A 121,861-nucleotide genomic window follows, 5' to 3' on the forward strand; every position below is an offset into this window, starting at 1 on the left:
TAAAGTTTAATTTGTTTTTCATGAATATTTCCTCATCTAAATATATTAAAATCTTCGCTCAAATATATTTCGCTTATGCTGTACTATATAGACGATGACGTCCGGGACATATTCGTCAAATTTTGAACCAACGTTTGGTGTACATAACTATTATTGTTATATTTTTTTAGTTTTTTTATTTCTCAATTTAGTAGAAGTCATTCCGTGCCCGGTTTGTCTAGAACACTCAAATTATGAAAATTATATAAGAATAACTTTGCGCGGTCTACTATTATATTATAATGATGAGAATATTATACGTGAATGAATGTGCCCAACAATTGTCCTGAGTGGTGGAGCTAACCGGGCTAATATTACTGTCCATAGGTTAAATCCAACGCTGGTTTCAAAATGGTCGTATATACAAATTAATCGTTAGAAACCGTTTGCAACTTTCTAGCATAACCTATGTTATAATCAAATTTATATTAAATACTAATATCTAATCATTTATTGTTATTATTATTATTATTATTATTATTATTATTATTATAGTGTGCACTAACGGCATACGGCTCACGTTAGTTGTATACTAGAATTTAGTTTATTTTATTGTTTTATTAAAAAAAAAACAAATTTATTTGTTTTTATTTTTGTTTTTTGTGTAGTGTGTGTTGCAAAATTTTGGTGTACGTACAATTTTGTTACTGCGTTTTAATATTATAATAATGTTACAACCCTTGAAAAGGGAATTTTTTTTAAGTATTGTATAAAAATAATAAATATAGTTAAGTCATGGAAGATATACAACACAGCTGTTACAATCATCCGTGTACACAATAATAATTTAATTACAAAAAAAAAAAAATTAAGAAATTCAGACAATCTCATCCAATTGTAAAATGTTTATGTAATTTCTGTTTGTGTTGGCTAGTGTTTAAAAAATAACAAATGTTAAAAATTAAAACAGTTTGTTATATGCCATTGCGCAATGTTTGAAACGAATCGAACAATTTAAGAAACAATATTGTTCTTATTAATTGTATCTAAGATCTTTTAAGATGTTGGATAATGTTTTGGCTTATTTTTCGTTAATTTATTTTACATTTACTTTGTTCGTAAGTCAAATAATGCAACAAAACTGAAAATAACGAATTATAAAAATATGATGTTTTTTTTTTTTTGTTTATTTCGATCTAGTCGTTTATTTGTTATTTATTATTATCATTATTATTATTATTATTATTATTATTATTATTATTATATAATTGTTAAAAAAAAGTCTGGTATTATTATGAATATTTAGTATCTGCGCAATAAAATTCATATTTAGCGACATTTATCAAATTGAAACTTGAAACAATTTTTTTTTTATATGTATAATTTAAATAGATAGGCTACATTATTCGCATTTTTACAAGTAAAAAAAAATAATGTCTGAACAAAATGTGTTGTGAAACAGAATAAAAAATTAAATAACTAAGATATATATAATATAAATTTGTAAACGTTTTAAAATAAATTATAGCCAAATAAATTAAACAAATTTATTGCTTGAAACACTGCGTGTTTTTTGTTCATTATACATTGAATTATATTACAATTTAAGTACATGGTTATTTTATCTTCCCTATTTTAAAATAAATAAATATATGAAAACATGGCCATAGTTTAACAATACATAGGCAAACCATACACAAGGACAAACCTCATAAAATGGGGCATCGATTGGGACAATCTAAGATTTGACTGCGAAGAACTGCAAGTCAATGGACATTTTTTAAATTGCCCGAACGCCCCACATAGCATACAATCCGTAAACATCTACACGAAGTATTGACATGTTAAGAAATATTAAAAGGCGTCTACTCCTTAAATTATAAACATTTTATAATAAAAATGTATTGGTATTATATTTTTCCTTACGTATATTAATTTGTACAGTAATTATGAGGCAAGACTTTTTGTTAAGCCGACTTTTTAGTTTAACATTTGTTCTAAAAATAATTCTTAACAACAAGTAACAGGAAACACGGTGCTATTGAACACCGAATCAACTACTTCACTGTAATCGTTCTTTAATGATCCGTAATTCAAACTTTGAAGTTTAACCTTGTTGAAGTACCAGTAGAATAATTAAATTACTAAAATTGAATTTGACTTGCATTCGTATAAATTGTATTCATTACTATAAAACTTAAATAATAATATGTAGGTACTTGCAAATAATCTGATTCCATGTATTAAATGTATTACATGTATTTCCATGTACTGGTTAATAGTTATCAATATTAAAAAAAAAACTCTTTTCGCAGACCTATACTAATAGCTTTAACAACTCGGTATGCCTAATACATTTTTTTTTTTTTTTACTTGAATAAATAGAGTATAATGCTCTAATGCTACAACACAATCTATTATATTGTGTCTTATAATTAGGTATTAATTCGATTTAGTCTTCTCTCCCAAGTAAGGTTAATAAAAGTAAATCTTATTATTTTTATTGTTTCGTATTGTAGGAATTATAAATGTAATATTTTTTTATATCAGCGGTTCTTAACCTATAGTCCGCGGACCCTGGGGGTCCGCAATACTCATGTCGGGGGTCCGCGGCAGCCTTACCACCTAACATAAGTTAATACGTGACATGAGTGCATTATTACAATATTTTTGGATTGTTATTTTTGTTTCATATAAAATTATAATCTTATATTGTCTGTCACGGCGGGTCAATATAAAATAGTTATTATAATTTTGATTATGATAACTTGATATATTTTATAAAAAAAGGTATTTGAAAAAAAATTGATAGGGGGTCCGCGATTTCTAAAAATATTTCATCGGGGGTCTGTGTTATACAAAAGGTTAAGAACCGCTGTTTTATACCATTTACCTAGGACCGCAAAAATTAAACACTTTATACTTTGACTGAGTTTATTCACTGTTAATATTAGCGGCTCAGCCATTCAAAATCTTATGTATTATCTACTTCGAATTTTTAAATAACAAACGAATTTTATTTAATGGTTTTTATAATATAAAAAAACTAATAATAAACGATATACATATAGGTACGACGAATTTGACCACCCACTTTGATGATTCAAAATTATCATTAATATTTTGCAAGTTACTTACAAGAATTTGCTCGTTCACTTTCAAAATTTGTAAGTTATCCTAAAATGTTGAACTTAGTGTCAAATAAAAATAATATAAGAACATTAGTTGCCAACGTTTTCTAAAAATTAAAATTTGATAGTTTCAATTTTTTTATATAAATTGTACATAATTTTGACTCTTGATTTTGCCGGCTTTTTATATACCTATGTAAAAATAAAAATAAATATTTATTACACAAGGTAGATTTGGAAAATATTCATCATGTATACGTGAAAAAAGTTACAACTAATTTAGCACACCTGATCAAAAAAAAAAACAATAGGAGTGCTAATGATTAATGTAAAAATTAAATATTGTTGTCTTAACTACAATGATAATTGCATGTGATTCACAAGCAGCTTTATGTGTAATTTTGAAAACTAAAGTTTCATACGCTAAAGCTAAAAAACAAAAAAAAATAAGTGACAATATACCTACTTTTTGGTACCTACCTACCGTTATTATCTTAAAAAATGTATTATTATCATGACTACTACGCATTTCTTGGTTCATTTCAACAAATTGTTTTTGCTTTTATTTTTCTTAAGACATTTTTAGCCACTTTGATCTAAAAAAAATTTCTGATTTTCCTTTTTACTTTCACACACTCACATCCCAAATCACTGTTTTTTATTTAATTTTTGTTTTTATCATTTGACTTGAACTTTTTCCAAACCCAATTTTCTAATTTCTATTACATAATCTGCTTTATTACGATCAAACCGAAACCGATCTAGGTACGAATAGTTACTAGGTAGATACAGTTATAAGCGATTTGTGTTCTCTACATGTCGAGCCCAAAAGATAAATTTGTGTTCACTGCTAACTAAAATTTTTTTAAATTTGTACCTGCAACACAGTATACTAATAAGAAAAATAAAAAAATGTATACTAATATTATTATTACCATGAATTCATCTAAAGTTTGAACAGTTATTTGCTCAAAGGATGTTGATGGCACGCTTCCTTTATTCTTCTTGAAAGAGTGACAATGTGACATTGTATACTAAATAAATTATTAGCACAGCATATTAAAAAACAACATAAATATTTGAATAAAAAAAATGAATTTTATCAATCAAAAAAATAATATTTATAGGCTAGATTAATAAAATTGTTTCTAAGCTCAAGGGCAATAATATTTGATTTTCAATTGCCAAACATTATAATTTGTGTTAGGTAGATAAACAAAAATGTAAACCTTATTAAACATTCAACGAATATAACTAAAAATATACTGTACAAAAATATTTTTAGTTAGTCTACATTGAAATTTAAAAAACGAAAACGAAATTTATTATAGACATATAAGTGCATTGCTATTTAAACTTACTAAGTAATAATAATGACGTACATAACACAATATGTTTATTTTATACTGTATATTTAATCAATGGTAATTGTTAGTATATAAATACAAAAATTTTAATTTTAACAATTTTTTTTTTTTTTTTTTTGTCTTAATATCACTAATTTTAATTTTAATTCTAAATATCAATGATCTTAATCAAAACAAATATTTTTCTGTAACTGAATATTTCAAAATACAAATTCTTAGTAATTAATTTCATGAAAAAATAAATCTTTCTTAGATTTATAAATATACATGCATTTACAATCGTAAATTATTAATAACATTACATAGAATTAAAAGACACAGAATCAGCATTTAAAGTAGCTTTTACTTCTTGCTCTTGACGAGCTCTAATCTTAGCTTGTCGCCTTTCTTCAGCCAACATACGGTTATGCATCATCCTTTGTCTTTGTTCTTCAGTTAACCCGGTGTTACTGACACTTGGAGTAGATGTCACAGGAAATATATCAACAGTGTTAGCAATCCGATCAAACGCATCAATCTGAGGGGGTGATGGTTCAACCTCTTCATCTTCAATTTGTGTTATACAATCATTACTATCCAAATCCATCCTTATTCGTTTCAACAATACCTTAACTTCATTCTTTTTACCTAACTTCTCTAACTTATCGATAGAGTCATCAAATGTATACCTAGGAAATAATCTATGTGTCCATTGTTCTAAACGGTTTATGACAGCATTGAGATCTTCTGATTCATGACCTTTGCCTTTCAACTGAATGTTCTCAAACCATGATGGGAGTACAGATAACCCACGAGAACCTCGCAACCTAGAATTAATAATGAACAAAATTATACTTTAACATTCCTTGAAATTAGTAAATACCTAACAAGATAAGTCATTTTTTAAGCAAGTATACAAAAAAAAAATTAGTGCAAAAACCTTTTTCCCTATACCATGTTTCTTGATTCTAAAATTATTTATAAAATTTTTAAATTTTACTTATTTTATAACAATATTTTAGTAATTACTACTTTGTTTTTAATAAAGTATAACAAAATATGTTTAAATTATTTTTTAAGGTTCTAATAATACTCTATCCTATTAAAAAATATATGTCGGGTCAGGTCTGACTAGTCTCAATAGAATGAGGTCTATTACTCTGTCTGGATTGTCAAATTAGAAATTTGTTGGAAACACTAGGTATATTGTGAAAATACTGTAAATTATGTACTTAGCCAGCCAGTTTCTGCATGGTCTGTCCCTTGATGAAACAAAGTGTAGTAAAAAAAATAAATAAATACCAAGTACAAAAATACCGAACTAAAATTAAAAATAACTCAAAATCTTATTTAAATATAAAAATTCAATGATTTTAAAATTTTTGTTGAAATAATACAACAAGAGGCAACTAACTTTGGGATTTTATTATTATTATAGGATATTAGCCAACCATCAAAGAACATACATTAGTATTGGTGTAATAAAAATTTAACTTTGAAAAATTTTTTATAAGAAAATAATGATTACCTATCAGCATTTAATTTAGGTTGTGGATTTCTCACGCGTATCTTCACTGGAACAATTCTTTTTTCCTCGTTTTCTTCTTGCTCGTCGCCGTCTTGTGGCTCCAGATATTTATCGACATCTTCATCGATACGGCCTTCAACCAAATTATCGAAATCGTTTTCGTCAAAATCATCCATCACTTATCATTAAAATGGCAATGGCATCCGACGTAAATCAAAAATAAAATCAGTCAATCAGAAAACGTTTCTTCAGTGTTTACGTCGACTGAGTCTTCTTCGGGAGCAAGTTGCTGACCGCCACCTTGGCTGTCCTCTTCGTTTAGACGATTCAAGTAGGCGCACAACAGATATTTGTTCAGACGATCCGTTAGAGTAGGTTGTAGTGGTTGGACAATATTATCGGTTTCGTTTTCGTGTTGATCTTCGGGTTTTCCGGGCATGGCAAATGAAGCAAGTCTAGCGTTCCCGCTAAATTGTCGAAAGACAAGAACGATAGTTACTGCCTACTGGTGGCCAGTATTATAACTTGTAGACACGGCGTATCAAGTCTCAGGTGATTACAAAAAACGTGATAAACATAAAAACGATTTGAACAAAATTCACAACCACCAAGATGGATAATAAATACAACCAATATACCTACCGATATTTATGGATCATAATCCTCGAATACAAAATATTTATACTTTTACTCAAAGTAAATTTACATAAACATATAATTCAATCTTACGGTAAGACAAATGATATAATTTAGTATTTACCTATTAAGTAGTAGTTGGTGTCGTTATCTATTTTATGCCTTATCAAATGTAAGCAAAAGCATACCATCGCACTGTAATGCACATGGCAATTGACAACCGAATTGAATACGGTAATCAGTTTTACTCGTCAGTCGTAAGGGGTTTATTGCGCTTTTAAACCGCTCATGTTTGATGTCTGGCATTATCAATCGACTGCCACAATATTAAAATATTATTTGAGATCTATTTTATAAGTCTGTGTTAATAAATCTTAAGTAACAATTTCAAATTGGTCATTCCAAATGGCCGTGAATAAATCTAAAACAATGTAAGTATTGTTTAATTTACGTAACTATTTTCAATCATTGTAACTATAAGTAAACAATAAAATAAATAAAATAGCAACCTTTTTTTTTTTTTTTGGATAAAAATCTTAATTTTTACCTCATAAGTTAATTATTATGATTCCTAACCTTTAAATACAGTGTAAAACATTAAATTTGTTCTAATACTCAATAATTATCTTCATGTTTGTACATACCTATCTATTTATTTTAATAATTTTGATTACTAGTGATTGTCTAGAAGAAAATTTAAATGGTAAAAAGAAATTGAAACGAGCATGGCAAGATGAGGATGACACAAATTCCAAGTAAGTTAAACTTTTTTTATTATTATTGTGACAAATTTAAAATTGTATTGTTTTATTTATTCTTATTTAGCAAAGAACAGAGAAAACTTTTGAAACAAAAATATATTGGAATTGTTGGTAAACCGAAATGGGCCAAAATCACTGCAGATCAGTCACAAAAAGTATTTTTAGATGACGAAGATTTGGATTTGCTAAAAGTAAATATTACTAAAATATAATATATATATTTATAATCAATATGTATTTAATTGTAAACAAATATAATTTAAAACTATTTCAGTACAGTGGTAATTTAGCTCGTGCAAAAAAAGGAGTAAATTTGGCTAAAGGTTTGATTGGTATAAAAAAATTACACAATTTAAATTTATCCACATCATCTTGTGGCAAAATTGTCAAGTCAGTAGAATTTCATCCTACATCCAGTTTAGCATTAATTGCTGGTATATCAGGAAGAGCTTCAATTGTGCAGGTATGATTTTAAATTTGATTCTTTAAATTGAAAATATATAGGGTTATTGTTTATAGGTTGACGGATTTAAAAATGAGAAATTACAATCTATTAAATTTCAAAAATTTGCTATTGACTGTGCACATTTTACTGTTGATGGAAAACAGTTTATAGCTGGCTCTAGAACACAAAGAAATTTTTACTGCTATGATTTAATGGAAGGAAGATCAATGTTTGTTCCTGTTCATCATAATATTGGACAAACTAGAATGGATGTTAGTAGTTAATAGTTTTCTGTAGTTTTTATTACATATCACTTAATTTATTACAAATTTAAATGTTTGTAGAACTTTTGCATGTCACCTGACGGGAAATTAATAGCTTCTTGTGGTAAATTTGGAGAGATTCACTTGTTTACTGCAAAAAGCAAAGAATGGATAACTACATTGAAGATGAATGGCGCAGTAAATGCTCTAACTTTTACCAATGATGGGAAGAGAATGTATTCTTTTGGAGGTAAATAAATTTATGTTTTTTTAATTTTGTTACTTGAATAGTTAATAATACATAATCTAAGTATAGACAGGAATACAGAATACTGAAAATAAACTGTAAGTTCTTAGCTAGCTAATAAATACCAAAGCATAAAATAATGATATTATTATCATATTTTTATTAATAATATATAAATCTAACTATCTATCTAAGATAATGTTAATATTCAATAAAAAATATTGAATCATTTATAGAAAATGGTGAAATTTATGAATGGGATATGAACAGTCGAACGTGTATAAAGAAATTTATGGATGATGGCTGTCTCCAAGGCACTAGTTTAGCATTATCAAATGACAATCAGTATTTAGCAGCTGGCTCATCATCAGGTGTTGTTAATTTATATAAATTACCATGTGATGTAAATCCAAAGCCAGATAAAACCATTTTAAACTTGGTAACCACTGTTTCAAAACTAAGCTTCAACAAAAGTTCAGATATTTTAGCTATGGTTTCTAATCAAAAGAATGATGCTATTAAATTGGTAATATTAACAGTTTCTTTAAATTATTATTTTATATCCTTTAGATACTTAGTTTCCTGATGTATGATTATGTATATTTATATTTTTTTCAGTTACACGTACCATCTAAAACAGTGTTTTCTAATTTTCCTACAACATCTGATAATATTGGGAAAATTAATTGTGTAGATTTCTCACCCAATGGTGGATTCCTTGGTTTAGCCAATAATAAATCTGAAGCTCTATTGTATAGGTAATTAAATTTATTAATTATTAGTAATATTATTTAAATTTTACTATGTTTACTATTTTTTTTTTCTTTATTACTCTATTTTTAAAATATTTATTTAATTAATAACAGTTTTGCATTGAAAAATGTTCAATTTATAACTAATATATTATAATGCATTATCATTAAGTACAAATTCCATTGAGAAAATATTCTTAATTTTAATGGAAAAATCACAATAACCAACATTAAATTGATTTAACCTCAATATAAGATAAATTGTGTTAATTTTTAATATAAAAGATTATTTAAAATGTATTAAATGTTTAACATAAAAAGAGGTGGTCTATTTTATATAAATGAGTGTCTTCCTATAAAATTTATTATCAATAATGTAATATGTTTAAGTATTGGTTTTAACTCCTTAACCATACAATGTGCACTCCTAACTAAACAAGTGAATCAACTTTTAGATTATAGTGAATATGTTAGCTTGGTTTTGAAATGAGCGCGTTCATTACATAACATATTTTAATCCTCTATCTTTTGATACTTTCCTGTAATTTACTTTGATTACAAAAAAAATTATAATATGCTTATCGATTGTTTAAAAATAAATACATTTAATAATTTTACAACTAAATATAAATACAACCCATTAAAAAATGTTTATTTTGTATGTTACAGATTGACACATTTTGAAAACTACTAGAACCACGTTAAGTCGTTCAGCTGTTATATAAATATATACAAAAAGATCATTAATTTTATTATTTACCATACCAGGTGTTTCCACAAATCTTATCTAATATGTAAACATTTTTAAAAATAAATGGAAGAAAATAATAATAAAAATGTTAGTTTTTTTTCGAGAATATGAATTATACAGGATTTATTTATCATTGAACACTCATTATTTCAAAATGTTTAGTTTTATGCTTTTTTAGAATTATATAAAATGATTTTTTCCAAGCTTATATTAAATAGTAAAACCATTATCAACTTTTTATTTTAAAATGGCAACCAATATTTTAAATGTCATAATTATAGAGCTATTTTTTTTATGAATTATAACGTTATAATTATTAGCTTCAATTTAACCTTTAATGAGTTATAGCTACTCAAAGTTGGCTGTTTTTCGGTTTTTTATTATGCTTCTTGTTTCTGAAGACCTGCAGTTACATATAAATAATAGTAATATAAGTACATATTTTCAAAATAAATAAACTTATAACTTATTATCAACTATTGTTCAACACAGTGATGAACTTTATACCTATAGTAACTATGTCTAATATGTAATAAATTAATTACATTCCTATTTTCATATCTAATTTAGATAATAATCAGTTTATACAATGGTATTCTAATTCTATTAATAAAACAAATTATTTTTCATTATAATCTGTATATCCATTTTTATCTATCCTTTTTATTTAAATTATATACGTGCTTAGCAACTTGGCCCGAGTCGTAGAAAGGGTGTATTTTTCAGGGTCATTGTTGTTTTTATTTTCATGACGATAATCTAATAGATACAGATTACAGGATATTGCAGGTCTGTGGGAATAACGGAATGCAATTGCTTAAATTAAAATAAACATGCGATTAAAATAAACAAATTAACATTTTATAACATATAGGTTTTTGTTATACATATTGTTTGTTTAATTACAGCCTATTTTAGGCAGATATTAGGAATTTTATCTCTTAAGAATTGCCCTTTATTTCAGCTAATTAATATTTCTATTCGGGTAATATTTTAACCGAATGTTGATCGGGTACATTATAATTACACATCACAAATATTTAAAATACATACCTACTTATTTAATACCTAGGTATTATACAAAATATTGTTGTTATAGACTTGAACGTTCCATCTGTACTCCAATGTTGGAAAAAGCATTGACAGAATAATTAAAACAGATATCTATATGGCCATACAAATTCGTGGCATATTTTAATACTTAGATACACATTATAATTATTAATTATCATACATAGTGCTGGGTGTCGCAGGCATTGGTTTCGTTTCACTCACTTGTTACAAGATTAATACAAAAGTATTACCAAAACCGTTGATAGGTAATTAATAACACATCCAGATTTCATAGTCTATACATTTTATCAAGATCTATAATAAGCATAAGCATTTTTATACATTTAAATTTTAATATATATAGCATTTCAAATTTAATAATACAATGTCATTGATAATAATATAAATTTATATTAGTAATAAAATATAGCTATTAAAATGTTGAGTTATATTTCATTAATATAATTCATAACTACAAAGTCTCTATATTATCATTTATCACCATTTTCAGTTCTGTTATGAAGATTTTATTTATAGGAGCAAATAGGCAAATATTAAAGTTACCCATCTATTCCACATATAAAATTAAAAACGGCTTATGTATAATATTATTTTACCATATCAATTAATATTAATATAATAGGTTATATTATGTTTCATTACTTAACTTAAAGCCTATAGGTAACTTCCAATAATAAATACTCTATGGATTTAAATTAAATTAAAGCAACCAGCCTGACGAATGATGATACAGGTGTATCGAGACCCGTTCAAGCTTCAATCAGTCTCCAAAATCAAATTGATTTAATAAGCAGTAAACGCCATGATCATTAGGTAGAGAATAATTCTAATATAAACCTTAAAATATCTTAAGTTGTACCATCTATCTACATTATAAATATCAAATAAAATTACAAATAACTTCGTAAAGTTGAAATACCTACTATATGTATAGGTATATCTCAGATCAATTAATATCTGGGAACTGAATAGACACTACAGGAGGTACGACTAATTTGGAATCCTATTAATGGACAATGAAGTCCTCGCCTAAAGTCCAAACCCAAAATACATAATAGTCTCGACCAATGTTTAAATCCCAATTGTCAAATCACACTTTATAAATTTTTACTGAGGCCTGATTGAACATATTATGGTATACAAATGAGGGAGATCCGCCAAACCACTCAAACCTTTCAATCCATTAGGTACTCCTAGTCAGGTCCGTTCTAGGCCACCTGGAAACCCGGAGTTTTCCCGGTGCGCTCCATGATCAATTAGTGTCTCTATCCCGGGATCCCCCTTATTTTTATAATTTTATATCATTAAAATATTTATTATAGCGTACCTATTTTATATGTGTGTTTTGTACTTTTGTAATCATTATGCACGGGTAGACACATTTATGTTAATAATTGTTATGTTATCATTTATGATTTAACATTAATTATTAAATTATAGAACCATCGAGGCGACTTGTGAAATTTTAACACCATAATCGTTGTTAGACGTGTAGATGCATTGATGATTGCTTTTATTTCGGTTTATCTTTCATTTTTGTTTTAATAATAGTAATAATACCATTTTATCATAATGGAAACTGGAAAGTAATATCATCTCCTAATTTGTTCGTGAACCATCGGGCATCGACGCGGTAGTTGTCATACGAAATAAAATTTACTTTCTAGTTTCTGTAAGTATATTATATAAAATTATTTAAGAGATTATTCTAATAAAATATATAAAAAATTTAATACCTATTACCTACCTGAAATTCATGATTGTATTTTAGTAGAATGATCTACTTAAGCTAAAAATCAGAAGTTAAATAGCTATTATTTATAAAAGATATTTAATTTTAATATCTTATAAATAGGTAGGTACTAAAAAGTAGATATTGATTTGGCATAAAGGCGAGAAGACTTAAACGATCGCCTATGGTACCACTCTCAGGGAACGTTGAAATTTCCTTTAAAAATGTTAGACATTTTTGCCAATAATATTATATTTTTGAAAGTAGTATAATATACCCATAACTTAGCACTGAAATATTGATAACTATGATTATTTCATTTAGCAATAGATTAAAATAATAAAACTTATAAAAATATATTTTAAATATATTTACTATGGTTTAAAATAGAATGTTTATGATAAACGTAAATTTGTATTTCAAAAAATATAATTAAAATTTTTCCATCCTTAAAAATACTTGGAAAATTGTATGCAACTCATTACTCATTATTTATTCAAACTTTATTAAAAAGAAATTTGATATACGTTGTGTTAAATTATGACGTATATAATTTAATATTAGTTTTTCTGTTTTAATAATTTAGTTATAGAGCATAACATATTATCTTCATTATAAATTATATTATAATAAAATACAACTTGATCATGCATTGTAATAAATTTAGTTTCCGTGAATTCCCAAAAAAAAAAAATTAGAGTGGTTACAAATTTCGGGTGACTAAGGAAATAAAAAAAATGTAATGTCTACTCACATATTAAAATATAGTATTATGAAACATATTATTTCGATTAGTATTTTGTGAAAGATCGCAAAATAAATCATGATCTATACTTAACATTTTCAGGTTTTAGTATAATAGTATGTAAATAAAATAAAACTATTAATGGTAGACACCCAATTGAAATCGTCAGTACAGGGCACGGACCTGCTCTTAGCCATAGTTCTATAACCAATGACTCTTTAGATAAAAACAATTTGAAAATTGACACTGTTGATCAGCTAATAAAAATCTACTACAATTAGTTTCACGTTAATTACAACACCATCCAAAAATGCTCTCATCTATCTTCATGTTTTATTCTTGATGACTCTCCTAGTCGCCTAAAAAAACACTAATACCATAACCTAAATTAACTGGCATAATAAACAAGTGCTATTCTGAAGAGTGAAGAGTTCTATCATCAATGAATGGTTTTTTTTGTTATGTCTTTTTTTCTATAAGTTGTTTATTATTATTTTTGTGTACATTATCCTATTAACTTGTGTATTATAATTGAAGTACAAATTATAAATATTTTCATTAAAAAAAAAAAATTAGTAGATTATCATAGAATTTTTGAAAACGCGTAGATTATGTTCTCAAATATTGTGAAAATATGGCGATGTATCAATAGTTTTAAGGCATTGGTTTTGATTTGTGCATATCTATTTCTTTCTTTTAAAAATATCAATGATACAAACTTCATATTTAATGAAATGCTTTTTGATGGTTGACCATCACTATTAGTTTGTCTAGATAGTGTCCTCTTAACCACAAAATACACTTGACAGTTCAATGTCCACAATTTTTTTTTATGTACTGTGATTTAAAAATCCTACTTGAAAACTCTTTGATAAAAATAATCATATTTTTCTTTTAGTAACATACACATCAATTACTTAATAACAATTAATTGGAAAATATCTAATTTACTGGACATCCTGAATATATAAATATATTATAAGTAAATGAAGTATTCTTATAATAAATTATAAATTTTTTTTTTTTTTATATTTAATGATTAATTTTAAATTTTTCATCACATAGTAAAAAAAATTATAAATACCAAATGTAAACGCTCACAAAGTACGATAATTTATTATATTACATAATATATAAATTGATATATTTTAAAACTACTAAAATCACATAAAGAGACTCAACATAAATGTATACGCTTTAAAAAAAAAAAAAAATCATCAATTATATAAAATGATCACAGTTAATTTTAAAGTTTGATTATAAAAGGAAAAAGTTAGGAAAACTTTACTCTGAAAGAAATAAAATCATACTTGGCAGACAAATAATTGCACGTAGGTATGGTTTTACTGCTACCGACGATAACTAGTACCTAAGGAAATACGTTCTTGTTTTGAAGATATTACCTATGTGTTTAACAATTATATATGTACATGTAAAACTAAAATCTATGCAAGAAAAAAATATTATATATAGGACGGTAAAAATTAAAAAACTAGTCATAACAAGTTGAATTTGTTAAGTGTTTTAAAAATACCAAATCTATACAGAAAAAATTTTTTATTTCATACAGATTAGTGTTAAAATAAATTATATCTAATTTATTTAAACTTCATTCCTAAGCTACTACCAAGTGCACTCTCCCATTGTAAGTTATCCCATCTAACTGAACCACAACTGTTACAAATGTAAAATACACGATTTTGGTCATTAAACATATCGATTGATAATGGTTTCACCTGAAATGTTACAATTAAAACAATTATTATCATTATATTTTGTTATAAAGGTATATAAATAGTTTATTTAGTATTTACATCAATCATTGAATTTCCATCAGTATAACCACTTATAAGTTTACTATGAGGATCATCAGGCTTAGATGAATTATTGGTCAAATATTTTGCATTAATCGGAGCACTTGTTCCTTCATCCTCTGAGTAATCTTCATCCCTATAAAAGTCATTGTCTTCATAATCTTCATCGATTGAAGGTGGTCTATACCTAACAGCTGTTTGATTTTGTATTAACTTAACAGCATCATAAATTTTTTTCATAACCAAGCTGCTAACAATTTCATAACTCTCACTATTACAAATCTGAAATAAGTATACAAGTCACAGATAAACAAATCTTAATATTTATTTCTAAAATTATGGAATGTTGACAACAATAAGTAAACATATTTATTCATATGAAGTTAATTAAAAATAAAAATATAAATAATGATCTATTAGTTGAAAGTTTGAGACTGTGATAAAAATCACTTATTACAAGTTAAATGCAACATTATATCATGTTAAAATGTTAAGAGAATTGAAATACAAAGTATTTAAGAATCTTACATAATTTTAATTTTACATTAATTTAATTCTAAACCTATTTTAATAGTATTCATAGTATTACATATTAGTTTAAATTAGATGTTGAACAAAAAATGTAATTCATTTTTCATTTCTTTTAATACATACTGCATTTTTCTTTATATTTCTAAAATTAAAATTAACTTCTACTATATATAATTGAAAATCCCTGTATTTGTTTAATTATTTATACTAATAAGTAATAAAAAAACTAAAATAATATTTACCAGACAACGGCTATTCAGATCTTCTTTTTTGACAACAATTTTAAAAAAATTCAACACTTCTTGTACTTGATCATCCAAATTATGATTTTGAACACAATAACATTGACCCGGGTGTAATTGTTCTGCTACCTAAAAAAAATATATTGATTTTTAATTCTACTCTTTTCTTTGTAATAAATATTATTGACTTCACCTTTGAAAATGCATATCCAAAAGCAATAAAATGTAAATTTTTTGTTTTGATTAAGTTAACTATGTAATCGCTATTATTTATTTTTGATCTTTCAATGATGGATGTATCAATACCACATTTGCGTAAACGTTCAGCTAACTTCTCTAATGTGTATGGTACCAATAATTTAAAATGCTTAACACTAGAAACAAGAGTATGGGGGGACTTAGATTTCATATTCGTTTTTGGCACTTTCTAGAATTAAAAAAATGTATGAATAAAATAGATAATACATGTTTAATAGTAATATATATATATATACTATTATTATTACATACTTGTTTATGTTTTTTATGCTTTAGTTTTGGTTTCATCATATCCGGATGGTCATTATTTGATATTTTTTGACACACTTCGTCAAATGGAATATTACAGGCTTTACATTTTGTTTTGAATAAATTGTAAATTTCTAATAAACAATAAGCATCCAGAGCTGAAAATTAAAATATTGCATTGTTTTAAACTTAAATGACAATTTTTTTCAATAATGTTAATAAATAATAATTTTTAAATAGCATGTAAATTGCTAACTTAATTCTTATAATATATAAATATAATGAAAACTTAAAAATGGGAAAAAATTATTTGTTTATAACTTCAAATTATGCATCAAAAATAATAAAGAAATAATAAATATTTTAAGTTCAAAAAGTCCTTCAGTACACTTACCAGCATATTTTATTTGATTTGATCGTAATGGTATTTTTTCCCAATTTGAAAACTGTTCAGTTTTATTTAATGGTCTTCCAAAACATAATTTTACTAAATCTGAAAGACTATTATAGGGTATGTCTTCGTTTGGATCTAAAAAATAAATAAAACAATAAATTCAACTGAGTTTTAGTATTTTTTAATTAAATATAAATGTTTTTACTAGAATTTCAACATACTGTTTGCTTTCTCTCTCTAACCTATGTGCAACACTTCAAATTTGTGTTCAAGAGAACTAATCTTCAGTTTTTACCACCTTTAGTATTAGAGTGAATTAACCTACTATCAAACTTAAAGTTAAAGTTATATGACCTTTCTAAGACAAAAATAAAAAGTATTTTAATACTTTGATATTTTATATACTTATAACTTACATAACAATTGAAATAGAATTAAAAAAAAAAACCAACAAAAATATTTTTTTCAAACTAAAAGTTTGATAATAGGTTACTTTATTCTAATATTAAATGTAACAGTATAAAGATGGTTCTGTTGAGCACAAATTTGGTATGTAGTGGGCGAGTTAAGGAAAAAATAAATAGTGTGCTGATATCTTCTTATAGAAAACATAAAATTGTAGAACTTTTATAGAATTTATAAATACTTTGAAAAGGAAGCTGAAAATTCCACTTAGTTTCTAGTTCTTTCCATAGCAATTTAATATCAATAAATCCTGGCCCGTGAAGTTGTATATTATCGATTGGTATTGAAGATCTAATCATTGATGCATCTCCTTTCCATTCAAAACCTAATTAGTTTCAAACAATAATAAATAAATCAATAATTCACAACAACATGTTTAACACTTTGAACCATAAGTCATAACACAATACAAATAAAAATTATTTGTATTCATATTCCATCTTGACTTTACAATAAAATAATAATAATGATAATATGAGAATAATTATAAATATTTCAAGCGTACTTGCCTAATTTTAATATATTTATGTTACAGAATATGTTCATGGAAAATTCTTGCCAATGAAGCTTAAAACTTTCAGCTGGTTGCAGTTGTGGTAAATGAAATATGTAAATTGAATCAATAGTGGCTAACTGAATGGTAGCTAAATCACTTTTATCACTAGTAAATTCTGGTTTCCATTCACAGTCCAAACCAAAAACATCCAAATTTGCATCAAACAGCTCAATATTAATTTTATCTAAAAATTCATTAAACTTTGATGCACAATCAATTATGTGTATTTGTTTATCAGGCAGCGATAAGTCATGATATTCTGTAGTATTAAATTCTTCAGTTGGTAATGGTCTATCAATTCCAGCACTCCTATTAATCGATTATACATAAATATATAATAAATTATTTGAAACATACATATTATAGAGTTTAAACTTACGCGTTTTCACAGAAAAGTAACTCTTGTTGTATAGTTGGTGACAATAATGATGGGTCAATAGCAAATAACTGGGCAAAATAAATACATTCTTGAATATCCCCAAAATTTTCTAACATTTTGACAAGTTCCAACATCATTGTTTCATCATTACCAATTGATTCTAACGCCATTTCTCTCCAAGCATGGATTCCTTTAACATTAAGGTTATGACAATTTTGTTTAAACATAAACTTTGTCTTTGATATTTACCAGTTGCACCAGATTGATAACGACGAAACAAATATACTAAAGCTCCTTTTTTTTTTTGTCTAGTAATGTTAGGCGCCATTTCGTTTGAAATATTATATTTTTTCATTATCCGTGAAAGATTTGTTTTGATTTGATTTTTATTAGAAAAGTTATTATTTGATTGTGTAACATGTAGACGACTAAAATAATATTTTACAATTATTAACAGTATTAAATATAAATTAAAATTAAATAATTAATATCCTTACTTGGCTAAGTAATATAAACAATCGTCATTTTCTACTAGTAAATCATCAAGATATTTTACCAAAGCTGTTTGTTGAAATTTTGAAGTGACTAAAAATTCTTCTGTCACACATACCAAATTCATAAAAAACAAGGGTAGCAAAAAATCTTCTACACTAAATTTATCTTGTATATTCAAACTCATACTAGCATAACATGCCTGTAAATTAAATGTTAAATGTTAAGTACTAGTAACATATCTTAAGTAATATAATAATAATTTGCCTCTTTAAATTTTTTTTGTTTAATAGATTCCCTGATTAATTCTTCCATGTAATCTAAACGTGTATTACACTTGAAAATTTTAACAATGGAGTTTATTGTGTTGAAACTTATTTTCTTATCGAGTACCATTTTAAATGCTCGAATTTTCAATTCATCAGTTAAAACATGTTCATATTCACTTTCATTACATTTTATCCATTGGTAAAATTCTTCCGTAACTATAATCCATTAGATTATTTTAATATAATAAACTAGGAAATTTAAAATCAATATTGAATTTACTCACTTGTATTAGCCATTGTGTTAGCTTTACCCTTAAGTCTATCTTCTGATATGATATTTATCAATTCTAATAATGAAGCGTACGGATTGGGACTGAATTTGAAAAAACTTCTCAATGTATCAGTTAAAACTTTACTTTGTTTCCCTACAAACAACAATAATTCAATTAAAAAGACATAAAATTATGTCAACTAAAACATTTATGTTCAGGAACATAATTTAAATTGTTATTAAATGTAATGAAAATAAGAAATAAATCTCTGGCTGTATTGTGTTAAGCATACTCACAAGTTGCCCAAATACTCTGAATATGCTTGGCCACACGCTCAACATCTGGCTCAAATGTCTGCACGGGTTCATAACGAGCAACCGGAGAGACATGAGCATTCTGTGCCTCTGAAATGTCACCGACACTGTGATTGGTGAAGCTTAACTGTGCGACACTGAGCACCTTTCGTGGGGATTGGTTTGCAGACGACCCAGCGACTCTGAAATTGGTGGCACCATCAGTCGGTGCATTGCAGCTGTTGTCGTTCCAGTACCCAGCCATGATCAGTTTTTGAGACAATGTAAGTGTACCAACGAACCGGTGTCAAGACAGGGGTTTACGCAAAACCATTGACGACAACACGACGACAACTACGAGCCAATAACTGTAATTAAATTAACTGTTAGTTATAAACGAAAAGTGTACCGTACTATCGTCACTGTCAAAAATTATTTGCGAAATTCAAACGAGAAAGTAATGTTTTCGCCACATTAGAAAACTAATTTAGCAGCTGTAGCTGTACAAAATCTCGTAACTGGTACTCACCAGACAGTCGACCCTATAGATCAGAATGATCGCACGAGAAGGCCGAGAAACGACTGAGACTCGGGCGATTAAATTACTGTTTATCGTTGTATCACAGACCACAGTTCACATAGTAAATTTTGAAATATCAAATATTCCAATTTCCAATGGACGAAATCTGTCCTGAGAATTGAGATACTGAGATAATATTCTGAAATAAATTGTTATTATTGTTATTATTATTATTATTATTATTATTATTACTATTATTATTATTATTATTATACTGTGGTGATAGTTGGTACATTTTTAGTCTGTGATATGATATTATTAAATCCTTATCACTTATCAGCAATAATGATTATTTAATATTTTCATTCGATCTTTTGGAAATTACTGAACAATATTTGATTATTTGAAAATATTTATGGTTATTGCCTATTAGCCACCAAATAATAAACGAAAATATTACGCTGAAGGCATTTATTTAGTGGAAAATATTAAATAAATCTTGTTATTCTAAAGTAAAATCTCCGTTTCCATTTTAAAATTAATAACTTAATTTTGCTTCTTGGAAGTCTTTTCTGCATACTTTATTTTATACATAAATGTGTAAGTATATATATATATATATTATATAATAGGTAAGAACTTAAGTTAATTTATGTACCTATAAAAACTATCGAGTAAAAAAAATTAAATGAGCTTGAATTATGTTTTCTATTGATTGTAATGAAAATGTCTATTTTTCTTATAAAACGTTTTTTAAATTTTTTATTAATATTACAACTTTTGTATAATATGATAAAAAACAGAAAAAACTAATGCATAATATAGAAAGTGTCGATAGGTATTTAAAGCTTAATACTTGTTTTTTTTAATATACATTATGTAGAAACTAGCTCTGATCCAACTAAAATTGTAATTTGTCTTTGTCATAACTCATGAATATATTCTAAAATCTAAAACCTTTATAAATTACGCACAACTCGGTCTTTAACTTAAATAACATACTTATTGATCAGTCCACGTTGGTAATATACATAACGTAGAATGCAATATGTTTTCATAGGAGATACTAGATATGTTAGCCGTTAGGTACCCCTTACCGGCCTTACCATCAAGCATCAAGTAACGTCTTAGATTTAATTTAAATATAGGTAATTAATACATTTAGAAAAATTGGTTTAGGTATTATATTTTTATGTAGTAGTGTTATGGGTCAATGGGAGTATACTATTTATAGAGTAAACGTAAATGGCCAAATCTAATCTGTAATTAAAACAAAATGAATTTTACTTCCTTCCCGCAAAATTAATATTCTCCTAGTTACATCCATCATCCATCATTGGTATTCTCGTATAATATACTATATACGTAGGTATATACTGAGTAATTCACCAAGCAATGAGCATTATACACATCACCATTTTTTCCTTCATACAATGATGAATTTATTTAAATTCTAGTTTTAAAATTTTTAAATATAATGTATAAGTAATTAAAGACCATATTATTAAATCTAAAATTTTTTGTAGGTACTACTTTAAAAGTGTGCAGTAGCGATAAAAATTTCTAATACTTCAAATAATGTACATGTAAAATGTTGACAGTTTAAGTGTATAAACTGTTATGAGCCTATGACAAATATTGTACTGTGTATACGTATTATAATCAATAATTTAAGTGATGTTGATATTAGGACGAATATCATGAACATTGTATTATTTAATTTAGCCATTTAGATATGTTCACACGTCGCTCACTTCTTGAGAAAGTCGAAACTCGACATCCCAGGATAAGGATACGAGCCGATATGAATATTAAATTTTATTGCAAGACCCCTACAGGTGATAATGAAGTCGCTACGACCACGACCACCACTCCTTATGAACCGATCACACATAACGGTGATCGAGACAATTAGGCTTAGGAAATAGGAAGACAGACATTCTGCAGAGTGACAGAGGTAGGTCGTAACACCATTCACGGCCATATTTATCAGTAATTTTGAAGTCAGGTCGTAACACCGTTCAACCAACACCTTATATTTACAATATTTACACATATTGTATTTTTGTGCTCTAAGTTACGTTAAATAAAAATTGTTCTACACTTAGTACATCATGTATTCATTCCCACGTTATTGATGTGCATGAATCGACCAAATCGGGACGTAGGTAACTTAACTAATCGCGATCAGTGAATTCGTTTTTGGAATATTAGTAATATTACCCATGTAAGTACAAAAATAATTATTGTAATTTGATAAATTCGTCTCAAATAAACTTAAACGTCTAGACAATATAATTAAAGGGTTTGACGTGCATAATCCGTCCACGTTGTGCATTGTAAAGAAACGAATTGAAGAGCAAATCGTTCATGTATATCGTTTTTTATGACCCATGTATATTTTATGTACATTCCTAATTTGTGAGGTTCATTTGTATATAGATTTGTTTTGTAACATAAAAGCTTTACGAACAAAAAGTTTGATAACCACTTTGATCTAGATTGAAATATTTATAAAGTTATCTTATCTAGATAAATGATAATCTGGGATACTCCATCAAGATAAATATCACAATAAGTTTTTTTTAGAAATACTGAAATAATTGGCAATAATATACCGATGCAATTAAATGTTACGATTAATTAAATCATTCATGATTATTAATAAATTTTTAATTAAAAAAAAAAAAAAAATAAGTATGGATAAATCAAAAATAAAGTCTGAATAAAATTTAATTCGTCAAAACTTTGTATAGGTACGTGTTTATAATGCTACAATTTTGTTAAAATGTATACGATATGTAGGTATAATAACTGCGATAAAATTGCGTTTATAGACTTTATTGGAACTTAACAAGATAGACTGACAAATGTCCAATGGTATTCGCAGTTTCCTCAGAATTATTTTTTGTATGCAATGATGAACCATTAAATTCAAATTTAACACATTAATTAATAATAACTATGACTTACTCAATGTCCAATGGTATAATATTCGACGCTCACTGAACATCACAGCGATTACCTTTTTTGATTTTATCGATTTAATTGAAACTCATTGTTCATAATACGCGTTTATACTTATCTAGTAATTATTTAGTGTAAATCGCAGTCACCAAGATTACTAGAACATATATATAGTTACTTACATTTTTTTTTTGTTTTTAAAACATTTTTAACAGCAGGTACCTTTTCAGATTTTGTTAATGTTCAATAAATCATTTTTAATATTTTTAATTACTACTTGAATTTATGCAGAACCGTGTATTAAGCACATACAAATATTTAATCATACATAAATTTAAATTTAAAAAAGAAAAATTCAAGCCTATAGAAAACTAAAAAAAATATTATACTAAAAAATAAATATACATTATGACTTTTTGATTTCAATAAAAATTTAAATTACTTATACTCTGGGCATAAAAGAGATAGATTAATAAATAATAATAATTAGGTATAAAATAAAATCAACACATATTCTTTAATGCTATATTGTACTTTACTTTATTCATAATCAAAGCTAGGACGCCATTTTGAAACAACTATTAATTAAAAATTACAGTAACACTAAAATAATTAAAACTTATATTGTAATCTGTTTACATATCTAACAAGAGTTTATTAATGTTAACAATATTTTACTTGTTAATTGCATAACAATCAACAGCACTTAATACATTTTAGGAATAAAAAGTGCACATGCTTATAATATATCTGGACAACTGGCACACAATATTAAATTTAAAAAATTTTATATACTTCCACGGTCATACTATTAACGGGACTGGGAATGTAACTACATAATTTAAAAATACATTATCAAATAGAAACAAAATATAATTACAAATTAAAATTATGTCAATAGAGTCCTATAAATAAGAAATAAATATTTACAAAGTATAATTAGGAATCGTTTAATGTTTATAAAGTAATACTATATCAATCTCTTTATTTAAGATAAATAAGTGCAGTCTTTAAAATATGTAATATTTGAATAAAGGTATTTAGGTTATGTCAAAATACACTAAAAAAAAAAAAAAAAAATACTACATATTAAATTAATTTTGTATAATTAAAATAAATCAGATTCTAAATAAATTAATTTAACAATAAAAAAAAAATCTGTATTTTTTAAACATTATTTATAACCCCTAGATAATAGGTATCAATCTACTTTTTTTAGTTTCTTCACACAGTAAAAAATGAATTAAAATAGGTAATGTATATTATAATAAAATACAAATTAGCGATGTTGAATTGACTAAGTTTTGTTAACAGTTAGTTGGTTCATTTTTTTGTTTATATTATATTCATAAATAATTCGAATAAAAAACAATTTTAAATCAGTTATAAATTAACTTAAGCCGTAATATAATATGAAACATGCTAATTTGTTAATCACTAATGACTTAGTTTAAGTATTTTACATTAACTTTTTGCAAAATACAAAATTGAAATAAAAATAAATTATATATAAACAAATTAATAGGTATAGTAGTTTAATAATATGTATTGCAGTTTAAAATTGGATACTTATTTCGAAGATTTAAATAATTTTAATCTAAAATAACATCAATTATAAGCTTTAATAGAGCAGTTTGTTCAATATATTACACTATACATCAATTATGACAAATGATAAAAACATAAAACTTGGTACACAAATAATATAAAAAGAAATGTAAAAAGTTTAGATAAAATTTTACATTTAAAATAAAATTCTTTAACCACCTGAGTTTGTTGTTTCTTCATCATCTTCGTCATCAAAACCAAAACAATTTTCAACGCCATCACCACATTCTTCTTTCACTTCTAACAAGGATGCGGTTTTTAAAATTGTAAGGTCTTTCTGACTTGGAGCTATAAATGATTAATAATTTTATTTAAAAATTAAACAAAAATGTTTTAATTTAAACTTGTACTTACAAGAAGATTGGTCAACTTGTTGTATTGATACACTTGAAGATGAGTAATTACCCATCTGATCTTGACCATCAAGTTGAATCACTTCAAGCACAACATATTGTTGTCCATCTTCACCTTCTACTGCAACAACTCCAGTTTCACTAGTTGGAATACTTGTATCTTCTTCAGATTCGTCTTCATTAGCTGAATCTGTATACTGTAATAATTTATTATCAAGAATTATTTTTAAATTATATCTACTTCACTGAATTACTCATTAATTACTTAAATAATGTAGAAATTTAAACTATCACAATAAATTTAGTTTTACCTAATACACAGCATAAGCATGTATTCCTAACTTCTTTTTTATTTTAAACATTTATAGTAAATTTAAAAAATAATAATACCTCTAGTCTTTGTTTTATTGCTGTATTTCGATCATTTCCAGTTGATTCTTGCATATGAACTTCCATATGTCTTAATAAATTTCCTTTATGTCTAAACGATCGTTGGCATGTATTACACTGATGAGTTTTGGCATGTGGCGGAGGTGGTATATATGCGGGATTATGATACAAATTATGATGGCGGCGTAATAATTGTTTTTGTCTAAATGACTAATTAGAAAAAAAAAATAAGAATAGATGATATTATCTTATATACAATTATTTATATAAATTAAAATATTTTACCTGATCACATTGTTTACAATGGAATGGTTTTTCATCTGTATGTATTAACATATGAGTTTCAAGATGACGCTGAGACATGGAAGCATAAGGACACAATTCACATTTATAGCATTTTTCCCCTTCGTGTGATTTACAATGAACCTATAATAAATATTTATTAGATAATATATTAATGGAAAATGTAAACTTCAATACCTTGTACTGGTAACGATCAGGAAATGCATCACCACATCGCTTGCACTTAATAGGTTTATCAGAAGTATGAAGCTTTTGTACATGTATGCGTAAATCAGTTTTTCGTCCACAAGTAGCTGGACAATGGTCACATTTAAATACAGGCTTTTCACCTAGAATCATAATTTTATCATTTCTGTGCTATAATAAAATATTAATAATTTAAAAAATAAAATTTACCACTATGTATTAATCTGTGTGTTTTTAAACTGTTGGATTGGGTAAACCTAGAAAAGCAAATATCACACTCATAGGGTTTCTCACCAGTGTGTATACGTAAATGGCGCTTTAATTTAAATGTATCTGGACTTGCATACGTACAATGGGGACACTAAAAAATTTAATTTTTATATAAACATTTAGTTATAAAGAAATCTTTAATGGTAAATACTTGGTATGGTCTTTCACCGGTGTGACATCTCATATGATTTCTCATTTTGCTAAGTTCAACACTAGCATAATCACATATTGTACATTTATGTGGTTTTTCATGAGTATGCTTATACCGAACATGTCTAACAAGTTCTCCTGTAATATAAATAAATAAAAATATTTGAAAAGAAAAGAAAAATGGATTAAACATGATAAAGTATTAAATACTTAAAGAACTATTAAATTTGCATACCTGATGTAGTAAAAGCACTTGGACAACTACGACATTGATATGGTTTTGTTCCAGTATGAGTATTCACATGATTTTGCAAAGAAGTTAGAGTTTTAAAACCACGTTCACAAACCGTACACTTATGTGGACGTTCTTTGGAATGAGACTTCATATGACGAGACAACAAATACCTAAATGTAAATTTTTTAAATTTCATGAAGTCAATATGCAGTAGAAAAATTAAGTAATATATGCAAAATAAATAAAATCAATAATTAATCAAGACATTTTGAACCTTATCAAGAACCAATAAAAAGAAATAGAAATTACCTTTTTCCAGTTGTGTAATTGCAATAATTACACATATGCGCTTGAGTTACAGTTTGTGATTTTTTAGGTACTAATTTAACTATTTTAGATTTGTCATCTTCTTCACCAGAATCCTAAATAAATATTACATTACTTATATTAATAATAACAGTTGAATAAGAATGTTTTATTTTTCTTTATACACTTACTTCTACTTCTTGTTTTTTTGGTAGAGCTGGGTCTTCCGCATCATTAAAATCATATACATTACTAACATCAGGATCATCTGGATCATGTTCTTCTTGTGAGATTTCCATAACGTTAGAAGTTTCATCATTTTTATCATTTTGCTTAACTACATAAAGTACATAATTGTTGGCTTCAGCATCAGCTTGAACAAGAGTTACTGTTTGATAACCACTACCATCTCCTAGAGCAACAATCTAAAATTTCAAACATTTTACTATCTATATTAATCATTATTTAATATTTTAATTTACTTGAGGGATATCTTTTTTAATTTTATCTTGTACATTAGGTAAAACAATTTGAGTGACATTGTCCATATGGTTTTCATTTGTTTCGGCCATCATTTGTGCATCTTGTTCCGAAAGGCCTAAAATTAAAATCTGTTTTAAAAATATGGCATTTTAAATTTGAATAAAACTAATAACTACCTCCAACCATAACCATCTGGCCATCTCCTGTAGTTGTTTGATAATAATATTGGACGTTTTGATCAATGAAATAAGCATGTTCTACTGAGTCCCCATCTAAATTCATTTTTATTAAAATACAAAATAAACTTTTAAGTAAAAACAATACTCACCAGTGTGTACTTGTGTTACTTCATTTCCTTCAATTTCTTTATTAAATGAATCCAAATAATTTTGTATATCAGTTATATTTTCAGTGCCAGAAGTTGAAGCCTCCAACTTTATTTGAGTCCCATCAATAGTCATTGTATTTGCTGATGATCCACCATCTAATACTAATAAACAATGGTCAAGTTAAAGGTGGTAAAGGCATCATCTATTCATGGATAATGTTTTTAAATTCAAAAACAGAACTAATAATATATTTGAAATTAAAACATTGTTTGATATCTCACATAAAAAACTTGTTTTTCATGAATGCTTGAGGTAAGTTATAAGTTAGATATTTATTGATATAATTGATTGATAATCATAACAAAAGTCACATAGCTACCAATGAAAATATATCATGAAACAGGATCAGTCAATAAAACAGTTAACACAAGGATAAAATTGTGAATTTTGAATTGAGAAAAACACTATTATTTCACTATAAGAACCATCTGTTAATCTAGAATTTAAGTTTATGATTATTAAATCAAAAAAAGTTTTCCAGGTATTTTTATTTTTTCCATAACATATAATAACATATTTATAAAAATTATATTTGAATATCATAAATCTGCGATTTAAAGGTACCATAATTTATTTTCTATGTATGGCATAAACTAACAATTTTTTTTTTTTAATAATGAGTAGGGTTTTAAGAACCTTTTTAACCAATATAAGATTTATAATAAGTATAATAAAAAATAACTAAATTTAATTACCAATAGTAGTTCCTTCGTTTTCAGACATGGTTGAAGTATTTTCAATTAAATACCTATAATCAAATATTAAATTGATTTTTTGGATCAAAATATTTAATAACTAGAATATACATAATATACTTAACACTGCTAACACCAACTACATAAATATATAGTAAATGTTTGGAACCAGAACACAAATCAAAGTTGGCTACTAAGAACTGACTAGAACATTGTATTCAATGTTTACTTGATAAGAATAAGATATCACTTTAGAACATAAACAACTGTTTACATTTCAATAATAAAATACAGATTTCGTTTGGTAAAAATTTCGTTAAATCGAGGTCACTACTAAACAGTCTTGAAGAGGAGAATTAGTAATAATATAATATTGAAACGGTAAAAACGGCCGAGAATACTAGACAAGAAAAATCTGTCGAAACAAAAAAATTTAACATAATTGATTGTCGCTGTGAAATACAAGAGGAAAACGATTGGAGAACTTACGACGATGCACACAAACACGGTAATAAGTATGCAGTACCTACGTTAGAACAAAGAGAAAAATGTGTAGGTATATGATATACCACATTACACTATCGTAATAATAATATATATTGTCGGGCTAAAACACATTATTATCGATTAAATCCAAAACGACGGTTTGCACCGTACAGGAGGGCCACACAGCCGTGATAAGGATTCACAACAACGACGACACACGAAGCGTCGTCGATTGGGTTGGCCGTTTAGCGTAATGAAAAATGAAAATCGTTTTGTCGCCGAGATCCTCTGCGACGACGATATTAAACGCCGAGCTGACGGACGTTTGTACCGATTGACGTTTTCGAGGGCCCATCGCCGTTAAAAGCAGCGCATAAACCCATAGCGATCATAGCATGATATCTCTATTAAAGGTCCGAGGAGCAAAAACCGTCACGCATCGCACACCACGATCGTTAAACGCCGTTTCGTGTCCGTTGAGTGACGGCGACACGGACGTCCGCTTAATAAAAATCTATTTCGGACGACGACCGCGGGCTGCGACGTACGCAGTGTACTACGTACACGGCGGGTCGGTGGTCACCAGCGGACTAGCGTGCAGAGTCAACTAGACGTTTAGATGATGACACTACGATATTGTTCGAATCGTACACATCGTTAATACAAATAGATAAGACGCGGAAGAAATCACGGAAACGTCCGCGGAACGCTGCCTATCGGGAATTAAGAAAGAGACACATTGTCGCACAGTCGTGCACTTACAAACATATTATTAGTATTCTGCTACTTACACGTTTTGTACACGGGGGGCATCATTAACAGCCGCGGCGAGACATATATATTAATCCTATGAAAGCGCCGCCACACGGCAACCGTACACATATTATTTTACGACGCGCCGTTGGCCACGGCCGCCACCGCCGCGCTGCTCATGTCGCTCATGAACAGCGACGGCACGACGCGCACAATTATTTGACGACGACAACGATAGTGGACAGTGACGGCTGCGGCTACGGCGACAAGCGCTCACGACGCGAATCCGCGACAGAACGAAACCGCCAAAGTTATTACCATATTCACGTCGACTCGTTATTCCGGGGTAATGTATGCGCGACGACGAACAATAATATTCGTTAATGACGATGATACACTGGTAAATTATTGGTGTTATTGTTGTTCTAATTGTTTTAACGTTATTGTTGCCGAATATTGGCGAACGAGAAGACTACGACGGTGGGTACAGCACTGGGCTACGGTCGATATCTTTCGACATTTAACGTCGGCGAGTGAGATACGGATGAGTAGGTGTTCTATACTTACGCGGTGTTCGCAACGGCGGCTGCGGAGTAGTGTCAGACGTCCGCTGAGATGACGCCGATGCTACGATGGTTTTGTGTTATAATGTCACGGTTTGTCCGTGGTTGTCGTCCGAGCGTTCATCAAACGGTGTACCGGAATTGGACGGGCGTTAGAAAACGGCAAACGTCGGTGCGCGCAGCGGTTTCGGGGACGGCACGCATACGCCCGATGACGGGGACGGTGGCGGCACGGGTACGGGTGTCAAAAAACGACCGCCATTTTTTTCCATTCCTGTCGATTGTTACTGAACTGTATACGACGTTTTGCTACACCCGGTGCGTCGACGAGAATCCGCCTTTTTCCGATGATATGCTCAAACCTGGTAATCGGTCACCACCAAAGACGTTCTAAACGCAAACAGTTTCCCGCTATTTGTTTAAAACAGTACACAAACCCGTGAAATTTTCAGTTTTGAAGTTATAGCCTACTAAAGTTAACGATTTTACACATGCGCACAACACTCTGGTATGCTAGAAAAATATAAATAGTTGTAACCTTTTCAATTAAAATATGATGAATAGTTGTTCATAACATTTCCATCTCACATTTAAACTACGTATAACGGCTGCAGCGGAATTCTTTTGCGTACAAACTTCTTTTCTAAAAACACTAGTGAGACTAAGTTATTCCGAAATTATCTACATTTTCATCACTTTCATAGTCGATCATGAACTATTATGCAATCAGGTCAAAGTTATTTTAGTTTAGTTATAATAGAGTTTACAAATTCCCTTCCATTACCACTCTGCAATATTTTTGGTGCTCCAAATAATAGAAAAATTGAAAGTAAAATACTAGCTACTTCGGATGCACGTTTAGACTCCTAGGCGGAAGCATTTAAGGATAAAAACTTAGTATTATGATCTTGATATTTCGACAGCCATTTAAATTTTCTATCCGAAATGGATTGAAAATTTACTAAATCTACTTTTCCTCTTTTGTTAAAATCTTTACTTAGTATTGATTTAAAGACTAACTTACAGTTGGTTAGAACTAAACCTTTTTACAGTTACATGTTGAACATATTGACAAAAATGCTTCAATTGCAGGTCGTGGGACTGTAGATATACTTATTTAAAAAGGTCATGCGTAATTTGACACTACCTCTCGTGTCCAGAAGTCCAGTACGCAAATATGAAAATCGAAATTCAATCGTACAATTCTTCATGCGGTATTATATAAACTTAAAACAGTTAAAACATAATAATTTTAAATTTTAAAATTAGTCAAGATTATTTGATAAAAAAATATTTAGATAAAAATTATTGAACACTATAATGTATAATAATATTACACTATACCAGAGGTTTCCAAACTGTGCCCCGCGATGTGTTATCGGGGGAGCCGCGGCTGTGCCTCGCTATATTTATGTAAAGCTGGGTTTTTGGCGGCCGCTGTGATAAAAAGCAAATATTGGTCAAAAATCAATGTGGAAAAGGAAATGAGAGTAGCAGTATCAAGTTTGATCCCAAGATTTGAAAAACTATGTAGTGATGTCCAGGCTCATCCATCTCACTAATTCAATTGCTTTCTAAAAATAAACTAAGTCTAATTTACTTTACTTAATAAAATTAAAATTAAATAATTCAGTATAGAATAATATAAGATAAATATTTCCATATTACCTATTGAAAATTAAACATGTTTGTTATTTTATCTATTTTATTTAAAAAAAGTCGTAAATTTTACTAAGGGCGCCCGAGCAAACTTCAGTTCTAAAGGGGCGCCACGAGTAGGAAAAGTTTGGAAACCTCTGCGCTATACCTTTTTATTTTTAATATTTTTATTATTAATATTATTAAAATTATTTACAATTTATACAACATAGTTTAGTTTAATAAGGAAATTTGGTGAACGTTTTATAATTGACAGGAGATAGCATTTACGGACAGACATTTATAGCAGTGCCACCCGAACGGGTATTTTTAGGATTGTTATTAACTCAGTAGGTCTTGCGGCCACTGTCTTTTAAGTCTTCTACGAATGTTACCAGTACGGCAATACACTGTACCTATAGAATATTTGTTATTTACTTAATATCTTGGACTTTTTGGTCGTTATTGTCCTTTATTTCGCTAATTAAGTACGATTTTTCAACAACAGACATAACGTCATATTTTTTTTCAATAAATATTATTCTCGTCTGCAGTTTCTATTACAGATATATTTAATTTAAAAGCAGCGTAACGGCGGAATGTTCTTTGGATTCTTTCAATAATTTTATTTACAGAAGCGATGGATGGGGTATCAACATGATACCCTAGGTAATTAATATTATAGTACTTAATAGTTACTCTAATTTAATTGTATTACACAGCGTAATTCATTTCCCACATAACTCAGTTCACAATATAGTCTTGATATACCCACGATCCACCTATAAATAATTATATTAATCATAATTTATAAATATTGTTAAGCTAAGAGTTTGTTCATATGATAGAACTATGTAGTTTCGTTATATTTTGTAGCTTAGGTATTCATTTCGTAAAATATTATCCGAATAGCAAAATTACATGTAATGGAAAAAAAAATTGGTTTCCATTTTGTGAAACGGATGTAAACTTAGTCCATTTCAAGAAACGTGCAATTCCGCGATATGGATGCGACATAATATACATAGAAAATGTTCAATTCATGATAAAAAAAAAAATAAATAATTACATTTTAAATTAATTAATATTTTTATACATAGTTATTATTATTATTATTTACTGGTGTTATAATAAATAATTATCAAGAAATATTTAAAATATTAGTAAAAAAAATTAAATACATATACAATTCGTAGATTTGGTGAGGTTAATAATAATTTTATTAGTTTGAATATATATATATATATATATACCTATTTAGGCCAAAGGTTTTATATTAATTGAAAACTAAAAGAAATCTTTTTTTTAAATTCAATAGTAAAATACTTTCTTTTTTTTTTTAAATGGATATTTACAATCTGTATACATTTAGTTTATACAATAAATAAATTTTTATGGCTTACAGAAGAAAATAAAAAGACATGTGGACTTGAGAGAAGGGAGCGTCCAGTGACACCACTTCAATTTACATTACTCATCATGGTTAAATGTTTAGTAGATCTCTAAACCATATCTTTATTTAAAACCTTTTATTCGGTTTACCGTGCATTTTATTAGTTAATATTTTTTTCTATCACCTATTTTTGTTGTATGTATATAAGCTATTGATTATGATGCGTGTATTAATTTGAAATAATTTTAAGAAGTTTATGAATTGGAAAATACCTATATAAATGACCTCAAGTTGAATAAAAAGATTTGATTAAAATTTGAGTGAAAGCTTCACAACAAGCATTTATAGTTTTTTGTAAGCTACTATCGTTCACACCGTACATGAAGAACGAATTTAAACCTTTCAGAAATATAATTACCTATTGTACATTTGTATAATCCTATAAACTGTATATTTTTCACGGCCACTAAGAGTAATGACTATCATAATATAATATACACATTACATTTTTGACGATAGTTATGTTTACAACATTGAAAATATCATAGGTAGGTATACAAATTATACAAATATTAAACTAAATATATTATTTATTATTTATATACGGTTGTGTGTATTGTAATAATGAGAAAAATAAAGCAAAATAGATAAAAAATATTTAAGTTAAAAATATGGCAAAGAAAGAGGAGGAGATGCGGCCGGATTGACACAAGGGACACAAGCCTTGTATGTAAATCCGGTATTAATAATTATTGAATATACTTGTTCTCGTGTTATTACCTTTTTCTTGTTCTTCGGAGGGCTCTTGAGATCGTGATTCGAGAATATGATCAAATACACTGTTACGCAAATTAAGTAGCATAAGAATCTGTACCTACTAACAATAAGTATTTTAGACTTGCACCTAACCTGGTTCGTCGTAGTGAATATTTATAGTACGTTCCTCGGAGAAAGATGTAAGGTGACACAAATTACGACATGACTTAGGAAAAACTTAAGTTTAAATAAGAAAAAACAACTCTGATTTAAGTTATAAAAAAAGAAGTTCAGCTGTCGCTCGCAGAATCTTGTGGGTATGGTGTGTGGTGGTTTTTGAGTAGAGCTCCTGCTCGCTTGTCTGGTGTGCCTGCACTGGTGAGAGAAGACGATGTGGTCAAGACAGCCAGAGTCGCAGGCAGCTCCAACAAAGGTCTCTGCGTCCTTAGAGAAATCGGCCTTCTCCCCGACGACGGAGAGCCTTATTGGACCATCCCTTATCTCTGGCGGCACATAAAAATAGATCACACGCTTTGTGCCATATTGTTGCAAAAACGTGTGAGTTCTTACTTAACCAAACAATGTAAATCGTCTCTCTCATCAGTGATCAATAGGGATTATTGGTTTTTATTAAGGACTATTTGCGTGTGACAACTTTACCGTTATTTTATTCGGTAAAATACGATTGCGCTCATTTTACCTTTTTCATAACATGATTGCGCACGTTTTAATGGGACAATAGAACATACATTTTGGGTAAGATATATGTACGATTGCTCGTAAAACTTCATGCGACGTTGCCAAATTAGGCATAATTTAATTTAGTAGTTGTATTAAAAATTGAGTTTTCAATAATACTTTGATAAATATAATAATAAAATACACGAACAAATCATAAAATACATATACAAAATACCATAAAATGTTAATTAATGTATACCGTCAACAGTCAAAAATAAAACGTGATTATAATATTATTTTTACAATTTCTTATAGGTTTATAAAAGCTGGCTAAGTTCATTTAAATAAATAATTAATTCGTCAGGGGTCTTATTATTTTTATAATTATTATATAAACTAATAGTTTTATTGTTGAGTAGCTTATCTTTTTTTGCTATTTTATTGATAGAACCTTTTTGGACGATCGAATACAATTTTATGGACGTTTCGGCTTGCGTTTGAATTAAAACAGAAATGACTACTGGAACTGCAGGATGACACGCATAAAACTGTCCGTTAAAAGTATGATGAAAACTTTCCGGACCATTTGTAGTTCCTTCTTAAATTAAAAGTGAAAATGTAAATTTCAGTTAGAAAAAAAAAAATTTGTGTAATTTGATTTGTTAGTATAGTAGCTGGACACATTTTTCTGGTACATCTACATTTCATCAAATTATCTTTTCGTTTATTAATTAAACGATATTTAAATTCTTCTACCACGAGTAAAGCTTTTTTTCTTTCATACAAAATTACACGTACTTCGTTAACTGGTTCCATGATGATAAATGATATTATTATAGCAGATATTAGTAGGTAACTAAACTACATACATATGAGTATATGGCGGAAATTCAAAATTACGATAAAAGATGAGATAATCAGATAAATACAACATATTAAGTTATATTAGAATTTGTTTCATCGTGTTATTAAATTTGACAATATTGCACAATCGTGTAATTGTATTATTCGTATTTAACACGAGCGATCGTAAGCCAAAAGGGTACGCGCGCAATCGTATTCTACCCGGAAACTAGTGGCCCGCGAACCTTTTTTATCTGGCCTGCGTTATATGATCAAATTACATCATATAATTTTAAAGTCGAATGTCTATAGTATGGAAATCGTCTTACAGAATGAAACATTAGGCCACCTACTTCGTGTTTCCTCTTCCGAAATAAAAGTTGATTTTGCTGCCTTATCATTAGCAGTCATCACATGTCCTCAAAACTCATATTAAACAAATACTAATACGTAGCATTATTTATATTTAATTAAATTAATTTTTATAACATTTTTTGTATTAGTATTTTTGTATTTAGAAATAGTATTATTCATATTTAATTACTTTCAATAATCTTTTCACTGTTAATATTCACATTATAAACAAAATAAACGCTAAATTAAAATGCATATTTTGAACTTTATTTTCTGCTCTCTATACTCTGGCCCGCTAAATTTTAATTTTCTAAAAATTGGCCCTCTATAACTTTCAGTTGCCCATCCCTGCCATATAATATATTAAGTCGTTTTTTTTTCATCAGTGGTATAAGGATGTTTATGGGGTTTTAATCTGCGTGCGATAACTTGACCGTTAATTTATTTGTTTGAATTTTATGAATAGTAATATACAATGATGTGTGAGCATATCATTACAGTATATTATGACTACAACGTGTGATTTACACACATATAGATACAATTTATTAAATAATATTGGTACACTAGACTAAGTACTAGATAATAGCACAGTTAATTAACTATCGATCAATTATAGTGATACAATAATTGTACAACTGACTTACGTACCTACCGAAAACAGAACGCAAGTTACCTGTCAAAATTACTACCTATAAAATATACCTTTTTTTTGGGAGGGAATTAAAGTAACAAATACCTAAAGGGATGTCTACCTTTCGAGTGGACTTTGAGAATTAACTATAACAAGTTGTAACTGTCTACGCTTACAGGCTCCAAAAGCCAAACAACGAAATGATACCGCAATTAAAATACGATTGAGTCGTTCCCTTTACTTGTTAGTTCTAGTACATGCCTAAATAGGTCAATAATATTAAATTTATTATCATAATATCTTTGAATTAGGTCCGTACAGATATCGTAACTATCTTTATAGCTGGTGTAGACCTTGAAAGAGTCGAATACTTTAGTCTTTCAATATATTTAATTGATTTTGAAAATGGAATCCACAATTCAATTAAATAAGTCTGGATCATGTGTCGATTTCATTTGGCCAAAGCTTGTGACGAAAAATTCATAAGTCAGGTTCATCTAAGATACCTAAAAGGTTTCAAGTATTTCTCGGAAGATTTTATGGCAATAAAGCTATGGGATAATCAATAAATTGACAGTTTTACAGATTACATTTTAAATAATTACATTAGAGACGATGTAACACAGTTTCCCCTTGAACTTTGGAGTGACTTTACAATAAACGCTAATTGGACCACTAACAGTTATGACATTTTTCACGCAAAATTAAATGCATATTTTCACTCGGGGCATCAAAATATTTTTATTCTTATTGATATTCTTCTGGAAATAGTCTTATACATACATAAAATTACAAATGAAAGTAAAGAAACCATGTAAAAAACATTGGAAAGGAACAATATTTACAGGAGTAAACAAAAAAATACATAAATAAGCAAATTTGCAAATTTGACTTTTTAAAATCAGTATTATTTAAATTGTAACCAGCAATTAATTAATTATTAATTTATAGGCTGAAGGGACTCAACTTCAATAACCCAAAAGTATTTCCAGGACTGAATTCAATGTCATCCAAATAAGTATAATTAATCAATATAATACCAAAAAATGCCAAAATTCAAGATTTGCATAAATGCATAATTTAAACAAGAAATAAGGACTGATAAAAATATTTTTAATGTATATAGTTTATCATTAATCATTATAAAATATTATAAATTATTTATTTGTGATTTTGAAACTAAATCATACATAATTAAGTAAATCTGTAAAAAGAACAAATGTAAGACATTTTTATGAACAGACATTTAATTGAAAAAATTAAGTTACCTATTGATGATCAATGTTGTCCATTTAAATTTGAATGCGTCATTATTTGCATGATATTGTATTTGTATTAAAAAATGCCTTGTAAGAGAATAACAAGAAATTTTTTGTAAAAAATAAAATAAAATAATAATTAAATAACATTTATTTTATCGTAATATGATTTAATATACATATTACATTTTATTGATTTGAGTATATTAATTTTTTATTTTATTTCATCAAACGTATGTATCCTAATATATTTATAACTTTATTAATAAAATAACAGTTTTAATATTTTCCTTAGAAAAATAATCAGTCTTTTTCTTTTAAGAGTATAAATTATTAAGAAACTAATAAAAATAAAAAACAAATTTAAATTCATAATGATCTATTTTTCTAAAAAAAAAAAATTATATAAATTAAATCAGTTTAACAATCAGTTAACTAGAATTCACTATTTATGATAATACAGCCCATAAAAACCCAAATGCAAATAAACACATTAATAGTATGATATATAATGAATACTTAACGTAACGCATATGTTGGGAAAGAACACGATTGGAAATTTCTAAAGTAGTAACCTGAAAAATATATTTTTGATTTAGTAAATTGATTTATATTTTTTATTATAATAGTAATTAGTGATTACCAACACAATATACTTTTGTATCAAACTTGTAATATTATATAGGGAGGAATTTTAAATATAATGTCTATAAATAATATATATAGGGATATATACTTGGTAACTCTTTTATTGAACAACATTTTTAAGTTTTTACTTTTTTGAATGAAAACGTATATTTTCCAAAATATTTTCCAGAGTACTCTTATACTTAAAAATCAAAATTTTGATAAATAGCTTATGAATTATATATATTTAAATTTTAGGTAAACTGAGTAGATTAATATTTTTCTGGGTATTCTCATACTTCACCACTCTGCTCATAAAAACTTTAAATACTTGTAATTCATAAGCTACTTGTTTAAAAACCGATTTTTAAGTATCAAAATACTTTCAAAATATTCAATATTAAAATATGAAATAAAAAATGTATGTTGTTGTTCAAAAAAGTAAAAAAAAAATTAAAAATTATAATAGTTATAAAAAAGTATTGTTTTATTTTAACTGGAAATTATATAAAAAAATTAATATATTTTTAAATAATAAGTGTAGTTTAAAAAATCATCCTTTAAACTTAATACTGTAGATTAATAACAATAACACTATCAGTCAATAAAAATAAAATAAACTGAATTGGTTAAGCTATTTTTTTTTCTCTTAAAATGTTAAATTGTATAAGAGTGAATAATATATGAGCAGCACTAATTTTATAAAATTAGATTTTTAAGATATTGAAGAATTTTCTCAAATTTTAAGCTTGTAAGATCTTGTTCAAATTTTTTAAGTTTTTAAGAGAAACATAACATTTTTATCAACATTTATAATGGAATGTTATAATGTCTTTGCTAAATATTTTATGAATTAGATATAGAAAAATAATTTAAATTGTTTTGAGAAAAAATTATAATAAAGGACATCCAATTTAATGAAAATTTTAACTTCTAACACTTATAAAAACATTGTGACTATATATTTAAGATTATAAATAATACTTAGATTTATATTATTTTTTAACTGTTAGGCAATACTTATATATATTATATAAATATTTAACTTATTAAAATAGAATAAAATAATTTAAAAGTTTAAAATGTAAAGAAAATTTAGAGTAATCCAATGTATGTAGTGATTAAAAAAACAAATATGTACTCAAATAAAAATACTTTACCACATTCATTAATTTGTCAACTTTTTGCTCAAGATCATTATTATGATTTTTATCATAAGAATTCCAAGTATTTACTGTTTCATTTTCATTTAAAATTTTACATTTCAAAATATGTTGTTCCTTGGTTTCCCATTGTATCTAATATATAAATTTAAAATAAATTATTAATTATATATTTTTAACTTAATCCATCAAACAATACAGTAAGTCTATACATTTTATATGTTTCAATATTTGTTTCAACCGTTATATATATATTTGAGGTACTATACTACAAGAAATTGTACTCAGGAGATAACCAAAACATGATGTATTCCGCACATCACTCAGAATTAAACTCTTGACAATAACTGCATAGGAGAGGGAATTCTTTTACAAAGATGCACAGAGAAATTGAAATCTTTTATGATGCGAATTATAATACCAATTTAACATTTAGAATTATAAAATTGAAAATACTTGAAATTTAAATTTTGAGTTATTTATATTTTTATTATTAAATATAAATTAAAAATACCTTCCACATTTCTGCTACATCTTTAGTATCTACAATAGGAATTACTAGTACTAAAAATTTATCTCTCATCACATCAGTCTGTTTTATTGACATTCCATTAAGTACAAAAGTAACTTTTATACTTTCTTGAGGTGTAAGTGTACCTGTACTTGGACGAACTTTATACTTAACAAGACAAGTGGTTTTTATCTATAAAATGTAATAAAATATAAAATACTTAATATTTATAAATACCTAAAAAATAATATTTTATTTACTTTAAATGCAATTGGATCTTTAAAATCATTTACAAATGTGAGGCTTGCCATTAATTCATTATAGCCATTGTTGTTATCTTTATTGAATACAAGTACTTCACTAGGATTAATTTTCAGTTTAAACTCTACAACATAATAAATATAGTTTATAAATTATTTTTATTAAAACAAATAAATAAAATATTTACCTTTTGGCATACACACAATATCTCGAGTATCTCCTGAGACATTTTTTACTTCCATTGTTTCTGCAAAATGAACCTAAAAATTAAAACATTGATAGTTTTGTACAACACAATTGAAATTGTACATTGAAGCCCTAAAACTTAAATAGTTTTAGGATAATATATAATCAATAAATGTAAAACCTTTTTCTTGGTTTCTTCAACTTTTTTAGTTTCTGGCTCAAAATTAAACTTATAATTGTCTTCACCACCCCAACTGACCATTATTGATTCTTTTGATACAAATTCATTTAAATTTTGTTTATTTAAGAATTTAATTTTTTTTACAGCTTTGGCTGGTAACCATGTTTTTATTATTTTAAAAGCCGCTAAAAAAGACATTTAGTAAAATTAAATTATTTAGATAGAAAATAAAAAATTAAATAACATAAACTTACCATTTAAAACCCATGGCATTTCAAAAATTATAATGTAATTTAAAAAGGCTGGATAATACATTTTAAGTAAATTTATTAAGTAATTTGTAAATTCCATATCAAGATTACTTAAACCAGAACCCATCATATCAAAAAATATTGTAATTTGATCACCATTAGTTAACCTATAAATAATACCACAAATTTAATATACATACTATAGCTAAAATAATTTGATAACTAATTACCTTTCCATTCTTTCAAACCAGTACACTGCACACTTTTTACATTCCTCTGGATCTTTAGAAGCTTTAAAATGCAATTTACATTGAATAATGAACATAAGTTTACCATCTTTATCCACGCCATGAGGAAACATAATTCCCTCCTCTAAGTAATCAATTCTTACTGTACCATTTGATTCACTTATTTCTAAATTCCAAATAAAGAAGATTAAAAAAAAGTTATAAAAATATAAAACATTAAAAACAAGATTATTATCTTTTGGTAAATTTAATTATTTTACCATTAACACCAAATGATTTTCTCCATTCACATACATTCCATAACATGGATAAAGCCTCTTCTTGATTTCCTTCAGTATGAATTAAAAACCTTTTAAGCCATGAATCTGAATTATTTATTTTAGCAAGATCCATAGGATGAAACACTTCTATGGAAATAATAGAACGTTTGTCATTATATTTGCATTAAAAAAAAATTATTGATAAACTGAATGTATCAATAATGATTTTAATTAGTTGGCCTTAAAAATAAAATGTTCTATTGCAACCAAACCAAATTATGTAAAATAAAATAGGAATTATACATCTAATATACTATTCTAAATATTACTGATATTGAGAATAAATTTACCATTTTGTTCGTTTAATTTATCTTCAAATGACTGTCTTAATGCTGAAATGCTTTCAGGTGAGATATCCATAATAGTATTAAAAGAAATTAATATGGAAACATTAATTTATCGTATTTAGCTAGAAAAAAATATTATAAGCAGTTGATTTAAATCATCTGTACAAAATTAATTCAAATTTTGTAGAAATACTTAAATAATTAACGTGTACTAAACGAAAAATTGTATAAAACTATTAAAAATGTGTCACTGGATAGTGCTGTGAATTATTAATCAAACTGTAATTTTTTATCTTTTTCAATGCTGTATAGGACGTAGGTATTCAATTGTTATCAATTTATCTTCTACCGCTACAGAATAATCAGTGGTTACTACCACTACCACTACTACTACTACTACTACTACTACTACTACTACTACTACTACTACTACTACTACTACACTATTACTATTTAACGTACTATATTACTACATCAGAACCGTATACCTAATTTTTTTAGATTATATTATAAACAATATAAACTATAAACTATATCATTATAATAATTATATTATTTATGCATTGTGTTCACATTGTTATGTGCATAAAAAAATTTACTATAAACCTATGTAGTTTATACTTAATGGTTTATAGATTTTGAATGGTTCAAATGATCAAATTCAAGACAGGCGCGAATCCAGGAATACTTTTTTAGCCGGGCCCGTAAATTTAACCTCAAAAGATCATACAGTAAAATTATGATTTAATTAAGAATAATTTTCATTTAGTCATAAATATTTCAATAAATAGTCTAGTAGGTACTAATAATAGTAAAAAAAAAAAATAAAAAAATATTGAAATACAGTTACATGGAAAAATGTAATCTGCTTAACTTATCACGTGCAAAGTTATTTAAAACTTCGTTTGGGTTTTGTATTAAACCTTCACTGCTATTAAAATAAAATATAGGTATATGCAATTAGGTATGCTTTAGTAAAAATCTAAAAAAACAAAATAAAACCAACCTATTTGGTTAATATACTAATAAAAATTCTAAAATAAGAACATGAATGCCGATATTCAAAATTAAAATTATTGTTTCTAAAAATTTTGGTTGGGCCCGGGCTCACTCTCTGGATCCGCGTCTGATTCAGGAGTCCAAGAGCCTGGTGGTACAGCTAGGATTCGAAGTACATGTTGAGATTTATAGAAAAATCCTTTTAGACTGTTTAAGTGAATGTTGGAATTGTTGGATAGTTACATAAATACATAATACTAATACATTAGCAGATACTAGTCACAATTTAAGATAAACCTTTAGACTTTAAGGTATGAATATTAATACCTGAAGAGAATAGGTAAGTACCTATTTTATATTTATCTTAAATCGTGGAACTATAGTCAGCAAAACGACTTACTCTATTATGGACTTTGGTGTATTATTAGCGTGTGTCGTACTGCAGTGCATTAAATGGTAGTTATATAAAATATTGACTATACCTATTGTTATTGGCCGATACAGACAAGTACTTTTGTTCCAAAATTATACCTAGCGTTCTTAATAGAATGAATAATGTGCTGGATTCGTGTCACATTGCTATTAACCGTGATTTATTGATCATGGCATTAACCGTCCAGTAATGTGCGCGCGTGTGCGCATTACAATATAATAACACTGGTAAACGACGAACGGCAGGTACATTTTGGTTTTGATAATTTTAACATTTACATTTTACACACGTCATGCACATCGTTCAGAATATTTTGTGCTTATTGCCTATAGGTATATTATATATTATAATATTTGACATTTGGGTACCTACCTAACCCACTCTAACCCTTTTAACGTTTGAACTCTTATAACGACTAAATGTCAAGTGACTCAACTTTGACGTTATTGTATTATAAATTAATGAAGTATCAGCTACGTATGCCTACAAATTTCAAAAGTTTTATAACGACGACAAAACGTAATGTAGGTATGACTTGTTAGTTATTTTGTATTATATTGTGGGAGGGAGAGCGGCATTCATTGTTTGTTTAAGTATACGTTAACGTTATAACTAAGTCATACATATTTATTAATATTTTTAAATGTTCAACATGAGTTACCTATTGTAATGTTAAGAATTTTTGGGGAGTTAGGTATATATATATATTGAGTTAGGTATATTTAAAAATACCGGCAAAGGTACCCTGCAAAAAATGTTTGAGCATGCCTATATGACACACACACACATAAAATATTGTTTTTATTTATATAGATAATTATTAATTTCAATACTTTAAAAAAGTATTAAAAGAGCCGAAATATTTTGGAATATTGTTCAAGTTTTCACAAACATAAAAATAATAAAAAGCAAATACTTACAAATAAAGAAGTCAAATCCGAATTCATTTCCCAAATTCAAAATTCTTTCAGAGATTATTAGTAAAAGTGGTGAATTTAGGAGTTTTTTTTTGTGAGGGGGGGAAGGAGGTGCAAAATGTGGCATTTTATAAACACAGTTTAGGATTAGAAGTTAATAGGCCCTAATGCTCCATATATACATACATTTATTTTATGCAGATGATGGCAATAAAACCTGATAAATTTAAAATGGATGAAAAATTATATTCAACAAAATAAGAATACTTTTTTTTAGCTAGATTCTGTTAGATGTATTATAAGATGTTGGAAATACCATAATTCTCAAGATATTTATTATCGGCAAATAAAAAATATGATTTTATTGATTTTATATTTTTAAAATATCAACAACTAATTTATTGGAGAATTGATCATTATATTCTAGGCGATTATTTTGTCAAACAGTACTTATTATTTAAAAATCTTTAAGAAAACAATTATTAACATAATTTCCAGCTGAAATAAAACAATAATTCTTATCGTCATATTTTTTTAATAAAAACATATATTTTTAATTTTATATTCTGAAGCGGAATGTTTTTGAAGTATTTTGATATATAAAATAATAATTTAGGACAAACAATTTATGAGTTGAAAATATTTAAAGTTTGATGAGGGGAATAGTGAGGTACATGGATACTACGCATAATGTCAGTCATTTCTTAATTCACTAAAACTTTAAGTGCTTATAATTCGTAAACTACTCATCCCAAATTCAATTTTTATGTATCAAAATACACCAAAGTATATCATTAATTAATATAGTTTTAAAAAAGCCTAAGATTGATTCCGCATGTTTCTATAATTGATGGTGTTATTGTAATGCAAATAGGCCTAAAAATGTGAAAGTATCAACAATGCTACCTATCAAGTATTCAATAGTTAATTATTTCATTCTGTACAATCACGAAAAGGATGTTTCATAGTTTAAAGAGCAAACTATTTAGTTTTATTTCTATCATAATAACAATTTGTTTAATAATGAATACAATTGATACATTTACATTTGTTAAATTTATGATAATAAAAAGTAAAAAAAATAATTATAAACAAATGGTACTATATTTTGTTACTGATCAGCTAATATTTACAATTAAAGAGCTAAGAACAAAATTTGATCAAAACCAGTTTCAGATTTTTTTAGATTAGGTTTATAAATTGTATAATATTTGATTTATTTTATGAAATGTTTTAAATTAATAATTGTGCAAATTATAGGAATCAACCAAGTGTAATTCACTTATACATATATATATATATATATTGGATATTATAATTTAAACATAAGTTAAACAAATATAAATCACAATTTATTGTACTATAAAATTATATAATACTCCTTAGAACGTTATAAATCTAGAATTAAATAAAATTGAAAAATAAAGAACAGAAGATTAAGTAATAAATAAATAATTGAATAATTTAAAATTGTGATGGTTATTTCACCAATTAATTAAATTGACTAAATTTATATTTTAAAAATATATTATACAATTATCTAATACACAACTTAACAAACTAGGTAGTAAAAATTTTAAAATAATAAAGTTAACACAGGAACACCAGAAAAATACTCTAAAACTATATACATTATTACTTTTTTTGTTCTTCAATGTCAATAGTTTGCTCATCCATGCTATAACCAGTAATGCTATCAGGACTTTGTAATGAAGCATTGTACAGCGGATTTGCTATTTGTCTATCATTAATAGAAAAACGAGTATTGTTGTATACATTATCTGTCTGTAAATTAGTAAATCAAGAATATTTAGTTTACAAATATTTTATAATATTTTACTAATAATAAATTATTATTATCTAAATTCATTTGAATTATCTTTAAATAGACTTAAAAATTAATATAATATATTTTGTTTAGTGTTAAAGTTAATCAAATAATAATTTTACAATATTTACCTGATAAATATAGTCTGAATCAGTTTTTAAAGATGAAAATGATGGTTGATGAGGTAATGACACAGTATCTTCATCAACACGATCATCATTTTGTGCTTTATAAGAGAACATAATACTTGATTGTGAAACACTAAAATAAAATAAATAATAACATTTATTTTTAAAAAGTGTATATACTTTTTATTATATTTTAAATATTATTTACCTAAAGAATGAGCTTAAAAATGTTATGTAGACTAGAGGTGTAAATAGAGCAAAATATAGAAATGTTGTTACATCAACAATACAAAGACCTTCAGCAATTTTTAATAACAATAATGTACAACCAATAGAGCCAATACCATTTAAATTTGCTAAAAGTGACACATATACATAAAATGACCGGTTAACTGAAAAAAAAAAACATAAATTGTTATTCATTAATCATTATTTATAATATATAATAACAAAATATAGAAAAAATTTTAACCACTTATTATGTATTTTTTTATAATAAAAGACATTAATTATATCCTTCCTTCTTAGAATATTTTTTTTACAACATTCATTTTACTAACATCTCAACTTTTAAGAAAGATTGAAGAACACACCTGAGCCTCATCTGTGATGGGAAAGATAAGTTTTTGTTTATTATTTTAATATGAGTAAACCCACCATAAGATAGGTAAAGGTGTAATAAAAGAAAAAAAATAAAGGTAAAATATAAATTTAAAAACATTTATCACTGTAAAAATAATAAGTTATTTTGTTTTCATAAAGAAATTAAAATTATGTAGGTAGCTTTAAAGCTTTTTAATACTATTAATAACAAAAATAATAAAAGTATTTACCTGGTAATGCAAGTTTTTCTCGAAGTCTAGTCTGAGGCAATACCAGTATAAACAAATACAACTATAAAAAAATAAATTAATAAATATTTGACGAAAATCAGTTAATTTATTCAATATATTACCATAGCAAAAATGACAGAACTTATTAACCAGAAAATAATACCACCATGACCAAATAAATTTAAATCCTTTGAGTTGATTCTAAAAATAGAATCTGGCATAAAAATTTCCAAAGCTCCTTGACAAGCCGAATAAGCTAACGAAATAAATGATGTTGTGATAAGTACATATCTTATGCTGCTTCTACTTTCCATATGACCTGTAATAAACATAAAATTTATAATTCATTCTAATTGATAGTAATATGGCTAATTTTAAAATTACTAAGCTGATAACATGCATTTATAAAATATTTTTGTTTTAGTTTGATACTACATTAATTGTATCATAATTATATTTACACTTAAATAAGAGAAAAATTTAAACTGAAAATACATTTTTCCTATTATTTTACTAACCAAAAGCTAAGGCGAAGACAATTACACTCATTTCAGTAGCCAAAAAGAAACATTTGACTAAAATCCAAAGCGTTATATTGATGGAATCAGCAGCCAAATTACTAAAATTGAGTGTCATTGAAATTAGGCATCTTAGTATACTAGTAAATACATTGAACAAAACCTAAATATATTGTTAAAGAACTATTAGTAAGATTAACACTTTTTAAAAGTAAAGATTATTTAAATCAATAAAGATATTATGAGAATAAAAAATATTATTTACCAAACAGTAGAATGTAAAAAAAATAGGACTATTAGCAGCTCGAAGTTTTAATCTTGCACGACTAAACTTGGTCACTAAATACATCATGAATATTAAGTTAGGAATAAGTATTGCTACATCCCATACACGAACGCTTTAAAATAACACAAATAAATGCATAAAATTAAATACTAATAAAAGTCATATGATAATTGGTTTTTTAATAAGATTGTAATCTTATCTTTTAGAATTAAAATAAATAAATAATGAAGTATAATATAAAACTTTAAGAAAATAATATCAATAAAACTTGAAAAACTTGATTAGGTAGTAATTACAATTGAGTACCAGAGTAATAAAAAACAAATCAATGCATATTGCCTAAATTAACATTATAGCTTTAAATTAGTTGTATATAAAAAAAAAATAGGCGGATAAAAAAGTTAACATTTATAAAAGAATTAAAGAGTTGTCTATCAGAAAAATGTATAGCCCCTACTCATTTATATCACACTAGTGTTAATGTATTTGTATGTTGTTGAGCCTATTTTAAATAAGAGACAATAAATTATTACAAAAAGTCAATTAAACCTTTTTAACTTATTTGAACAAATTAGTACACATATTTAACTTTATAAGCCAAATAGATACAATTAGATTATATAAAGTTAATAGATACATATACAATTAGTAACTAATACTAAATTAATGTCTTACTTGATGCTTGGTATTTCCATGTAAAGAACTAGTTTACATACATGTTCTTCGTCTATTGAAGTACTGTTGTTCATTATATTGGTTAGCAACCTATTTGTTTCTAAACTCCGAGGATCTTCCATAACTATTTTACTTTTTTGCGAGATAAAATATCAATTCAGCATCAGTGTAATAAATTGTTCTAAAAACAAATACTAACTGATAAAAAAAAAAAAAATATCCAACACAATATGCTCTTGATATTAAAATGGTTTAATTTTGACGTAATGACAATTAATAAGTTATTGTTCTCAATTTGAATTGTGAATAATGTGAATTAATTACAATCAAATGTTAATACTTGTTTAATTTTCTCCAATAATTAAATAATTCAAACATTAATTGTTTCATTAAACACACACATACCGTATCAATGTAGGATACTGACATATTGTTCAGCGTTCACTTCATATCGTTTACATCTTTAACGTTAGTCATTCACATTTCACAATATTGAATTTTTACATATTTATTTCACAAGAGAAAAAAAACATTATCTTTAAGTGATAAGCAGGCCAAATTTTTTATTGTTGTTTGAAAATTGATAAAAAAAAATATATTTATTGTTAATATCATTCCATACAGTGTACCAAAATAATCATAATATTTTTTAATTTTCATTAAAAGTTTTGTGAAAATATGTTGAAATGTACAACACTGTACTAATATTCTGTGATAATACCAGCTACTACATAGTCCTGTAAACATTTCGAAATTTTGAATTTCGATTTCAGATTAACTGCCGCATGAAGATTAAAGATATCGCTAAAACTGTATAATAAAACTACAAAATTCTGTGATAAAACTGTTAACAGTAAATTCAAATATTTGAAATTAATAAATTGTTAATTCAGTTAATTGTTTTATTCAATATTTTTGACGTTGGTAAATACTTTAAAATATAAATAATTGTTTAATATTAGGATATGAACAGTTAATCATGCAGATATAATTTAATTCCTCGAACCTATAAAATTAATTATTTTAGTAAATCTGAACTTCCAAGTAAGTACAAAATAAATAAATTTAAAACCACTTTCTACAATTAATCTTTACCTCATCGTATTTTAAATTGTCAGTATTGGTTCATATTCGAAACGACATAATCATGTCAGCAAGTAGTACTTCATCGTGGTCAGACAAAAATGAACAAAAAGTTTTTAAATGTAGTGCAAAAGCAGCGACTAAACATCCATTTTCCATACTTGTAAGACTTAAATTATAATTTATTTTTTTTTATATTGATTGTGTTTTGGAATGTACTGATAAAATAAAAATGTTAAAATTTTTGTTTCATTTAGATGATTGGCAATACCAACTGGAGTACTCAAATAGCAGATGCATTGATTGAGTATCACGAAAACAATCAAATTTCTAAGATTCAAATAAACAAAGCACAAAGTGTAAAATCAGCACTGTCTACAATGTCCAGTGTATATGCAGATCTTGTAATTATTTTGTTGGACATAAGTAAAAATGATTGTTTAGTAGATGTAAGTAAATATTTTATTGTCTAACAAGAAATAATTGTTAATGACAGTAATAGGACTAATATATATTTATTATTGAAGGTAGAAGTTAATTTATTAGCTTTAGAACCAGCATTATTATGTGGCAGAACCATTTTAGTAAACCCAAAAAACATTATTAAGCGTAAAGATATGGGAGTTTCTTATGAAAATATTGACAATCTTAAAAGAAAATATAATTTACTTATTTTACATGGAAATATAGATGTAAGTATTTTTTTTTTTTAAGTTTTAAAATATAAATATGTATTAAGTATTGTATCATTAATAAATGTATTTGTTTCAGGATTACATAAGTAGAATGTTTTTAGCTAGAAGAATCATGGTTTATTCCTATAAAATAAACAAAAACGGTTTACCAAATATTCTGGAGTTTAATTCTCTTAACATGTAGACTAATAAACTAGTTTTCTTATTTATAATTGTACAACAAATAAAACATCTATGTAAATACATGTAAATATTTTATTTATATATTTTCTACATTTATATCTCAATCAAATAATTAATAAGCAACGAAAAATAAAAACAATATTATTGTTTTATTATATTGGAGAACTGCTGAATCCTCTATCGGCATAATGTCTGGGTAAAATCCGATCTGAAGTTTTCGGAAATCCTGGGTCTCCTGGCACACATTGAGAACGAGACTCATGTATTCTCCATCCTGCTTTTCTCTCCCAATTCTTCACATAAAAATAGAAGAATTTATTATTTGATCATACATTTTTATGATAATAGTTATAGATATTCATAATTATTAATTATATACATTTTTTTTTTTTTTTTTTTTATGAAAATATTTTAAATATATTAATGTCTATTGTATAGTGATCATTTTACTATATATTGATTAGCTACCATAATAATTATAGTATTGATCAACTCTCAAATTTTTAAAGTTAAGCTGAGTTCAACTTTTAAACATGACATATAACCTAACTTTGTTAAATAATTTATATGACTTATCTGAGAGTTGTAAAAGAAAAGTTAAAACTGGGTCTCTTTATGTCGTAAAAAAAAAAGTATTTAATAAAACAATGAATATATAAAAATAAAAACCAATTTAATTTTTTTGATGTTAGTTAACAAATATACTACATAGTACATTCAAATAATGGGAACTATCGAATTATTCAAACTGTTTGATAGTCATTTCATAACTATTCAAATAAACTATAAAAAAAAAGTTATAAGTTAAAACTTGTTAATTGTTATCATACTTGATAATCAATATAATATTATATAGTATGTTTATTCAGTTAATTGTTAGTAGAATTAAGAATACTAATTTATTTATTCATGAAAGGATTACATCAGATTTAAATTTTAAATATCTTTATGAACAGTTACTTAATTTATTTATTTTTTAATATATAATTATTTATTTTTTCTACAACTTCTATTTTAAAATTTTTTTATAGACTAATACAAACTTACATTTTTAAAACAGTCATAATTTAAAATTTAAATTTGAAAATAATAAACATAAACAGGAAATACCCAATATTATTCTCAATTAAAAGTGAATTATCAAATCATAAATTTAATTTTTAAATATACAATAATATTAATAAATAATATAATATTTTATTTAAATTCCTAAGAATTGAAATATTTAAATTATCTGAAAATATAAAACCATTCGATAGTGCTCATTAGTAGTATATACCATAAAAACTTAAAAACAGATTTCTCTAAAATTTTAAATAAAACTTACATTTGTGTTATAAAGAATATAATATGTTCCAACATAAACAATAGTGATTCCCATCAATATTTTGCTAGTTAAAAACCGGACATTGAAAGCGGTTCTTTCACCCTAAATAATAAAAACAATATAATAGATAGATTATTAGTTTATTATATATATACAAATCACAAATACCCTATAATTAAAACTTTAATAATACTAGCAAAAAAATAACATAATAATTTTGTAAATTTAAATTTGATTAATACAGTAAATAATTAAAACTCTAAATTAAATTTATGTTACAGATAACTAAACTAATTTAATCACGAATTTAGTTTATATATGCTATTTTAAACTTTAATTTTATTACTTTCCTTTAGTGATTAAGGGTATAATGTAATATTTTAATAATTATTTGTAACAAAAGCATTAAACACATTGAAACCAAATTCTGATTGCACTATTTTTTATAGCATTAAAAAATAAGCATATTAAAAAACAACATTTGATTTATAGATTATGCTGTTTTTTATTGTACATTTATGAACACAGTACACTACATATTTGTGCATAATAAATGATGTATCAGAAAAATTTAAATAACTATAACTTTAAATGTGAAAAAATTTTGATTGCACCATAGTTCTTGATTAAACAAGTTACGTAAGTAATGATAAAAACAGTTCAAAATGACAAGAAGGAACTAGAATGCATTTATTCAAATTATTTAAGTGCATATTATGAAAAAATCATACATATATATATGGTAACTACAAAAATTACATGTATTATTGAAATGTAGATAGTATACTAATAAGCATCCCACTGTGGCACTGTTCCCACTAGGCAATTATCTAATTTTAAAAATATTGTCAACTCAAAAATAACTAAATTGATTTTGTATATACATACACATAACAAATTAAAAATATTTAATATTTTTTTATTCATTTATTTGGTTAGTATAGGTACAGTACACTTACAATTTTTGGGGCCAAAAACTCTTGAAATAAATTCATGGGGACTCTGAATGCACGTCTAATTGGATTGTACAATTCATTGTACATTTCAGGGACAGCAACCGGTTCGTCATGAGACAGGTGTTGATCATGTAAGAATTTTCTACGGAAAGCTCTTTCTTCATCTGTCATGTTAGTAAGTCGTTGTCTAACAAATCTATGTCTTCCTTCCAAGTCCATAGGTAATACACCACCAGTTTCATTGGATGGGCCACTAGGAGTCACCTCCGATTTGCTACTGTAAAATCTTCGAATAATATTCATTTTTCAGTTTTTCAAAATACCTTATGAAAAAAAGAAAAATGTTGAAAAAAATTTTAATGAAAAATACTAAATACTAAACAGTAAATAGCTTAGTCTTGAGCAGGTATTACTACTAGGTAGTCATTGATAAAGATATGCCAGAAAAATCAAAATTTATATAAGGTTATCAGAAGAAAAATGATCATATGACACTAATGTGACCAACATTCTTTGAGAATACAATCAGACTGGGCAACAGAATAAATTTATCATGCGTATTAGTATAATATTATCACTGGTAAAAACCGCGAAGGCTGTAAAGCACGAATAATTAATTTTCAGAAAAATTAATATAGAAATAGTATTTTTAGAAGTTTTAATTGTCATAAGATTTATATAATAAGAAATAGTAGATGTATAATTTAATTTTTTGAAATTACAAAAAAAACACATATATTTTGTATAGGATTCAATGGAAGCTGAATATCTGATGTTTAGCTAGAATTTTAAGTATTTTTCTACGATTGTAAGAATAAATGAGATCTTGTATATCTTATATCTATAAAATGTTTAAGCTTTTTAACCGAGCGAACATTTTTCATTGACATTTATAAAAAAATGTCTATAAATAGCTTAAATTGAGTAAAAATATTTTTAAAATTAAACTATGTGTAAAAATGATGATAAAAACTTTTGATAGAATTTTCAAGTAACTACGATTATTTGTTTTTGAATTACAAAAAATATTAAAAATTGTAAAAATAATTATTATACTGGTCAATATATGTAATGTAAAAATTTAAACTTCAAACGTTCATAAAAAATGAATTTAACTTTCCACTAGAATTTTTTTTTTATATAGGTTAAATAACTTATAGTCCTCAGTAGTATGTTTTGGTTCCTACTATATTCGCAAATCCTGCGAATCCGGCTATTCCACCCATTCCATCATTCATGTTCACGACCCCCCCCCCTCTTAATGGAGAAAACAATGATCTGAATTCTGAATTGATAAACATATAGTCCGCCAAGTGCTAAACCAATAAACTTGAGAAAATTATAATAAAATAAATGCACACTCGGTAACTTTTATTTAATTATAAATATTTTAAATAATATGTATGACAAAATAATATTGTATATACCTACCTACTCTAAATAGCACGACGTACATTATATTCGTACACCTATATAAAACAGTGACAAAAGTGGCATTATCTATATGTATTTGTAGAATGATTAATTGCTGAGGTATTTAGCAAAATTTTTTTTATTCTGGCACATCGTTCTGAAATTGTAATATTATGTTATATAACTTGGTGTAATTTTTATCAATTAAATTAAAAAATGCTTATTCGATCCCATGTTAATATGATTATTGTCATATATTTGATGTGTATGCATGCCGCGTGCTGCCTACATAAACAATACAAAAGTTACAGAGCATACAGATATTTAGGATTATATTAATTTGAATTTGAATCAGTCAATATCATAATGTATTATGTATCTCTAAACAGTCTAAACTTATGCAAATATATTATGTGAAAATCCCAAAAATCTAACAGCTGTATAGGTACAATACATTTTTATATCTATTAAACTTATATGACTAAGGCTTAACGGATAGGTAGTGCCTACCTAAACTAAGTACCTATCTATAACCTGCAGTAATGAGCTGAGACAACGAGACTCTGCGGTTTTTATTTATTTTTGTGTATTGGCAATATTGCATGTTTATTAATTTAAATAATAATAAATGTTTACTTACCGTGATAATATATATTTTAATCCGACCACCTACTAGCTTAAGATATTAGGTGTTGCTTTTAAATGTATTACACCGATTTATCCTTTTTCTAATGGATTATATAGACTGCACTGGCTGCAGTTATTGTCAGTCATCATATAATATATTTTAAAAAATAACTCTAATTTTAATATGTAAAGAAAAATGGTTTTGATCAGGACCGCATGGGTAATAATATAATTGTATACGTATTATACATAGCATTTTAATATTTAAATTATATAAAATTACAAAACAATATGCTAATAATAATAATCTGTGTAATTGGGGGTCATTGTATAAAATATAAAATAATTGAATAAAAACTGTGTTAATTGGAAAAATGTGTCTGTACATGAAAATTTGATGGAATTGAATCGAAAAAAATACAATATTAAATTTCAAAAAAAGAATTACCTAAAATTATAAAACGGATACAGTACAAAAGTCGAATTTTTCGTTAAAACATTATTATATATTTTTAATATTTAATATTGAATAATTAACAATAATGGACTTTGGAAAAATAAACGGCTAAACGGGTCCAAAAGCCGAATAGTTCAATGAACGTATAAGTTCAGAGCCGGCGCGAGCTATTTTGCCGCCCTATTAAAACTAAATAAATAAAACAATTAAATAATCATATGATACAAATTATGCAATAATATTGGTTTATCTAAAAACATTTATTTTCATAGTCATAATATTTTCGTCATAAACATAAAATTAAAGTATAAAATAGTCTTTACATAACACATAGATATAATTAATATACTAATAATATTAATACAATTATAAAATTGCGAAATTTATAGCTAAAATGCCGCCTATGGGTATTTAGACAAAAATTGCCGCCCTGGGCTATCGCCCAGGCCACCCCTGTATAAGTTGCTGGCTAGTAGCTAGTAATAAACAATTCTGTATTGTCGCCAAGGAGATTTTCAATCCTTTCGAAGCGTCGTCGTCGGAAGTTATTGCGCAGTCGGTCGAGACACCTACTCTCGATCGAGGAATGACTGCCGTCATTTCCGGTGGCGGACCGAAGGGTGACGTTATGATCGCGAAGGACGTGGAGCCGACCAAGGAAACGGAGGTACAGAATTTGTTTGGGGAGCTGGTCGGCTTGGTAGAACCGGGTGCCACCATGCCGAAACCCGCCCCTCGTCGTGGGCGATTGGCAGCGGCTTGGAGGCGCGTTAAGCGAGTTTTTCGGTGTGCGTGTTGCATCCGATGTGACTAGCGTCCGTAGTCCCCCAACTCTCACCCCCCTTGACCAAAGACATCGGACAGGACGACGGCGACATAAGGATGTGAGCATACGAGAAAGAACACAAATGGTGCCCGGCGGTAAGCCATCCACAAGCACGGTTTCCGGCCACTCGCGGCGCGAGGTCTGAGCACTAGAGCTACATTTTATATTTGTGTTTCTTTCAATGACCAATATTTATTGGTGTAAATGCATGTATATTTATTATATATTTATTTATTTGTATTCATTTTGAATTTCTTCAAAAAATATTTGTTAAAAAAAATTAATAAAATTAAAATTGTTAACAAAAAAAGTTGTATTTTTTATCATATAGTATCGATTATATAAATCATTACAAAATAAAAAACTTGGTGTCATGCGATGATTAAAATATCATACACTAAAACGTAATGAATGGTTCAAAAATCGAAACAAAACAATTATGTCATTTGATAAAGTAAGTATAGATTAGATTTTCAGATATAACTATCTAGTTTGAACTTAGAATTAAAATATAAAATGTGTACAACATAAAAAAGTGCCTGCATTGAAGATATAACCATATACCTACCATCTACCGTAATATTATGAAGTAGCTTTATTCGTTTTAATGCTTCAATACATAACATAGTAAATAAACAATTAATTTTCTTAAAGTAATAAAATTTTATGGGATGGGATTATAGTATTATCGTTGTTGTTACTTGTTAGTTGTTATGCTTGCATTAAATGTATCAACATACAGCGTCATATGATAAACGTGAGTCGCTATAACGCTCAATAAATTCATGATAGATAAATTGTCTAATACCTTATTTAAAAATATGCAGGTATATACCTATTTTAATTTACAATTTATAACTATAGGTATGTGCATGGACATTAAATATCTGTATAATATTATTTGATAACATGTTGAATTGAATATTGATTAATATCACGATGAAATCAAAATTGGTTGGGTGGTGAGTGAGCAATATGGTGGGCGGGGTAGCCGGATTTTATGCAATTTTCAAATTTTAAGTATGAATATTATCACTTTTTACGATTTTAAAGAAATTATAATAATCGAACAAAATTGTTTTTCCAAATGATTAAGGAACAGAAAAGTTTTATTTTTAACCCTCCTCACCTCAAAAGTTGAAATATCTATGCGTTTTTAATGTGCCTAAAGGTATAATGATACACACAAAATAAAAACGTACACATTGCATTGTAAAATCAATTCACTCATTATTGCTTCGCTCAAAATCTAAATGAGGAACAAGAGGAACAAGAAATAAATGCTTTTAATTTTTTTTCTTAAAAAATGTTATTTATCGATTTTAAACCACATTCAATTATTAATAAAAACATTAAAATATTGCATCAAATATTTAAACGATAGGTCGATAATATTATGGCCAAAAATATTATGCATAATATATAATATCCAGTTGTCCCGCAACAACAATAATAATAATAATTATTATTTATTATTATTTGTACAATATATAATCCAATTGGCTGCGCATAATAAATCTATAACTTTTGTGTTTGTTTCTTTTTTAAACTAATTGAACAAGTAGATATGTTTGCACGTTCAAAAATTAATTATCAGAAGCAACATACCGGTAAAAGTCGGATGGACGATCGAGGAAGTTCCACATCGGAGACGAACCGTTTGGCCGTGGATATAAATGTTGGGTTTAAGTAAGTCTGATTAGTATTAGTATTATTTATAAACTAGGTATAAATTATGAGTTTATAACGTTGCATGCACACGATGAAATAGACACGAATGTATTTTCTTCGTAATTTGTAGGATTTCTTGTTTAATTAAATATTATATTTTTATAGAAACAAGCGTAAACAGCAATTTCAAAAGCAGCAGTTGCAGAAAACGTCAATAAAAAACGATGGACTCGCTGCACCTGAGGTAAGAAATTTAACAGATAAAGTAGGTAATGATTGCTCTTTGCAAATTACAATGTTACCGATTATAACTTAACTATTTTCTACAAGGCAACCAGTGAAATAAAACAATATTCAGATATTTTTTTAATAAATTTAAAGTAATTTAACCATATATACATTATATACAGCGCGACACCGTGAAATTACAAAAAATCGATAAGATTAAAAATCATAACAGCGAGTAGGATTTTTAACCATAAGTCCATATCAGTTAAACATTATTAGCTGGTGTCTGACAATCATGAATTCTAAGTTTGAAAAAAGTAAGATATTGCATAATATAAAAATTAGACGGACAAATTGGTTGCAACCTGCTGTAAAATACTCGCACACAATTTATGTGCAATCGTCTGTAAGCTTGCGTAGTTGAAAAAATTAAAAAACTGTTGTGAAACTATTTGTTACCTATTATAATCTATCAAATATTATCATGTATTGATGTATTATTTATTTTTTCTATTAATGATTTATACATTATGATTTGTTTTAGATCAAAAAGATGTCTTTAATGAACATGCTAGCAAGCGCCGAGAGACTTTCGAAAAATTTGGAACGCAAAATGACAAGGCCTATAATAAAGAAGGAAAGCAGAATGAATGTCAATGAGAAACAAATAAAAAAAGTGCCGACGATGATGCATGCTGCAACAGTAAGAATTGTTTTAAAATTCAACATTTTTCTTACCATCTATTTATACTAATTTAACCTATTTAATACTATTGACCCGAATACCCGATCATATCGAGTGACGGCTAGCCTATTTAATTAATTCAACAAAATATACATACCTATATACTTCACTCCGATTGATTTGAAAAAAAAAAATATTAATATTAACGTAGAGTGGAGTGTTACGGAGATACCCTGAAAAATGTTGGTCTACTATTCGACTTACCAAAACATGTTCATTCAAAAAAGTTAAAAATTAAAAAAAATTGTTTTATTTTGGTTATAAATTATGTAAAAAATATTTTAAAAAGCGTTAATAAATTTAGAAATAATGAGTGTTTCCCGATAAAAAAAATCATTTTGTATACTACTATAGTCTATATCGGGGGCGGCCAAACAGTCGATCGCAAACGATTTTTAAGTCGATCGTGCTAGAATTTATTTTTAGGCTGCGCTCACGAAAATTAATTATGGTGGTATAGTAACTTAATAATAATAAAAACTTTTTTATCGAAGTCGATCCTCAAAGGTGAAGTATATTTTTAGTAGATCGCGGCTGAAAAAAGTTTGACCGTCCTTGGTCTATATGGTCGGTCTACCGTCTATCTATTATAAATATGTTATTTATTATGAATGAAGTCTTAACTATAATAAGTTAGGTTTGAATGATGATAGTTTTAAATTTTTTTGCAGCTATTAGGTAATATCGTATGTATAATTTATTATTTTAAAAACTTTTACTTGGATAGATAAGTACTACCGTTGTAGGTATTTCCAGTTATAATTTATAGATATAGGTACAATTTAAAATATAGGTGCCACGTCGTAGTGTGTTTGAGGTGACTAAAACGAGGTTATTAGTTCCCTTGACTCCAGAACCTACACGGCTGGAGCAACAATGTATCCGTGAAGAGAACATTACCAGCTATATGCCATCCAATAAGACAGACGTTGCTGTGCAAACAGTGCCACAAAACAATACAAGTAAGCTTAGAGTCATACATGGATAGTATCTATATGCTTACATATTAAAAATTTATAATAATATACTAATGCAAGAGTTGGAATAAAAATAATACAGCTTTTGAATGCGGCATAACATCGGAAGATGTGTTTGAATAATGAATCAAATCCATTCTGCTTTTTATTTTTAGAAAAAACACTGAATCTTGAAGTCCCATTAAAACACATTGTCAAGAAATTGGACAAGTTTCTAAGAAAAAACATGAAAACTACAAATATGTTCATAGAAAATAAGGATAATTCGTCAACCTGGAGGATCGTAGTCGCTGGGACCAACAATCATTGGAAATACTTCAAGTACTTCTCTTGGTTTACAATCGGAGTCATCATCAGATATGTAGTGAACTACGGTCAGCACTATTTCCAATGGACAGAAAATTCACCACTTTTATTATTATAAATATTTACACGAACACGCCAAGTTCGTCAAGTATGTTATTATTGATGGGACAATAAAGCTATTAATCAAATATATATAAAGTATATAAATATAATATTATAATATGCAATATTTGTTTATTTTAATCAATGATAAAAGTAGGGTAGGTAATAATATCAACAATTTATCAGATTATATCATGCTATTTTCAGATGCTGCTACATAGAGCTTTGTAAATCAACTAACATTAATCAGACATTCTAGAATTGCAAGCTTAATAAAAATGTACATTTTCAAAATATTCGTATGTCTGATTTTACATGGCTATTTTCAGATTTTATTAGAACTCATGTAACTTTTTATGTGAGGTTTCAAATTTTGCATCTGTAGCTATTGGATCTGCATGTTGTCCGATTAAAAATAAGTTTTAATTTAGGTATTTAGACGAATTCGGTAGATATTTATGGACCGTTATAAAGTCTTAATTTGGTGAAGGGGTGTGAATAACATGGATCTAAATATGTATAATAGTAATGTTGGCTCGCGTTCGACCTTCTCCTGCGATTGGATTTTATGCCTTAACGGCCTGGAGATATGCAATATAATGCACGTTAGGAATATTGATTATTGGTAATAAATAAGGAGCGGATGTTTATGCTTTAAAAAATTTTTAAATATGCATGCAATTATGCACTATAAAGTATAAAAATATGCGTAGAATTTATTAAAAATATGCATCAATAAATTTTTTTATTTATTAAAAATTTAAAGTAATAAATTATTAATAGGTAATTTAAAAAATAAAATAAAATTCATTATTATTATTAAAATTAAAAACGATGTTTGCAAACTTCTGTTGAGTTTTTTGTTAATCTGAAAATCGACTATTCCCGATTGACGCAAATACTATATGGGCGATAGACCTATAGCCGCGGGAAAGGTTGATCTATTAATATTAGTCTTACCGAGTCCGTTAATAATATAATACAAAAAAACTACACATATGCACTAAAAGTAAGATGAATGTAGAAATATGATTAAACAAGTAAAAATCGAACAAATATGCAAAAATATGCAAAATTAAATTGATAAATTTGAATTCTTTGAGTAATGAAACAAATTTCTATCGTACTCCGCATTAATTTAATGTTATTAAAAAATATGATATATTACTAATTAGTAATCACTAATAATTTAATAATACAAGCTACAGATAGTATAATTTGAAATGTAATTTATAATAATAAATGTACATACATATAGAGGCCCGTTGGCCTTAAAAAAACACAATTATGGTCACCATACTCACACACGTGATATACCTAGTGGTGGATTTCATCCAACGTGACCGTGCCGGGGGCGTGTAACAGATAATATAAATAAAACAACCCGCACACGTACGACCACTTAGATATATCACAACGAAGAAAGGCCAAAAAACAAAATTTCCGGCGCTACATGGCTTAAAACAAACAACAACAGAAAATACGACGTGAGCACTGAACCAGCTATTGAAAACGAAGACTTAAAACTAGAGGAAACTATATAAATGCAAGGCAATAAGAATTGCGCTAACGATACCTACTTGAGTAGTAGCAGGACCAACATTTGAAAAATCAACAAAAACGTGGTTACAGCGGCTGCCGAACAACGTACAAAACCGATAGAAAACGCAGTAAAACTAGAAACCAAGTTGCTCGGCGACAGGCAGAAAAAGAACAGAACGACGAAATGTCCGAAATAGCCGTTGAACATAACGCTTGAAACATAGAATATAGTGTAGCCTGTAGAACAACGTGAAAAGGTTAACCAATATACAGGGCGGCACAAAAGCCGAAGAAAACATAGAAATAAACGAGAGAGAACTTGAATAGATACGATGATGGCGTCACACACGCACTGGGCAATCGTACACGATAGCTAGGCTGTCGCCGATCGCACTCATTGAACTCTATATGATAACTGGAATGCTCACCAGTCATAAGACCAATGTAAACATAACCGAGATAGCGTGTTAGAAAAAGACAGCAGATAAGAATGGTGTTGCTATCTTTTTTTATCACACATAGTTATATGAATTGATTACCAATACATTTTAAATTCGTTGTTCGTTTAACGTTTTGACTTTTGTTCTGCCTTCTGCGTTCTCAAAGTTTTAAAAATAATTAAAATAGTGTGTACCTACTGTGCAGTTAAGACTTAAAATGGTGAATTTTTGTAGTGCCTTTAATTGTGCTAGCTCTAGTGATGTTAGAAAAGACTTGTCATTTCACAAGTTAGTATTAAGTTATTATATGGTGTTATTGATTTTACTCATTGATATTTTTAAACAGATTTACATCTATTATTTTAATATTTAAGGTTCCCTCTTAAAGATAAAGAGAGGCTTCAAAAATGGGTGCATGCTGTTCGAAGGAAAGATTTTAAACCTAGTTCCAATACAACTTTATGTAGTTTACATTTCAATGAAACTGACTTCTATTCAGCAGTTGTAAGTGGGAAAAAAATGTTAATAAAATCTGCTGTACCAACTGTATTTGATTTCCCAAATCATTTAACTCCAAAAATTAAAGAAAGGAGAATTCTGCAACGAGAAGTTTTTCTGGATATTTCCAGTACTAATATTTCCTAAATTATAAATCTACAATATTAAGCTTAAGTTAGGAAAGTAGTAAGTACAATCTAAAGTAAGTAGTAGATATAGCTCCAGGTAAATAGCGTAAGTACACTTTTATTTCAATTATGATTAATATTATAAATACTATGTTTATATTTTAATAAATATTATTTTACTAAAAATGCAGTTGTTATTTCATATGCTTGAGTTATGAACTAAAACCTTCTAACTTTCAATTTACAACTTAATTTATTCCCAACTTAAAATTTCCTATTACTTCCTTTATATGACAAAAAAATGCAGAAGTCTACAAAAAAACATGTTTCAATACTTGTTATATTATTTTAAATTATAATTATAAACTAATAAACTATTTATTTATCATTTAATTATTTATATTTTATTAAATTAATAAAAAATATTTTGTGGAAGTTAAAAAAAATAATGAGGTGCAACTACATTTTAAGAACCAAACTAAAATAATATCGCGGTAAAATATGAAATTAAGACATTAGCGCCATGTGCAAGACAAAGATAGTAACACCATTAGTATGTGCTATCTCATTCTAACATCCTCTTTCGGGCAACACTGCTTGGTGAGCATTCCAGTTATCATATAGAGTTCAATGATCGCACTGCAGTAACGCATGATAACACCACTAGCGATTATTACACAAAACAATAAAACATAGAGAAAAGAATAACTTGCCATATTGGCGTGAACAAGTAATGTGATCAAATTTGTAACCACCTCTGAGAGAGACACAAGTTTTAGTTGAGTCAGCTAGGCGGTTGGTATACAAAACACTTCGGATGATGTTGAGGATATATTTGGTTTTACAATATTCTGATATTGTTTTAATAAATTTATACATTTTGTGTTTTATCATGTTTTGGAACAGATAATTTGCTTTTATTTTCAATATTGGGAATGGTTTCAGGTAACAAATTTAATGTTTTTGGTAATTGGTAAATACCCACCTCAACTTTAGTGAATTTAAAGTCAGAAATTAACGATATATTTTTCTTAATGACACAGAAGAACTGGAAGGAATTAAAAGACATGTTTTAAGGACAAAACATGAACAATATTATAACACCAATTTTGGCAAATGAGGTAGTTCTTTAACTCACAAGTTGGTTCTAATGGTTCTATTACCAATTTTTAAGTTTTAAGTCTACTCTAGGATTTTAAGAAGACAAATATTAAAAAATTATCATGAGCTATATAATTTTAAAGTATAATGTACAGTTAGATAATTAATTTATTACATTATTATTGATTAGACGAATGAGGTGCCATACAATTTGTTGTATAACGCAAAAGTTGTAAATTTGTCAATAGTGTAGTTAGTCGTCTAAAGTGTCGTTCACTGTATGCCATTAATCCTTGTAATTTTTCTTGGTTAATAGTTAATTTTCCCATCATGATATCTTCCAGCAGAATATTTAAAACAAGCTAAAACACATTTTTAATTATATAATAAATGTTAAATGTTTGACAAAAAATTTGTTGTTAAATACTTGTGCTGCAAGACAATATTTTCCATTGCTATTCCAATCAACTACATAATTCAAAAGTTTTTCTTTGTGTTCTTGATTAATATTCTCAAAGACCATTTTTAAATCTTGTCCTTGACCTTGTTTAGATAAAGCTACAAAAATAGGATAGTTTAGTATTAATTAATAAAATAAATGATAGTCATTTGTTGTAAACAAACTTTGTATTATTTTAAGTGCTGTGTTTGGCCTTTCTAATGTGATGGACATTTTAAGTGCAGGTAACAATTGTTCATTTTGTAACAAGTTTTGTAATTGTTGGTCTTGTAATGCTTTAGTTTGGTTAGCAGCTGCTTCAGCGATTCTCACTTCTTCAGTACGATCATGCCAAACTACTAATCTCGAATCAGAGCCTCCAGTTATCATAATTGAACCATCTTCCACAACTTAAAACAAAATGATAATAATAAACATTTTATTAAAAAATTAATAATTAACTTTATTACAGTAAAAACAATAGATGGCACTAGATATATTTTATAATATAAATAAACGTATACTAATATTGAAGCACTCCCTAAAAGCTTAGCTTGTGATGAAGGTCTTTATCAAATATCAATTAAATATCAACATACAGGAATAAACTAATATTAACTGAAATTTTATTATGAAATAATATTGCAATAAAATTAACATATATTGTATTAAAACTACAAATAAATTAAATATTAAATAAATCAGAATGTTTGAATTATAACTTTAAACATATTAATATAATGTTCAATATCTACTGAAAATGTTAAATAAAATACTTTTTTAGCTAAATATTCTATTATAGTTTGGCAAAAAAAAAAAATGTTAACATTTTATTTATACCTTGTATTATGTTCATAAGTCATAACATAAAAAAAGAACTTAATGTTTGTATTGATAAAGTTTAACTAGAGCAAATTAACTTTTAGCTGATTCATATTCAAATTTTTTTTTTATATAAATTAGGGTGTTATTTAGAATAGAGATTTAATAAATATTTGATAATGCAATTAAATAATAGTAACAATAAGTTTAGATAAATTATTATTAAAAGTACCTTCTTAAATAAATAATACTGTAAGAGTAAATTGATTGTACCAAAGATAAATAATTATTTCATTTGAATTGTTTAATACATATTTTTAATATGATTTTTGACTATTCTATTTAAGTCTACAGTTAATAATTAGAAGTAGATATTTTAACTCTTCAACGTTTTCAAATTGAAAATACTGTGATTCACATGTATAATTAAAATTAGTATTACAGTTTAACGAATGCAATTTTAATTTTTTTTTTATTTAAAATATTATATTTAAAAATTAAAATAAAACAATATGAAAAAAAAAAATGAATAAATACCATGATAATAAACGAAAAAATATTTTTTCTTACTTAATAAGGCCCACACTTTAGATGAATGTTTGTCAAGCGTAGCAATACATTCACTAGTTTTTAGACACCAAATTTTAACTAGCCCATCACCTCCACAACTAGCTACTTGAGTACCATGATTTAAGAAACCACCCTTTAATACTGATGAATCATGACTCTCTAATGTCTAAAATATAACAAAATGTATTAATTTTTAAATTTAAATATATATTTTTTTCTTTTTACTTTAAGACAAGAATAATCAGCCATAGACCATATTTTTAAAGTAGTATCTGCCGATGATGATAACAGTACTTGATCTATAGGAGAAAATCGTACACACCACACGCCTCTCTTATGGCCTCTGCATATTCCAAGAACTGACAAATCACTTGTAGACCATATCTACCCACACAACAATATATATTAAATATTAATTAACATTTTTTAATAGCTATTTAGAAACAAATTGGCAGTTACTTTAATTAATTTGTCCTGAGAGCCAGTTGCAATTGTTTGATAATTAGGTGCTATGCAAATACTATTTATATCTTTTTCATGTCCAACTTCAGTTAATTTGACACTCAAAATATGTTGCTCATCTTTTAAAAGTTATTATTAGAGCATTATTAATATATTTATTTATTAATAAAATTATTATTTATTATTTCTCTATAGATTTATACCACTTTTGAATATTTTTGGAAGTTTCCAAAGTTTTAATGTAGTATCTGTACTGGCGGAGACAATAAAATCTAAAGATTTAGAAATAGCTACTGTGTTTATTGCGCCTGTATGTCGGGTTCCAATAGCAACACAATCAGCCGTTCTGCTTACATTACAATATAGCCATACTCTAATGCTGTGATCCTAAACATAAGTTGTATATAACAATAACATCTAAAAGATTATTAATAAATGTCTTACTTTACTGCTAGATATCAGAAAGTTTTTATAAGAAGCTAAACATAACACTGTATCTGTATGGCCCTTTAGTCGTTTACAACAAACTCCCAGTTCAACTTTATCTATTTCACAATTTTCATCACTTTCAATTTTTTTTTTATGCCATGGAAATATGTAAATATCACAGCTATTAATAGCAACAGCTAGACTACGACTGCATTCATTACCCAAAAGTGCAACATCAAGAATTTCATCATTTGAACCAATTAACTAAAAAAAAAAAAAAAATATTAGTTTTTAATTTATTAATACTTTAATTAACAAACCGTTAATTTAGAATGTTGAGGTCCAAGACTTTGTAATGTAATTGTGTTATCAACATAACAAATTGCTAATGTAGACCGAGTTTCATTAAAAATCATATTTGTTATACTTTTAGTAGATTTTATAGATTGACTATCAGCATTACATTTTTTAGAAATGGGTACATTATTTTTTACATCCCATACATGTAATTCACCTGAATATTAAATATTATTAGTAATTAGCATACTATAATTTATATAATAAAGAGATGTAGCAACCATTTTCTCCTCCAACAGCTACACATATACCGCTCGGAATGACATGAGTATTTTTTAATTCATCGTTTAAATCTTGAAGATAAAAACCCTCTTCAGGTAAAACTACCATTGTTTCTAAACAGTCATATAATGCTACCATTTTTAACTGTAATTTTGATTCTAAGTCCCATAAGATAACAACTTTGTCTCTGCCACAACTTTTTAGTAAACAATAAATAATATAAAAATTAGAAATTAAAAATTAATTACAGCCTGATATTATTACCTTATAAGATATTGTTTTTTGTAGAATACTAATTCTGTTACAGTACTAAAATGTCCTTGTAATTTAAATAAATGCTTCCCATCATCACAACTCCATACATGTATTTCACACTGTAAATCAGCAGCAAAAAGCCAATATTCTGAATTTGGTAGCTGCAAAAACTTCATGGCACTTATAATACCTTGTGCTCCATGCAATGCATATAAACAGTGAGCTTTTTCTGATTGCCATAATCTAATAATAGAGTCAGTTCCTCCAGAAGCAATGATTTGATCACTAGTAATTGATAATTTTACAACAGGGCCTTTATGAAGATGACGCCAAGATTTGGTTAATTTTCTTTCTAAAATTACATATATTAAACATTTCACTAAATGCATAATTAAAAATATTTTTTTTTACCATTTAAATCCCATGTGCATAATAAACCACTCTTGTGAGAAGTTATTAGATTTTTACCAGTTGGATCTAAAGTAAATGTAATTACAGAATCAGTGCATTCATCTTCTTCATCTTCTTCATCACCAGTTTTAACAGATTCAGTACGTTTGGGTATAGTACCAGCTAATGTGGTTGTTTCAATATTTAGTATTGATACTCGAGGTCCACATTGACATAATAAATTATGACCATCTGGTGTCCACTAAAGAATATAATCAAATATATTTTTATTTATGCGCTAGTATTTTCAATACAGGCAAACATTTATTAAAACATTTATAACTGATAAATGTATAGATAATATTTTGTTTTATAAAAACTATTTTAAGTTTTATTTACTATTTTCAAAATATTTAAGTTTTGAAATGAAAATAATAATGTATTTAACTTATAATTTTAGATGAACACAAAAATAACATTCTAAATATAATAAATATTGATAAGATATACTATTATCTAAGACTATTTTATTAAAAAATGATATTATATAATTAAAATGAAAATACAAATTACTTCAATATGACCTCCAGTAAAAAATTCTTTTTGTACATATTCAGGTTTAAATCTATAATAAAACAAAAAATATACATATATAATATAACACTGTATTTATATAATATTATAATTTAATAAATTGTATGCAGCTAATATAAGTTTATTTGGATATGACTCCGAACTTATTCTATTTGCACAAATTTGTTAGAATAGAGGCAGATTATTTTATGTAAGATGAGGCTTTATTTTGTGAAATTGGGAATTTATATGCCTATTATTTTATTATTATTTTTTTAAAAATATAATATTGATAATCGATTACTGAAGTACTATTATTATCTATTATCTATAGGTAATAAAGACTAATGTATCACGAAATGTGACGAACAAATTCAAATAAGTAATTACTATTTACTGTTCAAATCTTATAGAGCAATAAAAAAAAAAAAATAATTATACAGTAATATAGACTTAAATTAAATAATATAAAAATTTAAAAAGTAATAATAGAATGATCGTTGTAAAAATTATTTAATACAGTTACTAAAATCATATTTAATAATCTAGTTTTAGAAAACTGTTCTAAACACTAAACCATTTAGCATATTATAAATAATTAACTATTAACTTTATATTATTTTTTATAAATGAACAATATAGATTTAAGGAACACTAAACTGAAAAATTCAGTCATGTAAAACAATGTCATGTAATAAATGACGAGTGTGTCTGGATTATAGATATCTTGAAACCTAAAATATATTAACTTACATTTCTTTTAACTTAGTAGACATGATCGTCAATTTTTAATAATCGTCAACACAATTGAATGATAAATATAATTGGACTTATTTACAAAATTCATGAAAACAAAAAGATAAAACTCTATTCAAATTTTAGCACGTGTTCTAACTATGCGGTATATATCATTGTATAATATTATGATGATAAGCATATCAATTTATCACAAATCGTTCGGTTATCTTGTGTACATTTCAAACCATGGTTATAACAAGGTGGTTACTGGTTATTTTCAATTTTGTTTTATTAAATACGTGTGTGTAAAAACACTAAAAACAAAAACAAAAAATAAAAAGTTATAAAATAATTCGCTTTAAACCGTGATTTTGTTAAAAATTATGATTATTTATTTTAAAACATATAATAATAGAATTTTATTTTTATTGATTCATACATTTATATTACTTAGGAATCGTAATTCATTTGAAATACGAGTATAATATGTCGAAAGTCTGAAACATAATTTATAGAAACTATTTTGATGGAAATACAATATGTTATTAGAATTGAAATATAGGTACTAATTTAGTTGGAAATGTTGGAATCTTAATTGCTCAAAAATTTATTTTTATGGAAAATATTTCTTTAATAAATAAAAATTTATATTGTTGGGTTCTGTGCGTGTTCAAACAAATATACATTTTCTTATTAATACAGAAAAAAAAATGTCTAATCAATGATTTTCAACAAGTTTATGACATCAATACATCACACATTATCATATTATAGATAGGAACCTATTAGCTATCATAATTTAAAAAAAATACCCAACGCATATCAGAAGTACAAAAATGTTTGAATAAGATGATTCATCATATTTTTAAACAAGATGTTTTTTAATTAATATAGAAATTTTTGAATAGTAGGTATTTTTTATTTTTTTCAGGTATTACCTAAGTTTAAAATTTAACTATGTAAGATTCGTATATACATATATAGACGCTAACTTTTAAATAGAAACTGAACGATATTTATAATACATACTTAAATAATAATATTTGTAAAGAATACTAAAATAAGAAATAAGAATACTTTTTTATAAGAATACTTGAAAACGTATTTATTTTATTTTATTACAAAATTAGACATTAGACAAAAAATATTTTATATATTCAAATAAATGTTTAAAAAATATGGAGGGAAGAAATCTGCAATAAAAAAATAATAGAGGAACGATTTTAAGGTTAGACCATTACCAAAGTGCTTTGAATTTGCGTGATTTGTGAACTCACTGGCATACTGGAGTAGACAAGACAAGTGAGTACCTACGTGCTATAAAAATATTAGATAATATGATAAAATTATAAACAACACTAACAAAGTAACAAAGTCGATCTCCTGTAGTCTGTACTTTATAATTTTTTTTCCATACATTATTTAATATTTCCTATTTACCGATTTTTCGGCATTAGTTTAGTTTAGTATAAGTTATTTATTTACCTATTTGTATTTTTCATTATGTTTTAAACTTTAATTGTTGAACGTGAAATCAAAAGAAGCCGTTGCCGCAGCATTTAATATTAATTTAAAACACTAACATAGTATAATGGGTGAAGATAAAGGTAGTGTTTGAATAATTATACTATTTGATGAGATAATTTATTCTATTCTAATGCTATTTTGTTTTTTTACTTAGAAAGAGAACGTGACCGAGACCGAGGAGAACGTGATAGAGAACGTGGTGAAAGACGACGACGTTCAAGATCTAGGGATCGTGAACGTCATCGCAGACATCGATCAAGAAGTCGTGAAGGTCGTAAACGTAGTAGATCTAAGTCACCTAAAAATAAGTCTAGACGTAGGAAGCCATCTCTCTATTGGGATGTTCCACCACCAGGTTTTGAACATATTGCTCCTCTTCAATATAAAGCTATGCAAGGTAATATATAATATTTAATTAAATTGGTAGATTACATAGTTAAAAAAATTAAATTACTTTAGAAGTAACTTAGTGCTAATGAGGACCAGTGATGGCTTGTGCTATGGTGCATAGGAGCATGTGAATCACCTAAAATAATTTGTAATAATAATTATTAGATTTCTATCGTAAATTATAATTGGTAATTATGCAAATTATGCATATAATTTGTAAAAAAAAAAAAAGTTTTTGTAGTTTTTTGTGTTGAGAAGTGTGTATTAACGGTTAAATAATTTACGGAGCACACATTTTTATGCTCCAGGTAAGAAATATTAGCTACATCAGCAAACATTAGTGAATAATAAATAGTTGTTTAGACCACATTAAATGTGTGCACATGACCTATTTTTATTGTGCTACAACATTGCGTTGATAGTCAAAACGATTACTCAATACCGTATATTGGCCATTAATTTTTGTCAGTGTGCTTTCAAGTTAATTAATAACTACTATTTCAACAATATAATATAAAAATAGAATAAAGTAAAATTCTTATGTGATCAAATAGCTATTAGACACCATTAGTAATTGATTTATTTTATTTGTATAATAATTGTATGTTCAAATAATAAACTATAATTACTTTAAGATATTTTGTTTATGCTTCATACATTATATGTCAATATTAAGTTATTTTTTTCTAATTTTTTTTTTTATGGTTATCAAACTTAAAAAAAATTAACTTTTAATAAGTAAAGGTACATTATTTTGGGTATGTTACCTATAATTTTTACCATCTTACGTATGTATCTCATTAACTTTTTGTGTACCATTTAATGTGAACCTCACAAGCTGTCACTGGTTAGGATATTACTTAAATACTATTTTTTAATTAGATGTACCTATAATCTATTACATTAATTGTTATCATATTGATGTCTTTGGCATTGCCAGAAAAAATATTTAAAAACATTTAAATTATTTTTTCAACTATTTTTTGTGGAAACCTTTCCATATTTTAGGATATTTTAAATCAAAATGCAGTAAGTACTTGCATAATTTTAATACTTTAATTTTTATAATAACATCAAGGCAAAAATATAATTTGAAATATTTCAATATTATACCAAACCTATTTTTATGTTTTGTATTTAAGAAACCATGTATTTATTATATAATAATATGTTATATTATGCAGTTATCTTACAAGTATAACCAATCATTAATTTTTCAAATTATAAGATTATATTTTCAAAATTAATTTATTAATTACCTACAAGTTATATAGGTACTTATCAAAAAAAAAAATTGTATTATTATTAGTTTTCAAATAATATATAAATATAATCCAATCATTTTTCTAAAATAAAATTGTAACAGTTGTCAAATGCTATAATAAGTTAGACGAGTTACATCTACACACATTTTTAGTTTTTAATTTTCATATAGATTTCTTATATTCATTATATTTTAAAGAAGTCTTACATATGCAAAATATTACAAAACTCTCTACATTTTTTATTAAGCTTTATTAAGCTGTTAAAATTAGGTAAACTAAATTTAAGTTAATCTAGTTTTTTTTTTTTTAAACTTTAAATAAATAATTAAAATTAGTGCTTAATATATAGATAAATATATTTATAGTTCCCTTATTAATTTAAGTGTTAAAAAATCCTTTCCTTATGACAGAATTCGTATAATATATGATACCTAATTTGTACAGCTTGTTACCAAATGAGAAATTCAAAGAGTAATTTATGATATATTTATATGATAGATAGAGATAATAAATGTTATGTTGAATTATTCTTGATATTGAAATCCATTAATACAAATGGTTTTTTAATTTTTAATACACATCTGATAGTAAAGAAAATATTTAGTTATATTATAAAGTACCTAATTAAATATTATTCTATTATATTCAGTTAATTATTTTTTTTTTATACTAGTAAGTTTAATATTATGATCAATATAATTGTATTTCAATTATAATTTTAATTTGTTAATAATTTTCAATCAATCAGTTATTTTAAGCTTAAAAATATTTAACTGTTGCAATTTAAGTTAAACTGAATTACTTTTATCTGTAAGTATTAAACTATACATTTAATAATACAATAAAACATATTTAAAATAGAATCTATCAATGTTTTTAAAGACTTTAAAAGTGCTTTAGAGACTTGTCTATTAAAACAAGGATATTATCCGTAGTAATAAAGCATAAAGTGCAATATTTATATATTATTATATACAATGTAAATAACCATTAGGTACTGTGTTAAATAAAAAAAATATAAATGATCCTTGTTGACAGCTCGCCATTTTTAAATCTAAAGTAAATTTATACGAATTTATTAGAATATAATACAAAAAATTTATCGGTTTTTATGTTAAGCAAGTTATATTTCATAAAAGTTATAAATAAATTATCTAGGTACTACTTGCTGAGATCAAAATGTTAGTTTCATCATAAAGATTTTAATGTTATTCAGAAATCATTTTTACAATTTATAAATGTTATAATATTGTATAAATTATGTATTTAATTAGTTGTACATAAGTTTGGAATTTGAAATGCATCTAACTCCATAACGATATTACCTAGTACCTACTGATTCAGAATTAGTTTTATGTAAGTTTTGTGACTATACATAGAATAATGATAGCCACTGAACAAATAGATTATGTTTAAATCCATAATAAATTAATAATGTGTCATTGATGAGGTCAAATTTATTAAATTTGTTGCATAATATTGTAATAGACAACATATAAACATAAATCTTAATTATATTTTAATTATACTAATTATTAATAGTTGTAGGAAGCACATTAGTATTTAAATAAACAGATTAAACATATTTATAATTAGTTTCATAGTGTTATTGTATGTATTTAAACATTTATATTGAGATTGTTTGCCTAAAAATTAATCATTTTTACATGTATTGATGTATTATTATAATGTTTAATATGTACATTGATTCTAATTATAACTCTATATAATAGTCATCTGTTTAGAATAGTTTTTACTTCTTTCTGAATGTTATTAAACTATTCAAATTTAAATTATTTGAGCTTATTTTTTTTTTAGCTGCTGGACAAATTCCGGCAAATACAATGCCAGATACTCCTCAGACAGCTGTTCCTGTTGTTGGATCTACTATTACACGCCAAGCAAGGCGGTTGTACGTTGGAAACATACCATTTGGTGTGACTGAGGTATTATTGTTATTACTTTTATTATAATGTAATATAAATAATATATTTTTAATATGTCTTTTAGGATGAAATGATGGAATTTTTTAATCAGCAGATGCATTTGTCTGGATTAGCTCAAGCTGCTGGTAATCCTGTGCTTGCATGTCAAATTAATTTAGATAAAAATTTTGCTTTTTTGGAGGTATGTACTTGTTGTGTTTAATGCTACTATAAAATTGAACAACAATTTAAATTCTATTAAAATATAGTTTAGATCTATTGATGAAACTACTCAAGCAATGGCTTTTGATGGTATTAATTTCAAAGGTCAGAGTTTAAAAATAAGACGCCCTCATGATTATCAGCCAACACCTGGAATGACTGAGAGTAATCCTGTGACAAACTATAATTCTGGAATGACGTTAGACATGAGTATGGAAACATTTATTTTATTAAGGATCAAAATGTAATTTTTATTGTAATTCAATTTGTTATAGTGAAATATGATTCCAGTTCATTTGGTCTTGGAACAGTTCCAGGTTTGTATTATACCTAATATAAATCAATATTTTTACTTATTAATAATTGTTATGTTTTGTAGATTCACCACACAAAATATTTATTGGAGGATTACCTGCATATCTTAATGATGAACAGGTAATTTATTTGAGTATTAAAATATCCAGCCCTTTATTTTTAGCATAATAGTCCATGATTAGCAGAGGTACATTAGGTCAATATCAAAACATGGAATGAGAAGAAGCAAAAATAGTGCTAATTTTTTTTTTTTAATTTTCAGCACAAAAATTTCAGGTTTTATTTTTGTTTTTTTTCAGAAAATATGTTCTTGTTTATACCTTGTTCTGTATATTAAAATATAGCAGTTTAGATTTACAGGGACCTGGGGTATTTATTTAGGGTTGCCGTAAGAACATGGATTCTCCTTGCCAGCCTTTTATTGACTTTTCATTATGCTTGCGATACATTTACTTTTCTTTCTGTCTGAAAACAAATGTAAGTAAAAAGTGTAAAAAAAAAAAATTTTAGAAATTTCAATGAAACAGTCTAAAGCTAATAATTGTTCCTCTGCTATACCCCTTGCCCCTAGCTAGGGTACTTGGTTGAAAATGAAACTCTGATACAACTGCTTCCTCGGTCGCCTTGTCCAAATCGACATACAGGCAAGTGGTGTTTCGGAATATTACATTGGTAATTATTGTTTATGTTTCATAGGAACTAAACCGTTCTATATGTTTTCTTGAATACTATAAATGCCTAACAAGAATAAATCAAAACTATCTTTGTGTACTATTTAGTATACATGTATATTCTAATTAACCAGTTAATAACTTCAAATAATTTTAAATATTATATAATACTTAAATAATTATTTTTCTAGAAGAAATTTTGGGAAAATAAATTTTAAGTAAAAATATTTAAAAATGAATAAAGTAAGGTTGGTTTTTAGTATCTATAAATTCTGAAACTATGATTGATGGTTTTTAATAATAATAAAAAAGGATTCAATGTACTTAGTAAATAATACCTTTGATTAAACATACTGATTATGAACTATTCAGATGTATAATCAATTTATAATATTAATATAAATCAAATTAGTAAAAAAGTGTTTACCTTAAAGAATATTTAGTATTAAGTCTGCTTTAATTATTTATATCAATTTTATGATAAAGCATAAAGGACGGTTGTAAAACAGGTAAATTAAAAGAATATATAACTTAAATTGTAAGTTCAGTGTTTTACAGGTAAACTGTTTAAATTTAATTTTGATTAATCATAAATTATACTTAGATATCTGGAATGCTTAAGTTTTAAAAATGTATAACTCTTTTAATATTTTGTTCATTGAACTTTAAGTAAATCAGTACTTAAGTTATTAAATTGTTTACAGTTTTTTTAATTAAGTCAATTACAGGCCCTAAACAAATACTACTAAAGATTAATTAGTATCCAACAAAATATAATAGATTTAAAATTAATTATGTGAATGATGATAGGTGAAAGAGCTACTTACATCGTTTGGTCAGTTAAAAGCATTCAATTTGGTCAAGGATGCTGCTACTGGTTTAAGTAAAGGTTATGCATTCTGTGAGTATGCTGATGTTGTGATGACTGATCAGGTAAAATACATAACTTAATATTAAATTAGTACCTTTTTAGGGAATGTTTACAATAAAAATTAATTACAAAATTTTTGTAAGTTTAGGCCATTGCTGGTTTGAATGGTATGCAACTAGGAGAAAAGAAATTAATTGTACAAAGGGCCAGTATTGGAGCTAAAAATCCTGGCCTTGGACAAGTACCTGTCACTATTCAAGTTCCTGGACTTACAGTTGTTGGAACTGCTGGACCTCCTACTGAGGTACATTTTTTTTTTTAAATATACAAAATAAATATTTGTTTTAAAATATTTATGATTATTTGCAGGTTTTATGTTTATTGAATATGGTGACACCTGATGAACTGAAAGATGAAGAAGAATATGAAGATATTCTGGAAGATATTCGTGAAGAGTGTAATAAATATGGAGTTGTCCGGTCATTAGAAATTCCAAGACCTATTGAAGGAATTGATGTACCTGGATGTGGAAAAGTATTACTTTAAAATAAAATGTAATTAAATAAAATACAATTTAATTGATGATTAATGTTGTCTTTCAGGTGTTTATAGAGTTTAATACAATTCCTGACTGTCAGAAAGCACAACAAGCTTTGGCTGGCAGAAAGTTCAACAACAGAGTTGTAGTTACTTCTTTCATGGAACCAGACAAATATCATAGAAGAGAATTTTAATAACAATAAATTTAACTTAATACTGAAAATATTTGAATTTTAATCTATTTTTATGTTATAGAATTTCCTCAATATTGAATTATGATTTAAACTAGTTACTTTAATAGCAAATCTTATTCTGCTATATATTCAAAAATAATTTGATTGTATTAATTTAATTTAATAATTTTAGAGATAAAACTGTCTTGTCCAAAATAAATAATAAATAATAAATATAAAATATAATTGCAGTTTTTTTAATAAGTGGTTGTTGGCAAAATTGGGTTAATGCTCTACCTGACCACAAGCAAGTAAAGGACCATAGTATTGTTGTTTGTTTTCGTTCATGACATTCAGGATGTTTCCGTTGTTAGTGAAATGTATAATGCTCTGATTATAATAAAATTTACTATTTTTGTATCACTGTTTAATATTTAACTATTTGTCAATGTGATCAATAGTTTTCATATAGTGAAGTATTTTTAAGTATATTTAATACTTACCTATTTGACTTTAAATTAGATAGTGGAATTAATTACTCTATATAATTTTGCAAAAGTAAAGAAAGTACTTGGAATGTAAGTTTTTCCCAGTACCAAAAGACCAATATATTGCCTTATAAGTAAAAAATTGTGATACAGAACATCTAATTAAAGAATTTTCAAAAAAATAGTTTTAAGATATGGAGAGACCATTGTAGATTCAATGTTTTTAAATTTTACAACAAAAGCTGACTAATTTCTAATGGTATTTAAATAATATTTAATGTAAATTGGTAAGTAAATAATAAAGTTATTAAAACATATTTAAAAAAAATAGTAAAGAATTTAAATTGAGATTGAGACGCTGTTTTAGAGGAGACCACGGTTCACTGCTTAACATTACACTATTAGACTGTGACCTAATCGTAATGTTAGAAAATTAAAAAACATTTTTTCACTTAACAAATGTTTTTTCTCATATTATGATAAATTACTAAAAAAAATTCAAATATCATACAAATATTAAAATAGTACATCACCATTTTTGAAAATGATGATAATATATTAAACAGATATTCGTTTTGTGGGTTGAAACACAAAAAAACTGATTGGTGTACTTACTATGGTCCAAATGGTTTATCGTTTTCTGCGTAGCTTGTCTGTGATAGTGGGGACACGAACGAAACAATTGATAGGTTTTCCTAAAACACCAAACATTAACATCTGTTTAATGAGTTAGGTTTAAAACTGATTATTACCTATGCAAATATACTGTAATACGACGTGATAAAAATAATTTAGAACATTCGTCGGGATATTCCTATGAAATACGACCTAGTATTATAGTATGTTAATATTTTTTTTTAATAAGCTATAAAAAAAAATAAAATAAAAATATTTTCTCATCTCATCTTTTTAATTTTTCTATTTTTCCACCCATCTTTGTGCGATGTGTTTAGTTGAATATGGTTTTGGCTGACTAGTAAAATTGTAGTCGCTGATACTAATAAAACATGTGTTGAAATGAAAACATTGTCAATGTTTTTTATACGGTTTGACGTATCTTAAAGCGTTTTAGACTTTTGTAACTCAGTGTTTGATTTTAAGTTTGGCGAGTTTTGATTAATATGTTGTATCACGGGCGGCCAAATAGTTTTAGTTTTTTTTCGATAGGTTGCCACAATTTAACAGTATACGAAAATATCTTTCTTAAATTTTATACTAAAGTAACGAACTTTTTATTGACATGTTTGAATTTAAATAAATCTAGATGTGTTATTTTTTATATTTCTGATTGTACCTACGAGTACATTTCATTGTAATTTATCATTTAGTGTATATTATTTTAATTGTAATTTTTAAATAGTTCACCAGTAAAATTATAGGTGGTAAAAGCTTAACAGCCTTTCTTACCCCCTCCACCACCATACAAAAGATTTTGTAACAAATAAAATTGATTAATATATTACCTAAAACTTGGATTCATAGAATCATGCATTTGCGGTATTTGCAAAAATTACTTTTGAAAGTATTTCTATTAAATATCTATTTAAAATTATTTAATTAGTTATTAAATATATTTCCCAATAAGTATTTAATTGATCCAAAAAGTATTTAAATACATATATTTTCAAAAATATCTTAAAATGCTATTATTATTATTTTCTTTTTGAAGTTTGGGGTTATTAAAAAATAATGTACATTTTATGTGGAATAAAATGTGGAGGTTACGATAATATTCTTGTACTGAGTGTACTCCATTGTACGCCAACTAGAATTCGACTGTAATAATTTTATAATACTATATTAATGTTTTTTCAACACAGTTTTTTATTTTGAGATCTATATCTTAATATACATAAATTATAGAAAATTGTTTTAATTAATTTGGTAATTAATGTTAATGGTTAGGTTATTTTGCATTTAATAATGTTTTATTGTTATAACTTATAATCTATAAGTACGTACTTATAAGACATTGCCCCGTGATATCGAAAAAATGGACTCGGTACAGTAGTGTAGCTAAATAGCCTATTTAGGACGCCGCGTTATCTTGATTCAATAATAATAAAAATATTAGTCTATTATTATTTTTTAAATACATAAAAAGAACTAATTTGTAGCCACTTCGCCGGTAAAAGAAAAGAAAAAGTCTTCTCTAAATTCAAGTTAGTTCTTTTATTTTATTATGTAACTTTAATGTCTATAAACTAAATTTTTTTTTTTTTAAAGTTATAAAATTTATAAGATTTATACATTGGGTAAATAATAATAATATTATAAACAATAGTCATTCGACAAAGTAAAAAATAAAAACTGGGTTAGTAAATACCATTTTATTATATAGTATGTGTTGAATGAGTCACTTTGATGGGTGTGTAATTTAAATTCAATGATATTATAATAACGTAAAACTAAAAGGATATTTATTATAAAGTTAAAATAGCTTAAAGGGGGTTAAAACTCGAATAATAGGACTAAGGTTTGGGAGATTCTTATAGCTGCTGGAGAATATAATTATTTATTAGATATAAATGTTAAGTTCATGTCAAATTTGAATCCATGTATTTTTATTATTTTTATTAAAACAATGTGTTTGATGTAGTATTAAATTTTCAAGATTTTGAATCAGTAAATAATTTTTATTGACATTTATAAAACAAAACCAAGAACTTATTATTACGCTTGCAGATAAAAAAAAAAAAAAAATAAAAAAAATACACTAATTACTAGGGTTTAAATTTTAAATAAATTCTTTATCAATTTAGGTGTTATTTTGAATTAAAAATAGAATGTCAATATTCGTTACATGACATATTGGTAATGCATTATCAGTCTTGAACAGTGGCGTAGACAAGGGGTTTTTTGGGTGCTTAACCTTCTCAATTTTCTTTCCACATCTAATAAATGTATTATTTATATTATTGTATATTTTATTAATTTTATTTTAATATTGAGGTGTTTATAATATATTATTATAATAATGTATATTCACAAGTTTACAACTAAACTTTGTTCTTGAATAGTTTAATTGGGCAACAGGCATAACGAAAACAGTAAAAATTTAATTTAAATTTTCATTTAACCCCCCCCCCCCCCCCCCCCCCCCCCCCCCTGCAAAATCCAGGCTATGCCACTGGTCTTGAATCGTTCAAGCGATCATTGCGTGTACGCAGAGTTTATACACTTGGCCTCTTGTCCCATAATAATATTTGATGTTTATTTTTTATTATTTAACTAAAGGTTTAGAATAACCACTAATCTATAGGATTATAGTATGTGATATTTGCTCCTATATCTACTTAAATTAGTTAGTTTTGTCGTTATAACTTTGACATAGTCGTATGTCATCTTTACTCTGATTCTGAAACCAAAGTTAGAAAATTACAGATTAATAATCATATCAACGAAGTTTGTGTGAAGTATTAATTAGCTTAAATTAAAACAAATAATAATATATTTTGTACATTAAATACATTCAATTTAAAAGTCTGCAATATTGTATGTACAATTACCATATAATAATCTAATATGATTCATGACTGTTAAAATTAGTACTCACTACTCACACATCAGTGAGGTAAATAGTTAATTATAGACTTTTAATTGGTAAAGAGTAAGTTAAATTATTTTCAGTAGGTAATTTAGGTTCGTATGAGATTTAATACTGCTATAGATTTAAGTTCAAAAACATCAAAAACTTTGTGTCATGAACTGGTATAATAATTTGTGTCCGGAAATCCTATTCTAGTAACTATAGGTCCTCGCGAATTAAATATATTTTCAAAATACTATAAACCTAATTTTAAACTTAGGAAAACTCGGCGGACAAGTTTCTAAACTATAGTGATGAGTACAGTTCGTAAATATCTGTATATACAATATACATACTATACACATCACGGTATAGCTATCATCGAGCGACGAGCAGGGGTACAGGATGTAATAAAAGTTAAAACATTATATGTTATAGACTAGTAGACGACTTAGGAACACATTACATTGACAATATGGTTCTGTCGTAACCATAGTTATATCAATGATGTTTGTTATCCCTCAGTGCTTCATGTAAATGCGTGATGTGTAAAAATTACACAATATGCGCAGTGTATAACCGTTGACATACTATAGAGCACGACTGAATTATAATTATTATCTTTAATTTATGACTCAAGAGCTGTGATTCTATAAATTCATAATTGGAGAAGGGCCCTGATGGAAACATAGTGTTAGTCATTAGATATCTTAAGATATTTTTAAAACCCCTATATTAGTTACCGTATCGAATACAAATAATTATAAATGACGCGTTACTTAAAGACGGACCCAGATCGGCCAGATCTTGAAATTTGTATATCGTGCTTAGGGACCCATCGCCTTTGAATCTAAAGATCTAAAATTGCATGGTACGCAATGATACGAGAAAAGTCACACACAAAAACGCACGTCTTGCACGAAGTCATTGCAATATTGTACCTATTCCTATATCTAACTTCTTGAAACTAGTCGGTATATCCTGGATAAACATTTTTACATAACAAGTACCTAAATATATCACGGAAAACATTAAAAATCAAAACAAAATATATTACGTATTATTCGTGTACATGCACCATGCATCTGTTTGATGGCGTGTTTTATATCACCTACGAATATTGTTCTTTTGTTCGTCTGTACTAGTTTACTCGAAAAAATCGTAGGTATATAATACTGCAGATGAGTCAGTTGATATTTCCTGGTATTGTTCGCGATCACGAATATTTATAATCTGTAGTTTGCTGTCGACTTGACAATTCTTATACATATTCGTGTTGCATTCACTGTTATTATTTACTATCACGTTTTATACTCTTACAGTATGGGTTTATCAGTTAACGTTTATTATTATATTATAATACGTACATAACAAATTCACAACAAGTAATGTGCGGGGATACTCAAACATTTAGAGATTTTTTTTCCTACTGCACACTGAGTATAAAATCTGAAGACTTTAATTTCGCTTGAAGTACTTAGTAAAAACAAAATATTTTTCGTCGTGTTAACACGTAGGTGGACATATTGAAAAAGTATAATTATATATGTACCTATTATGTGAATTATTTGTGAGAAATGTTATGCCTAATTATATTTGTTCGGATTTGTAAATATTTAAAACTTGATTAAATTACGTTCGATTTGAATTTGAATAAAATTCAACACTCTATTACGCCCACTTTTCACAAAACGTTTGTAATTTTTGTTTTTACTTACAAAAGGTGTTGTAACTGTTTATGAACCACTTTCGTTTTAAATATTTTCTTTTGTAGTAAAAACCTGTTTTATGTTATTCAAAAGTCTCAAACAATTTACACATATTCCTGTTTATTTTTATTTTATGTTTAGTAATTTTATACGTAGAGAATATTATTTAATATTAAATAATAAAATAAAATGTTAAACAAACGTATATTAGTCGAGTACTGATAAGTAGAAGTAAAATATATATTAATTATCATAGAAAATCACCTACTATATACCTATCGAATTAATAAAAATTATTTCAATGTTAATGTAGATGATTTTTTTTTTTTATGTACCTACCGATTGTAATTTATGGTATATTTAAGTACCTACTTAAAAATTGCATTCAGATATTCTTCAATTTTGAAACCATTGGGTCAATTTTTCCATAGAAGTAAAATTATTTAACCTATATAACAATCATAATATATACTTTAATAATAAGACAGTTGATGATGACTACGTGCTAGGTGCGCTTATGATTATTTTATTTTACGAAATAACCAAAGTGTTATTATTATGTATTTGGTAGGTAATTGCACAAACGGGAACTATGCAAATGATAGTTCGTTAGCTGCTAGTGCCCGAGTTCATATTATTGTTTGTAGATCATTTATGTGATAATTAAGTTTTTTCTTGGAAGGAGAGTTGGACTGGAGGCATTGCTGACTATGGGTTTATCCCTTTCCTAAGGAAACATTCTTAACTACGTTACTGGAGTAAAGGCGTCACGAAGCGTGTCAGTGGCGGGGGTCAACAATTCAACACGGTACGTCATTATAGCTTTTATTTTAGTGCGTGGCTCTTACAACAAAGGAATCGATATATAGACGGGCACCGACGACCGCGACCACGTTCGCGTCAAATACTCGCTAGTTTTTTATGCCGGTCGGTTCGAGTTGGTATAACATTTCGTGTGACGGGGTGCGCCACCGCTGTGCACCCATCTACAAAATATAATATTTATGATAATCGAAAAGGCTCTTCGGGATGACGCAACCGCTGAGTGACGAAGACTGGAGGGTGTTCGACATTCTTTGCGGCCAAAAAGTAAACGAGGATGATTATTATATGATTTACATGTCGTCATTTTTATAGATAGCACAGCTACTGTAGAGCAGAAAATTATTTTATTACACATAATGAAATAGGTATTAAAGGTGTTTTACACTGTCGTGTTTTTCTTTTATTCTCGGAAAACACTTTTGGCGGAGTAACGAAGCGCCAGCAATGTTCAATTCTGTCGTTCGGGAAGTATATTTAAAAAAAAAAACTATTTGAAAACTGTTCAGTAGTGTTCCGATGTTTAAAAGCTAAAAATATTAATCAACTTATTGAAACATCATAAAAATCTATACTATTCGTCGAAATTCGTAAAACAGTGAAACACTGCACAAGTATAGATGTACCATTCAAATAATATATCCATCCATCTATTTACCAGCCATACCAATGATCGTAATACGCTATGTAATAAGGTTTATTTACAAAACACTACATTATTATAATAAGGGTACCTATATATGGTTTTAGAATACGCGCGTACACATATAATATAGATGTTAAGAAATAGGTATGTACACATAAATCGCGTTAAATGCAATTTCATATCGTTATACCTATTTATGCACTATACATGATGTACCGTTATTATTATGTTTTATATGGAACGATGTAAGATGATATGCTGCGACATTCGATTAAATTATGATTTTGAATACGTTAATGGTAAATTATTTTAGGCGTATTGCATACTACATTACACGACTGATATCGTGTTGAAAAAAAATTAACATCATGCCACAATGATTGATTTTTTTTAAGTACGCCGAGGACACATTCGCGAAATGTAAAGAGATATACACGCACAATAATGTGCACTGGCCTGAGGTGATTCACTGGGTACCAGGCAAACAATAGCGCTGAATTTTTGCAATGTTGTCTGTATATTCGAATAAATCATAAAACGTTTACGTATATCGTATAACTGTTACCTACGTATTATTGCCATAGTTATTGTTATTATTATTATACCTAATCGGTGGCTATATATTCATGTATATCCTAATATTTATTAAAATTTTATTTGACATAGAATTATTATTACATTATGTGTACAGTACAAAATAATGTCTATGCGCAGGTATATGCCTTTTATAATATATTATTATTAAGCAGCACCCGTTTGAAAACGGAGTTTTTTATGCGCCAAAAATAAACTCCAAACTCACAGGTTTAACCTACTTAATAACACGGTTCTATGTAAATGTTTCCATACAATATATCGTGTGACATGCGAATCGATAAATTCCATTCGTTCACGACACACGCACTATTGTTATATTATACTATATACGCACTCGGCGCCGGCGGTTTGATTTAGTATTCGGCTGGCCGACCAATACATCAGAAGTCGGTATATATATTTGCCAATGTATATTCTAATTAGTGTTTGCCATTTAAGGTTGTTTCCCATTAAATAATGATGTCAATAATGAAACTCTAGCAGAAACCACATACATTATTAAAAGTCCAATAGAATTCGATAAATAAAAAAAAAGGTATGGCCACAGATGAAAAAAATTATATATGTCATGTATAATATATTCTGGTATTCTTCGATAACGTTGTGATTTCAATGTCGATGCGTGAAAAGGGTTTGGTGACTGGAGTTTAATGTGCGTGACTACAGATAATCTATGCGGAGTCTTACATTTCGTATCGTGGTACCGGTGAAAAAAGTTCTGTTTTTCGCCCCGTAAAAAAAACATTTTTTATTTACGTTTATACGCGTTAATACCAGATAATCTGGTTTATTTTTGTTTGTGTACTCACGTTATTATGTTTTTGCAGATGGATTCTGAAGATACTATAAATAATCACGAGATGATATCCACGTTGAAAAGCGAGTTGGCTGCATTGCAGTTCAAAAGAGATCGTCTTATGTCCGAGGTTAATAACTGTTGTTCAGATGAATATTGATAGAAAACTATATTTCAATTATCACATTTTATAGTTGCAAGACACCAAAGGGCAGCTTCGGACTAGAGATCAAAGAACGGTAGAGCTCGAGGCTGAAACGGAAATGTTGAAAGAACAGCAAGTTAGACAAAATTCTATCATTGCTAGTCTGAGAAATAGGATAAAGGTACCTGTATACATATAAATGAAATATTATTGTCTATTATGTATTTATATATTAATGTTTAGATCATTTACTTTTGTTATTTTTAAATTTTTCGAATTTATATTAGGAATTGGAGGACCAAGAGAGAATGTTGACTACGTCATTGGGAAGAGCAGATATGTCATCCGAATCTTTAGCTAGAGAAAATCGCCATCAGGCAGAGAAGTGTTCCGAGTTGGAGCGGAAAATCAATTTATTGGAATTAAATTGTACTCAAGCTGAAAATGCAAGAGACTCGGCAAGAAGATCAATGTCAGAGTTTGTAAGTAGAGCTTCGATAGCGTTGGGGTACGAGTCTTTGAATTCAGATTCTCCAGCTGCCGTTGATGTGGTCTTATCAAAAGCATCGGAAATGCATCAGGTGAATACCAGGAAAATAATTTATACTTAAGTCTACAAAATATGATCACTAAATAGTATTATTTATATAGTTTTATTAATAAATCATAAAATTAATGAAAATATTAAATAATTATATACCCAATTTATAGATATAGGTAGTTATCCTCCATGTGTTTCCAGTTTGTGTTTGGCTTGGTTTTGAACTAATAATAGTTAAGTTTGTAATTAGCTACTAACCTATCTTAGTATTTTAAAATAAATTTTGTCGATGGTTATAGTTGCTTATAAAATAGATATAATATAAATATTATGTTTTTATAAATGTTCTACTCTCGACATTCCAAGTGTTCAATTTTGTTTTATTTATACTATAAACGGTTTGCTGGAACTAGTTAAATACAATGTAATAATATTACTATTAATTAATATTGTATGTTTAGGAATTAAACAGATTGCGTCGTAAAAATATTTCTGCCAGTGAAAATTTAACCTCGATAGAAGTAGAATTGAGGAATTGTAGAGAACAACTGGAAAGGGCCCTAGCTGATAAAGAAAATCTTCAAAGACAGGCTGCCGGCCATATTCTTGAAATAGATAAGTTAAAACAAGTATGATAGTATTTATTAGTACATTCTTCAATTTATGTGTTAAATATTTGACTTGTTTTTTGAATGTGCATTGTTTATAATTGTAATTATATAGTTATATATAATTTTTATGTTAATATAACGTGTTAATGAAGTGGCGGTAGAAAGGAAATAAACAAAATTACATAATATGTTCATTGTATGAAAAAATATTTACTTTTAGGAGAAAGAACATTTGGAAATGCAGCAGAGAGTAATGGAACGTGAATTATCTGAACTCAGAGATAAACTGATGGCAACTAACAGGAGTTTAGGCATCGCATCTAACAATATAGCCAGTCAGGAGGCTACTATATTCACTCTTCGAAGTAAACTAAGTCATAGTTTCAATTGAAAATAATTAACTAAATTATTTATTCATCATAGATGACTTACGAGGACACGATGAGAAGTGTCAAAAAATGCAAATTGACATGCAACACTTTTTGGAGTCATTGGCCGTGTGTCTGACTTCGGCGGATGGATACGTTCAGTCCACCGAGAGTGGTGTCAAAGACGCGGTGAAGAGGCTAGTTAACGAGTTGGCTACTAAGAGTACAGTAAATCGATGGCGACCCTGGGGTCAGGATCGTTGAAAATCGTTTTTGTAAAATGCTTAGTTGCACGGGGAATCCAAGGACAGGATAATCAGTTTGACCGACCGGATCGAACGGCTGCAGATCGACCAGGACAGATTAGCGTCGGAAAACCGAGTGTTGACAGATGAGAAACGCAACTTGGAGACTCGATTGAACCACGCCGAGAGCGAACTTAATGTTTGTGAAATGACTAAAGAACATTTACGTAATGATAAGACAATCGTGAGTATACTCGTAACATTTTTTTGAAAATTATTTTTACATTAAAAATTAATGTTTACAACATTGATTTGGTTTTAAAGTTTAACGAGGAATATGGAATTAAAATAATATAGCTTCATACATTAGCTGTATACTCCAATTACCCCGGGAAAAAATTAGTAAAATAAAATAAGGCGCTATGGTGTGTCTTATAGTTTTAGTGAACCTCAGATTACAGGTTAATCGGCATCGTCGTATTTCTCTTTGTGATCTAATTTGATCGAGATAGGCGATCCGCCTGTGGCAAGTTATGCATACCATTTGGTATAATTTCGAACGTAGTTAAAACTACTCTCTAAATAATCCTGATATCTTTAAAAAAAATCTCTGAAACTTTCGACAACAGATGTCGATCGAGTAGTTTTCGAGTTAATAAGCTACAAACATATGGATGTTTGCATTTTATTGTAAGTACATTTGAATAAAATTTGAACGATAAATTACAAATTAAATATTATTTTCTTGTATTTAAAAAAAAATTTTTTTTTTGTAATCAACGTCTATTCTATATAATATAAATAAAAATATTTTCGATTTTCATGAGTCAAAACAAAATTTACGTGTGAGTTACCATATATCACTCTATATAGGGGTTAAAAAATAAGTTTTAAACATCTTTCAAGTTAAAAAAAAATCTATGTTGATATAACTTTTATTAAAATCGATCCTGTAATTTCTAAGATTAGCGTATTAAAACACATACAATCTTTAAGCTTGATTTGTATAGATATGATGTACGTATACTATAAAGTTTTTATGATTAACTCTGTGTGTGAGTACGTGTCACTGTTTCCAATATGTGCGGAATAGATGTTAAATTATATAAGTTGAAGAACCGTGACTAAAATTAAAATTTATATTTAGTGAGAAAGGGCCGAGGACTCAAAAATCGGTGATTTATATGCATTGTATGGAGACACTAAATTTTGGCATTTTTATTTTTTTGGTTTTTGATTGAACAAACGAATTTCAAACCATGTTTCGTCGTAGTTCGTTACATTCCTCGATAAATTGTCAAGAGCCATGCACATGGACCAGATAGCGAAAGACGTGGGTGTCGACTTACACACAGAATCGTTGCTGCTACGTGCCGAACAGCTTGCCAAATTGGAATACGATAAAAACATCGACAAGGTAAGAATATTGCCATCTTAACTTTCAAGTCTTCATCGTTATCGATCATTTGATATTTTTCTTCTTTTCCGTGGCGATAGTTACTGCTCGGTTATCCTTATACGTCATCGTCGTTATCCAGACATCGTTTATATTGCGATTTTCCTTACAGAGAAGTATAATATTTGAACCATTGTTTTACTCTATAACAATATTGTATTTTATACTTTGGTATTTGTTAATTATTACCGTTCACATTTTTACTACGTAGTCTTGGCGATTATATTGTATTTATAAAACTTTGATGAATATAAGTAACCGTAATTCTATGTAAGTTTAGATTTAATACTGTAATACATTTTGAAACGTACGTAAATATATTTGTATACAACATGTTATTCGTAGCTATCAGCGCTTTGAAATTTTTATCGCTGAGTTCATACATATATTTTATTACCACATCGTCTCATAATACATACTATATTGTTGTATACCAACTTATATAATAATTATTTTATTTTTCACCGTAACATTAGGGTAATAAGTTCAGGATATTGTATAAGTCTTATTTATATTATGTAATATTAATGTAGAATAATAAGCGTAAACATTTTTTATCGTTAATATTCCAAAGATAAATATTATTTTATATCACTCAATATTAATTATTATTGTATCTATTTGCTTTATTACTCGATATTTAATAATATGTTCTACACTTTAATTAAAAATGATTTCGTCGATTTAATATTTTTGATTTTTTTGTTTAGAGCGCTTTAGTTTATCAACTGCAACGACGCGTACGTACGTTAAGGGACCAACTGCAAAGACGCGATCTCCATCTCGATTTATTACGTAAGAAAATCAGTGTCCAAGACGAAAGTACAAAAATACGTTCACTCTTGGAAACAGAAAGAGATGAAGCTAACATACGGTACTGTAACCTTCACTTTAAACATACAGCAACATATAATATAATGATTCATAATTTATAATATTTGAAGAGTTTGATAATAATTTTCATTAAAATTATTAGATATATCACTCTATTAGTTAGTATTGAATAAAAATATCTTGAACTAAAATATCAAAATTAAAATATTCAATGAATAGGACAAAAATTCCAAATTCAAAATAAATTCAAAATTGACAGTTAAAAAAATATTAGTAATAATAATATTATTTTTGTTTATTTATTAAATAAAAATGAATGAATGTTTGGACGAGGGTTATAAATTTTGAAAATACTAAAAAAATTACAGCCAATTTTACACAGTAAATATTCCTAGATCGGGGGACTATTTTAAAATTAATTTTTCAATCCTTATTGGTGGTTCACAAAAATGGTAACAATTTTTGTGTATTATACTATGTACTATATATTATCATTTTTGTCAGATAAAGCCAGGTTATGTAGCTACTTAATTATAAATAATTATGACAAGTATGACATAATTCAAGTTTAAATATCATGTTTAAAAATAAATCTATTTTTTTTTTTAATGATTGATATCAAATGCTTCAATAACAAATTATAAAATTATAATTTAGTATATTATGGTAAATAGGGATGTTATAATCAATTATTTAAAAAATATAAATATATTATTGGCATTTGATAATTATGCACTAATAATCTAATTACCATTATTTATTTTGTTTTAAACAGGCTTGTAAACACATTTTTTGATTTTGATATTTGACCTATCTGTTTTTTATAATAATCTTGGATTTTTATTCGTTGAAAATTTTAGTACATACATATTTTAACTAGATATCTCACAGATACACTTTTGTGTATATAATTGAATAATTAAATTTTTTACATATGTGTTGCGTATAGGGCTAAAAAGTTGCAAAAACAATTGGATAAAGCACAGCTACAGTTGACCGAATGCAGAGCGCAGATTCGAGATTTGAAACTACAGTTATCTGATGCTGGAGATTGTAAAGTTAGTATAATGCTATGTCATGATTTTTATATTATAAGATTAAATTAAATTTAAAATATGTCTACATAAACATGTTTAATAGTTGACTTCATTGGAAAGAGCGAAGAAAATCGATGATCTTGAAAAACGTCTCGTGGAATCAGAGATGTTACGAATGCGTTTTTCACGAAAAGTTACTGTGCTCAAAGAACAAGTATGATCGAATTCTAACTTAGAGTCACGTTTAACGAACGAAATTTTTCGTAAACATAAAAAGTACCGTTTTGTTTTCCAGTTGAAATCGACTTCCGATTCTCATAACCAAGACAAAACTCTGAACGAGCACACAATGCGAGTGTTACAGGACGAACTATCCTCGATTAAATTCCAATTGAGCGAAGTGAAACGTCGAGAATGTTCTGTAAGTCAACGTTTAATTTGCTTGTATGCGAGTATACGTGTATCATTATTATTATAATATCACGGTATTAAAAATGTGTATATGGTTTTGTTCGTACAGCTCGAAGATCTTCGACGGACTGTGATCAGCCTGCTGGCACTAGACTCGTCGTGTACCGATTACGAGATCACATCGAAAATAACCAAACTGGTGGCTGCGCACCGAGAGTATTCCATCCTGTCAAAGAGGTACGACGACCCATTGCCGTCTTACGTTCATTTACCACCGCCCTCCGAGTCGTCAGACCCGTTGACGGTTGACGACTTTGAGATCCTGAACAGCGCGTACAACAAACGTTCACAGAGGAAGACTTGAACAACGACTTCGACGCCTCACACGGTTCAAACATAAATTTCAATGAGTAGATTTTACCTTGAAGTCTTTACGCCTATCTAACCTGTGTATATACGGAAATGTGTGACTAACCATAAAATCCTCCACCTCCGTTTAGATATGTTCCACCGTGTACAAGTATCACTGACATTGTTATAGTGTATATACCTGTAATATATTATAATGTGCGGTTAGATTGTTTATTAATACGTACTTAAAACATTGTCGTGTGTGTATTTTTCACACTTTTTTGACTTAAAATAATATTTAACCTATTTTTTTCAATATACTCTTAACGTCTATTACGAAACGATAGGATAGGCATAGCTTGGTTTTTAAACTGATTCGTGCTTAAACTTTTTGATTTTTTGAGTTTTCCACCGTTCTGTATAATCGTACAGTTCGACATTGTACAAAAATCTATATTTTGATCTATCGCCAAGAATAGGATCATAATTTTTATTTTTATTAAATTCTTTTCAGTGCAGCGTTTAATTTATCCGTAGCCGTTTGACATGCGTTATCTGTGTAATTTTTTTTCTAATTGTCTTTTTGATTGACATTTTAAATACGTTGTCTAAGTATAAAAATATTTAATAATTACATTCAATATTATGTAGATAGCATTTAAAAATGTTTAATATTTATATAAACACGTTAGATGAATTTCGGATTCCTGCAGTCATCGTCATCGATATAACGACGTGTTTACATTGTAGATTTAATTTGTATTAGACAAGCAATAATACATTTTACGAGGTCTACTCGACTATAGATACACGTTAATTTTAGTTAATTTTTAATGTACTACGTGATGTTTGGAATTCTATACTACTTTGTAATGAAGCGTGATTAAGTAGTTTCTGAACTATTAAAAAGCAGACGTTTAAAAATTTAATAGATTTTTAACTATACGTAATTTATAATAATTTAATTTATTTTATCGCTTTTATTGTGTCATACTAATATAGGTACTATGATACATCAAAGCTGAACGTCTATTTTTGTTCAATATCTAAATTATTAATTTAATGTTTGAAAATGTTAATGCATATCGTTGAAATCATGTGTTCATACTTCATAGTTTATGTTATAATATACGTTGAACAAATAATCGAAATATATGTATGTATACATTGGTATTAACTGTTATGTTTTATTATGTAAGTACACTGTTATTACTTATTACTATTATTATTGTAAATATATTTTTTCCCGAAGTTTCTTGATAATTATCTCATTTATTTCTGTGGTAGTATGATTGTTTTTTGATTGGTTTTTAGTTTTTACTGGCATAGGTTGTTAGATTAAGTTAACAGTAGTATTGTGAAATTTGTTCAGTTGTAATTTGAGATTGTTGAAATAATATGATACTTGCCGATGAGAGTGAAATCTATATCACATACAAATCGTTAAAATCCCCTCATATTTATAATTTCTAATTCCCTTTGATAATAAAAGTTATAATATGATGTAAATATAATCAAGAAATGAGAATATAATAGATTTTTAGTATATATAGTTACATACCATATTGTGCAATTATTGAGTCCAAAGTATTTTTATGGTAATCTGTAGATATAATTTTTAATTAATTTTATATTTTAACGTACATTTTTAATAAGATTACAACTATCATGATTTTGACTCAATTATAATGTTTTTAAAGATATTTGACGATGAATAGTTAAATTCTTAAGTTATTACTGATGAGTGATGAATTTATTTAAACACACCAATATATAATAAGTATTTAAAAATATAATAAATATAAATTTATTTTAATTCAGAAATAATTATCAATTTTATAGTGTCTTATTAATATAAATACATTGATAGAAAAAGTGCTTTAGAAAAAACGTGTTTACTAAAATTATAATTTTAATATTTTTAATTTTATAAAATAATATTTGTGTTTCTTACTGTGTAGTGTATATTATAATTCGCTAGAGTCTAGCGGCTTGACTATAGGACCAGAATTATATTTTAATAATAGTCTCTAAAACGGTTTTACGGTAAGGTTTTTAGTGTAGTTCGTGGCATCAGGTGCATAAGTACGTATAATTACTAGTAAAAGGATGTAGAACAATATTATTGTGTTTTTATTTTTTTGTCGACATCTGTGCTCTTTTTAAACAATTAAAATAAATCCAAAAATAATTAAAATTGTTAGACATTTAAGTTGCGTAATTAGACACTTCACGTTCATCCTATTATGTTCGAGATTAAGTGATTAAAATTACAATAAACTATAAAATTTATTACAATAAAATCGTATGTTTTCCGGATAAGTACAAGTGTAGACTATTGAGTGTACAGTAGACTGTACAGAGAGATGGTGAGATGCATAATATATTAATATAATTATTATGCTACTATGAAAACGGCCATATCGTTACACTACTATCGTATAATAATATTATGATTGGACCTCTGTGTGCGACGTTTTCGACGAGATTTGGTCAAACCGAATAGATATTTGCGTACCGTAATCAATAAGATCGACGTGTCCGAGGACACACGATAATAATGTTTTATTTTTATTATCATGATATACACCGTTGACGTTCACGTAAAATCAATAATATATCGTTCACACAACGATCTCGTTTTTGTCGAATGACATCCCTATTTATCGTCTTCGGAGTTGGCGTACTTGTAATAGTCTTTCTCATATTGTTAATATTTATTGCCTAAGGCGCACGACGAATGTTCTTTACAAATTATGTTTAGTGTCTTCCATATCTATTATTATTGCAATCGTCGTCGTCACTATCGATTAGGCGTCGAAATCGCGCGAATAATAAACGTTAGTACGTATTCTACTTTCTATTCATATATTATACCTTTATGGCTTTATATGTGTGTGTGCGTGGTGCACGCTGCAGACGTCTCGTCTTCGTTCGCCCGGCGGAGGCGTGAGCCGTTCGGTTCGGGGTACTATTAAGTCCGTTCGTGATGGCCATAATAATATTGGTGTATTTATTTGCAACTGCGACGATAATAACAAATGCAATAGTATTATTATTAATAATTAATAAAAATAATATAATAATAATTATTATAAAATCATCGAATGATCATAAAGAAATGAATAGCACTATTGGAACGAGAATATAATTTTACCCTAAAATGTGTCGTAATATTTTTTACATTTTATTTTTTTAAGACAATGACGTGTATTAATACAAAATGTGATAGTATTTACTATCGATTATAGAAGGTATATGGGGAAATGTTTGGTTCATTTTTCTAGGAAAAACGATGTCAACAGATAATCGAAAAATAAAAAATACACTGATTAGTTCCTGTCAATGCATGTCAAACATTTCAATTAAATTAAATTTTTAGACATTTCAGGGGGAGAGGGGTGTTTAGCTCCTTTAGTCATTCTTTCCCATAAATATGACCATTGCTTTCTCAATGATATACAACGAAAATGGAAATTAACTTGGTAAAACGTACAAAGTATTTAACTGAGATAATGTAACTACATTCAAAATTTGAAGTATATCCGGTATGGTCTAGTGGCTAGGATACCTGGCTCTCACCCAGGAGGCTCGGGTTCGATTCCCGGTACCGGAATAAATTTTTGCCATACATATAAATTTTTTATTTCACGTTATACTGTTTGATGACAATTTGCCATAAAACAACTTGTAAACTTTAAGGTTAATCAGTATCTATTACTTATTTAGAGTGATTAAAAAATTTTACATTTTAAATTTTTTTAGATACAGTTTTGATAGGTTTATTATTACTATATACTCGTAATTAATATAATAAATAACTTATTTATATTATAGACTATTTAGGTACTTGAATATGAATTATGATGCACTGTTTTGTTTTTAATACTTACTTACTTAGATGGATATAAAATGACAGTTCAAAACTTATGCAGTTTAAATTTATACAATATATTAACGTAAACGTTTCTGGTATATTTGTATATACATAGTAAATAGTAAACGGATAGTTATAACTTTCAAAATGAGTTATTGAAAAAAATTAATTATTAATGAATACCAACTGATTATTATCCACTGGCACGTTTAAGTTAAAATTACTAATTAAAAATAATATAACAATATAAGTACCCCTACTGACAATATTTTGTCTATGCGTGATTTTATCAATACAATTTTAAATGAATATACCTTCTTATTATGTTTCCTGACTACAATATAAACCATAAATGTAAAGTTTAATTTTTAAATAATTTGGTACAGCTGTATAACTTGTAATTATTAAATAGTTATTAGTATATATAATGTTTAATGGTAAGTTAAAACCTATATTAGGTATAGTCGTATAGACATAATACACACAAAAAAAAACATTGTTTTTATGAGAAATAGGCCATATAGATAATAAATGACTAATCATCACATTCTATGCAAGAATCGAATTCCAATCGTAAAATGTTACTAAGAAATAATTTAATTAATAATCATACACATAAAGTCAAAATTATGTGTAACTTGTTTATTAATTCATAAATTTCAATTGTTATTTTAATTAGAATAAATTCAAAATAAAAATCATCTTAAAAATTATAACAGTTATAATTTTTCAAAATCTATTAACATTTTTAAAATTATTTTATTTTTTTACATAATTTTTAGTCAAAAAAAATTAATATTTTTTAAGTTCTTTACTTTTTAAATTAAAACACACAATTTTAAATTCATATTTTTTGGAGAATTTTGATGTATAAAAATCTAAATTCGGATGAGTAGTTTATGAGTTATAAGTATTTGAAGGTTTGGTGAGAGGACTAGTAGATCATTATTTTTTGGTGGTATTCCCGTACCTTTTTCCACTTAACTAAATTAAACTTTAAATAATTATAACCTATAATTATTTAAATAACTCATAAATTAATCAATCAAATTTAGATTTTTAGGCATCGAAATCCTTCCAAAAATATTCTATATACGTTTAAAAATTTACGAGTATGCTATGTTGTGATTCAAAAAGTAAAAAACTTAAAAATATTATTTTATTTCGACTGAAAATTATGTAAAAAAAAAAAAATATTTTTAAAAATGTTAATAGATTTTGAAATGATGAATGTAATGTTGTTTGATAAAAGAATCATCCTGTACATAGAATAAAGACATACTCATCATTATTTGTCATGTAATATGTAAATAGATTATTTCATTGAGCAAAGTTTAAATTGCTAGATGACGTCAGTGTATCACATTAGGTATAATAGGTACAAAAAGAGTAATTTATTGAGGTATTTTAAGAAGGACTTAAAATTTAAATATATGCAATTACTAATTTAATAATAATGAATAATAAAATTAGTTAATTACATCTTATTTTTTATAGCTAGTTTATTACTATAATAATATGTTATTACTCATGATATCCTAATATGTTCATACTAAACTTTACGTTTTATTTTAAGCAGGGAACATAATACACATGTTAATTTAATATGTAAATAGAATATAATTATATGTAAGGCAAATTTTTTATTTCGATGGTTTATGTACTAATTTTGTCATCAATTTAAACACTATATGACTGAAGACAATAAGGATTGGGTTCATAATATTATGTGATTTTTTCATTCAGAGTTTCAGACACTAGAATGTTTCGAAAATAATATATTATATGGAATATAGTGATTTTGTTATAAATATAAATATTGCATGGCTTTCTTATAACGTCATCTAGAATATTAAAATAAATAAGTAAATGTTACCTACACTTTAAGGGCTTAAAATTAAATAAATAATATAATATAATTCGATATTTGTATATTGTAGAACAAATATATCATAAAGATTTTTGAATATATAAAGGTAGTATATGTTTTATTTGTTTATCATATTATTTACATTTTTTTTTCCATTTAAATACATTGAGTAAGTATTTACTATTATTATTGAGAGCATATGACGTACCTATATTGATTTTAATTTTTTAAATATATAATAATACATCATTTATTAGGTAAAAATTGAAATAATTAATAATAATGTAAGTAAATTTTTGAAATGATCGAATATTATATGATACAGCATTCTTTTACAATAAACTGTATTGAATTAACGTAAATTAAACTCCTGTCATAATCAAAATAAATTATTATTTATTGAATAATAATAGCAACATAACAAAATGTAAATAAATTATATGTATGAATTTATTGATAGTGGATATTTAAAATTAAATTTTTTTTTAAAACGGAAGATAATATGTCTTACGATTAACAATCAGATAAATATGAAGGACCGCAAAGAATGCACTTTTATTTGATAAAAATGTGTTAAGTATCGTTAGTACTTAAGCTATTGCATAAAAACGCTTAGCGATTTTCATTTGAATTTTAAAAATTACCAGTGCATGACGGACTTGAATCTGCCATCAAAGTTGATTGTAGTTTATGGTTGACCTCCTACATTATTTCGGTCAAGACTATAGACTCTTAAATTCATGTATATTTCTTACAATTATTATTCTATAACAATCAAACTAATTTTTATTCTTTAATCTAAAAATCCCAAAAGCGTCGAGAACATTTCACTTAACTTCCGGAATATCTGACATATTCATGCGTCATCTATAACATAATGGCAGATAAATACAGCTGATTATTTACGATAATTATACAAAATCATTATGATAAATTAACGATTATAACTAATACATGACCATGTTATACACCTCTTCTAATATATTATAATGGCGCATATTGATTTCGCAGATTTTGTACCAATTTCATTAGTTACTTACTGTTTATAATATTTAATTATCGATTTCACTTTAAACTTATAAAAATGGTATTCTATTTTTTTTTCTATAGAAATTAGCCATAAGCCATAAGTTTAGAGCTACATTAATTTTTTTAATCAATTAATTTTTACATAAGTCATGTTTTATTTTTTAGTCTTGAAAATTAGGTGAAAGTTTAACGTTAATATTTATCTACATAATAAATTTTAAGATAAATAATATAATATATATATATATACATATATTATTTAATTTGATACCCATTGGAACCAATAAGTACTAAGTTAAAATAGTATCTGGTAAAATCGATAGAAAGTAGATTCAATGTAAGTATATATATAAATAGTAGTCAGCGGAATCAATAAACACAAACATTTTTTTCAAAACTGTAGGAATCAATTAATCGTCAAATTATAGATTTAATAAGCTAAAAGGCTTGTTAGATTGCTTTTCATAGAAATGTCTATATTTATTGATGTTTATTCGATGTAAATCGTTAGTCCAATTTAACAACAATTGTGGAGTAGTTGACTCTTACATAGACTTTAAAGTTATATAAGTTATTTATTGTCGGAAAAATTGTAACATTTTAGCAGAATACTCGGAATGTAAAACAATATCATTTTTTTTTTCATCGGATAAAAGAGTCATTTGAGAAAAAACTATAATATATTTATATTTATATATATATGTTTTTTTTTTATTCGATCGAAACTATAATGTTATTGATGTTTTGAGCACTCGTCAACCCGTTTTGTATTTAGTTGAAAACCAGAAAAATTTGATTTGTATTTCCTTAAGATATAACTAAATGTTGTATCATCAGCGCTTAAAGTTTCCCCTACAACATATGTCATATGACACTGATTCGCTCAGTATATATGTATTATGTATAAATGGTACCTCACATAGTTAAAAATACGGCAAAATGAATCAAATTGTGTTCTTGTAATCAGAACCAGTGGCAGATTATGCTCGCTGGATGTTGGGACTTTTTCGGGTGGATCACAGCTAATAGAGGATTGTTTATTATATAAATAGTAATTAGAGGCATTCCCATTTATGACCGTAGAGATAAATATTGGTAATAGTATTAACGTTGAAGACAATATTAATACTTTTAAGAGTAAAAGTGATTTATTAGATAAGAAAAAAAACTATATCCTGTTTTTATTGAGTGCAAAATTTAAGTTATTTTGTTATTAAGTAATTTACTATAAATCCTAATTTGAGGGTAACATGTTCTATAAAACTTCAAAATAATCATGAACTTACACCTTAATATATCCAAGACGATACAATAGTTTTCTCGGGGTAAATTGTTTTGGTCAGCTTGCTATTAAGTATTAACTATCGACTCGATTGAATTATATACCGAACGTCCTACCTGGGTGAACTTTAATACTGTCTAGTGGAATGGCGTTTTTCAGTTGGAAGTAGATCGTCGCAATTAGTAAAAAGTATAAACTATTATTCAAGTGGAGCATTAGAGGCTGGTCAACAACGTATTTATTTATATAATAATATTAATGATGTAATAACGTTGTATTACTACGAAATAATATACTTCTACAGTTCTACTACGGTAGATATTATTTTTGGGAATATCGTCAAATTGTCCTAGATATTGATACATATATACGTTTTCAGAAAATGTTAGTATTGTTGGAGAATATAAAGTTAAAACGGGTCATGCTACATAATACACGACGTATCATTCAATATAAAATCTGAAACTGTTATAAAAATGAAAAAAAAATTTTTTCTTGTAAAAATATAGTATTTTAAATCATAAATTATAGAATAATTGTTTTGCGTTATACATAGGTAACAATAATTTGTCAAGAGAAAGAGTTGTAGTGCGTTAAATAGATCACGATGTCGTTCGCCGTTTGGTATCTAGTAAAATATTATAATAATGATATCATAAAATATATACACGTATATACGACTTTATGAGGTAATGATACATATGTATATATATATTATATCTTGTACAGTTATACATAAAAAACGACTGTACCCATACTATTATTATTATTATTATTATTATTTTTATCATATATTAAATGGAATAATTGAAATTTAATGTCGAACAATAGGGTGGCATGGCCCTAATTCTGAACTGCCGCGATGTATAATTTTTGTCTGTACCTATACATATGTGTGCAGAATTGACACCGTTGGCCTCTCTATTGTTGTTACACAGCCAGCATGGACCTATTTTAAATTATTTTTTTGCATTGTGTTTACATTCGGTTCTCTTTTTATTTTTATTTTATTTTTGTGTCCGCACACGCTTACAACACGACTTTGGTTATCGCCGCGACCGGTCACGTTCTATCAAAACGAACGTTATCCACATATCGTTTTATGTTATACATTCATGAATATTATAATATATAATATAGTAATATTAATAATACATAAATATATTCGGCTATATTGTGTGTACGTTCTTGGATGACATCACGCAGAGGTCCTTGAGGCTAAAGCTCACACGAGTAAAGTCTAACTGTAGTTGTCGCGCGCACGACGTACGTATGCACGTTGGAGGTGCTTATGCAATATTTTATATACATATGTGCGTTTATTTATTATATTGAGAGCCTCTTCACTCTGAATGAAACAAAAATTACAATATTTTACACACACTGCCACAAGAGCATTTTATTTTATTTATTATTATTTCGTGTACACGCATGAATTTGATAATATTCGGGTCGTATACAGCATGATTTGCAAAACCATAATAACACCCATTTTTTTTCGAATAAATACAATTCTGATTTTAAAAATTTTCAAATTAAAATAAGATCTATGTTTTATCATTCTCGAAATTATTTATTACTGAAGAGTTAAAGAGTGCTATGAAATGGCTATACAGAGTTCTGTTTTTGAAATTACAACCCTCATTTTTACTGTAAATTGGAATATATTTTAAGATTTTCGATTATTTAATTCAAAATTCAAACGAGTAGTTTTTCAGTTATATTAAAATGTTTATACTGATGTAATAACCTTTGAAAATAGTTTTATAAAAATGTAGAATAGATGTAATATTGGATTTAATGTTAACGTATTATATTTCAACCATCTTAACAAATTATATACGTTAATAATACTGTTTATAGATTTAAATTAAAAACCAAAACTATTTCTGCGATCCTAAATATACTTTTCTTATAATTATTTTAATAAGTCATATTATAAGTATGAGTTAGGTACCTTAAAAAATGTAATTTAAACCATGTTTTAGTGATATCGTTGAAGCACACGTAAATAGGCATGTATGTAAGTCGGTGATTGATACAGACGAGAGAGACGATCGCGACAGTAACATAAATATTTATTTTTTTAATATGTATTACGATTTTCTCCTTTGTATATATGTTAAATATGAGTGGTTTAATGATGATTGATGAGAATTATGCCGATCATTACATAATCTCTACGTATAGCCAATTCCCTGTATTGTCGTGTTTGTATTATTTTTTCCAACACGAAACTTATTGTAAACGTGTTGTTATCAATAGTGTTTTCATTTGAATCCTAAAAAGGTCTAGGATCCTGCAGACGTACACATAAAATATGGATAAGAATACGTATCCGAGTATCTCGCGGGAACCTGACAAACTGGACGGAATTCTTTCCACGGTCATTCGACGCATTGCCTGTAGGTTGTTTGGATTCTCGTTGAACGAACGGTTAATGGAGGCAGAAAACAATAGTATTATAATTATCTGAGTTTTAAGATTTTAAGAGCGCATAGCGTAAATTATCAACGAGGTAAAAGCCAACGTTGTTTTTTTCCGGTTTATATTCAATATTATTGACATGATACGGCCGTAATATTTATGGTTATTGGTATTAACGTGAGGGTTTTGTAAATTTTTTATTTTACCTTAGACATATAATATGAATTTTGTTATTGTCGCGCTGTTAAAAAGTACTTGAGACAATACATAGTGGGTACAATATTATATAATAATGGCGTTTAACGCAGTGCTATAAAATATTCAGTAGTTTTCAATCCATATTATTTTGTAGAAATTTCAATTTTTTGTTTTACATGCATACCTAAACATAGTAAAATTATTCAATTGTAGTATTAACTCTGTGAAATGTAACAATCGTATAGCATGTTATATTAGTCATCATGACTCACGAATATACATATTTTGACTTAGGATCGTATTGGCGTAATACAACGTGACAGCGCACAAAACAGTTTTTGAGCTAAAATTTTGAAATCGATAACTTATGGTAAATTTATACGTTACTTTTTTATTGATGATTGTTTTATAACCACTTGTTTAATGTATTATGGTAAAAATAAATATCTTGCCTGTAATTATCAACGTATGTTCACGGATATAATGAAAAATTACATTCATGTACAGTTAACGAGTATATGATATACTGTATATAAGTACACTCTATAATATATAATATTACTCATCTCCGCAGATTGCTAAAATTCAAAACCGAAACATGAGAACATTACTTAATATTATCATCGAAATCTTCGTGTATACAGTCATTACTATATGTTATTAATATAATATGATACGAGTATAATATAACGTACATTTGAGTTTGCTATAAAACTGTAAGATGTAAATAATAAATTTCTTTATTAAAAATAATAATAATAATTTCACACTTGCGTAGGTTCAGATTTCAGAATAATCAAAAATGAATTATTGTAGTCGTATGGATTTTAAATAACAACAATATCATATACAATAATATAATATACGTAATGGAATTATTATCATTAGGAGATAAAAACGTTTGCGTTTTAAATTAAAAACCGCTTAAATTCAATAATTATAAAACGTAAAACTTAAACATAGACTTAAAATTATCGTACATTCCAATTACTACCTTACTTAGGTATACAAATATTTTATGAGTACAATAAGATATCTCATAAATGCTAAGTCATCATCGCATAATCTCTGCTAGTAAATGGTTCATGGTTTAACTTTAAAAATACGAATTATATGTCCTATCGAATAATTTTAACTGTATTTAATCAATTTTTATGTACTGTAGTCTACAATACCTATAAACAATTGAACAAGTTCATAAAGCAATTTTTTAGAAGTCAATATACTCATATACAACTATTGTCTATTACAATCGCTATTGTACGCAATAAATCTATAAATTAAAAATTATGTAACTGTGTTCTTCTACCACAGAATAAAAATAATAATATATTCTGTGCTTCTACCGTCGATTGGTAAAAACAAGTACTTTTATCACATACATTCCATATTTCGTTGTACCTACCTGAACTAATATGAGTAATTGTTTTTGTCAGTCACAGTAATTTCATTTTATGTTTTTTGACGATAGTTTAATTATCTACCTACCTGTTACGTAACACTATAAATAATTCAATATAAACGTTAATAATTTAAATGACGCAAAATTAAAAAAAAAAAACCCCAATGTTTATTGAAATGTTATAAACAATACAATATAAAGCTATAATGAACATAGCCTGAGAGAAGTTTTGCAAAACTAATATGATTATAAGTGATAGGTAGCTAATCCCAATCCATAAAATTACAAATTCAAAATTACCTATGTTGAGTAAAAATTATTTTGACTTCATGCATAATATGGAAATAAACAGAATTCTCTAGGGCAACATCATTAATTTTCTCATGTGTAATACTGCTGCAGTGTATTATAAATAATATTATTTATGTTTATCTAATATCCAAAAATTGGTTTTCACTTTTTCAGAAGACATCACATAATCACATCAACAAAAAAATAATAAAAATAGATAATTTTCACGTTGGGTATAGGCCACCGGTATGCGTGCGATTGCGTTACATTTCAAAGTGATATAATAATAATTAAACTTTAAAAACAATTCTATGCGCGAAACTTATTTTTGTGGTTTTATTTGATTTTTTTTCACGGAATAATAGATGTATAATAGATAATTTTATAACACGCGATTTAAATACGAGTTGGCGATTTCACATCTGCAATGTACTGTTCGAGTGGTCATTTAACCACACACCTAAAAGAAGGATGCGTACTGGTGAAAAGCTATTCCCGATAAGTGGTGTTTGTAAGAGATATAATTTCGTAGTCGACGATGAATAATTGAACATTTCCGGGAGGCATGGTGATAAAAAGCCAGATTTCTTTGAATGTCTATATATATATATATACATTGTATATGTATATAAATAAAGATAAAGATACTTTCACTCTATGTATTACTATACACCGATCTGAGAAGACAAAGACGAAAAAGGCCATTTTTCAAAAAACATGTGTCCTGCAAAATAATATATAATATAAAAACATGCATGATTTTACTTATATACAATATACATACATAATATAGGTATTATGTTGACAAGACTTCTTATTATATGACTGTCATATCTTATGCACCTGTTGATTTATTATGCAACACCTCGGGTTTACTTAGGTCACAACATTGATGTCTGTTGTACATTATATAGGTATGCATCGATTTAATAATTTCATTATTTGACAAAAAAGTTTTAAAACAGTTGTACAAAAAAAATGGATAAAAACTTAAAATTAAAAAAAAAATTATAATATAATATGTTATTAATTAAACATACGTAATTTAATGAATTCATAAATTCTTTTAACAGTTTTAATTTACAGGGAATTTCCGATATTGATGTGCTTTCTATAGATATCATAAAAACACCACTCTTTGCCATTGACTATCTGTATAGACATCTATTTCCTGAATGATTATATACAATTTTAAACTGAATCCTCTAAAAAACCGAAAAAATGTACAGCAAAATTACCACATTATTGAAAAAAAAAAATAACTTCCTTATCTTTACAGCGCTGGATTCAAAATCACAAGTGTTCTTCTAGTATGTGCAATTTGGTACTATCTAACATCTGAAACCTTTTAACTGAATTCTTCTTTAATTATATTTTCAGAATTATCATAATATATGTAATATGATTGTCGTAGTTGTTGGTGCGGTTTTATATTTATTTTATTATTTAAATACTATTTTTATATTATTTTATATTTTTACGTATTGTATATTTTTATAAAAAGCAGAAGGCCGTTTTACTTCTTTGAGCCAAAAATAACATTTACAGTTACATTTGATAAAATAATTTTCTTAACAAAAAATATAGTTTATTATATTTAGTATTTTTAAGGTCAATCGTTTTATATAATATTAATATAGACAATATTTTAATATTGATGATGATTTGTATAAATAGTGAAATATGCTGCATTAAGACTTTATAAAAATCGTTTTAAATTATTTAAATTAAGTTAAATTAATAGTTACTATAATTCAAACCTGTTTTTTTAATTAGAAGTTTGTTATTTAGGATAAAAATTTTTATAATTTTCATTATTAATATAAACACAAAAAATAAAAAGTTTGAAAAAAATTAACTTATGGTCTTTTAATCATTAGGTCATTTTTTTCAAAACTATTAAAATATATTTATCATAAAGAAATTTTAAATTTAAAGACTATTTATAACTTAATAATTATAAATAACTAGGTTTAATGGTAGAAATTATTATAATTATGTACCAAATAAATAGCATTTACATAATTTATTTTAAAATAAATAAAACAAATTCTAAGCTAATGCTAAGTGCATTATAATAATATTATTATTTTAAACACAAATATTTAAAATTTAATAACCATCAAAATAAAATAAACACATTGTGCTTAATTCTTTAGATAAACTAAACTAAAGATTATTTCATGTTATAATTTGTATTAAGATTAAATATAATGAAAAAATACCTTATTTGTTTTTTAAATGTAAAGCATTTTTTATTATTTTAATTTTTAAGTTAATCGTGTAGTGAATGGTTCATGAATAATCTATTAAAATTTAAATTCCATCAAATTATTAGATTACATGCGCAATTAATATATCATATTTTTAGCGTAAAATTGTATTTACACTTAACACTTTAAAACAAAAGCAGGACTTGGATTTTATAGCATTAAAAATCACTGAAATATGCACTGTATGACTTAAAAAATCCTAAAATAAGCAATATAATAGGTTTTAAGAACATAAAAGATAGTAAAAATGAAAATTTATTCTGTTCACAATTTAAAAAAAAACTTATATTTGTTAAATAATTAAAGTTAAGGTTAAGACGAGTCAGGCTTTCTGAAGTATAATAGGTATAATAAATAAAAAAAAAAAGATCCGTAAATAAAATATTGTCAGTATATTATATTTCTTTATAAAAAAAATATTCACTACAAAAAAAAAAGAATTACCTCTACCCCGCGCGTCACCATTTCGGATAGGCACATTGCTATCTATACATAATATCCACTGATAAACCATAAAACGGAAATACCACATAATTATTTATGAATTAATATTTATAAATTTTAATTTATAAAAAACTAAGATTAGTTTACTTCTTTTAAATTACTTTAATCACTTTGAATAGAAACATGACAATTATTCAAAATTATATGGAAACAAGAATAAAATTCAAGTAACTAAATGTTATTTATTAATTAAAAAATATTCTAAATTAGTTTACCTGGTTACACTGAATAGTCAAATGTTTTGTCAAATTATCAAATTTGAAACTTTGATGGTTGTCAGTCAACAACGTCTTGTATGTCGAGAAGGAACGCTCAATATCTACCGATGTGATAGGTGAATACTTAAAAAATACTGTATCATCACTAGACATTTCTTTAAAATCTCCATACAATTTGCTATTTTTTCTTAACCAGACAATATTTTGGAGATACGTTTTAACGTTGACGAGCCGTTGTTATTTTCAAATAGTTTTATATATATTTTTTTTTGATGTGTTCCAAGTAAATGCGTATTGAAATATTTGAAAGTTAGTACAGGTATATTTGTGTATCATTTAATGTAAGTAGGCAATTTAAAATTTTTCTCTTACCATTTAAACAAGTTATACTACGTTGAAATTTTATAATCTAGAACTTTTAAATAAATGTAATCTGCAGTGTTAATCATTGAAGATACGTTAGTTTATATTGATTTAAAAGAAAAAACAAAATTATTACGTCTTAAAATGGTTTTTTTTATAGGTTTTTATAATCATTAATTTTTAATTTTTTAATTTTAATTTTTATGTAGCTACAAAATTCTTACTTTAAAGATATCATATACGATCACCATAATACAACAGATGTGGTTTAATGCATTTAAATATGTATACATATAATATTTCCTATGCACATTATTCAGTTCTGATGATATGTCATCAGTGCGGATGCAGTTTGAACGCGGTCGTTGAACGCATACACAAGTCGGAATAATTATTGGGGTCGTTGATCAATTTGCGAAGAATGTTTGAAATTTCGTTATTCTCTTCTGCATTTAAAAAAAACCGGCCTATGCAGCTGATGGCGTGTATACACGTGATAACGGATAAACTGGTTCGGGGATGTGGTGCACCGCTATGCATGTTCACATTATATTTTATTTAATGTACCTACACTACGGGTGATTTTCGAATGCCATCGTATGTTCAATGTATTGTGACACGCAACAGTGTAAAATATTTGTTAAAAAAAAAAAAATAATTTAGGATAAAAAAACAAAATAAAAAATAAAATAAAAAGTCCGAACAATAAATATATCTACACTAAAATCCGAGGTTGGTAAATTAGGTTCCGGAAAAATTAAAGTAGCATAAATACGTCGAGTGTCAGAAAAAACAGGTCGTAGGTAAATAAAATTAAGCTCTAGGAAATAATAAATTATTTATTAATATATTTTTTAATATATAATAATTAGGGCTGGGATTTATATGAAACACTATATTTCTTTTTAAATTTCTGATTATTGCTTTTGTAAGAATCATATTATCATGATGAAATAAACAGTGGTGATTTTATTTTGCATATTTTGGACAAAATGCATATTATTGCATATTTTGAATAAAATTAATATTATTGCATATTTCGACTATAAAAACGCGAAAATTCATATTTTATGGTATATTTCTTTACTAAATGTTTTTATTATGCGACAGTATGTATTGACGCTGTTCAAAAATACCTTTTTAAGGTATGCCTATATTTAGGTCTAACAGAAGACCTCCAGTTTTGAAAATTTAAAACATCATGTAATTGTTTTGTGTAATACGTTTGAATAACGTGAATAATTAAGAATATTATTTAATTGATTTTAAAATGTATGATTTTTTTTTAAGTGTATATTTTATATTTTTTGGCGTATATAATATTAATTGCATATTTTACAATTTTTTATTGCATATAAATTTTAGCCCTTAATAATCTTATTTAGAAGTCAAATTAGTATTAGATATATTTTATGTATTTTATGACCATGTTATAAATTGTATAAATTATTAATTAAAAAATGTATTATAATTATTTATTAATTATTATTATTGTTAAGTTAAAATATAAGTGTTTTTCCAATCTATAAATTTACTATAAATTATGTTTTTAATAAAAACTTAGGTAAATTATATAGATTTAACAAACTCAATTTGGCTTATTATATTATTCATAAATTACGAATAAAAGTCACAAATTGTCGAGGACCCAATATACTTAGCCCTCTAAAAATAGCACATTAATTTCCCTTCGTTCACCTTAGCTCAAAGGTAATAATAATACAATGGTGTTGAATTGTTGATTAATTAGTGATAAATAATGATGTTTCATAAATCGTTCATTTAAATGCTTTATCATACGTAACGCTAATAATTATAACGATAGAAAAGATAATATCTGTTTAGATATTGATTTATATTCTCTTCCTATAAAAATCACGTTGGTGCATTTAGTCTCTAAGCTAAAAGATTTTACTTTGGTCATTCGTTGTGATGTGGTTGCGCATGTTTATATATAAGCGCGTACCAGCGTACCTATATATAAATTAATATCAACGGAACAGGTGACATTTTGTGAACTATTGTATCATTATTATTATGTGCTGCAGGCTATGTGCACGTCAGACGTGTCAAATGTAAAAACGCGTTTTGCTTACTTTCGCAATAAGAACGATGATAATTTAAAAACAGTTCGATTCGGCGAAACTATCAAAATTCATAAATAATAAATAATAATATAGAATTTAAACCCAAGTACCTGTAATATGTTGTTTTGTAACAAGTTATCATTATTGTTATAATGTATTTATTTCAATGGCAAAGACAATGAAGTTTTAATACATTAGTAGATAGGTACATATTAATAGATAGTAGATAGATATATACTCACTGCAGTTGTATTAATGCGCAGAAAAATAATGTATCATTCCCTTGTGATTCGTGACGACCGACTAGATTTGTGTTTAATAAGTACAAATAAATCATAGATTAGATTAAAATATTAAATTATACCAATACAGTAACTAGAATTTGATATTTGTACCAAATTATGGCACTTGATAGTATATAGAATTGTATGATATATTTTTTCCATCAGTTGTCATTGAACCGTTCATTCAGTATAGATGAAAATAAAATTATTTGAATAGACTCTAACTGGAAACGTACATTGTATGTGACGTGAGAGTAAATAATAATATGTCATCGAAGCGGCCATCTGGATTATCTGTAACAGGAGTATTTTTGACGAAATTTTTAACAGTTTTACTGGATGTTTTATTCGTGCGTTTTGGATATTTGTTGACCAAATAAGTATGTCAAAAAAGATCCGGCTGTCAAATTGTTCAACAAGATGATTGTACGTCGACAAGTCACCGTGAACATACGAGTAAATCGAACACTATGCGCTGAAAATATGATGTTTCAATTCATCATTATTCTATAATACACGTTAAGGATTTTTTTTTTTTAATAATATATTAATAATAAGGTAAAAAAATAAAAATGTATAGTATTATATATTGTATTTTGTCACTTTTAAAATATTTTATCGATAATTTGCAAATAAATTATGTTCCTCATTATATAATACAATGAAAAACTAAATTAATATGATTTATGATGGTAATAATAACAAGATTACCTTACAAGTTTTAAGTCCTATTGTCAATATGTTCTAAAAGAATAATAGCATGTAGGAGATTGTTACTTTAAGTAATGATCATTGACAAATAATACTAAATTTTTTGTATATTAACTGTCATAACTATAATAAATATGAAAAAGTTATTAATTGTTGACACTTAGCATTAGCCGATTAAAAATTATAACAGATATAGATTGTAATGTTTATAATTCAATATGTTTTCTTTAAAAATATAATAATTATGATAAAAAATTTTAACTACAGAATTCAATATTGTTTATATAATATATTATTATTCTACTCTACCCATATTGTCATATATATAATTAGGTATATATTAATTAAGGACAGGAGATAGTCTAAGTGACTTTAAGAACTACATATGTTTTGTTTTTTGAAGATTTATAGATAAACTATATAAATTGATAAATGTTGTTAATGTTTTCTGCAGATTTCCAAGTCAGAATAAATTTAATAGATTTTTTCTGCAAATAGGTCCAAATGATCATAATATATAGTCACGGTAGATGACTCCATAAGCCATTAGAAATTATTATCATTTACAACATAGTTAACATAGTTAAACAGACTGGATACTTAGACTAAGTCTTCCACATGTTTTAAGGTTACATTTTAGCTTTTATTTCATATGATACGCTATTTCATTTTATTTTTTTTTTTATTTTTATAACAGTGTTATAAGTATGATAAACTGTAAAATCATATAAAATTAATTGAAAAAAAATATGATAAAATACCTATAAATAGCTTAAAATTAGTCTACATGTTTTGAAAATAATATTATAAATAACAGTAAAATGTTTTATAGGACAGGTGCTACAGGTGCTACGTATTACATATACTCTTTGAGTTATATACATAAAAAAAATTAAAATCATGTGATGAGAAATTTTAACTTTACATAACTTTAATATCCAAATTTATTGACATTTGATCGTAATACGATCATAAAAAATATTTATAGAATTAGAATAAACTTTGTTTTTTAATTTTAATAAAGTTACGTGGAACCTTGTATTATATTTTCAAATTTTAATAAATAAATATTAAATATTTTTATATTTATTTCTATTATACACTTATAGAAAACAATTTAAAAAAATATTTAACTAATTTGAAAACAGACATTTAGATGAACCTAACTTGACCTATTTACCTATACAGATACTTATTAATTGTAAACGATGGAATTATCATTTATAGTGTACTTCTCGGAATCAACCTTTAGATCAGGGGTAGGAAATAGGCGGCCCGCGGGCCAAAACCGTAAAGTAACTGGACCGGAAAACATATTTTTTTAAAACTAGTTTTCCGTACACAATATAAATATGATCTATTTTTTGATGTATCTAAAGATTATGATGGCATTCATCGTTTATCGCTATTTACAATAATAGTTACGAAAACACAACAATTAATAATTAATATATTAAATTTTACTGGCATCCTAATATTTTTTTTCAAATTATCTGAATCGCCATAAAATTTAATTGCCAACTTCTGCTTTAGATGTTCTTACACAGTTACACTCACGACTTTTCTCTATAGGTTTGAATTATTAATTTATTAATATTGAATAATAGTATTGTTACAGTGATTTGATAGATACATACATATATGTATATATAAATATATTCATATAATATAATGCATTGTATATTATAGTACATGAAACATATTTTATTCAGGAGCGTCATTTGGGGAAGGGAGATCAGGGTGTGCAGTTGCACCCTTTATTTTTAAAATAGTACTAATTGGCCTAAGCTTTGTTGAGAAAATGTTCAAAATTAAATCTTCTTAAATGGTATTTAATTTTAATTTTGACATTTATCAATATTGATATACTGTCAATTATTATGATTGTAAATTATTTATTATATTTTAGTTTTTAAATAAATTTTTTTTATTTACATTGATGCAATAATTCGGTACATGCCATGTATGGAAATAATTGAAAGCAAAATTATGTAGGTACATATACGTATATCTAGTTTTATGTGGCCTGGTGAAATTTCAAAATTGACTGCTTGAAACCTCGCACATCTAAAATAAACCTGAAATGACGCCCCTGATCTAATAGCGAATATGAAGTTTTGAAATTCAAATCTTATTTCTTTACTTAAATTTCGTATCCAATGTGGTTTTCATAAAAAATGGAGTTTCGAGGCCATTTGTTATAAATTTTTCAAAAATCAAATTAATAAATACATCAAAAGGTAGAGCGGCATTCCACTAATTATTATGGCTTGTTTCAAAGAAATTTACAAATACCTTACACTCCAAAAAAGAGGAATTATTAGGTTTTTAACAAAAAAAAAAAAAAATCAACAGGTAGCAGTGGGCTATGTAAGAAATAAAAAGTTGCATATTTTTAATTTTTTTTTATGCTCATATTTTTCCGGCATCACATCTAATGGCTTTGATTTAGAAGTATTCTGTTCTAAGTACCTATACTTACTGATATATAATATGATAAACACGTTTGCACTGTATAATTTTAATTTTTAATAGTTCATAATATAATCATATCTTATTAAATGTACCGTGTTAGAATTTTTTAAAACGAATGCGTAATAAAAAATAAATACGAGTTAATCACTATTTTCTTATCGGAGTACGTATTATTTTTTTGTCATTTCTATAATCATTAAGAATTTTGTTTGTAAATGGCGAATACATGAATTTAATAAGTATTTATGAAAAAAAAGTCTTAAACAACATTTTTTGCTGCTCGTTCCGTGTAAAAGATAAATATATGTATGCTTTATTATATATACATATTATTGTATGTACCTGCTGCGGTGATAAATATAGGTCAGAATAGGCATACTAAAATAGTATATACAAAGAGAAACAAGTATAATAAAGAATTCGTGGGCTCAACAATGTATTAACTTTCAGCTCTACTTCTTAATCACTTTACTGATCGATGATTCTGTTCTTCAACGAAGACGATCGCGTACGATATAATTACGATTTACGACCATTATGATTAGTGCTATGTATATTTACGTATTTATAAAAAATACAGTAAAACCTGATTATCTTGAATCTAATTGAGACTAAAAAAATGCTATAACTGTCAATATTGTTTTTACTTATTTTGTGTGTGTATGTGTGAGAGGTTTTTAATACTCAAATAATTCATTGAATTAATTTTTTTTTATAGGTACTCTATAATTGATATATACCATAAAAAAGTTTTAAGTTCACTTAAACCTACTAAAAGAACTATAGAAGACATAAATACAAATCCAAGGTTCTCTTATTCAAATCCTTTTTTTTGAGAATCTTCAGGTGAAAAACTAGTCAAGCTGAATATAGGTTGCTATTTACTATACAAATACTGTCTTATTTATTCAATGATCAATAAAATAATTATATGTATCTAATACAACACAGATAATAAATGAATATGAGTTGATGTATTTGTTATTTCATTGTTTAATTTAATGTACTGATTATATAGATTGTTTATGAAGAAGTATAAAATCAAAACATGATTTTTACCTGACCCATAAGATATAGATGTTTATTAAAATGACATGAAAAAATGAAAGTAATATACGTTTCTATTAACCAGGCAATAATTAGTAATTAGTAATTACCTACTAATAACTATAATTTTGATGGAGCATATATGAATGGAGAATACGGGTGAAACTAAAAATTCGATAAAATAAAAATGGGTCATATTATTCAACAATTATTCTAAACCATACATTTTTTATTTGTTCACAAAATCACAACTAAAATCATTATATACACATAAAAGAAATTTTTATTTAAGATATTTACAATTTTGTTTTTAATAATTAGTGAATTTTATAAAAGTTTAAATATCTAAATATTCCTTAATGTCACCTATAAATTTATTAGGTAATAAAATTCATAGATATTAATAATTTTAAATAATTATAACGTGTGGTGCAATAGGAGAATTCTTAAAATAAGTTGAGTAGATCATATATCAAATGAGGAAGTAGAAGAAGAGAGAATAGCTTCCTAAAAGCTCTGAAGATTAGAAAAGCTAAATTTATTGAACATACACTAAGACTAACAATCTTCTTGGGTAGAATAATAGTCAGATCCATGGAAGGGAAGAATAGCCAAGAATACCACCATTCAAATACATAAGTCAATTAGTTAAGGATCTAGGGTGCGTAACATAATATGAATTAAAGCGGAGAAATGAGAAACGTGAAGATTGGAGAAATGCTGCCAATCAGCCCCTGGGCTGTTAACAATAAAAAAAAATTAATTTTTTATTTCTAGATTTAAATTTGATGCCAGTTTTTAATATAATTTGATTTATATAAGGATATATAAGTTAATTGCATGGGAATAAAGATAATTATGAAGGATAATCGATTTTACTACTTTATTTGATATATTAATTTTTAGCTTGAGCAATTTAAAACTATTAAAGAAATAAAGAATTGTGGTGAGTTTGATAACAGACTTAAGGTTATGATAGGATTTTGGTTTATTTCTAAAGCTGAATTTGGATTTGTATCTTCGCTTCGTATTTTAGCTCATTTTTTTTTTTCTGTTAAAGAAATTGGTTTTATCGAAGACATTAGAAAATCGGATTTATTTATATATATATAAATTTATAGTATATTTGTCCTGACATATGTATAGGAAATTCCATTGTAGTTATTGTATCAAGACCAATACGAAGGATCGAATGACAAAATTATATTCTGGTGTTTAGTGCGTCACCAAATATAATACAAAGTGTTTTAAATTGCTATATTCATGATATTTTCACTAAAAAAGTTTTAACGTATTAATGTGACAAAGAAGTCACCGTACCAGGGCCATCCACGATGTACCTAAGTTACAATGATTCCTGTCGTAATATGACGATAGCGCAGTCAATTGTGAAATCGATGTGTACCTTATTTTATTTTTCGCGTCGCACAAAAAAAGTACGTGCGATTATTCTTCAATCTGTTGCTGAATAATAATAATAATCATTTTACGTATTTAATAAAATTATTATTGGTCTGTTCAACCGCTGTGTCTCGTTATGGCCGTAGTAGATGTGGTTTCTAGTTTTTATATAAAATGAATTATTATCTTTGTTCACTTATATACATGCATATTATATAGATATATTATAGCGAGCACACGGTCGTGTTTAGATTATGGTAAATATTTTTATCGACGATCATTTTAATTTTCGGTGAATATTACACATTATAATATATTAATATTATGTTTGTATACCTACCACAGGTAACAATATAAATCTTTATAATAGTTAAATTTTTCATACGCGCATCGCCATCATAGACGCATCAATGACGCATTTACTCACAATACCTAATCTTTTTATACGTATGTGCCCGTTCCCGACTTACCGCAAGAGCGGCTTAATAATTTTAAACCTCGTCTGACGATATAATAATAATATCATCATTATTTGACCTACTGACTAGGTGCCATTAGTCTAACGTGTCATTTACTTACACAAGATACACATTGCACGCGCTTTAAAATAATGCCACACGTATGCGTATATATAATATATATGTATACAATATTGTTACCTATAATGTTAGTTAGAAATTTTTTTGAATACACTCAAAGCTCAGTTTGACAATGAATTTAAATTTCTTCTTTATTCCCATGTTTTTGGGTCAGAAAATAATGGACGACGGATATAATATAATACATAAAATATGAGTATTTTTATAATTTTATTATTCCCATCCTATCGTGATGTTGAGTATATAGTATAATATTATACATGTTTATGTTTAGGTATATATCCGTATCTAATTAATTAGTTTTTACACGGATACTTAATTTACACCAATGATTATAATATTACGCCCGTTTGTTTCAATATATTTTACATAGTATGCGGGTTTCCTATTGAGAAATTATTGCGGTTAAACGTGAACACACACATATTATAAATTATGTATAAATTGTATATCTACAACATTGTTGATTAGTGATTACCGGCTGAATTAAAATAATTTGTTGTGAATTTTCCGGCAGACAATGAATAAACAACAGTCGGAAACTACGCGTTACATCCCGGGGAGTTTTTTTTACCTAGTGGACTTTCTCTCGACGTTAATTCGATATCCGCACTTACAGTATTATATTCTACAGCGAGTGACAAGTGAGAGAGTGGCTGTAACAATAATCTATATGCGAGTATTACGACCTTTAACCACCGTGTCACTGCTCCTGTAGTTGTGAGTTGTGACTTATATAAATATCTTATTTCAGTAACAGGTTAATTCGGATAGAAAGACAAAATATATTGGTTGCACGTTAATCGACCGAAAAAAGCTAAAAAAATAAGGTCTTAAGCAGTTTGAATTCACGTGTCTACTGTGCATTATAATTAAAATTAAAAATTCAACATCTTCCTTTTAAATCCTCTTCTAACTAGTTGTTTCACATGAGTACTCGAATCTCTTAAACATTTTTGGGTTTCATATCATTATTTTGAACTTGTATGTGTCACTTATATATTTATGACTGTATAACTATTTACATAGGTACCTATAACAATTTTTTTAAAGATAATCGAGTTCAGGAATTAAAAAAAAATTTGCAAAGTATTTAAATATATTTTAATAATATCTTATTTTTAATTGAAAACTTCATTATTCACTACACCATATTTTTATGCGATTTCTATTCCTATTTATCATTTCAGAATATGTTTTAAAATCAGGAGCATATATATTGTTAGATTTTACATAAAACACTATATAGTAGCACTAGCTTTATCAATCAATTTTTACTCAATTTTGATTTAATCTCATTGATACAAATAAACTTTCACAAGTAAACGTGGACGCGAGTATTGAGTTTCCATTTTTTTTCAAAGTACAAAAAATAGATGAAATTGAGCTCTAAACAATTTTATTTTTATAGTTATATTAACTTTATTGTCTAGAAGAATTATTTTATTAATATTTTTCATTAAATGTGAAATTTAATGATGAAATAAAAATATTTATTGTGCTATTAAAATTTGACAAGGAGATTTCATCCTTGTTAATTACTAAACTGAACATTTCCAAAATGTGGGGAGTAGTACTTGGAAGTGGAATCATTATTAGTTGATACTTATTACAGTTTTATTACATTATTTAATACATTCTACTGCATATATCTTGTATAAAAGAATTAGTATTACTGTATTATATATTTATAGTCGATTATAATAAATTTAGAGTTAGTGCTTATAAGTTGCAATAATCGATATTACTTTATTTAATAGTTAATTAATATCCATGACATCAAATTTGATATAATTTGATAAAGCCTATGATAAAATAAACTTAGTTTTATATTTAGGTCTTATCACCTATGATAAATTAAAAAATTCTTGTATATTCTACAAGACTATAATAAATTGTTTTCAACTTTTAACTTAATTGTGCGTGGGGGTGGATATCTGATGGGATTAAAAAATATATATAACAACGATTACACAATAGTCATAGATTATCTTTGGTGTATTAAACAAAAAAAGTAAGTAAATAACATCAGTTATTTTATCAATCTTGGGTAACTTATAAAACCAAACTAAATAATCACCGGCCGCGTCGTATTACGGCCATGGTTGAAAAAGGGACCGGTGCCGAGCAGACTTTTCGAAACGGGTACACAACGGCGACGAAGGCGTTATATAGAAAACAAAATCGACTGCTAACAATATCACGACTCGCAAACGGTGGCGGCAGCGGATAAAGCTATATTTTAGTGCTAGCAGTAGGAATGTCGTATCCGAAAGTGGACGGGCAACAATAATGCGCTAACGTATATGATATCTCCACCATCGCTGTATACGGAACACACACACACACACACACATACACACATAGCTGTTTATTGTGAATGGTACATGATATATTATTAAACAGCGTGACGTAGAGGTGTAGAAGGAGTTAGATGGAATTTTGGATCTATATAGTTATAATTTTTGTTTAATCGTCTATAATGAAGTACCTGTGTAAGTGTACATGGATATAAATGGTAAACGATAAATGGTTTTTTTTTTTTTTTACAAACGAACGACGATGGTAAATTTAACGATTATAATCTCAACATTAAACTGCAAATCATATTATAATAAAGCGTATCCAATGACAATTTATATAATAATGTACCGAATAGATATGTGCGATGGCGGCTACATCCCATGGTCTGGAATCATGATGTGATGCTTTAGCACAACATTCAATATTTGATGGTAGGCGGATGATGACTGATTGTTGGGCGATTAATAATTATTTATTTATATGTTTAAGAAATCGAGAGAGACTCTCCTGTACAGTAGGAGTCAAAAGTACTTCGTCATTGAATATGATATATACTGTTATAGATGTGTTAAAAGTTAAATTTAAATTCGATGACACAATTCATTACATGCGAAAAATTATACTGACTGAGAATTGTCCAGGTAGGTTGTTGTAATAACATCCAACAATTAACGAATTTGTTTTTGATAAATGTGATATTTTGATCGAATATCTGTGACGTATTAGGTGGTATATCTATGGGGGTAATTTTTATATTTTCTAGTAACTATCTATCGTAAACGGTAAGTTTTCAGAAATCTGCTTGGAATCACAAAACTATCTTTTTAGAATAGCCGCCACTGAATTGTTCGTATATATATATATATATAAATTCAAATAGTGTGACAAGCGTCAGCCATTGAATACTATCACACATATTATATGCCTGCGAAAGAATTCGAATTCCGATTTCGACGTAGGTAATATCAGATATACCGTATACGTGTAACAGTATTATACTCGTTGACCGTTGTTCAGATCTCATCTATCGACAAGAAATCGCTCTTATAGGGCGTGCATGTGAAAAATAATGTAACAATGTAATGTATACGATCAAACCCCATGTGCAATATAAGACAGGTCTTGTCGACTCAGTGTGCGTACATATACACAACAACAGTAAGCTTATATGTACATGATACATACGCACAATAGCAGTAAACTTGTATACGCTATAAATAACTGTGCGATAATAATATTACAAAGCGTCAACTGAAATGAAAACCGCAAACGTGTGGAAAACATTTACTTGCAAGTTGTAACGTTTAAGATCTGTTAACTCCCTATATCAAAATTTCCATTTTAAGTTATAGCACATATGCTAACACCAATGCCCAATAGGTATACGTAATTTATAGACGACGACACAAATGCTATAAACGGTTAAACTATGTTTGGTGGTTCGCTAGTAGCGATTACATATTATTTTAACGATCATTATTTCCACGATTGTATAAACTTAAAAAAGTTTTCTAATTATTCCTACACCGTCCTTTTTGCTTTGCTTTTTATTCGTATCAAATGAATGAATGTAACGCTAAAATCGTAACCCAATAAAACGCTATGTGAAATTTCAATGATAAACTTACTTTGCTAGAAAACAAATTATAAAGTATAATACAAAATCGGGCGATCGATCGATTCGCACATTAAATCGAAAACACAATAATGATATTATACTCTCGTATACTCCGTCTACGAATTAATGGCTAGAATGTACATAACAAACTGGTAATAATAACATTAATAACGATGATCTGCTGGCACGAGCCAGGTGGGCGCCGGCGTCGCACGTCGTCGTTGTCGTTGCTATCGGAGCACTTGCGCTTTTCACGGTCATATTGTGTTGCATGTATAATATACTTTCACTAATGCGTGTGACTGGCATTTTTGGCTGCTTTATTGGAAGCCAATTATCCGATCAAATTAATAAAAAATAGTTATTATAATATATGCTGTGCGAAGAAAGTAGACGCGGTTTATCGGTCAAACCAGTATATACTCTGTATATATATATATATATATACCGTGTGCAAGACGAGACCCGTTGGCACCCATTTACGTCGCGACTGCGACGAACAAGAGTAAAAGTTCTCCAATATATGAGTAATATAATAAATTATCGTCGTAATATAATGATATGCACATAAATTAATATAGGCGAATGCGCGCGGTTTGAATTATAAAATATGTATAACGGTGTATAATGTTCCGATAATCGATGTTAAATACGTAAATTAGTAATAATAATAATAATAATAAAACCATAACTGTAAATTTAATGAACCAAAACACCAAAAAAAAAGCAATGAAACTTATCATAACATACACAAAAATATGAGATTTAAAATTAAAAAAGTCAATTTTGTTTTGATTTTGCTTACAACTTATAAATTATTGTTTAAAATAAACCATAAATCAAAAATATAACTTTTAAAACAAATGACAAAATGATTGTAAATCTTACTGGTGTTAACTCTTACAATATTATGAAAAATATGTTGTAGATCAAAATGTTTATGAAAACACGCGCTTATAATCATGCAATAGCTTAAAAAAAAAACATAAAACATGCAAAATATTATTTCACGAACATAGCGATATAACTAGTTTAATAAATTACAATAGTACAAAACAAAATAATTAGTTGAATGGACTTATTTTCCTCAGCGAATCCCAAATAGCTTCCGTCCATTGTTTGGTTATTCTTAAACAATTCCCATAGAAAAAGGTTTTACAAACAGGTACTTTTTCAAACAGCTCACGTATGAACGTTTTTGGGTAAAATCCCAAAAGGGCTGACGGTATATCGATGTACCGATTTAAGATCGATATATCGGTATACCATATTTTAAAATTTTAAATTAATTTTTACAATGGCATAATGAAAATATCAGACATATTGATAATATCGAAAATACTAAAACATTGAACATATAATATTATTTATACCAAAAGGTAAAAAAAAATTGATATATTAAACATACTCGTGTAGGTACTCTGCGAGCATCGTAATAGCCTATGCTTGCGTGTATTATGTGACATAATTTATGTCGTTCCTACATGACTCACATATTATCGATATCTAATCGATAGCTTATGCGTGTTAATGGTTAATTGTCAATATTGACAATAATAAGTGCTTTAAATAAGTATGTATATTATATACGTTTAAATTGTAGTCGATAACAACTTTGCTTACGAAATTTAACCAGATATGCGATATGGATATGGTACACAACCGTGTCAGCTTGAGCAGTTAGTTCGGATTCCAGTCTGTTCACGACAACCACCGCCGTTGTGTTTATATTCAATTATTATTTTTCTGAGATGTCAATTAGATTGCGTGGCCAAAATTTGGTAGAAAATGTTTTTTTTTTTTTTTTAATAGGATTTAATTTAATTCACAATACTTGATTTTTATATAATTTTTATAATTTAATCAGAACATAATCTTAAAAAAAAAAACACCAACACACTTTTAACCACGCCTGTTTTGAGACACTCCTACGTCTGCGCGAGAATAGGAATTTGTGTTGTAAAAAATCGGAGCCGTTTGGGAATTCACCTTTTCGTTGAACCTTTTTCGACGGGAGCCGTTTGGGAATTGTCCTTTTTTGTAATTCGGTTACAAACATACAGACATACGGACTATGTCCAAT

General features: G+C 26.9%; 13 protein-coding genes and 1 non-coding gene across 19 annotated transcripts; 7 read left to right on the forward strand and 7 right to left on the reverse strand.

Moving 5' to 3' along the window:
* Nucleotides 1-4,724: 4,724 nt before the first annotated feature.
* LOC112598523 (TIMELESS-interacting protein) lies at nucleotides 4,725-6,186 on the reverse strand. The gene is made up of 2 exons (XM_025345024.1): nucleotides 5,985-6,186; nucleotides 4,725-5,283 (listed from the first exon to the last, which is right to left on the reverse strand). The coding sequence occupies exons 1-2, from the start codon at nucleotides 6,158-6,160 to the stop codon at nucleotides 4,776-4,778; spliced, it is 684 nt and encodes a 227-aa protein (XP_025200809.1). The 5' UTR covers nucleotides 6,161-6,186; the 3' UTR covers nucleotides 4,725-4,775.
* A 688-nt stretch (nucleotides 6,187-6,874) lies between these two features.
* On the forward strand, nucleotides 6,875-9,939 carry LOC112598522 (U3 small nucleolar RNA-associated protein 18 homolog). Its single transcript, XM_025345023.1, has 9 exons — nucleotides 6,875-7,051; nucleotides 7,298-7,375; nucleotides 7,446-7,572; nucleotides 7,656-7,844; nucleotides 7,901-8,098; nucleotides 8,171-8,339; nucleotides 8,573-8,862; nucleotides 8,955-9,094; nucleotides 9,758-9,939. Exons 1-9 carry the CDS (start codon nucleotides 7,026-7,028, stop codon nucleotides 9,780-9,782), a joined length of 1,242 nt encoding a protein of 413 aa, XP_025200808.1. The 5' UTR covers nucleotides 6,875-7,025; the 3' UTR covers nucleotides 9,783-9,939.
* Nucleotides 9,940-14,932: 4,993 nt separating this feature from the next.
* LOC112598512 (exonuclease mut-7 homolog) lies at nucleotides 14,933-20,323 on the reverse strand. Its single transcript, XM_025345011.1, has 15 exons — nucleotides 20,134-20,323; nucleotides 19,608-19,972; nucleotides 19,324-19,464; nucleotides 19,038-19,255; nucleotides 18,776-18,972; nucleotides 18,528-18,706; nucleotides 18,279-18,468; nucleotides 17,853-18,208; nucleotides 17,525-17,668; nucleotides 16,879-17,013; nucleotides 16,488-16,642; nucleotides 16,171-16,404; nucleotides 15,978-16,106; nucleotides 15,205-15,486; nucleotides 14,933-15,126 (listed from the first exon to the last, which is right to left on the reverse strand). The coding sequence occupies exons 2-15, from the start codon at nucleotides 19,867-19,869 to the stop codon at nucleotides 14,989-14,991; spliced, it is 2,760 nt and encodes a 919-aa protein (XP_025200796.1). The 5' UTR covers nucleotides 19,870-19,972; nucleotides 20,134-20,323; the 3' UTR covers nucleotides 14,933-14,988.
* Nucleotides 20,324-24,611: 4,288 nt separating this feature from the next.
* LOC112598420 (transcriptional repressor CTCFL-like) lies at nucleotides 24,612-30,556 on the reverse strand. Of its 4 annotated transcripts, none has more exons than XM_025344871.1 (15): nucleotides 30,266-30,556; nucleotides 28,460-28,512; nucleotides 27,704-27,865; nucleotides 27,552-27,647; nucleotides 27,375-27,490; nucleotides 27,084-27,317; nucleotides 26,896-27,008; nucleotides 26,587-26,756; nucleotides 26,353-26,489; nucleotides 26,142-26,292; nucleotides 25,923-26,074; nucleotides 25,728-25,868; nucleotides 25,443-25,652; nucleotides 25,054-25,249; nucleotides 24,612-24,987 (listed from the first exon to the last, which is right to left on the reverse strand). In XM_025344871.1, exons 2-15 carry the CDS (start codon nucleotides 28,485-28,487, stop codon nucleotides 24,851-24,853), a joined length of 2,043 nt encoding a protein of 680 aa, XP_025200656.1. In that variant the 5' UTR covers nucleotides 28,488-28,512; nucleotides 30,266-30,556; the 3' UTR covers nucleotides 24,612-24,850. The 4 variants fall into 4 exon arrangements, with proteins under 4 accessions (XP_025200656.1, XP_025200657.1, XP_025200658.1 ...); XM_025344872.1 differs by lacking the exon at nucleotides 30,266-30,556 and adding an exon at nucleotides 29,737-30,245; XM_025344873.1 differs by lacking the exon at nucleotides 30,266-30,556 and adding an exon at nucleotides 28,585-29,702.
* A 7,645-nt stretch (nucleotides 30,557-38,201) lies between these two features.
* On the reverse strand, nucleotides 38,202-41,999 carry LOC112598470 (motile sperm domain-containing protein 2-like). Its single transcript, XM_025344945.1, has 10 exons — nucleotides 41,858-41,999; nucleotides 41,508-41,654; nucleotides 41,230-41,413; nucleotides 41,003-41,166; nucleotides 40,749-40,933; nucleotides 40,569-40,641; nucleotides 40,381-40,505; nucleotides 40,124-40,312; nucleotides 39,607-39,744; nucleotides 38,202-38,394 (listed from the first exon to the last, which is right to left on the reverse strand). The coding sequence occupies exons 1-10, from the start codon at nucleotides 41,925-41,927 to the stop codon at nucleotides 38,269-38,271; spliced, it is 1,401 nt and encodes a 466-aa protein (XP_025200730.1). The 5' UTR covers nucleotides 41,928-41,999; the 3' UTR covers nucleotides 38,202-38,268.
* Nucleotides 42,000-45,682: 3,683 nt separating this feature from the next.
* Nucleotides 45,683-49,008, reverse strand: LOC112598453 (transmembrane protein adipocyte-associated 1 homolog). The gene is made up of 9 exons (XM_025344917.1): nucleotides 48,877-49,008; nucleotides 48,472-48,652; nucleotides 47,776-47,908; nucleotides 47,511-47,673; nucleotides 47,115-47,311; nucleotides 46,993-47,053; nucleotides 46,368-46,551; nucleotides 46,163-46,292; nucleotides 45,683-45,988 (listed from the first exon to the last, which is right to left on the reverse strand). Exons 2-9 carry the CDS (start codon nucleotides 48,591-48,593, stop codon nucleotides 45,839-45,841), a joined length of 1,140 nt encoding a protein of 379 aa, XP_025200702.1. The 5' UTR covers nucleotides 48,594-48,652; nucleotides 48,877-49,008; the 3' UTR covers nucleotides 45,683-45,838.
* Nucleotides 49,009-49,231: 223 nt separating this feature from the next.
* On the forward strand, nucleotides 49,232-50,521 carry LOC112598455. Its single transcript, XM_025344919.1, has 5 exons — nucleotides 49,232-49,515; nucleotides 49,590-49,717; nucleotides 49,812-50,003; nucleotides 50,082-50,246; nucleotides 50,326-50,521. The coding sequence occupies exons 2-5, from the start codon at nucleotides 49,619-49,621 to the stop codon at nucleotides 50,431-50,433; spliced, it is 564 nt and encodes a 187-aa protein (XP_025200704.1). The 5' UTR covers nucleotides 49,232-49,515; nucleotides 49,590-49,618; the 3' UTR covers nucleotides 50,434-50,521.
* On the reverse strand, nucleotides 50,517-53,144 carry LOC112598456. Its single transcript, XM_025344920.1, has 3 exons — nucleotides 52,719-53,144; nucleotides 51,760-51,861; nucleotides 50,517-50,725 (listed from the first exon to the last, which is right to left on the reverse strand). Exons 1-3 carry the CDS (start codon nucleotides 53,016-53,018, stop codon nucleotides 50,585-50,587), a joined length of 543 nt encoding a protein of 180 aa, XP_025200705.1. The 5' UTR covers nucleotides 53,019-53,144; the 3' UTR covers nucleotides 50,517-50,584.
* A 4,405-nt stretch (nucleotides 53,145-57,549) lies between these two features.
* Nucleotides 57,550-60,083, forward strand: LOC112598587. Its single transcript, XM_025345111.1, has 5 exons — nucleotides 57,550-57,716; nucleotides 57,891-57,953; nucleotides 58,482-58,640; nucleotides 59,476-59,655; nucleotides 59,769-60,083. The coding sequence occupies exons 1-5, from the start codon at nucleotides 57,606-57,608 to the stop codon at nucleotides 60,081-60,083; spliced, it is 828 nt and encodes a 275-aa protein (XP_025200896.1). The 5' UTR covers nucleotides 57,550-57,605.
* Nucleotides 60,084-62,066: 1,983 nt separating this feature from the next.
* On the forward strand, nucleotides 62,067-62,861 carry LOC112598503 (THAP domain-containing protein 2-like). The gene is made up of 2 exons (XM_025344987.1): nucleotides 62,067-62,337; nucleotides 62,424-62,861. The coding sequence occupies exons 1-2, from the start codon at nucleotides 62,267-62,269 to the stop codon at nucleotides 62,692-62,694; spliced, it is 342 nt and encodes a 113-aa protein (XP_025200772.1). The 5' UTR covers nucleotides 62,067-62,266; the 3' UTR covers nucleotides 62,695-62,861.
* A 1,043-nt stretch (nucleotides 62,862-63,904) lies between these two features.
* LOC112598410 (transducin beta-like protein 3) lies at nucleotides 63,905-69,185 on the reverse strand. The gene is made up of 14 exons (XM_025344854.1): nucleotides 69,049-69,185; nucleotides 68,296-68,347; nucleotides 67,744-67,984; nucleotides 67,342-67,684; nucleotides 67,077-67,273; nucleotides 66,819-67,012; nucleotides 66,514-66,762; nucleotides 66,273-66,456; nucleotides 66,067-66,188; nucleotides 65,833-65,991; nucleotides 65,608-65,773; nucleotides 64,401-64,625; nucleotides 64,204-64,334; nucleotides 63,905-64,138 (listed from the first exon to the last, which is right to left on the reverse strand). Exons 1-14 carry the CDS (start codon nucleotides 69,069-69,071, stop codon nucleotides 63,956-63,958), a joined length of 2,469 nt encoding a protein of 822 aa, XP_025200639.1. The 5' UTR covers nucleotides 69,072-69,185; the 3' UTR covers nucleotides 63,905-63,955.
* A 1,207-nt stretch (nucleotides 69,186-70,392) lies between these two features.
* On the forward strand, nucleotides 70,393-77,142 carry LOC112598494 (splicing factor U2AF 50 kDa subunit-like). Its single transcript, XM_025344976.1, has 11 exons — nucleotides 70,393-70,640; nucleotides 70,715-70,957; nucleotides 74,034-74,161; nucleotides 74,226-74,342; nucleotides 74,410-74,572; nucleotides 74,638-74,679; nucleotides 74,742-74,797; nucleotides 76,159-76,281; nucleotides 76,368-76,523; nucleotides 76,589-76,753; nucleotides 76,822-77,142. Exons 1-11 carry the CDS (start codon nucleotides 70,625-70,627, stop codon nucleotides 76,951-76,953), a joined length of 1,341 nt encoding a protein of 446 aa, XP_025200761.1. The 5' UTR covers nucleotides 70,393-70,624; the 3' UTR covers nucleotides 76,954-77,142.
* Nucleotides 77,143-83,595: 6,453 nt separating this feature from the next.
* Nucleotides 83,596-92,539, forward strand: LOC112598570 (coiled-coil domain-containing protein 170). Of its 3 annotated transcripts, none has more exons than XM_025345091.1 (15): nucleotides 83,596-83,747; nucleotides 85,551-85,649; nucleotides 85,714-85,845; nucleotides 85,952-86,245; nucleotides 86,667-86,834; nucleotides 87,037-87,181; nucleotides 87,240-87,412; nucleotides 87,473-87,673; nucleotides 88,703-88,846; nucleotides 88,927-89,001; nucleotides 89,596-89,759; nucleotides 90,669-90,777; nucleotides 90,860-90,970; nucleotides 91,052-91,177; nucleotides 91,277-92,539. In XM_025345091.1, the coding sequence occupies exons 1-15, from the start codon at nucleotides 83,688-83,690 to the stop codon at nucleotides 91,529-91,531; spliced, it is 2,256 nt and encodes a 751-aa protein (XP_025200876.1). In that variant the 5' UTR covers nucleotides 83,596-83,687; the 3' UTR covers nucleotides 91,532-92,539. The 3 variants fall into 3 exon arrangements, with proteins under 3 accessions (XP_025200876.1, XP_025200879.1, XP_025200877.1); XM_025345092.1 differs by lacking the exon at nucleotides 83,596-83,747 and adding an exon at nucleotides 85,098-85,258; XM_025345094.1 differs by lacking the exon at nucleotides 88,927-89,001.
* A 2,523-nt stretch (nucleotides 92,540-95,062) lies between these two features.
* On the forward strand, nucleotides 95,063-95,134 carry Trnae-cuc. The gene has a single exon. It is a non-coding gene; the product is annotated as a tRNA-Glu (tRNA).
* The last annotated feature ends 26,727 nt before the right edge of the window (nucleotides 95,135-121,861 follow it).

Source organism: Melanaphis sacchari, unplaced genomic scaffold (genome assembly GCF_002803265.2).
Source record: "Melanaphis sacchari strain LSU unplaced genomic scaffold, SCAv2.0 Contig48_pilon_pilon, whole genome shotgun sequence".
Taxonomy (NCBI): Eukaryota; Metazoa; Arthropoda; class Insecta; order Hemiptera; family Aphididae; genus Melanaphis; species Melanaphis sacchari.

Bases quoted from the DNA above. Each gene is read 5' to 3' on its own strand.
- LOC112598512 (XM_025345011.1), bottom strand. From the start codon at position 19,869: ATGGCTGGGTACTGGAACGACAACAGCTGCAATGCACCGACTGATGGT. The intron at 17,669-17,852 runs GCAAGTACGCTT...GAAACTAATTAG, and splicing joins CATAAATATATTAAAATTAG to GTTTTGAATGGAAAGGAGAT. The intron at 16,643-16,878 runs GTAAGTGTACTG...TTTAATTTTCAG, and splicing joins AAATCAAATAAAATATGCTG to CTCTGGATGCTTATTGTTTA.
- LOC112598420 (XM_025344870.1), bottom strand. The intron at 26,293-26,352 runs GTATTTACCATT...TAAATTTTTTAG, and splicing joins CCGGTGAAAGACCATACCAA to TGTCCCCATTGTACGTATGC. The intron at 24,988-25,053 runs GTAAGTACAAGT...AATCATTTATAG, and splicing joins ACAAGTTGACCAATCTTCTT to CTCCAAGTCAGAAAGACCTT.
- LOC112598455 (XM_025344919.1), top strand. From the start codon at position 49,619: ATGTCAGCAAGTAGTACTTCATCGTGGTCAGACAAAAATGAACAAAAA. The intron at 49,718-49,811 runs GTAAGACTTAAA...TGTTTCATTTAG, and splicing joins AACATCCATTTTCCATACTT to ATGATTGGCAATACCAACTG. The intron at 50,247-50,325 runs GTAAGTATTTTT...TATTTGTTTCAG, and splicing joins TTTTACATGGAAATATAGAT to GATTACATAAGTAGAATGTT.
- LOC112598522 (XM_025345023.1), top strand. From the start codon at position 7,026: ATGGCCGTGAATAAATCTAAAACAAT. The intron at 7,052-7,297 runs GTAAGTATTGTT...TTTGATTACTAG, and splicing joins GTGAATAAATCTAAAACAAT to TGATTGTCTAGAAGAAAATT. The intron at 8,340-8,572 runs GTAAATAAATTT...AATCATTTATAG, and splicing joins GAGAATGTATTCTTTTGGAG to AAAATGGTGAAATTTATGAA.
- LOC112598470 (XM_025344945.1), bottom strand. From the start codon at position 41,927: ATGGATATCTCACCTGAAAGCATTTCAGCATTAAGACAGTCATTTGAA. The intron at 40,642-40,748 runs GTTTTACATTTA...TTTAATTTTTAG, and splicing joins TTGAAGAAACCAAGAAAAAG to GTTCATTTTGCAGAAACAAT. The intron at 39,745-40,123 runs GTATTTTTAATT...TTTATATATTAG, and splicing joins ATGTAGCAGAAATGTGGAAG to ATACAATGGGAAACCAAGGA.
- LOC112598570 (XM_025345091.1), top strand. From the start codon at position 83,688: ATGACGCAACCGCTGAGTGACGAAGACTGGAGGGTGTTCGACATTCTT. The intron at 85,650-85,713 runs GTTAATAACTGT...CACATTTTATAG, and splicing joins GAGATCGTCTTATGTCCGAG to TTGCAAGACACCAAAGGGCA. The intron at 87,674-88,702 runs GTGAGTATACTC...GTTTCGTCGTAG, and splicing joins TACGTAATGATAAGACAATC to TTCGTTACATTCCTCGATAA.
- LOC112598453 (XM_025344917.1), bottom strand. From the start codon at position 48,593: ATGGAAGATCCTCGGAGTTTAGAAACAAATAGGTTGCTAACCAATATA. The intron at 47,312-47,510 runs GTTAGTAAAATA...TGTTTATTACAG, and splicing joins TGTCTTCGCCTTAGCTTTTG to GTCATATGGAAAGTAGAAGC. The intron at 46,293-46,367 runs GTAAATAATATT...ATTTTATTTTAG, and splicing joins TTTTTAAGCTCATTCTTTAG to TGTTTCACAATCAAGTATTA.
- LOC112598410 (XM_025344854.1), bottom strand. From the start codon at position 69,071: ATGTCTACTAAGTTAAAAGAAAT. The intron at 68,348-69,048 runs GTAAGTTAATAT...GTTTTATTATAG, and splicing joins TCTACTAAGTTAAAAGAAAT to ATTTAAACCTGAATATGTAC. The intron at 64,139-64,203 runs GTATTTAACAAC...AATGTGTTTTAG, and splicing joins AATATTGTCTTGCAGCACAA to CTTGTTTTAAATATTCTGCT.
- LOC112598587 (XM_025345111.1), top strand. From the start codon at position 57,606: ATGTTTGCACGTTCAAAAATTAATTATCAGAAGCAACATACCGGTAAA. The intron at 57,717-57,890 runs GTTGGGTTTAAG...AAGCGTAAACAG, and splicing joins GTTTGGCCGTGGATATAAAT to CAATTTCAAAAGCAGCAGTT. The intron at 58,641-59,475 runs GTAAGAATTGTT...TTTAAAATATAG, and splicing joins CGATGATGCATGCTGCAACA to GTGCCACGTCGTAGTGTGTT.
- LOC112598456 (XM_025344920.1), bottom strand. From the start codon at position 53,018: ATGAATATTATTCGAAGATTTTACAGTAGCAAATCGGAGGTGACTCCT. The intron at 51,862-52,718 runs GTAAGTGTACTG...TTTATTATTTAG, and splicing joins AGTTTTTGGCCCCAAAAATT to GGTGAAAGAACCGCTTTCAA. The intron at 50,726-51,759 runs GTAAGTTTTATT...TTTTATGTGAAG, and splicing joins ATATTCTTTATAACACAAAT to AATTGGGAGAGAAAAGCAGG.
- LOC112598494 (XM_025344976.1), top strand. The intron at 76,282-76,367 runs GTAAAATACATA...TTGTAAGTTTAG, and splicing joins ATGTTGTGATGACTGATCAG to GCCATTGCTGGTTTGAATGG. The intron at 76,524-76,588 runs GTACATTTTTTT...GATTATTTGCAG, and splicing joins CTGCTGGACCTCCTACTGAG to GTTTTATGTTTATTGAATAT.
- LOC112598503 (XM_025344987.1), top strand. From the start codon at position 62,267: ATGGTGAATTTTTGTAGTGCCTTTAATTGTGCTAGCTCTAGTGATGTT. The intron at 62,338-62,423 runs GTTAGTATTAAG...TTAATATTTAAG, and splicing joins AAAGACTTGTCATTTCACAA to GTTCCCTCTTAAAGATAAAG.
- LOC112598523 (XM_025345024.1), bottom strand. From the start codon at position 6,160: ATGGATGATTTTGACGAAAACGATTTCGATAATTTGGTTGAAGGCCGT. The intron at 5,284-5,984 runs GTAATCATTATT...TATTAATTCTAG, and splicing joins CCTAAATTAAATGCTGATAG to GTTGCGAGGTTCTCGTGGGT.